Genomic DNA, 143,381 nt, shown 5'->3' on the forward strand with positions numbered 1-143,381 from the left:
ACAGGAATCCCAGGACTTCCTGAGGGATTCTGAATTGTTCATCCCTGCTCATTTTCTCAAGACCTGACTCATGCCAAGCCTCTGCAAGCTGTGAGTCAACCAGGACCGGGGCCACCGGATGCCTTTCCCTTTAGGCATAATGGCTGGCCCCAGGGCTGAGACAGCACCAGGAGTTTTACAGCAAATTCACACTTGCAAGAGCTGTCCACCAGAACCTAGGATACCCTCAGTTACCCTGCCAAGGACCAGAGAGGGACTTCCCTGCCAGAGCATGGGAAGAGTGCAGTTTTCATTTCATACAGTTTTATAATTTTGTTGTTTTTTGGGGGGACGGGGTTGCGCTAAGTATTCCTGACTGTCCTGGAACTTCCTATGTAGACTAAGTTGGCCTAGAACTCACAGAAGTCTGCCTCTCAAGTGACTCCATGGCACATGTGCCCACATACACAGGCACACTCGCATGTACACACACACACACACACACACACACACACACACACACACACACTTATATGTACACTCATGGTTTTGGTTTTTTTTTTCTTTTGGTCTTTCAAGACAGGGTTTCTCTGTATAACACTCATGGTTTTAAAGGAGTTAAATAGCAACATTAAAGAGGCAAATTTCATCCCTCAAGATAAAAAGCTAGGCAGGAAAGGAAAGGAACAACAGCAAGCAGTTTCTGGTCCTTTGAGGCTGGGTGATGAGATGAAACTTCCAGGTGACAACTTAGGTTTCTTGTCTTTCTTGAGAGCAGGGTATACAACCAAAGAGAATATGTAAATGCCCTGTGAATTTTTACAGCTTGGGACTGGAGTGGGTTCTGGTCTGGCCTAACTGTAGCAGGGATATTGGAGGTGTGAACAAGGAGAGGGTCAGACCTGCGTCACACAGAACACACCTCTTCCATGTCTTCACCTAAGGCTGAGATGAATTACCTGTACTCAATGGAAGCATGAGTAGCCCCCATTATACACAAAGACGCAGCTCACTCAGAAAGATCCTAAAGTCAAAGCCAGTCCTATCAGGATGATGGTTGCTGCCCACTCCAATACTAAGATATTCTGACCTGGAATAAACAGGGTTTTACTTGTGTAATGGTTAAGGTCAGACTCAGTCCTTAATTGTACTTAAATGAAGGATTTGCTTTCAAGAAATGTGTTTGGTTTTCAAATCTGTTATTGTAGGAAATAATGATTATTGTGACTAGTGGGAAAAAATAGTTTGTTTGGTTTGTACATAGATGTGGTCTTTCTCACAGTCTTCCTGCACAATGGATTTTAACAGGATTAGCAGGGAACGGCTCTGGGCTCCCACAGTAGCATATGTTTAAGGAATTTTGCCTTTAAGCGTTTTCCTTCAGTGTATCTGAAACACCTCTACATCTCTTGTCTCTTGAATGGTTTTACAATTCTTTGAATATATGGACAAAGGGGAAAATTAATCCCAAGTGTTTTGTTACTTATCAGGTGGTATATTAAATATTTTCTACTGTTGGGGGAAAAAAGAGGCAAATTTCAGAAGACTATCCATTCTGTACTCAAAAAAATAAAATAATAAACAAAAATAAAAGAAACAATTGCTCTGTATAGAAGTAAAATACTTTTTAAATGGCTTTCAAACATTGGTTGCAAAGAAAGTATCAGTGACCTATAAATGTCGTCGCCGTGCTACCTACCCCTAGCTTCTCAGCTTCTGGTACGCAGCTGTTACTGTGGACAGTCCTTGCTCTCTGCTTATGTGGGCCCTTAGAAAACACCTGCTGTGACGAGCTGAGCAAGTCTGTGACTACAGCAAGCTGGCCAGGCAGCTCCCACAGCTTAGCTCTCTAGGGTCCCAGCCTCTCTGCACGAGGGAGACCTATTGGGTGCAAATTCAGTTGAACACAGCTAAATCGATCGGCTAAGGTCTCTGGAATCCCTAGATGCTTTGGAGGGAATAATTCTATTACTCATGCTTTCCTAGCCTGGCTTTGCTCAACATTTTCCAGCCCCTCCCCACTTCCACAGCACTGCATTCCTGCAGTGTTTCCAAACCTGCCTACACAGCCATCCACGACAGCAAGGCGCATGTGAGAAAGCCTCACCTCCCTGCTGTTTGGAAGAGCTGTTTCTAGGGCTACATTTCTGCCACTGCTGGTAGCTCTGACTTTGTCACCGCATCCGGGCAGAGTCCCTGTTGACCAGAATAGGATGATTCACCATGGCAGCCCTTTCCACAGCTTTTCGAGAGTCTGTTTCTTGCCACAGAAAGTGTTGGAGGCTTGGAGACTATAGACACTGTGTCACTAGATCAACAATGAAGGAACAAAACGGAAAGAAAAAACAACCAGGGCTCTGTGGGATTGTAAAATAGCAACTTATGTCTATTTGTTATTTTAGCATTTAGAACTAATTGCGTAGTAGGAAGAAGGTGTGGTTTGAAAAAGAGTGTGAATAGAAAATACCACAAAATGTCTGTCATTATGTAGAAAGGAAGAAGGAACTGCCTCTCCCATCTTCTTACAGTTCCCAGGGTGGGACCGAGTGCCACAGAAGTGGCTTTCCACCCTCTGGGTAGACGGTCCTGTGGAAAGGCACGTTGGCACAGCCCGCTCCGCTGACCACACCCTTTTCTAGTCCCTCTCATACAACCGCCCATAGAGAGCTGCTGTCACCAGACCAGAGGACAGTCCACTCTTCCTCAAGAAATAGTGGTCATTTTCCCACCCGAGCTGGTTAGGGGTATCCAGAGTCATCCCTGAGGTGAGAAACAGAGGAAAGATATAGGAAGTGCTGAAGTTCCCCCACAGGTGAAAGTCAAACAGGCCCTGTGCCTCTGAGATCTCCTGCCCACAAGTGTCAAAGCCAAGGCCCCCACACTTGACCAGGGCACAGACTTGAATGTAGTAAGTGCCGTGTACCGTGTGGAGCCCATCAAAGACACCCAGGGCATACAGCTCTTCGGACAGGGTGGGCCTCTCATAGAGTAAGTGACAGCAGAGCCCGTTAGAGCAGACCTGGAGATAGCCTTCCTTTCCCCAGACAGGCACCAGGGTGAAGTTGTCATACATCATCTCTGAGTGGAAAGTAGGTGGTGCGTTCGTGTTCCAGTTGGCAGCCTCCTCACAGCGCACTTCCTGGGCGTCCTTCTCACAGGACAGGTCACCAGACAGGATTTTTAAGAACTTATTATGGGATCGGTCCGTTTCACTAGTTGCATTCTCTATCCCAACAAGTCCCAGGGGGTTTGTGGCTACCTGGGCAATTATAAGGTGGCCTTCGGGGTTGTCCATGTCATGGTACCAAAAGGACTTCAGAGGGGTGTGGATGCCACTGCCAGTCATCCCCAGAGTCGGGTGATGGATGTTAGCTGCCAGGACACTGACACCAAAGGCAGTGGCGAATGCTTTCTGGATTTCAATGGCTGTCAAGAGCGGTAGCTGGTTCATCCAGGCCGTGGGGTACACAATGTGCTTCACCTTGGAGTCTCTGAGGAGTTGGATGGCGGGCTCAAAGAACAGGATGTCAAAGCAAGTGAACATGCCAAACTGGCCTGCAAAGGGGGTATCAAAGGTGACGAGGTCCACATGAGCAGGGGTATCAAAGGCCGCCTCAAAGTACAGGTTGTGCTTACGGTAGCGGGCAACAAGGGTTCCATTGTGGCTGAACACCACATCTGTATTAAACTGGTATCTCCCGTCATGTGGGCACCTGGGGTCACTGTGAAGGCAAGGCTGTTTTGTTCCAAGATTGGCCACCAAGAACATCTGTCCCTTGATGGCCATACAACTCAGGCGCTGGAGAACCTGGGGTGCATAATAAATAAAATAAGTTTAAATACTGCCTTTTGGATATGGATCGTATTTCAATAAAGAAGTTCCTGTATTGTGTCTGTTATATATAAACGGCTATCATAAGTCAGTGGGAAAAAACTTGTGAGAGCGTACAAAGGCTATGAACAGGTGATTCATGGGACAAACATAAGAGGCCCCTGCAACTGAACTCAATAGTGACGACAAAATGTTAACTGAGGGAGCCAAGTCTTCAACTTTGTTAGAATGGCGAAAGCTCAAGAGAGTATTGCATCTAATGTTGACCCAAAGGCAGAAAAACAGGCTCACAAGTTAGCACTGGAGGTATGTAAAGTGAGACAAACATCTTTTAACCCCGAAACTTAGCATTTGAAAAATACATTAAATGTTAATTAAACTAATTAAATTCCATTTCCAAGAGTTTTGCAGGAAAACTTGAACATGCTTACAAAAATACACATACAGGATGCTCACTGAAGCAGTGCTTAAAATAGCAAGCGGGAAAAGAAGGGAGCTTGTCTCCTGCTCGGCTGGAGGTCAGTGGAGGGGGGAGAAAAGAAAGCACAGCACACCACTGTTGGAAGGAAGCCTCCAGAAAAGCCAGTGGATGAGGGCCAGGCAGTGCTGAGCCGAACTTTTAGAGTGTTTTGTTTTGTTTGAACTTGACTTGCTTAATACATTTCAATTTGCGTGTGTTTCTTGTGTAATTCACCAATGAAAAGCCCCACAGCTGAGTAATGTCCTATTTTAATTAACACGGGGCCTAGAGCGTTTGGGTTTAGTGGTTTATAGCCCAGACCTCCTTCAGACCTCAGGCAGCATGCTGTGGCTTCCGGCCAAGGACCTGGTTCTGCTCAGCCTACTAGGCCTCCCACCTACCTCCGTGTCATTGAACCGAAAGGGCTCCAGGCAGGGGTTCCACCTGACCAGCCTGGGAGAGGGCATAAAGTCCAAGAATGGGTAAATGGATGTTCGTGTGAAGTTGAACCCATGGATGCCATCTTCCGGGAACACTATAATCTGCACACCCTGTAAGTAGAAAGACAGGGGAGAGTGTCGGGAGGTAAGGAAGCACCACGGTCTGGGCTGCCAAACATCAACAAGCTGACTGACAGGGGCTGGGAAGGAGATGGCTCAACTCAGCTCAGTGGGGAGGCTTGCTCCGGGGCCATCAGTTGACCGCCCAAGTGCTGGACAGTGGCCGCACGTGTGTCAGTGTCCTGGAAGAAGAACCACCAGCATGTGGGGATGGAGGGAGGGGGGAGCAGACGCCTCTAGTCCAGCTGTTCTTGCCCATCCTCTCATGCCTAAGTCAGCTTGGGGGACTTCTGGGAAAACTCTGAGATGGAGGCCCATCCATAAAACAGCCCACTGGAATGTGGGTGAGCCCTGGCTGCAGCGTTTGTTTAAAAGATTCCACTGTGTAGTCACGGTTGGACTCTGGGGGCCATGGATGAGCAGCAAGTGTGTGGTACACAAAGCAGCTCCCACCCGGGACTTAAGAGTCCCTTTAGGGGCTTTTGCTGCTCTGTAGGCCTCTCCCTGCACTCTGGCATCTACAGCAACTTAGGGAGAGAGAAACAAACAGGGCAGCCCTCAGCCCTCTTCTCACCTCGTTCTCCCAGGGGCTCTCCAGTTCTGTGGATGAAAATGTCAGGCCTAGAATGCTGGCCCAGTGCAGAGGCGGCAGGTAGTGATGGCATGCCATATACAATAGCAGGCCCGCCAGCACTTAGTTCCTCAGGGAACTGCAATTCTATTTAGGTTTGTTTGCCCACTTCTGGTTATAAAAGCTCCAAATTTTAACCATATAAAAATTTGCAAGACCAAAAAACTTAAATAAATCAATGCATATCTCTAATACAAAGATGCTTGTTGCCATTCTGCTAGTCCTTTGCCCTGTGTATCTGGGTACTGATGAGATGGTATATTGTGTGGCATTTGTCTTTCTCATAGAGAACAGGCAGAAATGCCAACTGTAATGGCCTCCTCATACGTAAGATGCCTCCATTTCTCCTCCATTGATCATTGGCAGCTATCTGTATATGATGCATATGATTGGCAGCTATCTGTATATGATGTATATGATTGGCAGCTATCTGTATATGATATATATGATTGGCAGCTATCTGTATATGATGTATATGATTGGCAGCTATCTGTATATGATGTATATGATTGGCAGCTATCTGTATATGATGTATATGATTGGCAGCTATCTGTATATGATGCATATGATGATTGGCAGCTATCTGTATATGATGTATATGATTGGCAGCTATCTGTATATGATGCATATGATTGGCAGCTATCTGTATATGATGCTCACTACCCTGACTGAGAGGTGTTCATGTCTTTAGTTGACTTCCACTTAGAATAAAGTGAATTTCACCTGTGAACCCGCTGGGTTAAAGAGCAGGAAAGTCTTACATTCCTTCTTGTTTGTTTGTTTTTGTTTTTCAAGACAGGGTTTCTTTGTGTAGCCCTGGGCTATCCTGAAACTCACTCTGTAAGCCAGGCTAGCCTCAAACTCAGAGATCCACCTGCCTCTGCTTTCCAGTGCACCACCATTGCCCAGCAAGTTTTTAAATTCTTAATTTTAATTAACACGGGGCCTGGGGCTCCCCATAGCACAGAGTGAAAATGACCTTCCCATTGTACGAGCCTTGACAGCGTAAACAACCTGATCACAAACTCAAGATGAAGATGGCCTGTCTTTCCAGATTAACAGGCTTGCTACAGAGTTAGGCGTTTTGATTATGTACAGAATATGCCACCGTTGGCTTTTGTTAATTAAAAGATTACCCCAAGGAGATGGAGGCTGGAGGCTCCTGAGCGCCAGGCCAGCCTAGCTAACAGCTAAGCCCAGTTCATCAAAATCAAAATGGAACAAGTCCTCACACTGAGGACTACATCTGTGTCTTGTGGAACATTAGACAGTTACTTATTTTAGCTAGCAACAAATTCTCCCGGTCACTGCTGGGCTGACTGGCAACATTCCCTTTTTCAAATTCCTACCATGATCAAATGAGTTAAATAAAAACTTCATTATGTATTTGCATGAGTCCCTTTGTGGGGGGCTGGGGAGTCCGAGGCAGGGTTTCTCTGTGTAGCCTTGGCTGTCCTGGAGCTCACTCTGTAGACCAGGGTAGCCTTGAACTCACAGAGATCCGCCTGCCTCTGCCTCTACCTCTACCGAGATTAAAGGCGTGTGCCACCTCTTGGCTATGAGTCACTCTTTTAACATTTTGAAAATTATACTTGGAGAGAGGCTTTCCTTTATTCAGAAAAAAACCAAAACAACAAAACAAAAACACTTGAAGGACGTCTAATGGAGCCTGCCATTTGAGCTATGTCCACACACTGACTACATTGCTTCGGCTGGGTCCTGACAGGCCTAATGAGGTCAAGAACACCTGAGGAATGAAGGTTGCCAACCCTTGGGACTGCACAGTCTAATTTTCAAAGCAGACTTGTTGTCCCTGTATGCCAGGGGTCCTGTGGGGAACTCCTGTCTTCAATGAATCTGATGTAAGACGTGGATGCCGCAAACACAGCATAGGAGCTAAGGCGCTGGACAACACAAAGCAGCCCTGTGAGCCCCTGGCACGACTCACACAACCATGTATGGGAGTTCCAAGCTGAAGACTCGGTAGTCACCATGGACAGATGGAGAAGCCAGGTGAGCCTGCAGGTGCTGAGGAGGCACCATGCCATTCAATGCCTCCACCACAGGGCCTGCCCTTGTGTGGGTCAGGGCTGGTAGGAGGCCTGAAAGTACAGCTGGGATTTATTTTACACTGACTTCAGCAGAGACATAAAAGGGATAAGTATCAAATGCATGAACGCTATGTAGATGTCAGTAAAGATCCCTAAATAGCCCAAACAGACTGGAGCAGGGAACAGCTCCGATGGGAAGGCTTGCTCAGGTTGTCAGCTGACTGCCCGAGTGCAGGGGGGCAGCACACAGCCTCGTGTGTAAAGGAACAGGAGGTCCTAAGTGCCTTGGAAACACAGTGTGATGTGACTGCCAGGAGTCTACTGGGGACATCACCTGGAGCAAGAAGGCTGGGAGAAGCCTGCCACCCACCCTGCCACACAGCAGTGGATTCGTGCCCACATTTCTAAGCAGAAGTCTAAAAAGAACTGGGAGCTCAGGCTGGGGGGCTGGGGCAGGTGTGCAGACGAAGGAACTCAGCGGCTTTTCAAGGTCAGACTGTGGTCAAAACCTTCCCAGAAGTAGCACAGTGGAGCACGTGGACCTGGGAAATAGTGTGTCCTGAGCTACTGAGGGTGGCCAAGAAGCCAGGTGCCAGGTTGGGACAAGAGAAGGGTGCCATCCACGAGGAATGCTGAACCATATACACTAACGAGCCCAGGATTTTAAAGTGCACCAAGAAGTGGTAGCTATGTCCTTTCTGGTCACGAGGTGTGGGCATGGGGGTGATGGGTCTGCACACCGGCAGCAAAGGCAGAACTTTGGCTCATTTGTCATTAGCACAGCAGGCCTTCCTCAAGCAGCTGGGCTTGGTGGCTCCACCAACAGGGAAGAAGCTCAGATTCTCTTGGTTCCAGACTTCCCCACCCCACAGCTTCTTCTGAGAGCAGCACTTCCTCCCCTGTCCCAGGGGAGCCTATCCTCCACCCCCACCCTTCCTGGCTGGCAGAAGAGGAAAGACAGCCAAGCCGGAAGTCCTTACAAGGGTGTGGGCCTGGGGCCCTATTCTGTCTGGACTAAGGGTACCCCATCTGCATGAAGTGCACCACAGACAGTGGGCAGACAGCCAGCAGTTCTGTGGGCACTTACAAGTTCCTGTAAGCTTTGAACGCCTTTCTGAGCATGGAGTTCACTGTGCTCAATGGTTTTCAAGTGTTTTTTTTTCCTCTGTTGTTGTTGTTTGTTTCTGAATATCATTAATCCCCCGGGGATGTGCTGTGCACACTCCCACAGCCCAAACTGCACCCATTCTGGAACAGCTGGCTAGAGCACCAGACCCAAACTCCAGCTCTTGTTTACGTTTCACCGTTAAATCCCAGGCAAAGCCACACGAAGACCTAGGCAGGGCTTCTTTAGCTTGGGGAAAACACTCCTGGGAGATGACCTTGCTTAGCTTGCTGGTCCTGACGCTGGAGGTCAAGACTGGGGCCCGATTTAATAAGCTGCCATGTGCGGTCGGTTGGGCCACTGACTAACTTCTGAGTAGCAAGATGCCAGTCAGCTGACCCATCAACTCAGATCAGAAAGCTGACGCATTTCTCAGGGGGACCTTGAGAGGCTGCGGTTTCTCCTTGCTCAGAGCAGCTGGCTCTGCTAAGGACCAAAAAAAGGGCTCTTGCCTTCTGGGCTGCAGCCATCACTTGCTGTTCATAGATGTCGAGGTTCTGCTTCATGAGCTCCAGAGCCTGTTGGCGGCTGGTGAGCTCCAGAGGGTTTGGGCTCAGGACCGACCGGTGCTCATACACTGCAGCAATGTAGTGCTTGGCCTCGCGGTGCTCCAGGGAGCCTGAGCCGAGGCCCAGCGCAAGCGCACAACAGCCGAGGAGGAAGAAAGCAGGCGTGGTACAGGCTCCAGACATAATGCGGACCATAAATCTGGAACGAACCGGCAAGGGGAGAAGAACTGAATAAGGAGGGCTGCCAAGGACTGAACTTTCGCAGATGTGATTTATTAATGCTGGCAATTACACTCGCCCGCAGCGATGCTGCGGCTCAAAGAGTTTGTTTCATGTCCCTAATAAAAGCCGTGTTTTTCTCTCCGAACACGTAGAGCTGCATTTCAAATGGCTCGCTGTGTTAATAGACTGGTTTCAGAACATTTGCAAAACAGACTCGGTGTTTGCCTCTGTTTTCTTACGCAGCATGCAGGAAGCCTGCAGTGCGCCACTGCCTTGCTAGCCAGGCGCCTACACTGTGTGCTGCAGGAACTGTGAGGTTTTTGACACAATTTCTGTGATATATTTGACGCTCTGTCGGAGCCCTCCTACTCAGTGCTACAAGTCAGCTCTCTAGAACAGCTGTAATGGTCGTGAGGCTCCTGAACGCAGAGCAGCTTCCTAGCTGACATTCTTCAGTCTATTTGGAGGCCATCAGGAGGTCCTAGCATTTGCTGTATCACCCACAGGGCAGCCACACACAAGTTTCCCAGTCAGAGCCCTGCAAGGCTTTCCAATCGAACCTGGATGAGTCTTGCTAGCCATTGCTTTCTACACCTTTGCCCATGCCACTCCAAATCATTTGCTAAAACACATATCTGTTTGGGGCAGCGGTGACACACACAGGCCGTTAATCCCAGCACGTGGGAGGCAGAGACAAGCCTGGTCTACAAGAGCTAGTTCCAGGATAGGCTCAAAAAAAAAAAAAAAAAAAAAAAAAGGAAATAAAAATCCTTCTTACAGTGATAACATGGAATTTTTCCAGAAAATAAACTGGAATTTTGTTGTGAGTAGACTCTACTTACCATAGACACAAGTGAATGACACTTCTTTATCCTCCCTTGTCCTGTCCCTGACATAGAAATGGTTACTCTCCATAACTGCATGTGTTACTAAGTGTTTTTCAGTGACTGGCCCAACTGTGCCTTGAGAAAACACTCTGGTTTCCTAGTTAAGCTCCTTCCCTGCAGGTGTACCACAGTCAAGCAGCTGCCCTGAGGAAACAGGGGCTGACAACCGCCCAAGAAGAATTCTGGTTCAAAGCCAACATAACAACGACAAATCAAGTAATCCCACTGCTGTTCTTTAAAATGGCATCCCATCAAAAAAAAAAAAAAAAAAAAAAAAAAAAGACATCCAAGCCTCAACTCAGGATGCTTATGTTTTTATCCCAAACAAACTGCCTGGGCTGCTATTAGTTTTCTTTTTATTATTTGGCTAAAAGTTCCAGAAACAAGCCATATTTATTACAGCCACAGACTAGACGTAGGGAATCCTCATTCAGAACCCTTCGACATCAAACTCTCTTCAGGGAGATGCCTTCTTCCTCCCACCCCCATCCTATCTGAAACTGCCATTCGTTTCACCAGGGAATAAATGGACCATACAAAGCCCAGGGTTTGCTCACTCATCTGGACACTGTAAGCAATGTTGTACGGCAAGAACAAGGGCCTTTGAGTGAGCAGTCACGAGTTTTGGAGTGGACACAAAGGAGTAATTGATAAGCTTTCATACTGGAACTTTGTCTCCAAAGATACCAAGGAATAATTTTACATGCTTCAAAAAAAAATCTACTTTGCATTCCACTTTGAAAGGATGATAATGGGGCAGCCTGGGCGAGGTCAAAGTAATAGTGACAATACTTTTAAAGTCCAAGTTGATGGCCCCTTGACAAGGTGTGGAAACCGGCTGAGGTCGAGAGACACATAAGGCAGGCCATGCTGGTGGCAAGTCAGGGACTCCCAGGCTAGAAGGGGCCATGATGGTTTCTGTGTAGCAGATGTGGGTGCACAGGGAAGGGATGGAACTCACAAATGGCGGCCTAGGGCTCTGCCACTGAGCCTCACCCAGACCCTGAGACACAGATATCTAACTCTAATCCAGAACATCCAAGGAAATAACAAGGAAACTGCAGGGCCAGCAAAATACCACATTCCTTTCTATTTTCAGAAAGTGAAATTTGTGTTCTTTGTAGAAGGAGTACAGTAGGAAAGTCCCAAGTTGCAATCGTGTGCGTGTGTGTGTGTGTGTGTGTGTGTGTGTGTGTGTGTGAACAAAGGTAGATCGATAATTAGAGGCTATGCACAGTTAACCAGGTATTCACGCTTCAAAGACTCAGGCTTAACGAGGTAGGAGAGAATGACTAATTACAATAAAAATAGCTGCAAGAGTTTGCCCTTCCCCGATGGCAGCGAAGCGGGAGACATTCTCACCAATGCTGTGAAGCTGGCTTCCTCTCTGCACTTGGCATCACATAGTCTCAGGAAAAACATAACGAGGCTGAGCAAGGACGCCGAAGGGCTCAGCAGCAGCAGAAGGGTGCTCAGTTTTAAAGTGACAGAGTCGGGAGCTAGGGAGGCGGCTCAGCTGTCAGAGTGCTCTCTGACATGCACAAAGCCCTGGCTTTGATCCTAACACTGCACAAACCAGCCATTGCGGAGTGTATCCCTGGGATCCCAACACCCAAGAGGTGCACGCAGAGAAGAAACATTAGTGCAAGGTCCTGGATCAGGGGAGGTGGCTTGATGAGTAAAGTGGCTCTAAATTCAGACCCCAGCATCCACATAAAAGCTGGCATGAGGGCACAACTGTAACCCCAGCACCGGGCATGGGGCACACCTGTAACTCCAGCACTGCGAGGGATGGACATAGGCTGATCCTGGGGATTCATCGATCAGTCAGGCTAGCCACCGGACCCCGGGTCAATGAGAAGCTCTGCCTCAGAAAAGAAAAACATAGTAAAGAATGCTAGAGGAAGTCTGCTGATGCTGACCTCTGCCATAAGCACACGCACATGGGCACACGCATTAGAAATACCACACACTGCAAAACAAAAAGAAAGTCAAGGTCATCCTTACCTTGAAACAGGGAGTTCAAGGGCAGCTTGTGTTAAGGAGGGAGCAGGGAGGAAGGCATGTTCTGGAGTGGCAAGCACTTCTAGAATCATGTAGATGAGGCAGTTGCTAGGTGCTGACTCATGATTAAATGTACAATACTGGGATATAGGGCTTCCTGGAACAGGGCTCTGGAGCCAAGGAGTTTCTGGAAACCCAACCAGTGACCCATCTTTGGAGATGGCCAGGACCTTAACCAAACAACAGCCAGAAGTAAGTGTCTGGCCCAACATGGTGGTAACATAGTCCTTTTACTGCAGGACACAGGGAACTGAACTGTGGCAGGGCCTCGACCAATATACAGCTGTGGAGACAATGTGCCTGCCCTCTCTGTGGGCATGCTTCACTCTGAGACAGGGTCTGGTCTCTGAAGTACCCCACTTCTAAAAAGATACTCACTCCAGACATCCACATACTGGCCAACTGAGCCAGGCCCGGGCACATGTCTGGAATGCATCAGTAAGCAAACACGGCCTCTTGGAGCTCATCGCCAGATGCACAGGAGGCTGGACTTAAAGATGTTAGTTTCTATTTGTCAGATAGCAATATGTGCAAAGGAGAAACAGTGAGAGTGGACAGTTCGTGACAGTGTAGAGAAAGAGGGTTATCGGGGTGGCGACTCTAAGCCAAGCTCTGATCTGAGGCAGCCGTGAGAAGGCACACTGGACCTGGAGGAGGCAAGGTAGCAGCATGCCCCTCCATTCAAGAGATGGCAGAGGAGCTGCATGGCTGGAACACAGGAAGCAGGTGGGAGGGGTGGAATGAGAGGGAGAGCAGTGTCTATTCACTGGACTGAAGACCTCTGTGCACTGAAGACCTCTGTGCACTGAAGACCTCTGTGCACATCACTCGTCCTCCTCCCACACCTCATTAGAGGTGTTATGTTGTGGGAACTCCTTCAGCCAAGAGCCTTTTTAGATGCCGACCCATTTGGGCGTGGTCTGAGGTACTAGAAGCACAGATGAAAAGCGTGCACGTCCCTTTCTTTGCTGGATACGGGTCCCAGCTTCCGGGACCGACTGAGGACTGCGGATCTCTATTCTCACTGTCAGTTTTAACCCCCAACAAATAAACCTTCGTTATACTCCATTCTGGGCTCGTGTGGGCCTCTCTAACGGGCCTACAGTGTTAAGCAGAATTATGGCCTGATTATCGTTTTCATTTGAAAATTTAGCGCATACAAAGATGTCATTGTGTGTCAAGTTGACAAGGGGTGAACATAGTATGACTAATCTTGGTTGTCAACTTGACTACATCTGGAATCAATTAAAACCCAAGCTACTAGACACTCCATCAAGGTTTTGTTTGTTTGTTTTTTTGTTTTTTTTTGTTTTTTGCAGGAAGATCTATCTATGGGCCCCACCTTCTGGTAGCAGGTCACATAAGTGAATACACAGGAGGAAACTTTGCCTTTTGCCTGCCTGCCCTCAGTCTACCTGACCAATTCATCTATACTGTGGCTCCTGGTGATAAATCAGATTTCTTCAGGATTCCACTGTAGACTGAACACCAGCAGCTCCCCACAATTCTGCCCGGACCCTAGCTTTGCAGACTAAACAGTGAGCTGATTTTTGCCTTTCTGTCCCGGGGGAGCCATTGCTGGGCTACCTGGGTGACAGCCTGCAAGCCAGTTGAAAAGGTCAGCTGTAAATAAACACAGCGTGGCAACCAGTGATGTGTGAAGTCCCAGCTGAACTCACAAGAACAAAAAGGAAAGGGCCAAGTCCTCTAAGGTGTGACTTTAAAGAAGACGAGGCAGAAATGGCTCGGTACTGTGCCTTGGACAGGGACCAAGTTCTGCTGCACTAATTAAACAGCTTAAACTAAAAGAGAAATCCAGAGATCATGACATGTTGGCCTAAACGCAGTCTTTCTTTCTCTGAGATGAGGTTCAGCTGAGCAAAGCCTCATGAACTGCAGCTGTGGCTCTGCAGCCCAGCACCTGCCCAGTTTGTGCAAGGCCCTAGGTCCTGGCCCACGGCTGCGGACATCTTCCTGCAGTGCCAAGGATTTCTGTAAGGAGGTGGTTGTTGTTTGCTCACTGCATTTGAATTTAAATCTCAGGGTCTTTGTGTGTGCCATCCGCTGTGGGAAAGCCTAGCGCACTGATTTTACAGGTGTGACTGCCACCTGGTGGCCCACCTGAGAATCACTACCACCCATGGGTATTCGACATGGGTTCTGTTTCCCTCCTTCCCTCACCTACTTCATAATGAAAAAGAGAAAACTTAATATATCTAATTTTTTTTTAGGATTTGGCGTCAGAAATATCACCTTTTTTTCTCAGGTGTTTTTGCCCATACAGCCAATGGGATCTGGGTACATTTCAAAGTGTTTGCATGAGCACCAAGGAATAGTTTTGAAACTATAACTCCAACTTTTCAGGAGATGGAGTCAAGAGGATTACCTACTTCAAGACCAGTCTGAGTAATATAGTGAGAGTTTGTCTTAAAATAGGTGATTTGACGTGTGCCTCAATAGGCATCAATAGGGAATTGTGGAAATTTCTCCTCCATTTTCCTGTTGAATTAATTAAATTTAAGTCATAAGAACCACCTTTAAAAGACCCAAAGTTGGCAACACAACTGGCCTGGAGTCACCTGTCAACCCTGTCAGGGATGACAATCTCAGAAGACAGCATGAAGGCTGCCTTTTTCTATTAAATGCATGGCAGACACCTAATTTCACGTGAACGAAGGTCACAATGTCTAGATATGTGGCAGACGGAACCGGACGTGTGCTCCAGTCAGTCCTGTCACTGTGTGCTCTTAGAACACCAGTCCTCTGGAAGAGCTGAAAACGAGGACAGGCCGTAGGTAAGAGGGCCAAAGACTGCTCCTGTTCCTCACACCAAAATGATAGTCCTTCACAGGACAGTCTGGAAGAAATACAAGTGGTGGTGGGAAGTGGGAGAGAGGGGGAGAGAGAGAGGGAGAGAGAGGGGGGAGAGAGAGGAAGAGAGGGAGGGAGAGAGAGAGGAAGAGAGGGAGGGAAGAAGGTTAGGGATCCAAGAGAGGAGAGAGAGAGAGGGGACTCTCTCTCTCTCGAACTCCCCCCTCAAAGCTCTCTTCTAGGATAGAGAGAGAGGAGGAGGAGAGAGTGCACAAAGGCCAAAGCAAAGAGTCCTACAGGTAACAGGTGAAGGCACCTTCCCCCGTGGAGAGCTGAGGGGCACAAATTGGCAAAGGTAACTATGTCCAGAGAGAGAGGAACAGAAAAACTCATGGATCTTGATGTCATCAGTTCCTAGATCAGGAAGAGGAAGGAGTACGTGACAGATCGTATGGGATGAAGAGAGGCCAGTGGTGCTCAGAGGGCAGGACATGATGAAAGTGACAGCCGTCTGTTCGGTCCTGCTTACCCACTCAGCCCATTCTCAGCAACAGCAGTGCAGAGGTGTGGAGGAGTGGCTCACCGAGCAGCACCGAGCATTCCTGCCTGGTCTGATTTGGTTAAATCGGGCATTATGTGATTAATGACGTCTATTTCTACAGCAAAGGTCCCAGCTTAGTCTCAGCTGCATCCTGATCCTGACACAAGGCCAACTGTCCTATGCTTTCCAGTCTCTTAACTGGACAGGCCCGTGGCCTGTTTTCCCAAATCCCGCAACTTGAGGGGCCAAGTCCTCCAAACCTGGGGCAAGCCAAGGGTGCTGTGGCTATGACCGGGAAGGGAAGATTCAGTTCCTTCCATGAATGTTGCAGGTTCTATACTTCTTAGCACTTACTGCAAAGCTGAGGTAGACATTCCAGTTCCTTGGCTGGAGAGAGGTGGCCCTTTACCTAAAAAGGGACTGAAGCCACAGCCAGGATTTCACACGAGTCAGAGTTCACACAGCCTTTTAATGCCTCAATCAAAACATGGGGGAAAGGTAGGATAAATACAGCTGGAGCAGCTAAACAACAATTTGGAAATAAGCTCAAATATCTTGTGACACGCACAAACAACTGCCAGACACCAGGTATTTGGGACAGCTGTCTAAGAGACGAAGCAGTTAAACCGGTCAAAGGGCAGACTGACAGAATCTGCACGCAAAATATGAACATGAAGGCGGCCCTTAGGCAGACAGGCGAACCATAGGCCTGGGAAAAGCCTCCGAACTTCCCTAGAAAACCAATTCAAACTGGTACCTTCCCAAACTTTGAGTTTAGAAAAAAAAATTAAGGCAAGCAAGTAAACTGATCTCCAACTGGCCCAAACAGATCTGAAAACTGGTGTTTGGAGTGCGTCACAGTTTGCTTCGGGGGCTTTATCTCAGGGCGTCTTTCAAACGGAGGAGGAGGGTGTTTGGGTGCGTGACAGCATAACACGGAAGTGAACGAAATAGGCTTCAGGTTTCAGGGTGCAGGGGGCTAAAGACCAGCTCTGATCCTCGTAATAAAATAAGGCGAGAAAACGAAGCTTTCACTCCTCCACCTGTAAGTTGAAAATAAAGGTGCTTACGGTTCCATTCCCTGACGTGGCCGATCCTGGACGTCAGGTCTAACAGGAAAGCGATGAGCAGTAGGAAGAAAATCACGGAAATCAATGCATATCGGCGACACGGAGCATTAGGCAGAAGGTCGAAACATAATTAAGAAGAACCTTGATAATGAAATACGCTTAAAATGCCCTCTAGTGGGAAACTGTCTATAGCGACAGTGACAGCCGCTGGGTAAAGTATGTATGCGTGCCAGCAAAGGCCGCAGATGGCAGATGGCAAGGGAGTGGGAGCACACACGTTATCTTGTGGCGACTCACCATGTTCTGTGGTTCTGCTTTGTTTTGAAACAGGGTCTCACTATGGAGATGGGGCTCGCCTTGAACTTGCAGTGATCCTCCTGCCTCTGCCTCCTGTGCTGGAATTGCTTAAAATGTTTTCTTTGCTGGGCAGTGGTGGTGCACACTTTTGATCCCAGCATTGGGGAGACAGAGGCAGGTGGATCACCGTGGTTTTGAGGCCAGTCTGGTCTACATAGACAGACCCTATCTTTTTATTGTTGTTGTTATGTTTTCTTTAGTGTTACACTGTTTTTCTAATAAATGAAAACTATTTAAAAAATAGCAAGGGGCTGGAGAGATGGTTCAGAGGTTATGGGCCTTGACTGCTCTTCCATAGGTCCTGAGTTCAATTCATTGTGGCTTACAATGATCTATAATGAGATCTGGTGCCCTTTTCTGGAATGCATGGAGGCATAGAAACTGTGTACAAAATAAATAGAAGAGAGTTCAAGTTTCTGGTTTGGCCCACAGGAAGCATAGATACAGAGACTTTATCCTACTAATAAACTGGGGATCAGGGACTCTCTTCATCAGATATGGAAGGGAACCGAGGCCCTAGAGCAGACCACTGTACATTAGCATATGGACAAATACAGAGAACCGCACTTGGAGGGCAGAGGCCTAGGAGCAAGCAGAAAGCTCCTTGGCCCCCAGAACCTGGCAGGAAGCCTAACTGGTAATTGAAAATTGCAAAAGGCTCAGCATGGGTGAGGCTGAGATGGACAGGCCCAGGGACCAGTCTGAGCATGCCTCCAAGAAAGCTAGCGATTTTCACAATGAAGATTAGAGAAAAGCCCTTGTCCCACTTCTGGGAGGGTCAGGGGAAGTCACAAGAGTTTCTGTTCTTCCGCAGGCCCACCCTGTTAAGAAACTGAGTTATCAAAGCCTAACCTTGGGAGAATTTCTCTGAACCTAACAGACCTGGAGAAAGAGAACCGCTAACTCCAGCCTTCTCCAGCCGCCACGTGGGAGAGGGAAATCTCCCCATTAGCTCCTTCTGGCCTTTCCACCTCACCATGTGGGAGAGCCCTGAGTCCAAGGTCAACAGTACAAGGGTACAGACAGTCCAAGACGTACCTGCAAACTCCCGGGCACCTCTCTTGGTACTGTGTCAGAGCAAGACAGTGCAGAGGTTCCTCCATCTTATATTACTGCCGCGGCCATTTTAGATTGAACTGGAATTTGATCTCTCTGTTGGTAAGCTCTGTGGAAAATTACCCAACTCTGTTCTAGGAACCCAAGGTCAAGATGCCCCAGCTAGTTTAGGTAAGCTTCTGTTAAATTGCCTGCTTCGGGAAACCTCCAGCTGCAGCTGACCGCTTATCTTGTTACACTCCTCTCAGGCACAAAACCACCCACTGCAGCTGCCAAGACAGAGATACCAGGATATGGCTTTAGCCTTTAAAAACCCCTTACTCTAATCTCGGGGCACTCACTTGGGTCCTGACTCTCTGAGAATAGTTCCAGCCAGCTGCAATGACTTTCAACTGGTGAGTGGTCTTCTCTGGTGGGCTCTCCACACCATCACCTCATTGCTAACGGCCGGTTACTGCAGCTGCTCGCTTTACCAGAGCATGATGTCATTCTCTCAACAACAACAAATTTTTCTTTAAAAATTTATTTATTTACTTATTATGTATGCAGTGTTCTGCCTGCAGACCAGAAGAGGGCACCAGATCTCATTCTAGATGGTTGTGAGCCACCATGTGGTTGCTGGGAATTGAACTCAGGACCTCTGGAAGAACAGCCTGTGCTCTTAACCCCTGAGTCATCTCTCCAACCTTCTCAACAAAAATTTACAAGCATACTAAAACATCAAAACCAAAGTTTGAAAAGGCAGTACACATATCAGAATAGCACTTATAATAATGATGACAACTATGCTAAGGGCTCAGCTGGAGGAAAAAAAAAGCCATGGCGGAGGAACAGATGGGTTCCTCCAGGTACAACATACAAAAACACTAACAGAAACGAAGAATCCCTTACTGCTCCTTAGTAGAACAGACGTGGCTGAGAAGATAATCTCTTTACCTTACTCTGCTAATAGAAACTTCAAATAAAAGGACTCAGGAAGCCAGGAAAGGGAGGACTGTCTGGGGCAAGCACCACAATACAGCAAAACTGTCTTTCAAATGAACGAATGACACCCACTAAAAACTTCAAAAAGAAAGCAGGGACACACACTATGGGACAATTACAAGGTTGTGAACACGCGAGTGGGAAACCTGCACAAGGAGAAGGAGGAGGGGTGCAGGATTCAGGGCTATGGCTGGAAATTCCTAGATGACTACCCGACACTGAAGCCATAGGTCAGCGCAGCTTAGTGCACACAGCAGGTGCTTCCAGCGAAGCCAGAGGTTAGCGTTCCCTCTGCAGGTCAGAAGGGCCAGGGTAAGTAGGGCAGAACTACATGCGGGGGTGGGGGGGGGGGAAGAGAACACTGGCAATCAAGAAGGAACAGTGGGATCGGGCCGGGGGGGGGGGGGGGGGGGAAGCAGCGAGCCTCAGCTCCAGCCCTGGCTTCCTAGGGAGGAAGGCGCACAAGGCAAGCCTGGCAGCCCTGGTGTTCCAGATGGCAATCCCAGCCACAGAATTCCTCTCTTCCCCAGCCTTAAATCTAGGGCAAGCATTTGCCTGGTACAACAGGCCAGCATTGGAGAAGTCCCTGGCAGTGTTTCTCAGAGACTCAGAACACTGGAGCCAGGTACCAGGTTGAGGGGCTCCAGTGCTGGGAACAGCCACAGTGGGGCCTGGAGGTGTCCACTGCAGAGCCTGGGTGGGAAATGGCAGTGGGGGCCAGTCAGGGTGCAATGGTCTGAAGGAGAAATACACCCCTTGGTTCAAGCAAACTTGGTTCCCTGCTGGTGTTGCTGTTTGGAGGTGGTGCGGCCTCGAAAAATACACCCCTTGGTTCAAGCAAACTTGGTTCCCTGCTGGTGTTGCTGTTTGTAGGTGGTGCAGTCTGGAACTGTCACTGAGGGGAGGAGCTTTGAGAGCTCACAGCCTAGCGCTGTTTGCTGTCTCGGCTTTGTCTTTGTGGTTGAAGACCGATTCGCTCAGCTTCCTCCTGCTCCAGATGCCTGCTCCATGCTGTCTCCGCTGGTGTGCACTATAGCTCTTTAGAACTGCAGGCCAAAATCAACTCTTCTATATTTGTATCACAGCCACAGAAAAGTAACTACTGCGTAGCTGGAAAACGAGGGTTGATTGTCTAACAGCTGACAGCCCGTGCAGTGGTCGTGGCCCTGCCTTCTGGTGACAAGTGAGCCCTGTCCTGTGCGAATCAGTAGACTGCAGGCCCGATCTCCAGCTCATGGCTGGGAAACTGCGAATGAGGAGCACCTCATTCACAGCCGTGTGTGCCTGGAGCCAGGTGAGCTCAGCTCTGAGCCCAGGTCTGCAGGACTGCTGGACTTCGACAGCCTCCTCCTTCCTGTAGGGTGAGGGACTATCTATACCCACTGTGTCTGTGTCCAAAAGAGGGTCTGCAGATGCCACGGCAGAGCAAATCCTAATGTGAACTACGAGCTTTGTCGGATGATGACGGGCCAATGCCCGTCTATCACCTGTACCGAATGTCCCCCCTCTGGTCCAGGGTGTTGAGAGTGATGTAGGCTGCGTCACTATCATTAATTAACTGTAATTTCTGTTCAATTTTACTACGAACCCAAAGATTTTCTTAAAAATAAAGTCTTTTAAATAAAAAATAAATTAGAAACCAGAATGGGAAGGTAGGATTGGAACATTTCCCAAGCCTGGTATCTAAGACATTTCGTTTTTAATTGTCAGAGACAGTCTAAGAAAAAAAAATCTTAGGGTTGTGGTGAGATCTGCACATCCAGCTAAGAAGACATGAAGAATTATTCCCTCACTGAACAGACGGAGGGCTGGAGAGATGGCTCAGCAGTTAAGAGCACTGGCAGCTCTTCCAGAGGTCCTAAGTTCAATTCCCAGCACCGACATGGTGGCTCAGAGCCATGCATAATGTATTCTGATGCCCTCTTCTGGCGTGCAAGTGTACATGCAGATAGAACATCATGTACAGAAAATAAATAAATCTTAAAAAAAAGAAAACAGATGGAAAACACCACACACACACACACACACACAGCTGCCTGCCTGGAAAAGTAACTGCTGGGCCTGGAGCCGTATATCTCATCTTCTGCTCTGTTCCAAGTAGAAAAATAAAAAAAAACCATCAGCAGTTCCCCCACTATCTCCAGAGAAGGGATGAGTATCTCCCAGTATGATCCCTGAGAATTAATCCATTTCTGACCCCAAGGATCCTTCAAGTAAAAAGAGACAACGAGGGAGGAGCAGGACCAGAATGCCCTGGGAATTGCTTTCCTGAAGAACACAGAGGGGGACACTGGGAACCGACAGACCAGTGCTGGTACCTGTGAAAAGCAGAGAGAACTTGTTTGGCTACATGACCCTAAAGACAGCTTGACCCTGGGATGCTGAACACACGGAAACAAAGGTGGCTAATAAGACAGACCAACACTTAGTCAGCTTGCCTACAGCCCCTTTACCTGGAGTAAGCAGGGTGGTGAGGAAGTACCGTGGAGGGATAAGTGCTCACTGTCTCCATTATCACTGGACTCTCCTGTGTCTGGGAATTGTCTTTGGTCTCTTGGCAGCTTACCCATCTGCCATAGCAAAGTTAGGCTGTGGACACCACACTCTAGAGAAGTGATAACCAAAGCTTTTGTTACAGTGAGCTGGGGATTCAAATTCTGACAACACACACAACCCAGGCCACAAGATAAAAGTGCTGAAGTACAAAATTCTGAAGATGTTCACATTCCTGAGACGCCTGGAAATGTCAGTCCATGCCCCTCTATAGGAACTCTTGACCCACACTACACAGGACATTCCAATTAGAGTCAACAAAATGTTCAACATTACAAAACACACAAAGAAATTATTACTCAAGGGAGTCAAAAAAACACAGCAAAATGAGACCCCCAGCAAATTCAGATGATTGTAACCCTAGTGAAAAGTGCCAAAGGCACTGATGATGACCAACAGAGCCCAGTGGGCCCTAAAGTGGATCAAAGAGCGAGGGATTATTAAATAGAGTCAGATGGAGAGATCTGTAAGAGATGAGAATTAGAGCTGGCACACAGCATGAAGGGCTGGAGAGATGCTCAGTGGTTAAGAGCACTTGCTGCTTTTAAAAAGGACCTGGGTTTGGTACCCAGCACTCACATGGCTGCTAACAACCATCTGTAATTCCATTTACAGAGGGTCTGATGTCCCCTTCTCAGCTCCTTGGGCACTGCACACATGGGGTGCACAGACAAATATTTAGGCAAACACCTAGATACATAAAATTCAAATTAAAAAAATTTTAATTAAAAATATATAGGACAAAAATGGCAGAAACAAAGAAAGTAGGGGAGAGACAGGGAAACCACATAAGATGTCCCACAATATTCCTAAGAAGTAATTACAGGAAAGCCTCATGTCCGATAATGAAACGCAGAAATAATAAATTGAGGATAAAAAAGAACCCTACAGCAAGCCACAGTCTTATGAAATCGTGGGTCTCGGAAGCGTTTAAGAAGGGAATGGCGAAGCAAACGTGGGAAAACATGACCTTTAAAGATACAGTTCTTTGGGATCATCCTGAGGTCTCAGTGAAGAAAGCTGTGGTGGCCTGAGTTCACGCCACAGATAAAGGTGGAAGAGAACCAACCTTAGGGAGACCGCCACACACCCACCTGGCATGCGCTCCCCCACCCACACCATAATTTTAATTTGAAAAAGCTGGTACAGTGATTTTTTTATGGTGAGCTGAACAATAGTAGACTTTTCAATATCAGAGAAAGAAATAAGGTATCTTCAAAGTGCAGAAAGAAGGTAATTATCAACACACAGCCTTGTTTAACTCCCACATAAACTCCTACAAATAAACCCAAACTGCGCTACAAGGATTCACTCGTTCTGAACCAAGTAAACAAAAAGCCAAAGATATTTTGAAAACTACTATAAGAAATTGAAGATCACTCACCAGAAAATTACCACAAATAGTAAAAATTGTTACTAAACACTCTGTTATGAATGAAAACAAAGCAACAATTGCTTATTATATATTTATATTTATTATATATTTAAAAACCAGCGCAAAATAGACAAGAGAAGAAAGCATTTAAAAGAGGAGGAAGAAGGAGGGAAGGAAGACAGAGAGGAAGAGGACAAAATGAAATAGGGAAGTACTTCCCTACTTCCCAAAAAGAAGTAGGGAAGAAAATAAATAAGGCTAGAGCAACAGCCCTGTGGATAAAGTGGCTGTGTGCAACCATGAGGGTCTGAGTTCGGATCCCATCGCCATGTAAGAGGCAAGGATGCCCACGTAGATCATCTGTAAGGCCGATTCCAGGGCCTTCCTGTCCAGCCAGTCCAGCTGAATCTGCAAGTTCCAGGTTTAGCAAGAGATTCTGGGCAGCAATTGAGGAGGACACCTTATACTCCTAATGTCTACCTCTGGCCTCCACTTGTGCCCTCAACAGCCTGCGCCCCAACACACACACAGTTATGGCAAACATGGAAACAGTCAAAGGAACCTGACGATGGTGTAAATGAAGTAAACAATAGAAATGTTTAAGAATTAGAAATGCAAGCAACGTGAATGGGAATAAAGACCTAAAAGGGAGTCTAGAGAAAATGAACAGTAAGGGATGACAGCTGGATAAGCTCTAAAGACAGGGTAATAGGAGGAAGCAAAATAACTTGTATGGTGGGCACCACCACAGGGACTTCACTGTATAACCAAGTCATCCCTTCTGTGTTGGCGGCTCCGGAGTCACCGAACCACAAATGCTAGGCTAAAGGACAGCCTCTAGGGCAAGAAGACAATAGCAGGCAGTGAAGTACCGTGTCGTAATCCATGTGGTGGAAAGGCTAATACAGTACACACACACTTTTGTTATTTCGCACTGATAAAAACCAAAGGGCAAAGGGCAAGACACAGAATCAGTCCCAGTGCTAGCACCCGGAACTGAGTCAACTATACCAGGTGTTTACACTGTTATGGAAGAGGCAAGCCCGGTTCCCACTTGGCACACAGAGATATAAACCTGGGAGGTCTTCACTAGCCACTGAGTCTTCAACTCCAAAATACTATCTGGAAGTAGCTGTAAGGTTCTGTTACCTTCACCACCTCCCCAAGTCTCTTCAAAACAAAACGGCAATTTGGCATTGTGCAGCTCCTGGGTGTCCTTTCTATTTCAGCTTACTAAGCGTGGACTATGCTTCAACGCATATTCCCACCTGCCTACGGAAGTGCGTAACTCTCCCACGTGCCTACGGAAGTGCGTAACTCTCCCACCTGCCTACGGAAGTGCGTCACTCTCCCACCTGCCTACGGAAGTGCGTAACTCTCCCATCTGCCTATGGAAGTGTGTAACTATCAGCAGGACATGTGCATCACATCCCCCCAGCATGCCTATTCCTTAGGACGAAACCGCCACCCCTGCATTCACCCCTGCATCCCACTGTGCTTTCATTAATAAAGCTGTTAGTTTACTCATCAAGATGTCGAGAATGGGCGTGCTCTTCTTAATAATACTTTAGCTGCTAAGGTTTCGTTAATTTCCTAAGAAATCAATTCAAGTTGCCTTCAAGAATTAACAAAACTCATGTTCCCTTTCTTTAATATAGTCTTCCTAAAATTCTGTTCAACTACTTTCTAATTATGTGACAGAATGTTAGTATCTCTCCAAATCTTGAAACTTGAATTTTGAGAATGCATTGAACTTCTGTGTTAATAGAAAAGGTCTCAACTATGTTTCTAGTGCGTCTTCTGTAGAATACCATTTTCCATAGAACTGCAACCACTTGTACAACTTTGCACAGGACTACAGTCTTGTTCTTCATTTTAACTGTTTGGATAAGAATTGGCTATACATTTTCCCCCAGTCCCCTTCCACCCTCCTCCCTTGATGTGGGATTCCCCTCTGTATGCTGTGAATATGTTTTATTGCCATTGGTTAATAAAGAAGCTGCTGCGGGGCGGTAGTGGCGCACGCCTTTAATCCCAGCACTCGAGAGGCAGAGGCAGGAGGATCTCTGAGTTCAAGGCCAGCCTGCTCTACAAGAGCTAGTTCCAGGACAGGCTCTAGAAACTACAGGGAAACCCTGTCTCGAAAAAAACCAAAAAAATAAAAATAAAAAATAAAGAAACTGCTTTCAGCCAATGGCTTAACAGAGTAAAGTCAGATGGAAAATTCAAACAGATGTAGAGAGAGGGAAGGTGGAGTCAAAGAGACACCATGTAGTTGCCAAAGGAGACAGATGCCAGAGAACCTTACTGGCAAACCATGAGTCTCGTGGCAATACATAGATTAATAGAAATGGGTTAATTTAAGATGTAAGGGTTAGTTAATAAGAAGCCTAAGCTATTGGTCAAGAAGTATAGTAATTAATATTGTTTCTGTGTAATTATTTCAGGTTTGGGTGGCCCGGAAATGAACGAGCAATCTCTATCTACAAAATGGCATCCACCAAATGGGACATGCATCCACATATGACCTAAAAAAAGTTTTAAAAGAGAGAGAGAGAGAGAGAGAGAGAGAGAGAGAGAGAGAGAGAGAGAGAGAGAGATTCTAGAGTCACAAAATGGGAGCCAAACACAGATTCTTGGTAATCACTTTTTTTTTTCAGATAGGCTCTGCTTGTTGGTAGCAAGCAAAGAAGTGTGGCTCCTCTAAGAGAAGGCTTCCTGATTAAGGACTAGCAGTAAAAACTTCGCAGGCTCTTTTAAAAAGGGTGCTCCCCCTGACTCTTGCTAGTAGCATGAACTCTGGTTCTTTCAGGAGGTCCTGCACTTAAATGGGGTTTGTGAGCAGTGTGCTACAGTCTGCTAATGGCAACATAGACCTGCTGCTGGCAACATAGGCCCGCTGTGTCCCTGGAGCTGGGACACTGAGCATGGCTCATAGAGGCAGTGAACATTACTTGCACCATGTTGAACTGGGCAGAGCAAACAGGCAGGGCCATGGAATTGGTCCTAGCCATGCCTGCTTAGCTTTTTTTTAAAAAGGTGATCCTATCAGAAAATAATTAGATACGCAATAAAGACAGATTCAGACAAAAATAAACCTCTGAAAAGGTCACAGTGTTGGAGAAATGTATGTAGGCTTGAGAGAGAGAAGAAAAAGAGTATATACAATTATAAGAAGAAATAAGTTTAAAAAATAAAACAAAGTCTTTAAAGAGACAGTAAAAGTAATATAAATGAGTACAGTCATAGATTAAAGAAGTAAAGAAAAATAAGCCACGTAATGATGGAAAATACACAGAGAGTCTGGATTATGCATATTATTGTGTTTTCTTTAAAATTTTTGACTGTGAATGAGCTAAGTACAGAGAGACATTTCATTGTACAGACTGCTAAGCTAGACCAACATATATTTTAAAGGTATCTTGACTTCAAAATTTGAGTTAGCTAGTAACAATCCTAAGCTACTGGCCAAACATTTATAATTAATATTAAGCCTCTGCATGATTACTTAGGAGCAGCTTGTAGGATAGAAACTTCTGCCTACGTAGGATATAGAAGAATTTTTCCCCCATGAAGTCAGACTCAAGAGGTTTCAGTAGGACTCAGACTCTTCTCTTTCTGTCTCACTGCCTTTGCATGTGTCTTCCATCTGCAGGATTACCCTGTGGTGGCAAGACGACAGCTCCAAGTCCAGGCACCACATGGTGCAGAAGTAGGAGGTACTTGCCAGTTCCATTGACTTTCCCCAAAGGTTGCCTAGCAACCTCTTCTAGCTATGAGGAAGGCTGGCTAATGGAAACTTCTTTACCACCTTAAATAAAAATTATGGCTTTTGTCAGACATGGAAATCCAGTCAGATCTGAATTTCACATGTTAAGAATATCTTTTTACTAAAACTTTTTCCACTGAGGATCTAAAGCTAAAATTTAACTATGTGTCTAGGTTTTGTTTTTGTTTTATTAAGTCAGACAACCTTACTCAGAAATGCTCTGAAGAAAATGTCAAAAGAGACAAAATAGTATCTCTATTTTGTATATATATATATATATATATTTTGTCTATATATAGACAAAATAGGTGTTAAAAGAAGAAGCGAATAGAAAGTTTTATTCTATATATATATATATGATGGAAATAGAACAAATATATGCATATATGTGATATATGTGTATGTATGTATATGTGTGTGTGTGTGTGTGTGTGTGGTGTGTGTATATATAAAATGACTTGAATTAAGAAATGTACTCCATAGGCTCATGTATTTGCCCACTTGAGCCTTGTTGTTGGCTCTGTTAGGGGAGGTTATGGTACCATTAGGAGGTGGAGTCTTTCCAGATAAAGTATGTCACTGGGGGTCACTTTAAGGGTTTATAGCCTCATTCTGCTTCTTGCACATGGGAATCAATCTCTCTCTCTCTCATCCCACCCCCTTCCTATGTAAATGAAAATATGATCATCCTGTTTCCTGTTCCTGCCACCTGCCATGCCTTCCCTGCCATGATGGGTGCTCTCCCTCTGGATCTGTAACCAATATACACTCTTTCTGAAGTTACTTTGGTCATGGTATTTTACCACAGCAGGAGGAAAGAGATACATACATGAAGCTTGATATGTATCTAAAGTGACAGAACATGATATTGGAATCAGAATGAACTGTTACAAATGGCGCTCAAACAACTGACTATTATGGCAACTTGACTATTACAAAACCCAGCTCAATTAGTTCCCTCTCTATTTCCTCATAATGTAATTTAGCTCAGAGTCAAGTGTAAGTTTAGCCAAGTAACTTATGTCAAATGGGACATTACCAAATATGCAAAAGCGTACACAATGGGTCTTGTTCCATTCTACAGCTATGAAGAAAGCAGGTGTCTGGTGAGATTGAGTTTAAGTGGCAGATTTGCCAGGTGCCCAGACAAACAGCCCCGTCTGTCAACTGCCAGACAGTATAATCTAGGTGACAGGCAAATGATCAGACTCATGAATGAGCCCAGCTAAACCCGGCTTCACAGATACATAGTTTTTTTTTTTTAAACCACCAAATTTTGGGTGGATAGATATCCAAGCAAACCTAACTGATAAAGGTATTGTATAGAAACAAATGTAGGTTCCACACACCCCTGCTGGGACCAAAGGCATGAACCACCACAGCCTAGCTAGTTACTTGAATTGTGTGTGTGTGTCTGTATGTGTGTAGCAAAAGAATGACATGAAGCCAGGTGTGTGTGTGTGTGTGTGTGTGTGTGTGTGTGTTTAACAAAAGAATGACATGAAGCCAGGTAATTTTAACACACACCTTTAATCCCAGCACTTGGGAGGAAGAGGCAGGCAGATGTCTGTGAGTTCAGCGCCAGCCTGGTCTATAAGAGCTAGTTCCAGGAGAGGCCCCAACGCTACAGAGAAATTCTTGTCTCAAAAAACAAAAACAAAACAAAATACCCAGATCATAGACACTGTTGCCCATAGTGTCCCTTGATAGTGATAACCAAAAAATCTTCAGAAATTTCTTATATTCCCTAAGATATAAAATCCCATGTGTTAAGAACTGGACTGTGGGGCTGGAGAGATGCTCAGGAGCCAGAGAGACAGCTCAGAGGTGAAAAACACTGACTACTAGTCCAAAGGTCCTGAGTTCAATTCCCAGCAACCACATGGTGGTTCACAATCAACGTGATGCATTTCAATCATATTCTTCCTCGTTACCCTTCTTTATTCCCTGTTATTAATCCTCTTCCTAAAAGGAATCAAGACTGGCCTTGAAGTCACGATATAGCTGAGGATGAACCTGCCTGCTCTGTCTCCCAAATGTTAGAATTATAAGTGTGCACTACCACACCAGACTAGATTGGCAAAAACAAAACCAGTAAGGTTCCAATTGATGGAGAAAAGGGCAGTTCTCACACATGATGGTGCGAAGGTAGGTTCTGAACATGACCTTGGAGATCAAGTTCTGATAAAACCGGCAATACCACACCAGTATTCTACAGAGACTCACATAGGCGAGGACATACAAAATCTTCAGAGTACACTATCCATACCCTGAATAGTGGAAACTAACCTAAAAGTCTGCTACTGTTTGATTGTGTTCCCCTAAATGGTATATTTCCCTCAACACAGCCATGCTGGAAGGTGGGGTCTAGTGGGGGGAGTCATTTATCCTCATGAACTGTTTAGGAATGAGTCCGTCATCTCTAGTTTGGCCTTCTTTTTCTCTCTTCCTCACACATTTGCTTGCCTTCCTGCTCGGAAGTTCTCTCCGAAACCGGATTCTAGTAACAGACCCTTCTGAGCTGCTAGAAAAGTGGGCAGAAATAAGAGTCCCTACACAGTACTTAGCAGTGACCAGGGCTGATAATGCAGACTCCATAATCCCCAGTTGCCTGGGAAGCTAAAGCAAAGGCTCACCAGTTCAAGGCCTTCCAGAGTGAGTTCAAGGTCAGGCTAGGCAACTCACAGACCTTACTGCAAAATAAAAATCAGGGGAAGGGTCAGGGATGGAGGTGGAACAATCGCTTCCCCTGCACCACAGAACAATAGGTAATGCCTAGTGTCGTGTACTCTTTTACAACAGAAAATGGATTAAGACACCCTAAAAATGGATCATGAAGATATTATAAACAAGGTAAAGGCTCCCTCTATGGGATGGGAAAGGAGATGCAGTCAGGGCGGGACATAGGAGGCCGGCCCACTGTGTGGCTTTCCTGAGCTAGAAGCTGGCTTGTAGATTTGTAGTAACTTCTGATCCTTTCATGTGTCTGAAAGATGCCATAAATATTAACTATAAGAAAACAATGAGTTGCTGATAAGCCCCAAGAAAGGGCTCAAAGGTTATGATGAAGAAACCAGTTTATGGTCTTAAGTCTTCCATTATGAAAATGTCCTCAGTCAACCCTGGGGACTTTGCAGTTCTATTCCAAGGAGAAACACTACATGCTAAACCATTATGCCTTCATAATACACAGATCATTGCGGTGGTTATTGCTAATGTTAAACTCTTTCAAACTTACTTTAAAAAGAAAAGAAGAACAAAACAAACCCAGGATGGACAAAGCAGGAAAACCACATTCTTTCTGTTTTTCTTTCCATAGTGCTCCCGGCTCCAGTGCTAGGTCATGGCTGCATTAAACTGCTAGGCAAAGTTCAGGCCTTAGGCGGGAATCCAGCTTTCTCTAGGTCAGAGGGTACCAGGGAAAAGTGCTTAGTGCCTTTCAACAAAACGGGGACCAGGAGCTTTTATTATTGAGTTATTACTGAGTTGTCCCTGACGGCTCCAGCGTCTAAAGTTGTCTCCCATGGGCAGTTTGGCTTCAAGCTTGTTTCTAAGCTTTGCTACTAAAAAGGTGATAAATTTAATGAGAAGCAAACAGAATCAACTTAGCCTGTTACACTCATGCAACCATTTTATCCCTTATTTGATGCCTGTTCTGTCTCTGCTGATGTTTTCTACAGCACATTTCCTGCAGTGTAGTTTAAGGGTTGTTTGTAAAAATCGTGCTCTATATAGATTTCCTTTTCATTTTTGTTCCTGGCTTTTTACTTGCAGGTGGCATAGCTGTGTGCTCTTAGCTACTCAGAAGGCTGAGCCAAGAAGACACAAAGTTCAAGGCCTACCTGGACAACTTAGTGAAACCCTGTATTAACATAAAAAAGCAAAAACAGGCCGGGCGGCCGGTGGTGCAAGCCTTTAATCCCAGAGGCAGGTGGATCTCTGTGAGTTCAAGGCCAGCCTGGTCTACAAGAGCTAGTTCCAGGACAAGCACCAAAGCTACAGAGAAACCTTGGCTTGAAAAAACCAAAACTAAAAAAAAAAAAAAAAAAAGGTAAAAACAGGGCTTAGTGGTACGAAGACCTCAGAGTAAGTCTGAACACTATTAACTCACCTACCCAGCTTCTTCTATTGCTTGACTGCTGCCCTATATTCTCAGTCACAGGGGGAACAGTTGGTTAAAAATTAAGCTCCCCGTTGTGTTAAGATAGCCACAGACTTGTGTAAGCAAGTGTCCACAAACCCCGTTAAGTTTGTACAAATACCTTGTTATCACAAATTGTATTACTAATTATAAAACGTTATCACAAGTGGTAAATTCCCAGAATGTACCCAAATTGTCACCCGGAACTTAACCTCAAATTGTAAAGATTCTTTTTCTTATATCACCCTGACCCTGCCTCCAACTTACAGCTTCTGCTTCAAAAAAGACCTACTCCCCCTGCTCAGGGTCACAACGCAGATCCCCCTGCTTGTGGCCCTAACTAGTTCGAAGTTTCGGTACCTGGTGCCCGCGGGGATGGAGTAAAGCTGCTCCTGCTCCTCTAGCTTTGGCGGTCTCCTCTTTAACATCTGCACGATTCCCAGGCCCAGCAGCTGTAGTAGCTGCCTAGCAAGCACAAGGCCCTGGCTTCAAGCCCCATACCAGAAAAGCAGAAGAAATGGACTCAGTTTCCGTTTTGATTGTCAGCCACTTTGATTTTTTAGCTCTTCTATAATATGTCACAAGTATCCTAGTTAGCACCGATCGTCAACCTGAAACAGCCTGGGGTCACCTGAGCAATGTGTCTGCATAAAGGAGTTGCCAGTCTGTGGGCACATCTGTGAGCGACGAATCAAGATAGATATTAATCAAGGCAGGAGGGCCCAGCTCATAGGGCAGGTAGACCAGGGCTATATGAGAAAGCTCATTAAGCACCAGGCAGGGAGTAAGCCATAGAGTGAGTCAGCGAGTAGGTTCCTCCATGGTTCCTGCCTTGAGTTCTGACCCGACATCCTTCTCTCAAAGGAATGGACTACGGCTCCTTCTCCTCCCTGAATGTGCTTTTGGTCAGGTGTTTGTCATGACAACAAAATGAAGTTGGACTAACAAATAACCCTAATTCCTTCTTTGTTTGGTAACTAATCACCGCTTTTTGGCAAGGCATGACCTATTTGTCACAGGTTCAGCTAGGGTTATGTTTTAAAATGAGCACAAGGATTCCTAATGTTTGTATGAATTGACAGAGATAAAACCACAATCTGGGGGAGGGTCATGGAATTACTGCCTATAGAAGTTGCCTTCTTCTGAAAGTTAATCTTCCTGGGAATAATATTGCAACTTTCTTTTTAATCACTTAGTTTTGGGTCAGGGACACTCTAGCCCAGGCTGGCCTTCAGCTTGGGATCCACTGCCTTAGCCTCCTGAGTACAGGTATTGGAGGCATGCCTTACCTCGCCCTACCTACAGCTCTCACTGCTTCTCCCAGGTATTATCTCCTAGATATTATCTTCACCCACTTGGAGGAGAGTTGTCAAGTCACTCCTCATAATCTCAAATCTAGATCATTAAAATAATCACTATTTAGACTCTGATGATTGGCTCTGCCCTTTGGAAAGGTTGTTACCAACACTGCCTTTCTTCTTCTTCTTCTTCTTCTTCTTCTTCTTCTTCTTCTTCTTCTTCTTCTTCTTCTTCTTCTTCTTATTATTATTATTATTATTATTATTGTTATTATTATTATTAATTTCATGTGTACAGGTGTTTTGCCTGCATGCATGTCGTGTTCTATGTGTGTGCTTGGTGCCCTCAGAGGCCAGAAGAGGACATCTGTTTCCTTAGAACTGGAGTTATTGAGGGTTGTGAGACACCATGTGGGTGCTGAAAATCAAACTCAGGCCATGTAGAGGGTCACCAATGCTCTTAACCACCCGAGCAACCTCTCCAACCCCCTAGCCCTCTGATTTTAAGAAAGTTAAAATTTAGAGCTGGTGATACAGCTCAGTGGTAGAGTGCTTGCCTGATATGCACAAGGTCCAAAATTCAATCCCTAGCACATTTTAAAAAAGATTTATTCTTCCAGCGGGGCAGTGGTGCCTTCAATCCCAGCACTTAGAAGGCAGAGACAGGAGGATCTCCGATTTTGAGGCCAGTCTGGTCTACAAAGCAAGTTCCAGGAGAGTCAAAGCTATGGAGAAAACCTATCTCGAAAAAACAAAAACAAAACACCCTGATGTTCTGGAACACACTAGGTAGAGTAGCTAGGCTCTCACTCACAGAAATCCACCTGTCTCTGCTTCCCAAGTGCTGGGCTTTGGAGGCACACACCACCACGTCTGACTCAACCATGGCAAATTTCAACAAATAAAATCTCAAGCATACTGTCAACAAAAATAACAGGGAGTATGATTAACATGTGTAATGTCTGCACAGAGTGCTTTGTGTAAATTACAGATCCTGGGGTTATTATGGTGCAGTGGGATGCAACAGGAGTGACTCTTGGCCTTCCAGTCAGTGTTCACATCGCTTCTGCTGAACACTACAGGCGAGGGAAGCGTGAAATGCTGTACCGTGGACTGCAGGTGAAGACAAGAACCAGCTCAATGGTTTTCTTCAAATGGTCTTTCTCATTTAAATGGCAAAATATGGTCAGTTGGAGACTAACTCTTTTATTAAAAAAACCACTTAATCTGAATTACAGTGACTTGTTCTAATCAGAGTTAAGTGTGCACTTCATACAGAGTTCTGGTAGTGATTGTTTTGAGAAAGGAATCCATTTGCTGTATAGACAGCAGGCTTCGCCTTGAACCCGTAAGTCGAGAGCAACCAACATAATTAACTTAGTGATACTCCACTCGAACAAAAATAAATAAATGAATAAAAACCAGGCAGAGGGCAGGGGCAGCTGCGGCGTGAAGGATGTTCTAGACAAGTTTATCTCTTGACAAACAAGCTGGGTGTCATCTATGATTTTTTTTTTAAAAAAGTAGACCTTTGAGCACAGACTTAAGTAACGTGCACATTCTGTGGCGTGCAAAACCACAGTTATGAAAACAGAGGGTACCGAAGCATGACAGCACGACCCATGGGTCATTTTCCTCAACTTTCCACCCTCCCCAAGCTAGCCGCGTCCCAGAAGCCTCCGCGCGGCTCGCCCCCACCAGCAAGAAGCCCCGGCGGGGGCGGGGGATGCGCGCTGGAGCCACGCCCCCTCCCCACGTGGTCGGCTTCAGCCTTCACCCTCGAGGTGCGCATGTGCTACCCGCCTGCCCGGGACTGAGCTGCGTCGCTGCCCTGGTGGAGACCGAAACTACGGCGGGCCACCTCGGAGGTTGGGTTTCTTACCTGCTCGGCATAGGCCGCGGTCTTCGATTCATCCCGCCTCTGCTGACGGCGGAACCGGGCAAAGGCTGAATGGAGAATGGGCGTGCTCATATTATCGCCCCACGGAGGACTGACTCCTAGTCCCGCCCCTTCTCTTTGCTAAAAGCGGTTGGCTGTCCTCCTGTCGATCAGAAGCGGGTGTCACCAATAGCGTGCGGCCGACTCTGAAGCTTGTCTGACTAGTGTGGCTGTGGGCCGCGAGAGTGCCGTGAAGTAACTTTAGGTGGAAGATGCAGGGAAGTAACTCGGCGGAGGGTAGCGATAGAAGCGAGGAGCAGGTGTCTGGTGCTAAAGTCATCGCCCAGGCCCTGAAAACGCAAGTACGGTGCATCGTCAGGGAAAGAGAGGGGGAAAGAGAGGGAATGAGAGAGAGAGAGAGAGAGAGAGAGAGAGAGAGAGAGAGAGAGAGAGAGAGAGAGAGAGAGAGAGAGAGAGAGAGACCACGCGTTGTCATAGAGACGGAGGAGGGGCGGGGTGGTCCTGTTGGCCTTTCCTTTGGACAAGAAGACTGGGTCACCTGGTGATCTGCGTTTATTCCTCTTTCGCCCCCCCCCCCCAGAATGTGGAGTACATGTTCGGAGTCGTAGGCATCCCCGTGACCGAAATCGCCCTTGCTGCACAGGAATTGGGCATCCGGTACATCGGGATGAGGAATGAGCAAGCGGTGAGTGTCGACATGGCCGAATGTCAATTATTCGCTGCACACGGCGTCCCATCACCTCTAAAGCATTGCACACACCACACTGATCCTACTTGACAGGAAAGTGCGATGCAGGGAGATTAAGTCAAATTTGCCCAATGTGAGTCATTTGGTAGTGGCATTGGAACTCAGATATTCTGAGTTTGGGTCTGTGCTCAGATGCCAGAACTGGAAGAGATGGTCTGTTGCCACCATCAGGCTGTAAGTTCTAACTATGTTGCTTCATCACTGCATATGTGTATTGTGAGTATCTGGTGTGATTTCTACACATGACAAGGGCTCAGAGAGCATCTCTAGGATGGATGATTGAAGGCTAAGACTCATGCTGCATAACAGGCGTGGGGTAAGATGAAAGACCTTAGCAGCAGTAAAGCTCTTACTGGAACCCGGGTTTAATCTGGAAGCGGGAAAAGCAAAGTAGACATTTTGTGATCCACTTACATTGTTTCCTCTGGCTGCCCAGTCTTACCCTCTTTGAGCAACACTGGCAAGAATCAGGTGTGGATGGAGTGGTTGAATGGTGCTTGCTACCAAGACTGATAACCTGAGTTCAGTCACCAGGACCTACATGGAAGAAGGAAGGAGATAATTGATTCACATTGTCGTCTGACCACACACACGCACACGCACACGCACACTGTTAGAAAAGGGTAGGAATCTATTTTGTAACATTGTCAGTCCAGCTGAGGCCGAGTCCTGTTTTCTCTTCCGCTGTTGCCCTTTGATCCACCTTCTTGCCCCCTCTTGCCTCCTTTTCTCTGCCCTCAAATGTGTGCTCCAGTGCAGCAGGCGTTAGGGTTCATTCTCATATCCCCATGGTGCTGGTTTGATTGAGGCGTTTGTATGATATAGATAACTACTACATTATTTACTAATTGAAAGTGTTTATCAACAAGGTTTGGAATTTATAGGGAGTGTTTTTAGTCTGAAAACTGGTAGATATTGAATTTGGGTTGCTTACTCTTTTGCGCCCCACCCCCCCCCCTTCAGTGCTAGGAATTGAACCTAGGACTTTGTGCATACTAAACAAGCACCCTGCCACTGAGCTGTGTACACTTACCTTTCCGTTTTCTTACTCGGGACAACTTTCTATTCTTTTACCTGCGTGAGAAAGTATAGCTGCTGGTCTACATTTTACTGTTTTTCTAGGGGAAGTATGTTTGCCACTGCTTTCTTTTTCTTGCATTAGACATGAGTTGAGTATGGACTGTATGCTTGGTAGTGGCAAGAGAGGCAATAGTATGTACTATAAGCAGTGGCAGAGAGGGATATAAAGAAGAAATGAGGTTTACTTTTCAACTACAAGTTGATGAGCTGGGAAAATGACAAAAAAAAAAAAAGGTAATCTAGAATAATGGTCCTCACAAAAGGAATCCATGAAGAGATAGTAGCCGCAGAGTATGTGGCTGGTTCTCTGATAGGACAGGGAAGATTGCTCATGGAAGTAATGTTGCTCATGATGTACTGCATCAGTACAGCTGAATGGCACGGCAAGCCATAAGAGTGGACAGGTAGGCCAAAGGATGCTTATGAAAAGTCTATGGCTCGCAACTGTAATCTCTATCTACTCGAGTGAAACAGAAAATCACAGGTTTGGAGCCAACCTGGTCAACTGAGATTTGGACAGCTTGTTTTATCTTTCAGTGGTAGAGTGCTTGCCTTACATGCCTGGTGCTCTGGATTTCCCTAGTACAACAACAAAAGAATTAAATAAACAGATAAATACAGTCTTCCGAGAAAGCATCCCACAGAAGATAATGCCAGGGCTATCTTGAGGAAAGAGTAGGCATTACCTATTAGGAAGGTGGTGATTGCTAAGTTAGGGGCTCAGACTATAAATGATAATTCTACTGACTGAGGTTGAGAATAGAGAGAGGAGGAACAGTCTAGAAGGGAAGATGGTGGGTTTAATGATGGAATTGTTCAAAGGGAATATGCAAGAGGGCTCAGGATTCAAGAGCATGTTTGTGCTAAAGAGAAAGGGATACCTGGGTTCTGCTTGATTATCATTCATCAGCTCCTTAGGGTAGTTGAGACATTGATCATATGGCCAGAAAACAGACAGATTGTCAGGAAGCTGATTCTCAGTGCTTTACATGTCTGAGAGCCCTGATTCATCCTCCTAGCAGTGCTGTGAACTGCTTTCACCTTATAGATAAAGAAGCGAGTGTGCCGAGAAACTTGTCAGAATCAACAGTAGAATGGAGAGAGACTGGGGTCAGAATCAGAACACTTGGACTCCAGACTTTGCTGACCTAAAAACTATGTTTACTAGTTTGCGGTGGTGGTGCATACCTGTAATCCCAGTGGTGCACACCTGTAATCCCAGCAGGAGGTGGAAGCTGGCAGATCTCTGTGAGTTCAAGGCCAGCATGAGCTACAGAACTAATTCCAGGACAGCCAGGGCTACACAGAGAAATCCTGTCTTGAAGAACCAAAGAAAAAAAAAGATATAAGTAGCACTATAGTGTCCTAGACAAAGAATAATTTTGAAATGCACTCAGCATTTTTTCCTGAGCATCTTGTATTTGATTTAACTTTGTATTCCCTATCTTCCTTATACACTGGATGAAGCACAGTTGAGTGAAAAGTGTCCAAGCGTGGTAACTCCTAGCTGGTTCCTGGAGCTCATGGGTTTGTGGGGCTTACCTTGAATTCAAGGCCAGCCTGGACCACAGTGAGATCATGTCTCAAAACAAAACAGATAGAAAACCATGTTGGCCTTAAAGAAAATTGCAACAGATTGCTTGCTAAGAATTGAAAACATACAGTAAATAATGTGTAACAAGCATGTGGAAGCAAACTCAGTAACAGAAGGATAAGTGAAAAATCACATTTAAAATGAAGCAGCACAGGGCTGGAGAGATGGCTCAGTGGTTAAGAGCACTGGTTGCTCTTCCACATGACCCAGGTTCAATTCTCAGCACCCGCACGGCAACTCACAACTCTCTGTAACTCTAGTTCCAGGGATCTGACACCTTCACACAAATGCACATAAAATAAAGTTAAATAAATTAAAAAGGAAAAAAAAAGAAACAACACACTCACTGCCTCATATACCTATCTGAAAACTTCAAGCAAACTGATGAGGAATAAAAGGGAAAACACAGATCACCAGTGTGAGGGGTAGAAATACAGACCTTGCTACAAACCCTAATTTAAAAATGAATTGAAGAAATCACAGTGGCAAATAGAAAATATTTTAATCAATTTGAAAAGATGAACATCAAATATAATTCATAACATATAGCTAAGATATTTTAGATTAAGTAGTTGCGGTGAATCTGTTAGTAAAGTTTAAAACCAGTGCTGTCCACTGATTTCTCAAGACACTAGGAAAGGGAAATCAGATCTAACTCAAGGGAAGAAGTTAAGTAACTGATGAATAAGCAGAGACTAGTGAAGTAGGAAACAATACAGAAAAACTAAAACCATAAAAATCCCAGGACTTGGAAGACTAATCCCCATGGACTACACAACAAATTCAAAGCTAGACTGAGGTAATGAGACCAGACTCTGAACAAATCAACCAACCCTTCGTAAGTGGAGTGCCAGACATAAATGACTGATAAGATTCTAAAGATGGTAATAAAAATGACAAATAGTAGTGAAACGCTCCTTGAAAAAATAAAATTTAGATACTTAGGTACTTAAGTCATTCCTTAAAATTAATTGTTATCCCATCTCATAAAAATGAGTAGTGCTCCAGTTCTTCCTTCCTTCACTATGTAAACTCTCAACTATTTTTGTTTCATTGTGGTTTTGAGACAGAGTTTCTCAGTGTGGTCCTAACTGTCCTGGAATGCACTTTGTAGACCAGGCTGGCCTCAGACTCAGAGATCTGCCTGCCTCTGCCTCCTGAGGGCTGGGATTAAAGGCGTGCACCACCATCACCAGCTCAGATCTGCTCTGTGATAACTCTTTTGTGTGCTGTGATATATGTTGCTCTCACTGGTTGATAATAAAGGCTACTTTTGCCTATAGCAAGGCAGAATATAGCTAGGTGGGGAAGCCAAATTGAATATAGGGAGAGAGAGCTGAGTCAGGAGAGATGCTGCCCAAGAAACAAAATGTCAGCATACCTGTAAAAGCCACCGTAACGTTTCAATATATAGATTAATAGAAATGGGTTAATTTAATTGTAAGAACTAGTTAGTAATTAAGCCTGAGCTATTGAGCCAAACATTTTGCAGTTAATGTTAAGCCTCTGAGTGATTATTTAAAAGAAGGTGTGGGCTGGGTCGGGACAGAGATACCTCTGTTTACACAAATTCTCATCCTTTATTTTCTGTATTTACACCAGAGTCCTCTATGTCTCATTTAGTCCTGCTGCCCTTTCTTTGTAGGCTTGTTATGCTGCCTCTGCGGTTGGATACTTAACGGGCAGGTAACTAAAGTCCACTTCATTAAAATACACCGAAAGTTTGGGGTAGAAATATACATGTCAACTCACAACTTAGTTGGCTTGAAAAGATTGTAGAAGATAGTATTAGTAAGAAGTAACTCTTAACTTCCTTAGCGCACTTCATATAAAAGGCTTGGTTCCAGAATGAGGTTGCTAGAGCACAGTCCTGTCTTCTGTGTTAGATAATTACTCGGCCCTCGTTTTTTACTAAAAAGTAATACTTGTTAAAAATAACCATTTTAGAAAATGTAGAAAATATAAAAGGAAGAAAAACTAAAATGACTGTAATTCCACAACTGCTAAGGTTTTTTCATATATTTTACTTTTTTTCTACATTCACATATTTTTTAAGGTGGAATTTGGGCCTTTGATAAAATTTGTACCATACTTTTTATGGCACTTATATATAAGCATTAGTAAGATTTTTTTATTCTAAAAGTGAAGATAGTAATTAAATTCTAGAAATATAAACAAGCAAGAGCTCCCAGTCCTTCTCTCTAATGGGAACCTTCTGAATTTGAGCCTGAGGAAAACCAGGCTGTCTGAAACAGCCTCTGGACTATTCTATGGCTTTATTTGTGTTTTTGTTGACCCTGGAAAGCATTTAAAGCACAGTCCTTGATGCTTTAATTGATTCTGGAATGATGATTATTTTTACAAACTGAAAGTTTAGTTTGAAATGCTTATTTTGAACACTTTAGAGTTTTACTGTCTAGTATTGTAGCATTAGCAATGTGTGGCTGTTTCATTTAATTAAAAATAACCAGTATGCTAAGTAGAACTGCTCTTTCGTAGCGGCCACACTGAAAGTGTGTGGAAGCCATGACCTGTCGAATTACGTCTGTAGAGCATGCCGGGGTGGCACTGCTCGGGATAGTTAGAACTGTTGTTAGTGTCCCTTTAAGTCTGAAAGATTTGGAAATGTAAAGACTTTACTGCTGAGTGGCTTAGGCTCAGGAAGTATGTCAACACAAAGCGTTCAGAAAGACTGGGAGGAAAACCATGCCTCACAGGAAGAATCACCGCCTCACAGTGTATTATATTTATTTGTTAGAAATTGAAAAAAATCCATATAAAATATATGTGGCTGTCAAAAATTTGCTTCTGTAATCAGGGAACTTGTTTTAATCCAAAATGATTGGAGCAAAATATGAAAGATTAGTAAAATACAATGTGACAGTAATAATGTACATTATATCTTAAAAGAAACTTGATGTTACTCATTTTTAATTAAGATGTTCTAATAATTGTTTACCAATTATAGTAAAGACTACATGTCTTTCTTCTGACCACCAAGAAGTTTCCATGGAAACCCTAACATACTACGAATTGGTACTTGGTGTGTCCGAAGCTGAGGTAGCTGTCTGGCATCCACACCTCTTTTTTTCTGCTGTTAGGTTTGACCTGCTGTTGATAACTCTGCTTTACTTGTAGGCCAGGAGTGTGCCTTGTGGTTTCTGGCCCAGGTCTCATCCACGCCTTGGGTGGCATGGCAAATGCGAACATGAACTGCTGGTAATTAAATCATTCTTGCTCAAAACTTTTTAAATGTGTCTTTGTGTATTTTGGCAAAGTAGAACTGACCTACAGTGGAAAGACTTGGGGAAAACAAAAGTCCACCCTGCTATGCTTGGAAAGAGAGTAGAAGGTCATGAATTGGGAAATGACTGGAGATCGGGAAAACGGGGGTCAAAGGTGCCTGCCACGCCTGAGGTTCAATGTGCAGCACGAGGACAAGAGTTGATAATACTGTACTGAATGCTGGAAAGTTGCTACAAATGTAGATTGGGGTGCTTGTGTGATGTGTAAAGAGGCTGTGACAGCGTGCGTGTTAATTTGTTTGACTATAGCATCAGGTTCACTATAGGCATCAAAACAGCACTGTAGCCTTGACTATGTGCAATGCTAGGAAGAACATATTAAGTCCATCGCTAAGGAAAACACTGAACATTTTAGAGTTTCGTTCTCTGTATGTATTCATGTTTATGGATGTGAGCATGCTTGTAGTTCTAAATAAAGAACTACTTTTAAAATGTGTTAAATATTGAACCTAGACCCTCGCTATGTTATATAGGCTTGGCTAGTCTGTAATAATCATAATCATAATCATAATCATAATAATACTGTCCTGGAACTCACTCTGTAGACCAGGCTGGCCTCGAACTCACAGAGATCTGCCTGCCTCCTGAGTACTGGGACTAAAGGCGTTTGACACTACACCCAGCTAAGCTTTGTGTGTGTGTGTGTGTGTGTGTGTGTGTGTGTGTGTGTCTGTGTAACAAAGTCTTATCAAGTTTGTCTAGGAGGCTTTGAACACACATGCCCCAGACAGGCTTTAAACTTGTGATCCTCCTGCCTCAGGCCCCTGAGTAGTTAGGATTATAGGTCTATAGCACTACTCCTAGCTGAGAGTTTTTAACACCTTCGTTCAGTATATAGAAGTGTATTTCCATCATCTTGCTTTGCCTGGTTAGCAACTGTATTCTTTTTTTTGCAACTGTATTCTTATATTTGTTAAAATTTGCTTTATAAACTGTTTAATGCTTATTCTCCATCCTTCCTTTATTTAACCTTCTCTCAGCTACTTTATCAATAATAGCAGGATGAAGGGGATTATGTTCTGATCAATTGAGAACATGCTTAATCTTTTTAATGTGAAGGACATTTTCTTCTTTGCACTTTGTGTGTGTGTGTGTGTGTGTTTGTGCGTGCCCACGCAGGACCTAGCATTCCTGCATTATGGGCTCCAGGAACTGAACTCACCTCATTAGGATTGCTAACAATTGCCCTTACCCACAGAGTCGTCTGTCTGAGCTTCACTGTGTTTCTTTCTGTCTTCCATCCTTGTCTTCCTCTTCCATATCTACCTTAGAAATTGATATTTAAATCTGGGGCCTGGAGAGATGCCTCAGGGATTAAGAGCACTGGCTCGGGACTGGAGAGATGGCTCAGTGGTTAAGAGCACAGGATGCTTGCTTGTTCTTACAGAGATCTTGAGTTCAATTCCCAGCAATCACATGGTGGCTCACAACCATCTATAATGAGATCTGGTGCCCTCTTCTGGCCTTCAGGCATGCATACATGCAGGCAGAATACTGTGTATATAATAAATAAATAAATAAATTAAAAAAAGAGCACTGTCTGCCCTTCCAGAGGTCCAGAGTCCAATTCCCAATACCTATCTAGAATGAGATCTGGTGCCCTCTTCTGGCATGCAAGCACACATACAGGCAGAACACTACATAATAAATCTTTTTAAAAAAAACCTTTAAGTTTGATGTATTTTTTAACCATGAGAAATAAAAAGTGGAGAACTTTTTTAGCTTTGAGAAATGGGAATTGAGAACTATTGCTCATCTTTCCATTTCCAAATAGGTTTACTCAAGAACATATAAAATCTCTTCTCTTTACAGAGAAACTCTGTCTTGAAAAACAAAAACAAAAAAACTCTAAAAAACCAACACCCCCCCCCCCAAAAATCCCCAAAAACAAACAAACAGAAAACCTCTTCTCTCCATCTCAGGAATAGTAAGGCATAAAAGTTGATTTTGTCACTGTACCTGGAACCCAGTGTTAACACGGAAGGAGGGGCTGACGTAAGAAAAGCGTTTACTATGCGTTTTCCATTGTTGTGATTTTTGAGAATGGGATCTCGCCCATCAGATTACATATTAATTTTTTTAATCTCTAGGTTTTCAAGGAAGATGTAGCTTTTTTTTTGTTTGTTCTCAGTCCTAGTCACTCATAATTGTCATGCACTGGACACTGATGAATGTTTCCTATATTCTCATTTGTAACTATCTTTTTAAAAAAATTGCTATTTCAGGCCCTTGATTGTGATTGGTGGTTCTTCTGAAAGAAGTCAAGAAACAATGGGAGCCTTTCAGGAGTTTCCTCAGGTACCCAGCTCTATCATCCAAGCAACGACTAAATACCGCTGAAGGAAAGACACAGTCTTGGCTGGGGTTTCTGATGCCTGATGAAACACTGTGGCCCAAACCAGCTAGGGGTGAGAGAGTTTGTTTCCGCGTCCTGGGAAGTCAGGCAGGGACTGATGCAGAGGCCACAGAGGAACAGCAGCAGGTCAGCAAGGCTTGCTCCTCAGGGCTCACTCAGCAGCACCTGCCCAGGGGTGGCCTTGTATGCTGTGCCCACCCACTTCCATTAATCAAGAAAATGCCCTACAGGCTTGCCTACAGGCAATCTAATGGAGGTATTTTGTCAGTTAAGGTGGTTCTCCCCAGATAACCCTCATTTGGGTCGCATTAACCAAAAACCTCTCACAAACACAATTTATAACGTCTGTTAAAAATATGAAATGTGGTGGAATTTTGTTTGTGATCTAACAAGTAAAGCTCTCCTGAAGAGTGAGTGCAGAGCCAAGCTACTAGTTAGCCCCAGAAGCCAGGTAGTGGTGACACACACTTCTTGCAGAGATGAGAGTTCCCAGCACCGACTTTGGGTGGTTCACAACCACGGGAAATTCAGCTCTAGGGGAACCTGATGCCCTCTTCTGGCTAATGTGGGTACTGCACCAGATATATGTGCATATATAGACTAAAGAAGATCTAAAGCAGTGATTCTCAACCTTCCTAATGCTGTGACCCTTTAGTACAGTTCCTCATGTTGTGGTGACTCCAAACCATAAAAATATTTTCATTGCTGCTATTATGGACCATAATATAAACATGTGTGTTTTCTGATGGTCTTTAGGTGACCCTATGAAAGGGTCATTTGATCTCCAAAGGGGTTATGATACACAATTTGAGACCTGCTGATCTATACCAAAATTGACATGACTTAATTTTTTTATTATTTTATTTGTCTGGATGCTTTGCCCCATGTATATCTGTGCAGTGTGTGTATAGTGCTTGTGAAGGCCGGAAGAGGATGTCAGATCCCCTAGAAATGGAGTTTCAGATGGCTGTGTCTACCATGTGGGTGATGGGAATCTACTCTGTGTCCTCTAGAAGAACAGCCATTGCTCTTGACCAGTGGGCCATTTCTCTAGCTGCTATAGATCTGTGTGTGTGTGTGTGTGTGTGTGTGTGTGTGTGTGTGTGTGTGCATGCAGGTGCCCACGGAGACCAGAGGTATCAGACCTCTGGAGCTGGCATTACAGACAGTTGTGAGCTACTTGATATGGGTGTTAGGAACCAAACTCAGGTCCTCTGGAAGAGCAGTAAGTGCTTTTAACTCTCCAGCCCCTCCAAAACGACCTGATTTTTAAACTGAAATTAAGTCCTTTACATAGTATTAAAGACACAAGAAAAAAAACTGGGTGGTGGTGGTGCATACCTTTAATAATTAGGAGGCAGAGGCAGGCAGATCTCTGAGTTCGAGGCCATCCTGTTCTATAGAACGAGCTCCAGGACAGCCAGGACTACACAGAGAAACCCTGTCTTGAGGAACCTAAATAAATAAATAGATACATGAATAAAAATGGATTTGGGGTGCAACCCTCAGATGCTACAGAAATAGCTAAAAGAAAAAATTCTCAAAATTATCAGACTTGGTATACATTTATTTTTATTTTAGGAGAAAAGAAAGTATTTCAAAAGTTGAAAAAATTGTCAGCAAAATGTTACAGCTTCAAAAATAACTTGCAGGATGCTAAAGAGATGGCTCAGCAGTTAAGGGCACTTGTTCTTCTGAGGACCTAGGCTACCAGGTCCACATGGTGGACCACAGCTGTCCATAATTTCAGTCCCAAGGGATCTGACCTCCGCAGATACTCTGCACATGTATGGTGCAAATGCATGCATACATGCAGAATTAAATAAATCTAAAGAAAAATAATGATAGGATGCAAACAGCTGAGGGTGAATGGTTGACCTGTAACAGGAATGCTCTGGAACTGTACATGCTATAGGTTCTCTACCATTGAACCATACTCAAGTTTCATACAGAATTTATATTGCATTAATATAAAATACTACCCTCGGTACAAGTCCTTATACTCTTGAATACAAAGTTTTATTGGTTAATTATAACAGTAACAAAAGTTTTCAAATGATGCTAATGTATCCAGAAAAGTAGAATTGATAAATAATTGAAAGGAAATTTAGGTATAGACTTGGATATGGTGCCACACACCAATATTTCCAATAGTTATGAAGCTGAGGCAGGAAGATTGTGCGTTTAAGACTATCTTAGGCTAGCAAGACCCTGATTTAGAGCAAAACAAAAATAAAATTTAGGGCAGGTGAGAAAGCACAGTGGGAAAGGGTACTTGCCATCAAGCCTGACAACCTGAGTTTAGTCCTCAGAACAGATGTGGTAGGATACTCAACCCCTACCTTCACAGTCCGTACACACAGTGTCTTAGGTAGGGTGTCTATTGCTGTGAGGAGACAGCATGACCATGACAACTCTTAGAAAGCAAAACATTTAATTGGGACTGATTTTTAGGTTCAGGACAGGAAGCAGAGAGTCAGTGTCTGGATGTGCAGACAGTAGGAAGAGAGAATGACACTGGCCTGAAAGCCTGCTCCCATTGACACACTTCCTCCAACAGGAACAGGGCCACACTCCCTTATAAATAGTGCCACTCCCTATGGCCTGTGGGGGCCATTTTCATTCAAACCACCACATACAGAGAGGAGATAAATGCGTAAAATAGTTTAAAGAAAATTTGAAGTTACTTTAAAAATTATATTCATATGAAGCATGGAGTAGAGCATTAATGTCAGCCATTAAAATATATTTTCTTAAAATAATAAGTTCATTAGATTGTAAATTAAAACACAGTTTGATTTAAAATTCAAATATCCTTTTCTTATTGGAAGTTCTTAAAACTGAAGGCATGAGCATAAGATTCTGAAAAGCTGAAGGGTAATCTTGGCCCTCAAACCTGTGTGACGAAGACTGGCCTCTTTCCATGGATTTCATACTGAAAAGTATCAAGGGAAAATTTCTCCACGTTTCTCAAAGTGCATTAGACAATGTAGAGGTAGCACTTCCAACTCCCATGTTCCCAGAGCAGAGCAAAAAATACATGAGAAGAAGAGCAGCAGAAACGGAAGACGACGTAAGGTGCATCCAGTGAATTGTCATAGTCTTGCTGGGCACTTGCTTCCTGTCAGCCAACCTCCCCCAGCAGTTTATGCGAATGCCCGTTTGCCTGTTGTATGGTACATGGTTAATATTATCTTTATTTTTGCTAATCTGAGAAAGGGAAATAATGTTTTGATTCCAGAATCATCCTGAGAAAGGACTTTGATTGTGATTTGAATGTTTTTTTTTTTTTGAGATAACCTAAAAAAAATAAATAAAAGCCACATTTTTTCTATCTTGCTTCTAAATGTAATAAGCAGTAATGACTTGAACATTATATCTTCCCTAATGAGGACAATATGATTGTGATCTGAATTTCAATGATTTTCATTTTCTGTATAGGTTGAAGCTTGCAGATTATATAGCAAGTTCTCTGCCCGGCCAGCCAGCATAGAACATATTCCTTCTGTTATTGAAAAGGTACGGTATTTACTGAAAAGCTCTCCGGAGATTGGACCCAGTGTCTCATGTAATGTGCCAAGCACACACTCCTCTGCAGAGCAACACCTTCGGTACTGCTATTTTTGTTCATAATGGGACGATAATATTCCCAGACTGTAAAAATGACATTGTTAGAAAGCCATTTGCATTCTACTGTTCACTGCCGTTATATTTAGTTATTGAAACAGAGGGAAAGTAAGCTATTTTTGGGATAAAGTTTCTCCTGTATGTTAGTTCCTTAAATTATTTTTTTTTATTTGAACGAAAGTAAAATTGTTTTTTACTTAATTAAATAACATGTTGTAAATTAATGTTAGCTAGCAAGAGTTTTATGTGAAATTATAATTGAGCAATTTCAAAACTATGCATTACAGAATCAATTTGATACATCGTAAATTGTCACAGTTTCTGAAAACACTGCCAAGTGGTTAGGGTTAAGAAGTGGGTGAAAGTTCATGACCCAGTGTAAACCGCAAGCAGAGACTAATGGCTGCTCTTCAAGTGTCATAGAGCGTGAGTCTCAGGGCCTTACAGGAACTCTTTATCCCCTTTAGATGAGACTATCTTTCAGAAATAAGAGTTAATGGAGGACATTTCAATTTTAATTATAACTTTTTTGTTTGTTTGTTTGTTTTTTTGTTTCTCGAGACAGGGTTTCTTTGTAGCTTTGCAGCCTGTCCTGTAACTAGCTCTTGTAGACCAGGCTGGCCTTGAACTCACAGAGATCCGTCTGCCTCTGCCCTCCCAAGTGCTGGGATTAAAGGTGTGCGCCGCCACTGCCCAGCTTAATTAAAACTTTTATCCAACTAAGAATACCTCAAGAAAACTTAGTGTTCATTTCACACTTTTAGATTAACTTGAAGAAGAATATGATAATTGAGACATTTTGTTTGTCATAAACACAGGCAGTGAGGAGCAGTATCTATGGTCGGCCAGGTGCTTGTTACGTTGACATTCCTGCAGATCTCGTGATCCTCCAGGAGAATGTGAATTCTATAAAGTAAGAATTATTCAAAATTTTCCTTAATTTTGTGTTATCATACTTACTCTTCGAAGAGAATTTATCTAGCAGTTTGTTAATCTTCAAGTGTCTCAATATTTTTGATGATTTTGTAATTAAACTGAATCCTAGCCAAAAGGCTTGGTTCTCTTCATTTAAATGGTATTACTTAGTAACTGTCTATCGGTTTAATTACTAATCTAATACTTGGAACTTCCTGATTCCTTATTCAAAGTTATTCACCCAGTTAATAACCTCAGATATATATCTCCATTAACGTATGGGTTATTAACATATAGGTTGAATTTCTCTATGTCTCACCAGCTGCTCCCAAATAACCATGATTTAATTTTAATTAAAATTAATTAAAATTATTAATTAAAAATGATAGGTCAATAGCTCAGGCTGATCCTAGCTAACTCTTACATTTAAACTAACCCATGTTTCTTATTTACCCTCTGTCACGTGGCTGTAACTTCTTTCAACATGGCACATTCATCTTGCTTCTCTGTATCTGCTCGAGATGCCTGATTCCACTCATCTTCTTCCCAATGTTCTTAGTTTGGCTTACCCCCTAACCTTATCTTGTTCAGCTATTGGCCAGTCAGTTTCATTATTAAATCAATCACATATATATTCACACATATATTCACACAGTGTAGAGGAATATTCCACATCGACAAGCATTTCACTGTAAGCCAAGAGATCAGATAGAGGATTGGTGAAAGCGTATTAGGATTTAGTATAAAAGGTGTTTGTCTAGCATCCCTATAACTTAAAATGTTCTGAAGTGTGTTTCTGTGATTTGTCCTTCACTTTGATTTCTTAAATAAACCTTGAGTGAAAAGAAGTACAAAGAAGTCACCCTTGATTGTCATTCACCTGATAAATATGCTACCGTAGTCCATCAACCCCCTAAGTGGTATTTCTTTAGTCTTAGGAATAAAATATGCCTTTTCTATTATAACATTTTTAGAGAAATCCAGAAATGTAGAAATCATTCTTTTTAAAAAAGATTTATTTTATTATTGTACCGCTGTCTGGGGACAGCCTCCAGCAGCACAGGGCTTTGGCAGGAGTCCACAAAGTTGGCGAAGCTGATCTTTTCTATCGGAGGGTGTTAGGGAGAAGGCACTCAGGAACTCTGTTGGTGATTTCTGTATTCTCCTCTCTTGTTGTCTCACAGCTTTTATACCCCAGCAGAATCTTCCAGGCAGTGCAAGAGTCAAAACAGTTGTGTTCCATTTCTCAAGTGAATGATTATTGGTAAAAACATGTTTTTAATCTCCCTCATATGATTAAACATTTTATATATTACAGGTAAAAAACAAATTATCCCAAGAAACCACATGCATTCATACCCAAACAACTTGTAGATTAACCACGTGGCAAGCAAGATGTTCTTGTCAGGTCTTTCACTGGCAGGCTGCATTCTGCAGTTACAAAGAGCGGGCCAGTTACTTTATTACTTATCTTGAAAGGAATCTTAAAGAAATAATAAACATAAACTTTGATATTTGAAAAAGAATCAGTCAGCTCTCCTTTAAATCTTTAGGGTACATATCCATTCATTAATAGTTTTTTACATCAGGAGATTGAGGACATAAAGGGGTATAAAGAATGAATCATCACCTTTGGTCATCAACCAAATCTAGCAAGAAAAGTACATCAGCCAATAATAATTGGGTTGCCTTGTTCTTGTTCCCTGACCTTAAAGAGTTTCACATTCAATTATGTTCCTTTCTAAGACTTTAGACTGTCTTCTTGGGTTTTTCACCTCAAAGTTACTTAACAAAAACATCTTAGTCTAACTTTGCTATTTCCACAGTTTTGTTTCAGCTGTGATGCACTCGGAGACCCGTGAACACATCTCCCAACATTTAGGTTAAAATAATTTAAACTAGCCAGACTATTGGGACTCAATTGTTGGTCATTAACTTGAGGTCCAATCCATGCAGCTCCTTAGGTGAGACTCACAGATCTTGGCTGTGAAACATCCTTGTATTTATTTTTATTCATCAAAACTCTGTATAAGGGCCGGGCAGTGGTGGCGCACGCCTTTAATCCCAGCACTCGGGAGGCAGAGGCAGGCGGATCTCTGTGAGTTCGAGACCAGCCTGGTCTACAAGAGCTAGCTCCAGGTCAGGCTCTAAAGCTGCAGAGAAACCCTGTCTCGAAAAACCAAAAAAAAAAAAAAAAAAAAAAAAAAACCTCTGTATAAGCCAATATTATTATTATCAAAGTAGACAGTACAGCTTAGGGAGAGGTCATCTTCTTGACAATCCACAGGTAAAAATGCCCAGTAGAGTGGGATGTTTCCAAGAGATAAACACACTTACAGGCAGTGGGAATCTCCCCACGTCCACCATGCTAGATACCAGAGAAAGGGAGCCGCAGCAAACATGTAAAGGCGTAGAGGAAGCAAAAGACATTCCAGGCCTTGCCTAAAGGAGATTGGCCCATCAGGGGGTTCCCTTCTGCTGAGCTGACACCTGGAACTTCAACTGCAACTTGCTACTCCTCTGGCATGGCCCATGGCATGTCTGTGTGTGTCTGTGTGAGTGCTTGCCCATGTGTGCAGGTATCTGTGGAGGTCAGAAGAAGGTATCAGATCTCCTGGAGCTGAAGTTGCAGGCACTTGTAGGCCACCTGCTGTGGGTGCTGGAAATACACAACAGGTCGTGGAAGATCTACGGCCTGACATTTTTAACATTTAGTTCCTTTCCTTTTTGTCATGCATATTTAACCAACATGTTGAATTTATAGTTAGAAGATTTAAGACTGATTTCACTGTGTAGTCCAGCCTGGTTTCAAAGCCAGTCCGTTTGCCTTCACTTCTCAAGTACTGGGTTTACTAGTGTGCACTACTGTCCTGAGCCTTCATACACATTATATAGGTTACATTCCTCCTGTAGTTTATTTGTTGAACATCCATAACAGTGAACATTCATTGTTTTAAGTGTGTATTTGTGTGTTGAAACAGTGTCTCACTACAGAGCCTTGGCTGGAACTCTCTGTAGATCAGGCTGGCCTCAAACTCAGAGATCCGCCTGCCTCTGCCTCCTGAGTGTTGGGATTAGAGGTGTGAGCCACCACTCTCAGCCTAAAGCATTTACTTGTGTGTGTGCATATGCATGCTTTAGTGGTCAGAGGACAGTTTGATTGGGGTCAGCTGTCTCCTTCCACCAGTCCAGGGACTGAACTGAGTTCTCAGGTCTTTGGACTTGGTGGCAAGTGCCTTTACTTGCTGAGCTATCTCCAAGCCCCTCGCCTCTTTTACAGCATCATTTTTATTTCTAGGTACAAGGAGTGCTGCTTGCCATCTCCAGTTAGCATGGCCGACACCCCTGCTGTGTGTATGGCAGCATCTGTTATTAGAAATGCCAAACGGCCCCTGCTCATCATCGGGAAAGGTAGCACAAGAACTCCTAAGTCACACACTGTGGGAATGTTGACACTGTCTTCGTTGTTTGTTTTTATGTGCTCTGGTGTTTGTAATTGCAGTAAGTGGTCTTTTCATCCATTTTCAAACCACAGAACTCATCTTCAGTGGCCTGGAGACCTCACTTTTACAAAGAATAATTTTATTTCTTGACTTAGAAGTAAATAAGTGGTATGGGAGGTCTTCTGTCCGTGTGTTGCTTTTATTGATTAATGAATAAAGAACTGCTTTGAGCCTGTGTCTGGGAAGAGCAGAACTAGGTGGGGGAAAAGAACTAGGCTGTATGTTGAGAGAAGGAAGGGGCAGAGTCAGAGAGATGCCATGGAGCCACTGCCAGAGTCAGACGTGCTGAGACTTTGCCGGTAAGCCACTGCCACATGGCGATACACATGGAGATGGGTTAAATTAATATGTAAGAGTTAGACAAAAAGGAGGAGCTAGAGCTAATGGGCCAAGCAGTGATTTAAATAATATGGTTTCTGTGTGATTATTTCGAGTCTGAGCTAGCCGGGAACCGACAAGCAATCCCTCCCTCCTACAAATAAGTTTTTTCTATTACAGATATTTCAGAAAAATCTAGAAAAGTTTTAGAAAAAGAGAAATCACTCCATCCAGGGAAATCAGTTTTGGCCTTCAGTATTTTATTTATTTAACTTTTAAAATTAATTAGTTGATTGATTAATTAATTAATTTGGTGTTTTGAGACGGTTTCTCTGTGTAACAGCCCTAACTGTCCTAGAACTAGCTCTGTAGATCAGGCTGGCCTCGAACTCACAGAGGTTCTTCTGCCTTTGCCTCCCAAGTGCTGGGATTAAAGGTGTATACCACCACTGCCCAGCCAATATTTTATTTTTTATGTCTATTTTACATACTGTGATAATGCCATATAGACATTTTTAAATTTGATAAGCTATTTATAATAACTATTTTTCTTAAAATTATTTCCTAAACACAATTTTAATATTGAATTGTATACATTGACACTTGTTGTCAAATGTTTGTTTGTTTATAGTAGCTGTGGTAAACATTTTTATGAAAAGTTTTTCCATAGTTAGGATTTATGGTAGCACTCCAAAAAGAGAATTAACTAAATTAAAAAGTATGGGTATCTGAAAGACTTTTGGAACTGATAAATTGCTTACTTCTTAGGTATCACAGAAACAATTTATATTCCTGTTAGCAATTTATTATTATTGTTTTTTCTTTTTTATTTTGTAGATTGATCATTTATTTATTTATTTATTTATTTGTTTTGGTTTTTCAAGATAGGGTTTATCTGTCTAGCTTTGGACCCTATCCTGGCACTTGCTCTGTAGACCAGGCTGGCCTCAAACTCATAGAGCTCTGCCTGCCTCTGCCTCCCAAGTGCTGGGATTAAACAAGTGCACTTTACCATTTTTTTTAATTCTATGTATGGTATATGTGTGTACATTTTCATGCATGTGCATATGTGGATACCAAAAGTCTTTCTGTAGCTGTCCACAGGGTCTTTTACTGAATCCAAAACTCACTGATTTGGCTAGAGTATCTGGCCAGTGATTCCTGCGATCCACCTGTCTGTATTCCTTCAGTGCTAGGGTTACAGATGTGCACCACCACGTCTAGATCCAGACTCTCCAGTGCTAGGGTTACAGATGTGCACCACCACATCTGGATCCAGACTCTCCAGTGCTAGGGTTACAGGTGTGCACCACCACATCTAGATCCAGACTCTCCAGTGCTAGGGTTACAGATGTGCACCACCACATCTGGATCCAGATTCTCCAGTGCTAGGGTTACAGATGTGCACCACCACGTCAGGATCCAGATTCTCCAGTGCTAGGGTTACAAATGTGCACCACCAGGTCTGGATCCAGACTCGGGTCCTCATGCTTACACTGCAGGCATCTATCTACTGAGCTACACCCTCACTGTTATATGTGCACTCTTATGCTGTGTGCTCTGGGAAGGTAAGATGGAGTTGTAAGAAAGGGAGTATTTTATGGGTGTTATGAAAAAAGGATCTAGAGGATATTACATTCACAGCTGTACCATTAAGAAACAGTCGTTCCCCAAGTAGACAAGGGGAACAAAGGCGTCTAAGAAGCAAGGCCTGAGTATACAAGACACCCAGACAAGAAAAAGAGTAAGAAAACTTTTTGGCTGAACTAAAAGCATATGCATAATAATTCTAAGATGACCTTTTAATGCAGAACATGATACTGAATATGAATGTAACTATACTATTTAGTAGAATTCTATAGAGAAATGGATAATATGCTATTAGCTCCAAAGATTATAAAATTAAAGCTGGGTGGTGGTAGCACATGCCTTTAATCTCAGCACTCAAGAGGCAGAGGCAAGAGGATCTCTGTGAGTTTGAGGCCATCCTGCTCTACAAAGCAAGTTCCAGAACAGCCAGGACTGTTACAGAGAGAAATCCTATCTTGAAAAACAAAAACAAAACACTCTCTCTCTCTCTCTCTCTCTCTCTCTCTCTCTCTCTCTCTCTCTCTCTCTCTCTCTCTCTCTCTCTCTCAGTGTGTGTGTGTGTGTGTGTAATTAAATAAAATAATAGCAGTCATGATGACTTCAGAAATGAAATTATTCCTGTATGTCGAAACAGTAGTTTTCAGTGTCATTGAGGGCATGTTTTATTCTGCAGCACACAGTTGTAAAAACAGATATGTGCTCACTTAGGCTGGTTCTGTTACAGCCACAGCATTACAGTATACTGCAGAGGAGGCTTGCAGATAATAGAGGGCAAAGGTCTTCTCTGTCCATTTACATTCAGGGAATTGTGGGTAGTAGTTTAGTAGACCCTGAGCATAAAGCAGCAAGGTGAGAGCAGCAGGAGATACAAGTTTTTGTTTAGAGGCAGTTCTTCAGAATATTCATCACAGTTCATTTTGCTGTAAAGCTGATGTTTATGCAGTAGAGGATCACATGATTCGTTGAGGTTCCCAGTGTGCAGTGTGACTGATCATACAGTGATTTGCATTTCTTGTAGGTGCCGCTTATTCCCATGCAGAGGACAGTCTCCGGAAGCTGGTGGAGCAGTGCAATTTGCCGTTTCTGCCCACCCCTATGGGGAAGGGTGTTGTCCCTGACAATCATCCAAACTGTGTAGGTGCAGCCAGATCCAGGTGTGTGGCATTCCATGCTCTTTGTTTCTTTTTTGTTTGTTTGTTTTTAAGACAAGTTTTCTCTTTGTAGTTCTGGTTGTCCTGGAACTTACTCTGTAGACCAGGCTGGTCTCAAACCCAGAGAGATCCTCTTGCCTCTGTCTCCTGAGTGCTGGGATTAAAGGAGTGTGCTATCACTGCCTGGTAGTTGTTTGGACTCTTCTCCAATTTCCATTTTTTTCTATATCTGTAAAAATTCTTCAGTTGGAATCACACTAGTATAATATCTGCCTTCTGCTACCTACAGAGTGATGTGCTTACAGTACTGTCGGTAGAATCTTTGGAATTTTCACAAAGCAAAAGACCCAAATTTAGATGTTGAAGTCACTGAAAATTTGTGAAAGCACAACCTGGTCTCGATTATTTGCATATCAGGTGAAAATGCATGTAGTAGATTTTCGAAAGCAGTTCCAGACTGAAGGTGTAGCTCAACTGCGAGAGTCCTTATCTAGCAGGCAAGAAGTCCTGCGTTGTATAAGCTGGGCATGGTGGCACATGTCTTTAATCCCGTTCCCAAGGAGAATCTGCTTCTGGAAATCAGTGTGAAGAATGCATTGAGATGCAAACATAGGGTCTGGGAGCTGGAGTGACTCACTAAGGTGCTTGACTAGCATGCTTGAGGCCCTGGTTTCAGCCCCAGAAACACCTGCACACCAAAAGCTCCCCAGGCATAGTGGCGCTTGCCTGTAACCTCAACATTTGGAGGCCGAGGGAAGAGGACCACAAGTTTAAGGCCAACTTTAGTTTAAAAAGCAATATCCCATCTTCAAAACAAAACAAAATGGCAGATTATGTTTTTCTATGTGTTGGGGGGCAGAGTGCATACATGCAGGTGTGGATGCCAAGGATTTCTTAGGTTTCTTCTCAGTCACATTTCCCCTTAGTTTTGAGAGAGGGTCTATAACTGAGCCTGAAGCTTGCCAGTTTGGCTAGGCACCTGGCTTGCTCCTGTCCCCATCCCCAGCGCTCAGGTGTCACCCTCTGTGTGGGCGCCAAAGGTCTGGATCAGGTTCTCACGCTGGCGCAGCAAGCATTTTGCCCACTGAGCCATCTTCCCAACCTTTCAAAACTCAATTACAAAGATCAGATTTACTCCGGAAGCTCCAAATTATCTAGACTTCAAAAATATTTTAGGAAAATCATTAGTTTGTTTGCTGTTGTTGTTAATTTTTTTTTTAAAAAACAGGGCTTTGCAGTTTGCTGATGTGATTGTGTTATTTGGTGCAAGACTGAACTGGATATTACATTTTGGATTGCCTCCAAGATACCAGGCAGATGTGAAGTTTATTCAGGTACTGGGATGGGGGCGGGGGATGACTCTGGTCAGCTCTGCGCTTCTTTGTTCACCCTCTTTTGTAAAGAACCTTTTCTCTTACAGAAATAGATTTTACAAATTATCAGATGTAATTACAGGTACCAAAGTCAGCTGCCTTTTCAAGCCTACAAAGCATCTTGTGCTAATTTTAAGGAGAAAAGCTTTCAAAGTCGAGTCTGAAACTATTTGAAAAGCATAATTTGCCTCTTTCTTGCAGCTGGAGTGTATTTAAAGACAAAGAGAGGCTTAAGTAGGATGATAGACTGGAGGGACACCCTCGGCCTTGTAAGGAGGTGAATTGTCCCTTTAGATGCCAAAACTGCCTCTGGAAACCTCTAGATGACTCTGCCTTGAACTCACCTGCCCCTAAACTGAATGTCTGGAAAGTACTCCAACCTCTCCTGGTGCCTGCTGAGGTCAGCAGAGGGCGCCACATACCCAGGAACTGGAGCCAGTGCTGGGACTCCAACTGAGGTCCTCTAGAAGAGCCACCAGGGGTCTTAACTTCTCTGTCCTTCTTAAAGTTTTGTTGTTGTTGTTGTTGTTGTTGTTGTTTTTATTTGGCTGGGTTTTTTTTGTTTTGTTTTGTTTTTTGTTTTTTGTTTTTGAAACAAGAGTTTCTCTGTTTAGTCCTGACTGTCCTGGAACTCACTCTGTAGACCAGGCTGGCTTCATACTCAGAGATCCACCTGCCTTTGCCTTCCAAGTGCTGGGGTTAAAGGCATGCACCCCACCACTGGCACAATAGCCTTTCTTAAAGGTTTTTAAGAGCTGGCTGCTCTTCCAGAGGTTCAGGGTTCAATTCCCAGCACTCACATGGCAGCACACAACCATTTGTAACTCTGCTCAAGAGTATTTAATGCTCTCTTCTCTCTTCTTTGGGCACCAGGCACACATGTGATACAGACATACATACAGACAAAACACTCATACACAGAAAATAAAAAATAATTTCTCAATTTGTTCAAAACAAAAAAGACCAAACATAGCTTGTTCTTCAGGTTTTTCTCTTTTTTAGATTGATATCTGTGCAGAAGAATTGGGGAATAATGTAAGGCCTTCTGTGACTTTGCTAGGAGACATAAATGCTGTTTCTAAGCAGGTAATTCCTTTCTCTGGATTTTAATTCCTGTGGACTGTTCTCTGTGGACAGTCAATTCTGGATAATGTTAGTCTTGATTGGCTTGGTGGCAAGTTCATGATGGGGAACTAACTTTAACTGTAAGTTTGGAACTTGGTAAATTCATCTCATTGTACACTGTTCATATTTGTGGAAGTTAAGCATTTAGAACACTAATTTGATGTCATGAAAATTTAAGGTTATTCAAACTAGAATTCAGTAGGTAGAATTCGGCTTTCTGAGAAATTACAATACAGCATTAGTTTAACTTAACTTACACAGTGGGAATATAACAGTATATTTTTAGGTACTAAAGGAATTTTTACTCTTTAAACTATAATCAAGGACTTGTCTGACTTCCTATTTATATGTAATCTATACATTTCATTGTGGCCGGAGGTAAAATATGGTCACATTTATCACTCGATTTTGTATGATATTCGTTATCTTGATGCAGTCCATGCCACATGTGCAGTCATTCTGCAGCATTTGGTCTGTGCGTGTGGCTCCCCTGCCACCCACTGGTCTGCCGTCAGTTGCTCTGCAGGCAGAGAAGCAAGTGTGAGCAATGTGAAGGGCAGAGCAGTGGGCCATTGCCTACTTTAAGGAAGTTTGTTTGTTTGTTTGTTTGTTTTTAGCTTTTGGAACAGTTTGATAAAACCCCATGGCAGCACCCCGTAGACAGCAAATGGTGGGAGACTCTGAGGGAAAAAATGAAGACCAATGAAGCTGTATCCAAGGTAATGTGGGACCAGTTGTGTCTCAGCATCCCTTCAGGTCCATGAGTTGTGTCTCAGCATCCCTTCAGGTCCATGAGTTGTGTTTCAGCATCCCTTCAGGTCGATGAGTTGCTTTGGCCTCTCGTAATGGGGCATAGGCAGTCCTAGGAAGTACTGCATTGTGTAAGCTTGGGGATCAAAAAGGGTGCTGCTGGGGCACAGCTCTCCAAAGGTCCACAAACCAGAAGGTCAGAGAAGAGCCTAATGGAAAATGGTAGTGGAGCCTGGCATGGCGGCGCACGCCTTGAATCCCGGCACTGGGGAGGCAGAGGCAGGCGGATCTCAGAGTCCATAGCCAGCTGTCTATAGAGAAACCCTGTGTGTGTGTGTGGGGGGGTGGATAGTAAAGTTTCACCCATGTAAATAGTTAAGAAAAAGCATATGCATGCCCATGTGCATGCTTTTACTTTACCTTGAAAGGGCCTCAAGCTCCTTGCATAATTGAGCATCCAAAGGGTATGGTTCTTGAGTCACTGAGCTGGCAGAAGGAGAGCAATCTGGCCCTGGAAAGCTGTCAGTTTGATTTTGGTGCATAATATCATAATTAAATCCTATGACATTTAAGGATTGATGCAAGAATGCCCCTTAAGTCCTAAGGGCATGTTAGGACTTGGTTATCTGCCCTTAAGATATCTTTCCTTCAAGGCACGTGATTGTTCAGTCCACCCCTTCCACACACACTGCCATTTATCTTTCATGTCACTGCCGGAAACTCTTGTGGCTTTCACATCTGCCCTTGTGGCTTTGCCTCATAGTGAAGGTTTGGAGACTGTCTTGAATTTTGAGGTCACCACTAATCCTTCCCAGCGAGTATTACAGTGGGTCTCCAGCACTGTTGCTGTTTTCTAGTCAAAGTCATTGTAAATACAGCACTTTCTCTTTGATTGTCAGATGTGGTGGTAGGTGTATTCGGGTGTGTCTTGGTTCAGCTGGGTGCAGTATTCAGTATACATTAGGGTTTCTTCTTTTTAAGTTATTGATTTCATTTTGTGTGAGCTTGCATGTATGTGTACCATGTGTGTCTAGAACCCTTGGAGGTGAGCTGGAACTGGTTATGGATAGTTGTGAACTACCGTGTATGCGCAGGAGCCCAACCTGGGTCTTCCATAAGAGCAACAAATGCCCTTGACCACTGAGCAGTCTCTCCAGCCCGCCCTAGGATTTCCTCCTGATAGAATGATACATTTGCAAATCTGCAATTCGAGTTAGGCACTTGTGTTTCCTAATGTATCTGTCATCATAGAGTTAGTTTGTACTTTGAACCAAACGTCCTAGCAGAACTGATGTGGCTGACTCCACCGTGCAGGGGAGTCTTAGTCAGTGACTGTTTCTACTGCTAAGAACCAGTCGAAGTTCTAGTTTCTCCGTTGTTGTAAGTACTGCGTCTTCCCTAGGAGCCCCTTAGGGTTTGCTCCTTTGTCAGCGCTAGGGGCGTGGGGCACAGAGCAGGGTAGCACCGGTGAGGCTGGAGTGGGGGGACAGGACTGTTAACTGATGAAACACCAGTGGCTCCTCTCAGCACTCGTGGCCATGAGGCTGTCTGAAGACCTTGCTGCAGCTCTGTCAGTCAGGGACTTTTTAAATAGGAGTGTAACATAGCTCCTCTACGCTGTGAGAGAAGAACCAGATTTTCAGATCATCTTCTGTAATCCTAACTTGTAGTTTTAAATTTAGGACCATACTTCAGATAAAACTGTTCTGAAAAATAGTTAAGACAATTTTTTCTAAGAGTGCACAGGTATGACCATTCTGCTTGTTTAGCCCAGTGTTGCTCAGCCCTCTTTACTATAAGACTTCTCCAGGTGTTTAATAGGTAAGGTTCATCCACTCACCAGGTCGAGGGGATTCCCCAGCTTATGTATTGTGTCCCAAACTGGGACTGTAGCGTACATTGTTCTTAGCATGATTCTGGATTGTTTGCAGTCAAAGAGTAGCCAGTGTACAGCCGTTTGGGAATCTTGTAGCTGACTGGTGGTATTGAACTGTTCCAAAATGACTTTGGTCATAACATACTGACACTGTTATTATCATTATGTCCCGGTGTAACTTAGTGTATACCTACCTCTGTTTCTAGGAATTAGCTTCCAAAAGATCCCTCCCTATGAATTATTACACAGTATTCTACCACGTTCAAGAACAGTTACCCAGAGACTGTTTTATAGTAAGTGAGGGAGCTAATACTATGGACATCGGCCGTACCGTGCTTCAGAACTTCCTTCCTCGCCACAGGTAAGACTCCAAGAAAAAAAATGACAGTGTGTTTAATTTGAAACCACAGTAATACTGACCAAGAAAAATATTTTAGAATTGTACATGCCAGGACCAGGCTGGCGTCAAACCCAAGAAAGATCCACCTGCCTCTGCTTCCTGAGTGCTGGGATTAAAGGTGTGCACCTCCACTGCTCAGCTCAGGTGTACACTTAGGTGAAATTTTATAGTTTTATAGTTTTTGTGGTTCATAATTCTTGGTATAATGTGATGGTTTGTATACTCAGGTTGTTTTTTGTTTGTTTGTTTGTTTGTTTTTTCGAGACAGGGTTTCTCTGTGGCTTTGGAGCCTGTCCTGGAACTAGCTCTGTAGACTAGGCTGGTCTCGAACTCACAGAGATCCGCCTGCCTCTGCCTCCTGAGTGCTGGGATTAAAGGTGTGCGCTACCACTGCCTGGCCCATGTACTCAGTTTTTTACATTCATCCAAGCAATAATGCGTGGCATTTTCCTTTCATGCCGCTTATCCTTGACAATTCGCTTCCTTATATTCCAAAAATTTAATATTAAAGAAAAATGTCTATTTCTTAACTTTTTTCCATAAACCATATAAATATAGATTGAAAGGTTTGTGCCACTTCCACCCTGCATGACATGCGCAAGAGAGTTTGATTTTAGCTTTGTTCTCAACAGGCTTGATGCTGGCACCTTTGGAACAATGGGAGTCGGTTTGGGATTTGCTATTGCAGCTGCTCTGGTGGCTAAAGATAGAAGTCCCGGGCAGCGGGTCATCTGTGTGGAAGGCGACAGTGCCTTTGGGTTTTCTGGCATGGAAGTAGAAACCATCTGCAGGTAAACAGAGCCCTAAATCATAGCATTTCATTCTCATAATATGAAAACGTGCAATACTCACCTGCTTCACAACAGGAGGCTTGGACAGCATCGTGTTTTGAGGTTCCTGGTTATAAACTTTCATGGAGAGACTCCCACTGCGTCAGCGTGAGGACTCTCCCGACCTCTTACCCCAGCTGTATTCAAACTATAATAAGACTGTTCTACTAGGGTAGTAGGTTTTTTGTGAAACATGTTTTGGGACTTTCAATACTTTGGTATAAAAAACTATCAAGATCAAACCAGGTTTGGCAATGCACTCACTAATCCCAGCATTTGGGAATAGAGAGGACAGTGTAAGCAGAAGGATCTGGAGGTCAAGGTTATCCTCAGCTGCACAGCAAGTTCAGGGTCAACCTGGGCTACAGGAGTGGCTTTTCCTTTCGCACTGCTTCTTCTATAAACTATATAATCTCACCTAAGAGTACACTTGAGATAGGTGGTGGTGGTGCACACCTTTAATCCCAGCACTCAGGGGGCAGAGGCAGGTGGATCTCTCTTGAGTTTGAGGCCAACCTGGTCTACAGAGTAAGTTCCAGGACAACTAGGGCTATACAGAGAGACCTTTTTTCAAAAAACCAAAACAAAACAAAATAAAAAAACTAAAAACAAAACAACAACAAAACAAAGAGAAAAGAATATACTTCTGTGGGGCTGGAGATGGCTCAGAGATTAGGAGCACTTGTTGCTCTTACAGAAGTCCTAAGTTTGATTCCTAATACCCACAACAGAGGCTTACAACTTCCTGTAACTCCAGTTCCAGGGGACCCAAAAGCCCTCTTCTGACCTCTGACCTCTGAGGGTACCAGGCAGGCAGGCAGGCAGGCACGCACGCACGCATGCACACACACACACACACACACACACACACACACGTAAGCAAAATACACACATACATAAACTAAATAAATCTAAAGAAAATTTAAAAATACACTAATGAAAAACATTATTATATACTAGACATGTTCAATTCTCAAATGTTTTTCATAGTCAGCATTATTGCAGTTTAGGGGAAAGCATGGCCTATTAGAGGTCTATACTGAAAATCCACATATGCCGAAAAGATGATGTGTGAAAAGAGTTGAGTCTTTTAGAGGGTGGCAATTCCTTTCCAGCGCAGAGAGCAGATGGCTTCCACAGTCATGGCACTTAGTAGTGTCGTTACCATAAGCCCTCGGGGAAAATACGATGAAGCATTAATCTAATTAATTTTAATCAATAAAAAACTGGGAGTCAAATGTTAGGGTAAGAACTTGAAAGATCAAGAACAGGGAGCAACTACCAGTTGCTTTCACCTCTTCAGTTCCTCTGCCCGAAAGGGCCGAGGTCTTCTCTCTGCCCCACCTTTCTACTTCCCGTCTTCTCTCTGCAGTCCTTCAAACCTCTGTGGTAAATTTTGGTCAGCTAGTGGCTGGTGCCAAGCAAACTTTATTTGTCTGTAGAAGGAGCGGCGGGGCTGCGTCCCGCCACCCAGCCGCCGGCTAGTTTTACACCCGAAATAATTACACGGAAACTGTATTCTTTTAAAACACTGCCTGGCCCATAGTTTCAGCCTCTTATCTGTAGCTTCTTATTGGTTGATTCTCACATCTTCCTTTAACCCATATTTAGTAATTTATATAGCACCACGAGGTGTGGCTTACCAGGAGAGATCTTAACCTGCATCCATCTTGGAGAGGAGCATGGCGACTGCCTGAAGCGTCTCCCCAACTCTCCCAGAATTCAGTTCTGTCTATTCCGCCTACCTAATTTTCTGTTCTCTTAAAGGGCCAAGGCAGTATCTTTATTAAAGTAACACATAGACATTCCTCCATCATTTGTCAGAACACAATCAAAATATCATACAACAATGTATAAAAGCAAACCAACATTCTTTTTCAGCCTTTTTAGGCTTTTCATCTTTGCTGCACTGTTTGAGACATTTGGACGCTTGTCTTCTGTACCGATCATGCCGTGCTGGTTTTCATTAGAATGCAGATTGGGTGTTAGTTGCCGGTGTGTCTTTCACAACATCCAGCATGAGCTGGTTGTCATTGGCACTTTCAGCAATGTAATGGGACTTTTCAGACAGTGTTCCTAGGAACCATGTAGAAATAGGCCTAGGAAGGCGGGGGATGGGGAAGGTGTTTTTCTTGTAGCTGCCTGGAAAAGTTTAGTTATTTAAGATCCATACCTAAGCAGACTATCAGCCTTGAGTACATCCTACAGCTGCAATGTTTCTATCAATGGTTTATATTTTTTATTAGGATAATTAATGCTTGGTTTTCCCTATTGAAAAAAATTTATTGAAATTGTCTACTTTTAAGTAAAAATTTCAGTTTTAAGAAAAAGAAATTGCTTTAGAAAGAATGATCTCTTCATAGTTTCTTTCACTTTTAGGTACAACTTGCCAATTATAGTCTTGGTAGTAAACAATAATGGGATCTACCAAGGCGTTGATGCAGACACTTGGGGGAAAATGTCAAATTTTCAAGAAGCTGCCGCAATGTGAGTAACTCACAGCAAATGCACAGTTAGGTTGTGTCATGTGTTTAGTCTGTCTTTTAAAAGTTTGCTGTATTGGAATGTGCCTATATGCTATGAACCCGGTTAGTTTGTCAGCCTTTTTAAAGTGGCAGAAGCCACTTCTTTTTGGATCTTTTCTGTACAGCTGTCTATGATTGTTTACAATCAGGGACACTGAAGATTCAGGTCAAGATTTGTGATGTCTACCCTAGGGTAATAGCAGTGCTGGTATTTACACCAGGGAGGACTGTTAATGCTGTATTAGTCAAGGTTCTCTCAAGGAACAGAACTCATAAATGTAGATGTGAATCTGCATATATTAAAAAGGAATGTATTAGAGTGGTTCACAGACTGTGGTCTGGCCACCCAACCATGGCTGCTTTCCAATGGATGGCCAAGAGTCCAGTAGCTGTTTAGTCCACAAATCTGATGTCTTAGCTTATCTGTAGTATTCATTGGAACCCTGAGAAAGTAGTCTCTAACACCAGTGAAGGAACGCCTGGCAGCAGAATAGAGGAACATGCCACCAAAGCACACCTATCAATCAGAAGGTAGATACAAGAAGATCAGCAGTTCAAGGACATCCTTGACTATACAGCAAGTCTAGATCAGTTTGAGTTACATAAAACCCTGTCTCATTAAAAGAAAAAATCAGTACCCTTTCCTCTTTGACTGAGAAGTTGTTGACAGTTGGTAAAACCTCTCTGGCTTCCTTGGGCACTGCACACATGTGGTAGGTACATAGACGTACATGCCAGCAAAACACCCATACATATAAAATAAAAATATTTTTGTTGCTAGGCATGGTGGCATGCACAACAAGCCCAGCACTTGACAAGCAGAGGGAGGCAGATCTCTGAGTTTGAGATCAGGCCTGCCTGGTCAGCAAAGTGAGTTCTGGGACATCCAGGACTACACAGAGAAACCCTGTCTCAAAAGTAAATAAATAAATAAATAAATAAGTCTTAAAAATTCAATTTCTCAGTTTAGTTACATTTCAGTTACCCATAGTAACAGGCAGTGATGTGACCACCATACTGTATGTAAAATTTTTTTATCATTATAGAAAGTTCTACTGGCCATTGCTATATAAACAATAAGTGTGTAGTGACGCACACTTGTAGTTCTCACTCGTCCGTCTGGAGGCGGGAAGAGGAGATCATTGAGCTGATGAACAAGACATATCAAGACTCCGCCATACACAAAACAGACTCAGTGGAAAATAGGGGAAAACTGTAATTCAAGCCCTTGGGAGGCTGAGGCAAGAGGATTTAGTGTGAGGTAGCCAGCATGGGCTACACTGAGTTCCAGACCAGACTCTGCCACACAGCAAGGTCCTGTCTCAAAACAAGCAAAAATAAAGAGGAAGTTGCGGTTTTATGTACTGGCATCTCAGCGCTGATGGCGCTGCCTCTGTACCATGCCCTCTGCTGGTTCTGTGCGGTGATCAGCCAGCTGTACCAGAGGACAAGTGACGTGGGCCAGACTGCTCTGCTCTGTAACATTGCCAGTTAGCACCTTGATACCTACATGACCACACACATCACAGCCTGCACCAGGCAACTTTCTACGTGCTTTGAGAAGTGCATATTTACCTGAATCACATTGAACTATTGAAAATTCAGTATCAACAAGAACCAAAGATGGGAATCTTCAAAAAGTTGAGATAGTTGATGGCTTCAAAGTTGAAGACTTCAGATTGAAGGGTATATTCCACATCCAACAATTAGAATGCAGCTGACAGGTTAAAATGCTGTCAAAGGGATTATTGGGTATCTTTGTTAGGCTTGGATCCAATGCTTAACTGATTGCTTTTTGTTTTTGTTTAGTTTGTTGTTTTTGTTGTTGTTGTTTTGCTCTAAAGGGAAAAAGAACTAGGCTTTAAAAAAGTCCATCAGAGGCATGGTGACACACGCCTTTAATCCCAATACTCAGGAGGCAGCAATGGGCAGATCTCTTGAGAGTTTAGGACAGTCTGGTTTATACAACAAATTCCAGGCCAGTCAAGGTTATATAGATTCTGTATCAAAAGCAAATGAACAAAGGAGGTTTTTTTTAAAAAGCCAAAAAACAAAAAAACAAAACAAAACCTAACCCAAAACCCTACAACAGCCAGCCAGTAGCCTACCAGTTATAAGTGCATTAACTCTTAAGGATGCTGCCACTGGTAGAGAAAGCTGCAGGTTCTTCTAGCAATGAAGGCCTGGAGTTTGGCTAGCTCACCAAGGGGGCATGGAAATATGAGATGGGATAAAGGAGGAACAAGGAATCACATGTGTTCTGCATATTGCTGTTATAAAGAGCTGTTCTGGAAAGAAGTATGCCCGTGGGTCAGCTTATGTTTTTCACAGATAATTTGGGGACATTACTTTTTCTAGAAGCTGAAAGATTTAAATTTTATTGACTTATAACTTGCTTTTCAGTGTCCCTCCGATGTGTCTCTTGCCAAACTCGCATTACGAGCAGGTCATGTCTGCATTTGGAGGCAAAGGGTACTTTGTACAAACACCAGAAGAACTGCAAAACTCTCTGAGGCAGGCACTGGAAGACACAAGCAAACCCTGTCTTATCAACATCATGATTGAACCACAGAGCACACGGAAGGCCCAGGCAAGTTCAGCTACTGAGCAGAAAGCAAGAAACACATGTTCTCTTCTGATTCCTCCCCGAGAGGCATACTCTCTGGGATCCAGAGGACCTTTTAAGTTTCTTTCTGAATTTGGAAGTTTCATTTGCTTGTTCAACATGTATTTGTTGAGATATTGTTATGTGTGCTTGTTGGAGTAACAAGTAAGCAAAGCATGACAGAGCAAGGACATGACGGGAAGGAATCAGCTTGTTGTTCTCAGCAAGTCTAAGTGAAGAAATACATTGGTGCTATAGGCAAAGCTCATTGGAGGTAGTGCTTAAGCTGAGATCAGAATGAGTTAGCAAAGAGGAGATGGAAAGACAGGGGCTCTATGTCAAGAGGAGCAGGCTCAGATTTTCTCTTCTGAAGAAAATGCAGTGAGCATAGCATAGATGACCCTGTAATCGTGGATCTGCGTGGTCGCATTCTGCTCAGTTATGTGACCTCTGGCACATAGTGACGCATAGCTAGTGTCCCTCTCTTGGTTCTCAGATAAAGATCTGCTGCCAGTCTCTTTCTTCTTTGTGTAAGATGGGGCAAAATGGTCAGATACCTGAACAATCAATAAAATACACAGCAACTAGCTTGGAAACTGTCAGATATATCGAATTCTGCTGAAATTCTGTTTGTGTGAAAATAGACATCAGAGACTTGAGAATTTTTACCTTCGAGCTGAGAGAAAGGATTCCAAGAACAGAGCCTGCTGGCTAGGCAGATGAACACACATAGGTTAAGCTGGGGAAGCAGGCAGGTGGCATTGGCAGGAATCTTTCTAATTCTTTTAAGGATCTGCTTTAAATCTGTTCTGCAGTTTTCCTCTGAACATCATTTGGGTATGTCTGGAGAAGTATAAATTATCATCCCCATTAGTAATTCTGTAGGATTATTTTTATATTAAACACTTTAATATATTTTTAACCTTCATTCCAGTAGAATCCTGACATATTTTCATTTCCAAGCATTTTTCTTTTAATTGAAGGTTTGTCTATATCACCATTTGTCATTGATTCACAATGCAGGCTGGCTGCATCCCGCTTTGCGTAGGAATCTCTCTCTGTGGCAGTGGTTCTCAACCTTCCTAATGTTGCGACCCTTTAATCCAGTTTCTCACATTGTACTGACCCCCAACCATGCATTTTTTATTGCTACTTCATAACTGTAATTTTGCTACTGATATGTATCATAATGTTAATATTTTTGGAGGAAGAGGTTTGCCAAAGGAGCCGCGACCCACAGGTTAGGACAACTAACTGCTCTGTGGTAACCTGTGTCTTGGCCAAGTGGGGAGGACACTGCCAAAAGCTCCATAGTTCTTCCTGTTTGTGCATATCAGGCCTGAGATCGTGGTCTGGCCCCTTCTCTGCCAAGTAAATGTCTGTTTCTTTTTAACTGCTCTTCTGTCTTCTGATCACGGTTAGTGGAAGAAGACTCGGAAAAAGTAAGTTTCCTAGGCTGCTTTGTGTAAGACAGCTGGTGTCACTAATTAATTTTTAGCTCCTTTGACTAGACCAAACACAGACCTTAGTTTACCATGATTGTCTGTTCTACGTCATAAAGCAATTACAGTGAGTCAAATACGGGTATTTCTTCTGACTGGATGTTGTCCTTTTTTGTCTTCCTTTAGGACTTTCACTGGCTGACCCGTTCTAATATGTGAATAAACTGTTGATGGTTTTGAGGAACTTTCTCTTTCCAGCAAGGTAGAATTTACTTTCCATAGCAAAAACATTTAAAATTATGTTTTATTAAAGAAATTGATTAAAAACAGGAAAGGCTTCCATTATTTGTTATGATTGTGGATCTTAAACAGTCCCAAAGGCTTATATGCCAAAGACATGGTGAGCAGCTTGTGGCACTGCTGGAGGATGGTCGAGCCTTCAGGACGTAGTGGAAAGAGGTCACTGAAGATTAGGACCCGGACATGCATGCCACCAGAAGCAAGTCCTCTCATGACCTCCCTGTCATGATGGACCCCAGGTCCAAAGCAAAAGAGCCGACTGACCACAGACCGAAACCTTCCCAGCTGAGCCAGGAGCTGGAGACAACTCAGCATTTAAGAGTACAAATTACTCCTGCAGTAGAAGTGAGTTCGGTTCCCAGCCACATTGGGCAGCTCACATTCACCTGTAATTGCAATTCCAGGGACTCCAGCTTCTGTGGGCACCTACCCTCATGCACACATTCACACGTGGATCCACATGTACGCATAATTAAAAATAAAATAAAGCTTAAAAAACTATGAATCAAAATAGATATTTCTTCTTTTTAGATGGATTTTCTCAGGTACTTTTGTTAAGGAATAGAAGTTGACTAACAGTATTCTACCACATAAATAATCAAATAACAGCACTGTGTCTAACGTCCAAGTTACTCATCAGTTTCCTTTTATGTAAACCTGTTTCCCAAGTTAAAATTTTACCTTTTAAAAACTCCTTCTGGCCAAACAATGGTGGTGCATGCCTTTACTCCCAGCACTCGGGAGGCAGAGACAGGCGGATCTCTGTGAGTTGGAGGTCAACCTAGTCTATAGAGTGAGTTCCAGGACAGCCGGGGCTATTACATAGATAAACCCTGTCATGAAAAAACAATAATAACAAAAGAAAAACAAAATAAACAAAAACTCCAAAGTGTTGTGGAGAAAGAAATGAAAGCTCCAAAAGAGATGTATGTAGAGACACTTTGAGTAAAGTTGTTGTGTGTAGGTGTGTTCTAGTTTGTATTTTACTGTTGATTACTTGGTTCTAGTCTCAGGTGTAGTGGAGCTTGTCCTATAATTGGTGAGTTGAATGTTTCTCTTGGAAAGAACTTATTGAAGCGGAGAAGTCGCACCACCTCCAAAGTAACCACTGTAGATTAGCTACCTTGTGTGTTCACACTGCACTGAGACCAGCAGAATTATCCATGATATATAGTTCTGTGCTGTTTAAGGGCATTTTGCTTGTTAACAGAAAGTAGTGCCTTAAGATTATAAGGGAGCTGAAAAATTCCTCTTATCAGCCTGGGTTACATTGAGAGCTCAAGGTGAACCTGAACTACATATGGAGAGACAGTTTCAGAAAACCAGGTCTGGAGACGTTCTCTAGAACACACAAAGTTCTGAATTTAGCCCTCAGCATGGCCAAGAAATAATAGACAAATAAGCAGAAAGAAATGGGGCAAACAGTTCAGATTGTAAAACCACTTGCCTTGCAAGTCTCGGGACCAGAGTAATCTATAGAACCTAGACAGTGTCGAAGGAGAGACCCAACTCTACAAAGTTGTCCTCTGACCTCTACACATTAGCTGTGGCACACACACCCACGTATATGCATTGTATCCACCCACACAATAATAATTTTTTAAAATAAGGAATTGTGCAAAGTAAGTCAACACTTCCAAACTTGTGCTTATACAAAAAAGGGGAAAGAAGACAAGCAACATAGTTTGGAATTTCAGGATTTTAACATATGTTTTTCAGAGTTTTTTTTGTTATTGCTTTGATGTTTTTGCTTTGAGGTATAGTTTCTCTGTGTAGCCTTAGCTGTTCTGGAACTCAGAGTTCTGCCTGCCTGTGCTTCCCAAATGCTGGAGTTAAAGGCATGCACCACCACTGCCTGGTTGTGTTTTACAGTTTTAATCTACTTAATGTTAAAAATAGTTTCATATCTGTAATGGTAAAAGTAAAATGCTGCAGGATCCCGAGTGGCTGCAAAGGGCCATGAGACCATGCTGCAGGTCCCTGAGCAGGGGCAGGCCCCAAAGCAACCAGTCCCAGGCAGGGACAGTGCACGAGACCACATCATAGGTCTCAGAAGGCAGCTGGTCCTAGGCAGGGAGCCATGCAGCAGGGGAGAGACAGCCAGATAGGCATGCCATGCAGAGTGAGGTTGGATATTTATTTAGTGGGTTATGGAGGGGAAAGGGAGAAGGGGAGAAGAGCAGAGAGGGAGAGAGAGAGAGAGAGAGAGAGAGAGAGAGAGAGAGAGAGAGAGAGAGAGAGAGAAGGGAGAGACAGAAGCTGCCTCTTAGGGAGCCGGAAGGAAGATCTGCCTGCCTAGTTTGGGGGAGGGGGAGTGGTCAGGGCTTGTCTCTTAAAGGGACAGGACAGATAATTACAATATCATTTTTGTCTTTTAAAATATGTTGTAAGTTTTTGCAGTTGCTAGAATTACATGCTAAGCAAACAGTCTACTATTTCAGCTATTTCTCCAGCTAAAAAGTAAGCACTACTTTAAAAATCAGAAGCTGTGCTTTAAAATATTAGAAATGGGGGCAAGGGGATGGCTCAGAGCTTGCTGCTCTTGTATAGGTTCTAGGTTCAGTCCCAACACTCATGTGGAGGCTCACAACTGCCATAACTCCAGTTCCAGGGGATCCAATACCTTTCTCTTGCCACTCAGAAACCAGGCATGCATGTTGTACTCATAGATAAATGCAGGTACTCACATCAAATTTTAAAAAATTAATAGAATTAAGATATTAGAAATGCATATATCTGTTATTTTTGCAATTTTTCGTGGATCAGAACGCAAGACTTTATATCATTATTCAGCTTAATACTTAAACCAGATCTGTCTGCTTTGGCTAAGTTGGAGCTCAAAAGAGCACCTCAGAGTGGGGAGTTTCTAGCTTTAGATAGGACCCAGGAGATATTTGCAGTGAGCATTGTAAGACTCCTAACAGGCCCCTGATCCAGCCTGGGCTGCATAGACGAGAACATCCAGAGGAGTTTGGCCTGGGTGGCTCACATAACTTCATCAGTCTCCTCTGTCCACAAGTGCCTACCTTGCAGCCAAGTGTAATGCAACGTTTTGATACAAGATGATGTGGAGGGCTAACTATTTTTAAGTTAAAACCATATAAATCCATATAATTTAGGGTAATTGTCCCATTTTCTGACCATGTTATAGAAAAAAAAATGTTGGCTGATCAATGGTCTGGCCAGCAGAGGTCAGTCCAGATTAAGACCGGATTAATCCACTTTAACTGATCAGCTGCTCCTGGCTTACTTTGTACAACAACCTTGCAGTTAGTCTTATCGTAGGAGTTACTTCTTAGAAGGATAAAATATTGAGAAATTCTCTCTAGTTGTCTGCACCTGTAATAACTCAGAAGGACAGGACAGGGGAATCTGAAGTTTGAGGTTAACCTGAACTACATAGGAGCCCAGGCTGGCTTTGAACTCATAATTCTGCCATCACCTCCCAAGTGTGGGGTAGTTTTGCAGAGAGACTGTTGAAAACACTGCATCACCGTGAGGAAGTGCCTGAAATAATCGCGGACTTGGATACAGGAGAGCATCGTGTGGCTGTATTAGGAAGGCTGGAAACTAGTGAGAGTCCACCCAAGGGTTTGTCAGAAAGCCTGGGCAGCCTGCCTTGACTGCTGTGGGGAGTGCAGCACGCAGTGAAGGCTGAACCACCTGCTGCTGTGGGCAGGGCTTGTCATTTGCTGCTGCGAAGCTAAAACTGAGTTGTGTGCAAGAAAGCAGCTGATGGCCTTCCGCGGTCTACCTGTAGAAGTCACCGTAAAAGACTGCCATGGATTCAGCTCTCACAGGCACAACACAGCACAACACAACACAACACAACACAGGCCTCTGCTTGAGGCTTCCATTGGACAGTCTTCCATCTTGCCTCCTCGTCAAGGCCTTTCTGTCCAGGAAACGGGATAGCTGGTCAACAAATGCACAGCAGATTCAGATGGTGTGCTAACCTTCCAGTTAGGGAGCAAAGAAAGGCACCCCTAGAAATTCAGTGTCTCCAGTTTCGGGGTACGAAGGGACTAGCAGCTTACAAGTGGCAAGAGCCATCGTTTCCTTTCTAGCCTGTGGTTGCTGGAACCAGCCCCGTGCTGTGGCTAATCTCCAGTCATGTGCTTTCTTCCTGAGGTTTGTTCTCTTGGTCCCTGACCATTCCTGATGCCGGCTTCCCCACATCAAGGGAGAGTCAGGAAGCCAGGTGTGGTCTTGCCCTAGCTTCACAGCTGCTGTTCTTGCTGACACACTCTGTGTCCAATTCCCGCTCTTGCCCCACAGAGCTCCTGCAAAGCCTTCTCCTCCCTCATGCTCCTGACACTCTCTGTGCATCTCTGGAACACCAGTAGCCATGCTAAGTTAAACTCCCACCTCCCCCTGTGTAAGCCAAGTCACCCCCTCATTCTCTTGCTCCTGGTTAGTCGGCTCCATGGCGACTAACACTACTTACACGTGGTGAGCAGCAATATAATATCACTGTTCTGGGAAGGAAGAGACACAGGGACGTAGACCACGAAAGCCATAACAGACTTTAACAGGGCTGCAAAGTGCATAGACGACCTGTCTTCCAAGAACCAGAAGCCCACCCTAATGCCTGGGTATTAAGTAAAACCCACAGTACGAGGGGCAGAGGTTGGAGGCTTATGAGGCCCAGCCTAAATTAATTGAAATTTAGGTTTCTACCTTGGCAAAATAGAATTTAAATTTTAAATTTAATTGCTGGTGATAATTATTTCATACTTGATGGCTGTAGTATGAATTTTATACCTACTACATTCATAAAAAAATTAATAGCCCACTGTACCCCTGCCTCCTCACGCTCCCTCAGCTCCTCCACTGTCCCTCCTCATCCTGCCACCCTGCGCTACTTTAACAGCTTTGGGGCTTATTTGTACTCTGTTTTTTTTTTAATAAATGATGTTTATTTATCATGTATACAGTATTCTGCCTCCATGTATCCCTGCAGGCCAGAATAGGACACCAGACCTCATTAGAGATGGTTGTGAGCCACCATGTGGTTGCTGGGAATTGAACTCAGGTCCTTCTGGAAGAGCAGTCAGTGCTCTTAACCTCTGAGCCACCTCTTCAGCCCTACTCTGTTATTTTGACATACTGACTGGTGATTAATCTTGTTAACTTGATTGAACTGAGGGATGACTAAGAGATGTCTAGTAAAAGATGAGTAAATGTTTAGCCAAAAAAAGCATCTTGGTTGTGTGTGAGAGAATTAGAGGATATTAACAAAGGGGGGGAAGTCACTATGAGTGATGGATGGCACCAGCCATTGGGAGCCTGGGCTGGGTAAAGAGCCATGGTTCAGCTGATGGAGGCGCTTTGACCGCACCTCATGACTTGAGTTTGGTCCCTGGAACCCGCGTCATGGAAGGAGATAACCAACTCCTACAAGCTTCCCTCTAACCACACACACACTGTAGCAGCGTGCTCATGTGTGTACACAGAAGTAAATGGAATTTTAAAATCTTTTAAGAAGTTTTTCAAGTAAGGAGGCCTTCTAGCGTGGGTATGTTCTCTCTTCTGCTCCCTGATTGCCATGAAACAAGCTGCCTTCCCCCACCATGTCCTCCCTCCATGATGTTTATGTCTTACACTGGGCTTCAAACCATGAACCAACACTCTGTTCCTGCCTTCAGTTGGTCACAGTGAGAAAAGACTGGTTAATTCAGAAATCTGCTATTGAGAAGTGAAGGCAATGTGGAACCATTTGACCATGTAGTTTTTAAGGTTAAAAAAAAAAACTGGTTTGAATATTAAATGTGGAGGTGAAGCAGTCCAGAAGGCGTAAAATGCTAAAACAGGGTTCTAGGGGCTGCAGTGTTAGCATATTGCTGCAGTTTTAAAATGTTCTCCAGAACAGATTTTAAGTGGTTTTCAAAAGCCCATATGCTAAATCCATGTTTGCCAGCCTGTGGTATTGGAAAGTTGGGAGGTGGAAGACCTTTCAAAGGTGGGACCTCGTTGGAGGAAGTTAGGTCACTGGGCGTGTACCCTTGAAGAATGTTTTGAAATTCTGACCCTTCCTCCCTCTTTGCTTCCTAGTTGCTATGAGGCCAGAAGCTTTGCTCTATGATATGCTTCCTAACATGATGTCCTACCGTGCCATAGGCCCCAAATCAGTGGGTCCCACTAATACAGACTGAGCCCTCAGAAACCATAAGCCCCAAATCAGTGGGTCCCACTAATACAGACTGAGCCCTCAGAAACCATGAGCCAAAATAAAAATTGCCTGCCTTCCATTGATTTTCTCAGGTGTTTTGTCTCAGCAGTGGAAAGCTGACGACTGTCAGATGTCTCCTCCGAAGGTATATAATAACCCCAGAAATAAATACCTACCATTTCTAGGTTAGATAGTTACAATAACTTTTAAATTTGGCTATTGCTTATGAAGTGCTAATCAGTTGTTACCTGAACTGCCTTCCTTCCAGGCATTGAGGACAGTGATAAAGGCAACCATTGAAACAACTGGGGTTTTTTTGTTGTTGTTGTTTTGTTTTGTTTTTTGTGGTCTGAACCGTTAAAAACGGTGGCCCAGCTTTCCCTTGGTGAGTCAGCCAGGGTGGTAGTATGGCCTCTCTTTCCCACATAGGTGGAAGCACATGTCGAGGACCGTCATCCCGGGGCCTCTTGAAAGACCAGTGTTAACACACGGGAACTTTCAGAAAGGCTGGTTGAGCCACCAGATGAGGGTATAGATCAGACCCCAGCAGAAAGGGAGAGGGGAGGTATCAATGCTTCAGGAAACAAAAAAAAAAAAAAAAAAAAAAAAAAATGGGACAAAGCTTCTTCCAGAGAGGGCCACCTTCCTACCCTTGCTAGACTCATTGGTGGGGGATAGCACAAACCTGGAAGATGTGGCCACAGTACAAACATGTGTGGCATATTTGAGATTGGCATTTGGGGCTCTTGTCTCAGGCGTGCTTCCACAGTTGGAAGGAGAGTCCCTCAGTCGCCTCAAGCGTATTCTGAAGGTCTCCTTGCCCCTGCCTTTAGACTGAAACGAAAACCTGGGAAGGCAGAGTTCCTTCTGTGAGACGGATCCAAGGATATGTGTGACCCAAACCTCTCTGCAGCGGTTCTCTTTAGACGGGTCTCTCAGGGGGGAAAGGTTTTGAGTATGATGAGTCCGTGCCGGCTTTGTTTTGGTAGTTGTACAGCCTCTCAGACCCTCAGCTTCCTCCTCTCCAGTGAGGGGTGTAGGAAACATAACTTAGAGTCGTGTGACATCTACATCTACTGTTCATGGAAATGCTCAGCAGCCACTGGAGTGCACACTCCTCCCCCCACCTCTTCTCCTTTGTTGACCCCCACAAAGTGAGGGGTCAGCAGAAGCCTAGCTTTGGCCCATCGAGGAACCCTTTGCAAAGCAAAGTCCCCACAGCCATACAGTGATTGTGTGTCTGGCATTCTGGGGAGCCGGCCACAGGCGACGTTTCCCTTGGCAGCCTTCCTTCCACACACACCTCAGTACAAGGCTGAGCTGTGTTGTTAGCTCAGGAAAGACCTATTCATCTGAGCCAAACTGAATTAGCCAGCAGTCGACAGCCAGGAAGTCACATGCTGCATTCCCAAACCAAGTAGAAATTAGTTTTAAATTGTTTGTTGGTTGCTATTATCCATGCCACAGCTTCCTCCTATTAGGGCACATCAGGGAAAATTAGCTGCAGTCGATGAATGGATGTTTGGCCGGGCATTTGCTAGCGTGGGGCTGCCCTTTCATGTCGAAGAGCAAGCCTGCCGCCCACCCAGCACACTGCAATCAACTGAGGGGCTTTAGATAATTTTGATGGAGCATATTCAATCTTCAGGTAGGACCCACACAGTCACACTGTTTAAAGTCCCCCCACATATGTTTCCAGTGTGCATCACAGTTTAAGTGGAAGGTGGTCGCAAAGCTTCCGCTTCTAATCATGGGGACAGAATGACCTTGAAGAAATCATGGTTTATTTCCTTTTTAAAAAATTATTTTATAATATGTATATGGAAGTTTTGTCTTTATAATTCTGTGGGCCATGTGCATGTTTGATATACTCAGGGAGGCCAGAAGCGGGCTGTGGTTACATGTATGAGAATAGCCCACGTTGGCTCATATATTTGAATACATGGTACCAGTTAGTGGAACTATGGGAAAGGATTAAAGATGTGGCCTTGTTGGAGGAAGTGTGTCACTGGGGACAGACTTTTAAAGTTTCAAAGACTCATGTGATCCCTAGTGCTCGCTCACTCTCTCTTCCTTGTGAGTTGTGGATTAAGATGTGAACTCTTAGTCCTTCTCTTCACCATCATGGGCTCTTATCATAAGCCAAATTAAATCTTTTCTTTTTAAAATTGCTTTGGTCATGGCATTTTAACAAGCAGTAGAAAAGTAACTAAGACAGAGACTAATTTGCCTGTTTTCCTTCACTCTTGCTGGAAAGTTCATCTACCCTGTGAATGAGACAGTCCTACTCTGGTGTTAGAACCTTCTTTCTTGGGATTTCAACAGACTGAAGACCAGCAGCTCGCTAGGACTTCCTGGGAATCCAGCACTAGGTTGGTACTGCTGAGACATCTAATCCTGCGGACTGAACAACTTCCACGTGCTTGGCCTTTCTGTTTGGAGACACTCACTGTCCAACTGCTCAGACCACAGACATCGAATACATCATATATATGAACAGGGGGGAGCTGGAGAGATGGCTCAGTGGTTAAGAGCATTGCCTGTTCTTCCAAAGGTCCTGAGTTCAGTTCCCGGCAACCACATGTTGGCTCATCTGTAATGAGGTCTGGTGCCCTCTTTTGGCCTGCAGATATACACACAGACAGAATATTGTATACATAATAAATAAATAAATATATAAAAAAACAGAGAGGGGAAGTAGCCTTCTAATAAATACCCTTCTAATAAATCATACACACACACATGTGTGCGCTCATGTGTGTGTGCCTGTGTGTGTGTGTGCGCGTGCACACACGCGTGCAAGTGTTCATTCTATCAGTTCTGTCCCTTTAGAGAACCCTGACTACTACAAGGGCATTTGAACCCGGGAACTGAAATTACAGATGGCTGTAAGCCGCCATGTAGATACTGGGAACCTGAACATCTCACCAGCCCCCAAAACTCAGTCTCCTTTAGTGCTCAGTCTGTTTTAGTGTTATGACTGACTGAGGTGTGTTCCAGAAAGACCCGTATGTCTAGAACTTGGTTTCCAATGCAGTGTTCAGATATGAGGCTTTAGGGAAGTGACCAGATCACGAGGGCTCTGTCTTAGTGGGCAAATCATTGATGAATTCATAATTTGATAGTTTATTGGGAGGTTGTAGGGTCTAGGTTTTAAAAAGTGGGCCATGGAGAATGTGGTCTTGAAGGGCATTCCCCCTCTGTTCTTCCTTCCCACCTCTTCTCCTTACCTCTTCCTCTCCCCTTCCCTCCCTGTTCCCTCCTTTCCCTTCTCTTTCTGCTTTGTCATCATAAGGTAATAACCCACTACAGCGCCCATTGCTACAGTATTTTGCTTCACCTCCCACCTAAGGCATGGATCCTACCAACTAAGGGTTGAAACCTGAAATACATTTTTCTTTCTTAAGCTGGTTTTCTTGAGTATTTCTGTCACAGCAATACATATTTAAGAGACTTCTTTCCTCTCCCTGTTTCCTTCTTCTCCGGGGCTTACCCCGACATGAGATCTGCCACCAGGGGAGACATCTGCTACAGTGTTCTTCTATCACAACGTGAATGTCTCATCAAATTCCCCACTGTGTCATGCCTCATTGTGACACCAGGATGCTCCACCGTGTCATCGGTATCCTTCTGGAACATTGAAATGCTCAATGATGACATCACACTACTGTTGTGATATCAAAATGTAGACTGTGGTGATCCAGTGCTCCGCGGTGGCGCCACCGTATTGCATCACAACGTCAGAATTCACCGTGTGTCCTCAGAGCTGAGCTGTGGCACCCCGTCACAGCTCTCCTCTCTCCATCAGAATGTCCCACTGTCTCATCTCGATGCTGCATTATGTCTTCACAATGCACCTTTCTGCCATCACAATGCCCTGCAAGGATGCCACAGGGCGCCTTTCTGATGGGACAAGGTTCCGCTGTGACTACCTAATGCCTCATTGTGACACTATGATAATCTACTGAGCCATCATAATGCTTCAGTATTCAATAGTGTTATCTTGTGACACCACAGTGCCTTATTTGGCCACAGACATCGGAATGTTCCATCGTAATTTCACAGCACACTCTTTGGTCATTACAATGTGAAGTGTGTCACGATTAGGGCATCATGATGCCCCTTGTGCCAACACAGCAGGGCAGTGATGACACGAGAGCCATGTGACATCACAATGCTACCTTGTGATGGCAAGATGGAGCCCTTCGATAACACAATGCAACACGGTGACAGCACAACGGTGAATTGTGGTGCCATGACTTAACGCAGTGATGGCACAATGGAGCATCAGCTCATCACAGCTTACATCTGTGATGCCGCAGTAGAGAACCGTGATGTCAGAATGGGGCATCATTCTTTTTGTGGTACTCAAATGTATTCTGTGCATACACATGTGGCTATGTGTATATACATAAACTGCTCAGACAAGTTATAGAAGGCTATACTTTTTAACCTTTCATTTCTCACTATTATGAGTGCTTATTTTATGTTTTTTTGATAGTACAGCCATGTGTGTGTGTGTGTGTGTGTGGTGCATATACATGTATGAATCTGTATATGTGAATACATACACATGTAGGGGTTGACTTTGGGTGTTTTCTTCTATGGATATCCACCATAGTTTTTGAGACAGGGCCTCTTCAGTGAACGGGAGCTTGTCATTTGGCTAGACCGACTGGTAAACAAGTTTCCAGAGGTCTGTTCTCTGCTGCCTCCCACTCAGCAGTCATAAGTAAACACGGCTGTTACAGGCTGCACTGCCAATCTCTTTTGTAAGTTTTAGGGATCCCACGCATGTCTTCACGATTGCTAAGTGACAACTTGGCTCACAGAGCCATTTTCCAGCCCTATGCTTTGAGAGATGGGTCTCTCACTGGGACTGGGGCTGGCTGATTAGGCAAGGCTGGTCAGCCAGATCAGTATGCCCATTATCCAGTGTTTCCCCTCTCCAGGGCTATGATTGCAAACACATGCCACGATGTATGGGTTTTTATAGGACTGTTGGAGATTAAACTTGAATCCCGCTTATGCTGCAAGCACTTTCTCAACTAAGATATGATCATTCCGTTATATATTATCGTAAATTACGAATTATGTATCATGATATTATATATATTATTATGGGATATCTGATAATATCTGTGGTTAAAATTCTTTCCCTAGAGATATGAGCAATGTCTACCTTTTCCCCTAAAGTCTTCAGATCCCACCACAGTTCTTAATGGAGAACCAATTTACTGAACTTACTTATAGAGCATGGATGAGGGGATACTAACAGGTGCATGGGTGCACCCCAAAACATCTGGAGTGCAGAGTTCTAACCCAGCATCCCCATGTCCTCATAGACACATTCCCAAGTCTGCTTTCCCCTAGTCTTCCCCAATATGCACACTCCAACCCTTCCTCAAGTCCCATGCACACATATGGTTGAGAGGAGTAGCTGGAATATCAAGGGAGAAACCAGGCATGTTCCCCACTGCTTCCTTCTCCAAAGAAGCCCCCATGTCCATTTGTGATGAACTGTTGCAAGTGGGCATTTCTGATCTCATGAAGACGGCAACCAAGTTGCTCAGAAGACAGTCTTCCAGCATATCTCACTATGGTTCTGATTTGCCTTCCTCTCATGATTAGTGAAACTGGGTTTTTCTTCATGTAGTTGCTGAGTATTTGCATATGTTTTCTTTGAGAAGTGCCCAGTTTTTAGCCTAATTTTAATTTTTTTGGCATTCATCTTTTGAGTTCTTTATGAATTCTGGGTATCATCTCTTGTAAGATGAATAATTTGCCAATATGTTCTCAATTTTGTAGTTTGTCTTAGTTCTGTTCTTATCTCCTTTTCTGTACAGGAGCTTTTTTCTATATAATAACTGACATAATTCCATTATCTGTGCCTCTAATCCTACCTAAATTATCATTGCCTATAGCCAGCCTTGTGTAATCTTTAGACATTGCAATATGACATTGCCATCTACCAAGTTCATATTCAAGATCTGCCTGATCAAGTTACAAAAGCAAAACACACTTAGATCTCATAATCTTTTTAGTAAGTATGATTTTGTGTTGGGTTGCGTTCATCTTGGGGAGCATGCAGACCACAGGCCTCGGGGGAAACACACCTATAAGGGTTTACCTTGTGTTTTCTCATAGTAATTCCAGCTTTAGGTTTAAAAGGTAGGTCTGTGGTCCACTTGGGGTTGGTGTCTATGTACCGTCACTGCAGGAAGACGTCTAGCTTTAACTTCTACATATTGCAGGTCCAGTTTTGTCAGGATCATTTAATGATATCACTTGTCTTTCCTCAGATATGTGTTCTTGGTGCCTTTGGAAAAAATAAGTCAGCTGCATAAATGAGGATTAATTTCTGGTCCTCTATTTTGTCCCATCGTCCCGTGTTGTCTGTTCTTGTACTAGTGTCATGCTGTCTAAGTATAGCTTTAGATTATGTTTTGAAATTAGATATTGTAATGCTTCTGGGTTCTCAAACCAGTGGTTTCTTGTTTCTCTGCTTTTCTGACAGTGTTGGGGGATTGAACCTAGGACTTCATGCATGCTAAACAGGTACTAACAACTGTCTTAACTCTTTGTCTCCAGTCATGCCCTCTTCCTTTATTTTTGGTCCTGCTTAGAATTGGTTTGGCTATTCAAGTTTGTGTGTGTGTGTCCCAATTAACTAGGAATTGTTTTGATTTATATGAAAAGCGTTGCTGGTAATTTGATGAGAATTGCATTGAAACTCTAGACTTTACTTATTGTTGTCTGAGTTTTTTGTTTTTTGTTGTCCCACACCACTTCCCCCTCTTTTTTTTTTTTTTAAAAAAAACAAGACTCTGAATCTAATATCCTTTGTTTAGTTTTTCTCCTGACCATTAGCCATAACAACTTGTAACCAACATTCTAAACAAAGGAAAATAGTCCATTTTGGGGGAATGTGGGTATAGTTTTCCAGGCTGCTTCCTGCTGGTTGGGGGCACTGATAATCTTAAGGGGACCTAAAAAAATTTAGAATTATGATCAAGTCCTGACTGGAGTCTCCTGTGAGGCTTGATCATCTCAGGCAGCATCGTGAATCTGTTCTGAATGTAGATCTAGACATCTGGGCCATCTGTTCCTACTAAAGATTTCTCAAGTGGTCTTCCTTGCTCAAACCCTATTTTTTTTTTTTAACTCAGAATAAATCCACAGCCTCTCATTTCCTGTGTATCTTTCGCTATCCTGGAACTCCCTCTGTAGACCAGGCTGTCCTTGAACTCACAGAGGTCTACTTGCCTCTGCCTCCCAAGTTCTGGAATTAAAGGTGTATGCCACCACACCTAACTACTCTCTTTTTTTCTTTTTTTCTCCCAAGCCTACATATATTTTTAAATACAGTAAACCATTTAGAGTTTTTTTGTCTTTGAATCTATCTTTACTGTATCTCTCTCTTTTTCTGACCACATGAATCTTTAATTTGCTAAGCAATATGGGTAGGATTAAACCTGTGGCTTTGACAACTGAATTCAGCCCATTTTTTTTAGCTTTCTGAGATTCCAGCCTCATGGCGGAGGTAACGGCAGGAGCCATGTTTATTGCCACAACTCTATGGCATTTCAAGGTCCCTGTCACCAAGCAAACTATCAGCAGTGTGCTCACAGACCACACTCAAATGCTCTGTAGCTGGACCTGCTGCCTGAAAGAGTCAGAGTTTGCACTGGAGGTTGGCCCAGAAAGCCAGCATTTTAAAATGCTGTGGCTCTTTTCCTGCTATGGCTTAAAAACAAAAAGCATGTGGTCAGCTTTTCATAAACACCATTGAAGTGTTTTGTGGCAGGACCTCTTAAAAGAGCTGCAAGGTTTTATAGCTAAAGCTGAGTCAGGAAGCCTCTCTTAAATGAGAACACTCGCCTCTAGCAAGCAGAGCCCACCTGAGAGAGTGCTGCTATCAATATGCTGTGCTTAACTCTATTATTTTATGTTTAGAATTACTTTTCAAGCTCTGTCAGGCTTTATGTGGATCAGTTGTCCATGTGGGCACCATTTGTTGTCTGAGTTTTCTGTCCTGCCCAGTTCCCACAATTGTTAAGTCCCAAAGAAATTACACAGAAGTCTACATTAGTTATAAACTAATTGGCCCATTTGCTCAGGCTTCTTATTAACTCTTATAACTTATATTAGCCCATTATTCTTGCCTATGTTAGCCATGTGGCTCAGTACCTTATTCGGCGAGGCAGTCACATCTTGCTTCTTCTGTGGCTGGGTCAGGACTGCAGAATAGGACTCCGTTCTTCCCAGAATTCTTCTGTTCTCATTGACCCACCTCTACTTCCTGTCTGGTTGGCCTGCCTATATTTTCTGCCTGACCACTGGCAATATTTAAATTATATTTAAAATATAATTGACAGAATACAGACCATTGTCCCACACCAACTTACAGTATAGGTATTTCAATAGTACTGTTTTTTTCCAGTTTATGCACTAGAGAATGTTGTTCCATTTTGTCTGGGTGTGTCCTCTATAATGTCCCTTATAATGTTTTGTAATTTTTATTGTAGAGATCTTTTATTTCCTTGGTAAATATTTTACATGGATATTGTGAATGAGATAGTTTTCTTTTTAAAAAATTTTATTTATCTTTTATGTGCATTGGTGTTTTGCCATGGATGTTGGGTCCTCTGGAACTGAAGTTATAGACAGTTGTGAGCTGCCATGTGGGTGCTGGGAATTGAACCCAAGTCCTCTGGAAGATCAGTCAGTGCTCTTAACCGTTGAGCCATCTCTCCAGCCCCGAGATCATTTTCTTAATTTCTCTTTATGAGATTCATTATTTGTACATAAACTATTACTGTTTTATGTGTTGTCTTTATATTTTTCAGCTTTGTGAATTGCTTTTCTAAGTCCAGTGTTTTTTGATTCTTTATATGGTAGAATCATGTCATCTGCAACCACAGATAATTAAACTTCTTCCAATATGGATGACATGTGTTTCTCTTGATTAATTGCTCTTGTTAAAACTTCCAATACTTTATTAAACAAGGGTGGTGAGAGAGGACATCCTTGCCGTATCTCAGATCAGAGAGGAAAGGCTTTCCACTTTCCCTAGTCAGTCTGATATTGGCGCTCTCTCTCTCTCTCTCTCTCTCTCTCTCTCTCCTCTCTCTCTCTCTCTCTCTCTCTCTCTCGTGTGTGTGTGTGTGTGTGTGTGTGTGTGTGTAGATGTTGAATCCTATCAAATGCATTTTTCTGTGTCTGTTGAAACTGTTGTATTTTTTAAAAATAATTTATTTAGATTCATTTTATGTGTATTAGTGTGAGGGTGTCAGATCTCCTGGAACTGGAGTGATAGACAGTTGTGAGTCACCATGTGGGTGCTGGGAACTGAACCCAGGTCCTCTGGAAGAGCAGTCAGTGCCCTTAACCACTGAGCCATCATCTCTCCAGCCCCAGAAATGGTTGTAGTTTTGAAGCATTCTCCCTTCACCCTACAAATGTGTTGCATTTACTGTGTGTTTCTGCTGACGCATCTGCATTCCCAGGGGACAGCTCCTACCTGTCCTTGGTGTATGGTTTTTTTTTTTTTGATATGCTATTATTACATTCAGTTTGATAGCATCTGATTGAAAATTTTGATGGTGCTAATTAAAGATACGGATCTGTAGTTTGTTTTGTGTTTGTCTGGTTTAGTGTGAGTTATGCTGGTCACATGAAGAAAGTTTGGTACAGTTCTTTCCATTTCAATGTTTTTGTTAGTTTTAATATTTTTTAACTTTTTTCTTTTTTAAATAGTGTCTCGGTATGTAGCTCTAGCTAATCTGGAGCTCACAATGTAAACCAGGCTGGCCTTGAACTCACAGAGATCCGCTTGCCTCTGCCTCTCAAGTGTTGGTACTAAAGTGTGCCACCACACCCAGCCTTGCAGTTTTGTTGTTACTCCTTTCTTCTCTTTCATTGTTCATTTATTGTATATTTTCCCTTTGCTTTTATTTTGTACTAGCTCATCTAGTAAGATGTGTGCGTGTGCACGTGTGTGTATGTGTGCATGTTTATGTGTATGTACACATGCTGTTCATTATGGTAGTTATTATACTTACTTTACTTTTATTTCTAGTGATGAACTTTTTAAAAAGTTTTGGTGTGGTTTGGTTAGAGTTACACAACGATATATTATTTGAGGTTATTGTAAAGGGTGTTGATTTTCTGATTTCTTTCTCAGTCCAGTTATCATTTGTATATAGGATGGCTACTGATTTTTTGAGTTAATCTTGTATCCAGTCACATCATTGAAGGTGTTTATCAGTTGTAGGAATTCCCTGGTAGAGTTTTTGGGGTTGCTTATGTATACCATCATTTCATCTTCAAGTAATGATACATTGATTTTTTTCTTTCCAATTTATATCCCCTTGATTTCCCTTAGTTGTCTTATTGTTCTATCTAGAACTTCAAGTACTGTATTGAATAGATATGGAGAGAGTAGACAAACTTGTCTTGTACCTGATTTTAGTGGAATTGCTTTGAGTTTCTCTCCTTTTAATTTGATGTTAACAATCAGTTTGCTTTTATTGTTTTTATTATGTTTAGACATGTTCCTTGTATCTCTCCAAGACTTTTATCATGAAGGGTGTTAGATTTTGTCAAAGGCATTTTTAGCATCTAATGAGATGGTCGTGTGTGTGTGTGTGTGTGTGTTTTCTTTCAGCTTGTTTATATGATGGATTACATTGACAGATTTTTGTATGTAGACCATCCCTGCATCTCTGGGATGAAGGTTACTTGGTCATGGCAGATGATCTTTTTAATGTGTTCTTGGATTCAGTTTGCCAGTATTTTATTGACTACTTTTTGCATCTATGTTTATGAGTGAAATGGGTCAGTAATTCTATTTCTTTGTTGAGTCTTTGTGTGGTTTGGGTATCAGGGCACTATGGCCTCATAGAAAGAATTTGACCATGTTCCTTCTGTTTCTATTTTGTAGAATAATTTAAAGAGTATTAGTGTTAGATCTTTGAAAGTCTGATAGAATTCTGCTCTAAAACTATATGGCCCTGAGATTTTTTGGTTGGGAAACTTTTAATGACTGCTTCTATATCCTTAGGGGTTATCAGTCTATTTAAATTGTTTACCTGCTCTTAATTTAACTTAAGGTAAGTGGTATCTATCAAGAAATTTATCCATTTCTCTTAGATTTTCCAATTTTTGTGGAGTATAGGTTTTGGAACTATAACCTAATAATTCTCTGTATTTCCTTGGAGTCTGTTGTTATGTTCCCCTTTTGCTTCTGATTTTGTTTATCTCTGCATTTTGTTTGGGTAAGGGTTTGTCTACGTTGTTGAATTTCTCAAGGAACCAACTCTTCGTTTCATTGTATTGTTCTCTTGGTTTCTATTTTATGGATTTCTGCCCTCAGTTTATTTCCTGTCATCTACTCCTCTTAGGGGTGTCTGCTTCTTTTTGTTCTAGAGCTTTCAGGTGTGCTGTTAAGTCGCTAGTATGAGGTCTCCCCAAATTCTTCATGAAGGCACTTAGTACTTTGAGCTTTCCTCTTAGCACTGCTTTCATAGTGTCCCATAAGTTTGGATGTGTTGTGCATTTATTTTCATTGAATCCTGGGAAGTCTTTAACTTCTTTATTTTTTCCTTGACCCAGTGATAACTCAGTAGAGAGCCGATCAGTTTCCATGAGTTTGTAGGCTTTCTGTTGTTTTCGTTGTTGCTTTAATCCACAGTAGTTTGATAAGATACAGGGGGTTATTTCAAGTTTTTTTTTAATCTGTTGAGACTTGCTTTGTAACTGAGTATGTGGTAAATTAGAAAGTTCTGTGAGGTGCTGAGAAGAAGGCTATTCTTTTGTGTTTGGGTGAAATGTTCTGTAGATGTCTATTAGGTCCATTAGAGTCATAACATGTTAGTTCCATTATTTCTCTGTTTAATTTCTGTCTGGATGACCTGTCCATTGGTAAGAGTGAGATATTAAAGTCTCCCACTATTATTGTGTGGGAATCAATGTGTGATTTAAGCTTTAGTAATGTTTCTTTTACAAATGTGGGTTTCCTTACATTTGGGCCATAGATGTTCAGAATTGAGAAGCCATCTTGGTGAATATTTCATTTGCTGAATATGAAATGCCCTTCTCCATTTCTTTTGATTAATTTTGATTGGAAGTCTATTTTGTTAGATATTAGGAGAGCTATACTAGCTTGCTTCTTAGGTTCATTTGATTGAAAAATCTTTTTCTAACCCTTAAATCTGAGGTAATGTTAAAAATCTGAGGTAAAGTCTATCTTTTTTTTTTTTGTTTTTGATTTTTCGAGACAGGGTTTCTCTGCAGCTTTAGAGCCTGTCCTGGAGCTAGCTCTTGTAGACCAGGCTGGTCTCGAACTCACAGAGATCCGCCTGCCTCTGCCTCCCGAGTGCTGGGATTAAAGGCGTGCGCCACCACCACCCGGCCGGTAATGTCTATCTTTGATGTTGAGGTGTATTTCTTGTATGCCGCAGAATGTTAATTCCTGTCTTGGTATCCAATCTGTTAGCCTGTGTCTTTTTTTAAAAAAAAATTTCACGTGCATTAGTGTTTTATCTGTATGTATGTCTGTTTGAGTGTGTGAGAGTCTCTGGGATCCTTTGGGACTGGAGTCATAGTCAGTTGTGAGCTACCATGTGATTGCTGGGAATTGAATCCAGGTCCTCTGGAAGAGCAGCCAGTGCTCTTAACCCCTGAGTCATCTCCCCAGACCAGCCTGTGTCTTTTTATTGATGAATTGTGTCTATTGATACTGAGAGGTATTAAAGACCAATGTTTGTTAAATCCTGTTATTTTGTTGTTGTTGGTGGTGGTGGTAATGGTGGTGGTAGTGGTGTGTGTGTGTGTGTTTCCCTTCTTTGAGTTTTGCTGGTGTGAGATTATCTGTTGCCTGTTTTTGTGGGTGTAATTAACGTCCTGGGGTTGGAATTTTCTTTCTAGTGCCTTATGTAGGGCTGTGTTTGTGAACAGATATTGTTTAAATTTGACTTTGTTGTGAAATGTCTTGTTTTCTCTATCTATGGTGATTGACAGCTTTAGTGGGTATAGTAGCCAGGGCTGACATCTATGGTCTCTTAGAGTCTGAAAGATTTTGTCCAGATCCTTTGTAGTGATTTTTTGTCAGTGCCATCAACTCCCCAATAATGACACTTATTATTAATTATGAGACTTATTATTAATTATGAAAACTTGGCCTATAGCCTTAGGCTTGCCTCTAGCTAGCTCTTATAACTTAACCCATTTCTATCAATCTGTGTGCTGCCATGTGGCTGCTACCTCTCTTCCTTTTCTTTGTCTTTCTTGGCATCTCCACCTTCTTCCCAGTATCCTCTTTGCCCTGAAAATCCTGCCAGCTATTGGCTGTTCAGCTTTTATTTATTATTTGTTTATTTATTTATTTTGGTTTTCTTGAGACAGGGTTTTCTGTGTAGCTTTGGAGCCTATCCTGGAACTCACTCTGTAGACCAGGCTGGCCTCAAACTCACAGAGATTTGACAGGCTGCCTGTCTCTGCCTCCGAGTACTGGGATTAAAGGCTTGCACCACCATCACCTGTCTCCTTCACAGTATACAAAAAGATTATTCCACAATAGCCCTTTTGTATTTTAGCGTCTCCATTGAGAAGTTCAGAGTAATTATAATATGTCTACTTTTATATGTTACTTGGCCTTTTTCCATTGCCATCTTTAATATTCTTTTTTTGTTCTGTTTGTTCAGTATTTTAATTGTTATTTGAGGAGGGGATTTTCTTTTCTGATCTAATCTATTTGGTGTTCTGTAAGCTTCTTGTGCCTTTATAGGCATGTCCCTTTTTAGGTCAAGACATTTTTCTTCTATTATTTTGTTAATATATTCTCTGGGTTGGGGGCTGGGTTTCTTTCCTTCTATCACATTATTATTCTTAGGTTTGGCCTTTTCATGGCTCTCACATTTCCTGGATGTGCTGTGTTGGGAATTTTTTTAGATTTAACATTTTCTTTGACTTACGAATCTATTTACTCTCTCATGTCGTCAATATTCAAGATTCTCTCTTCCATCTCTTGTATTCTATTGGTGATGCTTGTGTCTGTAGTTCTTGTTCCCATGCCTAGATTTTCTACTTCTAGGATTCCCTCCATTTGTGTTTTCTTTATTGCTTCTATTTCCATTTTCAGGTCTTGAACAGTTTCTTTTATCTGTTTGTTTTTTTCTTGGTTTTCTTTAGGGATTTATTAATTTCTTCCAGTTTTTTGTTTGTCTTTTCCTTAATTTCTTTAATGGATTTGTTGATATCCTCTTTAAAGACCTTTATCATCTTCATAAAGTAAAATTTAAGGTCATTGTCTTGTGCTTCAGCTCTGTTGGATTGTTCATGTCATGCTGTTGTGAGATAGCTGGGCTCTGGTGGTGCCAGATTGCCTTTTCTGTCATTGATCATGTTCTTACACTGGTGTTTAGGCATCCAGATTTGGGATAATTTTAGGTCTAGGTGTTGATTCCTGTGTTTGTCTTTGTTAGATGGATGTTTTGTTCCTTGGTTTCTCTTTTCTCTTTGGTCTCCTGGCCTAAATGGTCAAGAGTTCTGGTGACTAGAATGTCTTTAGGTTCAGTAGGATGTCCCCTCTGGATTTTGAGGGGCTATGAGTTCCTAGATCTGGCCTGACCTCTGGTAAGGCCTAAGTCCTCTTCCAAAGTTGTAGACTAGAATATGGAGCCCTGTGGAAGGGTGCAGACTGGGGTTCCTAGATCTGGTCTGCTCTCTGGGGTCCCTAGAACCATCCTTGTCTCCAGTACAGCTGCGGTGCTGTGGTCCCTAGATCTGACCCTTGCTCCAGTAAAGCTGAATTCTTAGGTCATAGGCCTGGGGTCTCTAGATCCCACCTGGCCTCTGGTAAAGCTGAAATCTTTTTCTGAAGTTGTAGACCCGGGGTATGGAGCTGGGGGTGAGGGCTTAGAGGGAGTGGGCATGTGTGCAGTCTGGGGTTATTAGACAGGTTTTAAGGAGTGTTAGCTGGTGGTGGGCAGTGTCTTACCAGGGGTTCCTTGATCTTGCTTGGCCTCTGGTAAAGCCAAAGACTTCTTCCAAAGTAATAGGCTAGGATATGGGGACCAGGAGTTGGGGTGCAGTCTGAGATTTTTGGACAGGCTTAAAGGTATTTAGTGGGAGGTGGGCAGTGTCTTTCCTGGGATCTCTAGGACCGTTCTGGCCTCCAGTACAGCTGTGGGGGGGCTGTGGGCTCTAGTGTGGAGCCAAGGGCAGGATGTGCCTTAATTGTTTCTTAAATCTAAGAATCATTGTAATTGTTTTTATAAACTCTTTTAAGGACTTTTTTGCTTTGTTTTTTATCTATTTTTAAAATTATGTGTGGGAGGATAGAAGCACTCGTGTGGGAGTATGTGGACATGTGGGGGGTATCGCATGTGTCTGTGTGGGTATATGCACATGAGAGTGTATGGGGGCACGTGCAGATGAGTGGGGAGTATTGCATATGTGTGTGGAGGTTTTGTGCATGTGTGTATGTGTGTATGGGGGTATGTGTACATATGTGTGTACACATGTGTGTGGGGGATATGTGCACACATGTATGTGGGGTATGTACATGCTTGTGGGGGAGTATGCGCACATGTGAGGGAGTATGTGCACATGTGTGTGGGGGGTATGTGCACATGTGTGTGTATGTGCACATGTGTGTAGGGTATATGTACATGAGTGCGGGTGCCCTGGGAGGCCAAAGGCATCAGATCTCTGGAGCTAGAATCACAGGCAGTTGTGAAGCACCTGGCACAGAGGCTGGACCTGAACTTGGGCCCTTGTGTGTGCACATGCTTGTAACTCCTGACCCATCTCTCTAGTCCCAGTAATTATTTCTGTTTGAAGAACCTTTGTCTAAGCAAGGCTGAGCTGATGATGCTGTTGCTCCAAGTACAACTGGATAACTAATAGATCACTTTTATGTCCTTTTGCTGTTCTCTTATGCTTTGCTTTTCACATGAGGTTAAAGGGTTGCCACTTCGGAGATGGGAGGACTTTTCATAGTGAGGGCTGTTTGGAAACGCAAGTTCCCCAGCGGAAAGTCCCAGCTCAGCTGGCATTTGTTGCCTGCAGGGAAGACCATCCAAGGCCAGAAACTTGTCCCCGCGTAAGGCAGTTTGCATCAGGAGACTTGATTAGCGCTAACGCAGTCCCCGTGTTTCATATAGACGATGGTGTGTAAGGGAGCAGGAAACCCGTCTGCCCTGGAGCAGGAGACGCGGCTGCTTCTTTATTATCTTCTTAATAGCCACTTACCTCAGACTCAAAAAAAGAAATTTCTGACATCTTAATTTTAATGTGGCCATTTGACCCAGTGCTTGAGATAAATATAACCCTGTGTAGTACGGAGAAGGTTTAATGGGAAATGGTTGGCATTCTTTCTTGATAAAGGCATGGGGAGAGGAGAGGGAGGGAGGCACGGAGGGAGGCAAGGAGAGAGAGAGAGAGAGAGAGAGAGAGAGAGAGAGAGAGAGAGAGAGAGAGAGAGAGAGAGAGAGGCGCAAAGGCAAACAGCAGTCAAGTCAAAGCAGAGCTAGGAGAGCTCCCGGTAGCCTTGCCCACTAACTTGATATTTAGCAGACCTGGCCAGCATGGTTGTCCTGACTCCAATGACTTTGGGAATTTATCTCCAACTCTTTTTCCGCTCCATCGTGTCTCAGCCGGCTTCCATCAGCAGTGTCCGACCAGTCTCAGCAGGTAACTGATGACCACGACTCTCCTGCTTCCATCTGGCAGAGACAGGAAAGGGGGGGCGTGGGCGGGGGTGGTCAAGAGTGTCTAGCGATATGTCCTGATATTTTTGACATTCTGCTCTTAGCAGAAGGCGGCTAAGGGAGATAGTCACCCAGCTTGTGTCTTGTCTTCCTGTTACCCGAGCTTGTCTCCAAAGGCCCTTCTGTCCTTGCTCCAGCTGCTGCTGCTCAGCTGCTCAAGGCCAGACTATAAATCATTGCTTCTGTGTTCCTAGTTCTCATGCCCATTTGCTGTGTGATTCGTTTGGGTTAGGAAATTGGAAACTGGGGAGAGAAAAGTACAATTTCTAGAGATGTGAGTCCCAGGTGTTTCTAAAATCTATCTCTGACCTCCTCCCAGTGAGGCTTACCACAGGATGCCAGAGAGCAAGCATCTCTCTGACAACCTTGGTGAAAGGCAGGGCTTCTGCCCGGCCCCTGTCAGCAGGGACTCCCTTGCTCCCTTGCTGGCTCAGGGCTAGGCTTTCTATCTCCTCAGCCCTCGCTGCTCTCCTGTTGGGCTCTTCTTTTCAGAGGTCCTAGGAGAGTGAGGGCTTCTAGAAACTCAGTGGTCCGGGAGCCGGGTGGTGAGTCTTGCGGAGTGCAGGGCTGGGGAAGGGGCTTGCTTGGTCTGCCAGCCTGGTAACCTTTGCTGTAGGCACCCAGCTGTTATCTTCACCTTGCCTGACCTGGTTCTGAAGTATTGGGTTACTGCCTTTCAAACCTTTCTGAGGAAATTTGGATTATCTCCAGAGGGCCTGAGGCTTGCTGTTTGTCTCCTCACAGCCCCCTCATTCACCTCGACCACTGCTCCAAAGCGCCTTTAGTCAGGCCTCATCTTCTAAGCGCCACAGTTGAATCTGTGCCCTTGCCTGTGAGAGGCCAGGCGAGCGTCCCTCTGGACCCACCCCCAGCCTTTCTCCATTCATAAAATCAGCCCATGGGCCAGCTGTGCTGCCAAACGCTGCAGGCCCGAAGAGAGTGTCAGGGAGATTGCTGTGAGGCTAATTATAAAAGTGTGCGACACAGAAGAAGTGGGAACTAGAAGAGAGGACCCAAGGGAGTCCTAGGAAGGAGGGGCAGAAGAAGCCGGTGGCTGTGTCGCGAGAGTGTGTCAGTGTGTCTCTCCCAAGTTCATCTGGTCTGTGGAGCAGCATTTTCTCATCCACTGAGAGGCTTGGTAGCCTAGTGTTGAGACACCCGATGACCGCACTTGAGAAGCTGAGTCAGAGGGATAGTGTGTCCAAGACCAGCCCGGGTTACAGAGCGAGATCCTGTTTCCAGAATCCCAAGAGGACTTGGTAGCTAATTCGGTCGGACACAGTGTTTGTTTCTTTGTTATATTTGGGTTATAGATTTCTTTGAGAATCTGCTGAGGGTTTAGGAATTAGGAATACTAGCTTCTCTGGTTCCAGTCTACCTCTTAGGAGCTGTCTGCCTGCTGGGAGACACTGGGTAAGATGATAAGCACCGTGGGGGCGGGGACAGTGTGATTTGTGCATCCATAATTATGCATATTTCCAGGGTGAGAACGCTGCCAGGTCTGAGAATGCTCAGTAACCACTTGTTGAGTGAAAGAACCAAAAACTCCCAATCTGTAGGCTGGGGTGAGGTCATCCACATGTTTGAATCATTTAATCTCTTTAAAACCAAGTTCACCAAGACCTTCATAAAGCTAGGCAGAAAAGATCCTATAGTTTCTTAGAGCTGCTCACTTAGGAGAGAACCTACACAGTGTAGACATCGCTCAAAGGAGTGTTTCAGGACACAGCAGTGACAAGATGCAGCTTAGATGATCAAACAAACAAACAAAAACTCGAGTGCAGGGCTCACCTTCAGGAAAGTCTGGTCAAGGATACCTGGCATGTCGAGGGACACAGGGATCTGTGACTGCAGGAAGGCTTTCCCATCCTGTGCTTGAGAAGGCAGGAGAAGGAACGGAGGAGATGGAGCCCAGGAGCCTTGAAGCCTCGAAGGAGGGGCTGCCGTGCATAAGTGGGGAACCAGAGCAAGGAGGAGTGAAGTCTCCTACCTCTCCTCCCACCCAACCACCTCTTGACGAAGCCTACCATTGTCCAAACCCCACCGGGAGCAGCGGTCTAAGAGCAGAGTTCCCTTACGCAGAAAGTGGGATCAATGTGTGGGGTGCAGGGGCCGAGGCTTCTGCAAGGCAAACACGGGCTTACCTGCCCACGGTACTTAGGCTGATCTGCCCTGCCCACGGTACTTAGGCTGATCTGCCCTGCACTTTCTTTTTTCTCCTCTTTTCCTTTTCCCTCTTTCCCTATCCTCTTTACTTTTTTTCTTTTTCGTGGTGCTAGGACTTGAACCCAGGGTCTTGAACAAGCTGTGCAAGCTCTTTACAACTGAGCTTCATCCCTGGCCCTCAAGATTCCTTGCTAACCCTGGAGCTTGTGATTGGGAGTGTAGGTTTCAGGCATTTGGTCAGATAGGTCAACCAGAGACAGCGTTACCAGTCTAGCACAAGTATCTGCTGGCCCCTGCAGGAGTCTTGCCTCTTTGTTCCCCTCCTTTAAGTTGCCATGACTTCCCCAAGCACCGTTCTGAAACTAGTTCAGGTCTTGCAATGACATGTTCCCTGAGTCAGGCAGACAAGAGACCTTTCAAATCCCCACCTACAACCTGACTTGATCTGACATCCTCTCTCCTGAACTTCGTACATTCTCACTGTTCTGAAGAATGGAAGCTGAGCGGACACTGAAGTGAGAGCCGCCAGGAAAACCGTTTCTCTCGGCTGCGGCCACTCTGCCTTAGGAGGTTCCGCTGTGTGCTGACTGTGTCAAGTGTGTCAGGGTTTCTCAGAGGCTGGTAGGAAGCAGCCTGTGTTCTAGGCGCTGTGTGGGAGGACTGGCTCTGAGTTCTCCAGGACTGTGGTGGAGGAAGCGCTCCCCTTGTGTTGGGGACACCCTTCCTTCTCTTCAGGAAGGACCCTACTCCTGAACCACAGGATAGCCCCAGCTCTCCGAATCAGGCGTGCATTACCCGACAGCCTCCACTGGGCCTCAGAGAACTAAGCATGGAGGAGAAGGCACCAAAGAGACCAAAGTTGTGACGTCGTCATCCCGGCTCTTATGTCAGGGGTTTGACACACTACTATCTCCGGTTCTTGTCACAGTCTGCTGACGTTTGAGCATCGTTCATCCAGGCCCATGCTGCCTAAGGCAGATGCAGGGACAACAACAGGCAGAGGATACAATTTTATATTCCCCTTTATTAGAGCATGATGGTAAGGGATGCACGTGTTCAGAGGACAACTTACAGGAGTTGGTTCTCTCCTTCCCCTAAGGGTGATGGTGAGGGATGCACGTGTTCAGAGGACAACTTACAGGAGTTGGTCCTCTCCTTCCCCTAAGGTCCAGGACGGAACTTAGCTCTTCAGACTTGGTGGCGAGTGCCTTTACCTCCACATCATCTCGCTAGTCTGAAGGGTAGATGGCAAGTCCGATTACAGTAGGCTGAGTGTGGCTGTGCAGGCCCGTGCTCTCAGCGCTCCGGTGACCCGAGACAGCAGCAGCTCAAGTTCAAGGCTACTTTGGGCTAACTAGCAGAGTGGGAAAGAAAAATGGGAAAGAGCTAGGGGAGGGGATGCTGCTGAAAACCACAGAGTGGCTGAGGGAAGGGGATATACGAGCCCTGCGGATAGCACTGACTGCATGGCTTTTATCACGGAGGGGGCACAGGGTCCCGTGAACTCAGAAGGACTGTGTTCCCTCTGTTGTGCCTCCTTCCAAAGGCAGGCAAGTGACAAACACAGCTCAGAACCATGTCTGTTACAAATACCAGGAGTTTGGAGTGTACTGCCTTAACCATTTGCTGGGTAATAAGCTACCATCTGAAGCTTAAAACTAGAATTGTTGATTACTGAAGTTCATGTTTTGTGGGTCACCCAAGGGTCATCTCATATGGCGTGGTTTTGGCCAACCCTGGGCTCTGTCTGGGTCTATAGACTGACTTGGCGCTAGTGTCCATGTGTAGGTAGAGCTCAAAGGCTGTGGTTTTACAGAAGGATAAGGCGTAGGCCTAAAGGTAATATTTCCGGAGGAGCAGACCTCCCATAGGATGTATGGAGCAGTGCTCTTCGTTCTCTGAAGAAGAAACACAGAGAAGCTAATTAAACAATGTACCCTAGACCACAGAGCTGGGCTGTAGGAGATCTGGAGTCTGGAATCCTGCCTCTAAGTCAATGTAAGCCAAGTCTGCCTCTGCCTGGATTAAATCTGCCAGTGGCTTATTCAGTACTGCCAGGCCTCCTCCCCTCACCATCCACCCTCCGTGGGAACTCTTTATTGTCCACTCCTTCCCATCTTTTCCTTGGGTTTTCACTGCCCAAAGTTCTAACAGTTGAATATTGGTTTTGGTTGTTGTCTTTTTCTCTCTCTCTCTCTTCCACTTGGCCTTGAACTCGCTTGGTGGGTCAGAGTGGCTTATCAGCATCCTCCTCTTGTCTCCCAAGTGCTAGGATGACGATGTGCCCCTCCGCGCTTAGCTGTACTGATGCTTTATAAACTTGTGTGTGAGTTGCCCGGCTACCCATTTATCTCTCTGGTATTTCTATTTTAGTGGGGGCCTGAAAATTCAGACCTAAAGGACCTGCTAGTGAGACGAGTTTGAGTCAGGGTGGGACCTCCCTGTAACCAAGGCAATTCCACAAATTTCTTTAGGCCTTGTGAACCATCCTACCCTTAGCCTACGTGGACACAGGCTCCTCTTCTGTCAAGGATTTCCCAGGCAGGCAAGAAGGCAGACAGGAGCTATCCAGGGCATTTGTGGATCCAAATGTCAGAATCCAGGTCAGGGAAAGGACACAAATCTCCTGCAGTAGAGTGAGGTCTCCTGGAAGGGAGTGAGTCTGGTCAGGTGCTGGAATCCTCTCTTGCTACATTCTGTGGCCTATATGATGACCAGCTACCCACTCTGCTGACTGGAAGCCAGCCAGACCACCATTTGGGGACCATCCAGATTCTTGGCACTAGATCACGGGCCATTTATTTGTGTCTGATGCTGATCAGCTATTGTTTAATGTCCCCTAATGCACTTGCAAGCCGTCTCCTCTCATTTAGTTCTCCATATATCCTCTGGATAATAAAATCAGAGAGGGTTCTTAAGTTACCGGCTCTCTAGGGGGTCTCAGGCATCTGCCACCCCCATCCCAAACCTCTATAGAAGCAGGGGCCTCCCCACTCCCCATCTCCATGAAAACAGAAGTGGTATGGGAGATAGGAAGCTCTCCCTGTAGTCATCCTGACCCCTCCTCCCCTTTTCCTTTCAGTATACCCAGGGCTGCCTTCCTCTGACGCATAATCATACAGAAGCTGCATAGTTCCTTCGGAGACAGGGAGCCTCTGGCTTCCATGTGACATATAAGAAGCTGGTGACGGGCCTTCCTTAAGTGCTCCTGCCGCTTATGAGTACTGCCCGTGACCATTACCAATGGCCCCAACCTCTCTGTTATAGAGATCTCTGACAGTTATAGAGTACTTGATCTTTACAGCATCCCCCATAGTAAGAGGTCCTGTGTTTGAACTCTGACTGATAGCTGTGAACTGGATAGTGATGAAGTTCACTTCACTGGGGTGGCCTCAAGTTCCTCATCTGTAAAATGGGCATAGCAGTCTCTGTCTCAACCATGTGCCAGCAAGCGGGTTGTAGCTCACACATAGTTATCCTACCACAGGGAACTTCTGTCAGTCATCTCTGAGAACGTGTCCTAGCTGCCCTGCTGGTGACTGACTTCATGCTTGACACCATGGAGAGATCAGAGAGTAGAGGGTCAATTGCTTTCATTGTGAATGTTTAAAAAGTGGATGATTTTATACTTTAATATATTTCTGGCATCTCCTAGAAATAGATCTCTTGGAGCACTGACCGACCTGGTAGTTCTGATCCCTCCTTCTGGGATGGCGTGTTGCTGTCTGGAGAGTCTGTTCCCACTCACCCAGTGTCTCCACACCCTCCTGTCCTACACCTGCTCCACTCTTCTAATTATATCTACTGCTGTGAGCCCCTCTGGCACGTGACTTTAGGCCTGGCAGCCAGAAGCCCTGCTGCCTTGGCCTCTGCCTTTCCCTCTCTTCTTAGCCCCCAGCATGTCTTTCTAGGTTTCCAGAGCTCTGCACTGCTGAATCTGCAGGGAGCACTCCACGTCAGTGCCTCATAACACAGTGCTGGAGGGAGCACTCCACGTCAGTGCCCCATAACACAGTACTGGACAGAGCACTCCATATCAGTAACTCTCATAACACAGTGCTGGAGGGAGCACTCCACATCAGCGCCTCATAACACAGTGTGGGGTCCCAGCCCAGCTAGAGCTGCCTAAGGAGCTCACCAGAGGCCCAGCATCTAAGCTGAGCAGACTAATGAGGTCCCAATCTGTAGGCTGTGGATCAGGCATGAGCATTGTTTTAAGTTCTAGCCATCAGAAGGTTTAGCCGTGGCTAACCACTGCATGATAGCCAGCATCAGAGACAGTGATGGCTTGTTAAAATACAGATCCTCGGAACCCATCCCAAGAGGTTCTGATCCCGACGTTCTAGAGACTCAAGCATCTGAATCTGAGGTTCTCAAGTGACGCAAGCATCTGCATCACTGTAATTCTTCTGATGCTGCCAGGCCACAGCGCATGGTCCACGCTTCAGAAACCACCGCTCCAGCTCACTGTAGTTACTCCATTACCTTCCCGTGGACACAGATCACCTCCAACTCTGGCATAGTTGCCCCGATTCTCTTACAGTTTTAGAGGTCTAAAGTCTGAAATAATTTCCACTGGGAGGAGGCCAAGGACCCAAGGAAGACTTAATTTCCTCACCTTTTCTGGATCGAAGCTGCATTTCTCAGATTCTTCGTGTCCCGAATTTCTTTCCTGTGTTCATATACAGCCATGCTACACTTTGCTTCACGTGCCCTTCCTTCTCAGATCTTCTTTCTCAGTCTCTAGTGTGTGTTTGTGGTGCTGCGGTGTGAACCTAGGGGTGTGCACATCTTAGGCAAGCACTCTAACACGGGACTATATCTTCCAGCCTCTGCCTCTCTCTTCTAAGAACACTTGTGATTACATTTGGGGACCTCCCAGATATCCCAGGATCATCTCCTTCTTTCAAGTATCTTAGTTATACCCACAATGCCACCTTTCCCACATAATGTAGCATTTACAAGAACCACAGTTCAGGTCTAGATATCGATAGGGGCCATTCAATGTGTCATGTTTCTCGTAAGCTTTGTTTAAATGCTAGCAGATTAAATGCAGCAGACAGGAATGCGCATGCAAGCAGTGAGTTATCTGGTGGAGCAGCGAAGAAAGTAGAACTCAAAGTCCATGAAGCAAGGTGTCTTCCTGGTCTGGTCACCAAATGAGTCACTGGATTTCAATGCTAGTGGGAGCCCCAGGAAGACAGGGAGCTGGGATAGTTACAAACCAAATCTTGGGGACCAAGTTTTCTTCCCAGATCCTCACAAAGGCAACCCTAGTGGTATTGGGAGCAGCACTTCTGGCGTTCTGCTCCTTGGGGTCAAGTGTTATATTTCTTCTGGTTTTGTGACCTTAGGCAAATTGCCATCCATCACACTAAACATACGTAACTCACAATTATGGTCTTGGGTTTGAGGAGTCTCATTATGAACATTACAGTGTTTTGAATAGTGCCTGTCACATAACCTGTGACATACATACATTTTTTATCTTGTTTCCAGAATCTCACTGTGTGTAGACACACGTCAAAAGGTTATGCACCCTGCAGTTTATTGCATCAAACCCCCAAAGCCTAAATAACTTTTTTGCTTAAGACACTTAGTGGATTAAAGAGGAAATATCTCTTTTCTGCCACTTTCAGTTTTCAAGCAGGCCCTAAAGAAGGAAGACGCTGGGCCACTCAGGGAAGAAAGCTTTCCTTTCCTGGCCATGGTCTTCCCGGATGTCTTTAAAAATGAACCTGACACCCTTCCATGGCTGAGCCACAAGCATCTCTCCGTTCAAACCTGTGCTTATCTCCCCATGGCAACCAATGAAAACACGAGGGAGTTGCTTGTTTTTGGAGCTGGGGACAGCTGTGAGGGAGCATGTGGCTAGTGTAATCTCTCAGTCAACTATCTGGGATGAGGACTGAAGAGGAAGGAAAGAAACCTGAATGAGACTTGAGCAGGCCCACCCACTTCCAGCCTCCCTGGACCCTCTTTTGCTCCAGTCCCACCCCCACCCTGCAGCTGCTCTACTCTGAAGACTTTGGGAAAGCCCCAGCAGCTGTGCTCTTGCTTCAGGGACTTCCCTCTGGGACTGATGCATGCACCAGGCAGGCCTTCTTAGCTTCAGACACTGTGTAGAACTTTTTAGTGACACAGGACGGCTGGGGATGGGGTGACAACAGCCATGCTCTCTTCTTGCTGAGACCCTAGTTCACCCCAGTGACAAACTCGTGCCTTATCTGAGGGGCCTGCAGGGTCTCACTCTCAGAAGAGGGTGAAGCTGGTCTGCTGCTTTGTGTTCAGATGGCCAACACATTTTCCAAGACCAATTTTTTGTTTGTTTGTTTGTTTTGTTTTTTGTTTTTTGTTTTTTTATTTTTCGAGACAGGGTTTCTCTGCAGCTTTTTTTTTTAGAGCCTGTCCTGGACCTAGCTCTTGTAGACCAGGCTGGCCTCGAACTCACAGAGATCCGTCTGCCTCTGCCTCCCGAGTGCTGGGATTAAAGGCGTGCGCCACCACCGCCCGGCTTCCAAGACCAATTTTTATTGGGAGTAAACCTCACAGTTGTCTCTAGAAGCTTCTAAATTCTCCATGGTGAGGCAGAAACCAAATTCTCAATACGAAGAGTTAGTATTTGGAGGGATGAAGACTTCAGTGTCTAGAAGGCAGCAGGGCCTGTGGGAGCCACATTGGTTTGGGTTTAGGTGATACGCTTTCTCATTGGTGGAATGTCATATGAAGCAGAAGTAGAAGCCAGAGATGGCTCAAGGAGAGTCATAGTAGACTGTTCTCACAAGAAGAAAGAATTACCAACAAATATGTGAAAAAATGTTCAACACCCTTAGCCATCAGGTACATACAAATCAAAGCTACATTGATTTATTTTCCATCCAGTAAGAATGGCTGTCATCAAGATAACAAGCCAGGTATAGTCCAGCACTAGGGAGGCTGAGGCAGGAGGAACTGAAATGAGTTTGAGACCAAAGGGGTTACAGACTGAGGCCTTACCTCAAAAAAAAACCCAAAAAACAAAACAAAACAAAACAAAACCCCAAAAACAAAAACAAACAAAAAACCAGAAAGGAAAAGAAAAGGAAACATGCAATTAGCAATAGTAAATACTGTCAAGTGTGGGGGAGGAGAGGAACCCTTGCACACTGCTGGTGGGAATGCCAAACTAGTGAGGTCACTATGGAAGTCAGTGTGGAGGAGCCTCAGGAAGCTGAGGAGAGAGCCTCTGTAGAGCCCAGCTGTCCCATCCCTGGGAGCACACCCAAGAAGACGCTGCATCAGCATTTTATAGATATTCCCACACATTCATGTTTATGACAGTGCAGTCACAGAAGCCAAGATATGGAAGCTGGTTAGATGTCCATCAATGGATAAAAGGGTAAGGAAAACGGGGCATGTAAACACAATGGCGTTTTCTTCAGCAGTAAAGAACACAATTGCACCGTTTTCAGAAAGGTGTTTGCAGCTGGAGATCATCATGTTGCACAAAATAAGCTGGATTCAGACAAATCTCACATTTCTCTCATACAAGGATGCTAAACACTATTCATAAACACAGAAATAATACATGTTTATACAATTATAAAAACATTTATTAACATGCATGTTTCCATATGAAAATAGGAAGGGATCTATTTGGAGGGATGAAATAGCCTAAATAGAGGGGAGCCAGAGAGGGTAATAAAGAAGATTGATAAAATATAGTATTTCTCTCACATGCAGAGTCTATGTTTATATGCAGCTTGATTTTGTGCAGATAATCGTGGCTGCAGTAAATGTATGAGTTCAACAGCCATGTCAGTTTTATAGCATCTCCCACACACCCCCAGCTCTTCCGTGGTTTCTGCCCCTCCTCTTCCATGATTCTCCCTGAGTCTTGTTGGGGGTGGGGGTGCAAATGGTTCATTGATGGCTGAATGCTTACAGTTGCTTAATCTCAGCACTTTGACAAGTTTTGAGTCTCTGCATCAGTTGCTTCAAAAGGCAGCTTCTCCAAATGTATGGATATAAACAAACATTTACAAGTAGTTTGCTACAGGACTTCAGTACAAAACAACAGTGCAAGAGTCCTCACTAGGGCCTGTGTCTTCCCGCCATGGACTTTGACCAAGTTTTTAGGAATAGACTTCTGTTTCCTGCTTTAAGGCACAAAAAATGTGTCTTCTGTTCTCTTGTGTATAACACACACACACACACACACACACACACACACATGAAAATAAGCAGGAAGGCTATTTGGGGGAAGAGAGACCAACAAAAGGAATGGTTATGGAGGGTACATATGAGTACAATAAATTATATATATATAGCAAATATAATAAAAGCATTACTTTGTATGTTAACTTAAAAATTAATAAAAAGAAAAATTGTCCTCTGAGAAAAAGTAAACAGACTTACATTTTATAATACAAAGTACAAATGTAAATATATTTAAAATATGAAACAGGTTTTGTAAGGTTATTAAAGGAAAGCTTGGGAGTTTTTTTTGTATAACTGAAGTGGTGGTGGGGTAGAGCAAAAACCAAAAAAGAAAAGGCTAATTCATTAAATTCCACTTCATTAAAAAATGTATTTGAAGCCTAAACAAACTGGGAGAAAAGGAAGGAGAGGAGGAGGAGCCGTATAATGGGGTACTACTCTCCTCATCATGCAAGAGTAATTCCAGCAGCCCAATGAAGAAAGTATAGAGGCTCGACAGTAGGTGACAGTGTCCTTGGCGCCACCCCCTATAAGGGGAATGCAAATGAAAGCCACAGAGGATGCTGTCTCTCCCCTCAAAGCTATACAGTGGACAATTTCATCCCCTGCTCCTAGGAAGACGAGTTGGCTGCTGAGGGCCTGTGGAGTGAAGCAGACGGTACGTGTAAAACACACTCCCTGGCTGTTACTTCTGTTCCTGGAAGCTCACCTATAATGCACACAGCACAAAGAAGAAGGTGATTTTGAGGTATCATTTTCCTCTAATGAATGTTTGCAAGTCATCCGATTGCACATCAGAAAGAACAGAGTGGACACATTCTTGTTCTTTCGAGTGAAGAAATGTTATGAAGCTGTATAAAAGAATATAGGTGCATTTTCTACAGAGTGGGCATCTCGGCAACAACCACAGCTGGCACAGTAACCGTCTAAGGGAGGCAAAAATGTAGTTTGGTTCAGCATAACTCAGTAACCACTGTTGGTTCAAACGTCTGGAGTCTGACCCCAAGTCGTTATTTTAGGCACAGCATCATTTGGTGAAAACTTATTCTGGTGTTAATTAACTCAAGCCTACATGCACAACAAAGCATATATAAATCTCACTGAGGAACAAAGTAAACTAAACACAGACCATACTTGGCTGCATCAAAACTCTTTGTACAGTCCACAAAGATGGCTTCTATAGATTGACTGAAAAAAAAAAAAAGCTTACAATAAGGGTCTGGAGGAAGGATTTGGTGTGGTTTTCACCACACAGATAGTGCAGAGGTTGCCAGGTTTTTGTAACCGTGTTTGCTCATGACTGTCAGGGAAGACAACAGGTTATGCATCCCTTCTCTTGAATGAACAACCCTGTGTGTTTAACACTCCGGGCTCCCCTAGTGTTTATCTGTGCGCAAAGAATAATCTTTCAGATATGTGTAGAAGAACTAAGAGGGCTAGACATGTGACACAGCAGTGATGTCAGCACCTAGGAAGCCAAAGCAGGAGGATTTCTGCAATTAAACAATTACAGAAAGCTGCGGGTTCATCTTGGCAACTTGCTCTGTGGAAGCTTTGTTTCACAATAGAGTTCAAAGGGGCACCCCTGTGTCCCCCAGTTTCTGGAATACAGGGATTCAGGTGAGTTGGCCAGACGCCTGTCTGTGCGTTGGGCAGTGAAGGTCTCCCAGGAATCCAGCTTCTTTCTTTCCCACTTGCTATGGAACCCCAGACAACTTATATACCAGGCTAAGATGGAACGGGCATTTAGGGGAAGGAGTTAAGTGAGCCATGTAGTTTTGTATTTCAAATCCCCATAGCAAAGTGTCACTGTGGAAAAATGAAGACATGGATGCACAGGGTCATTCCAACCATCCCCAGATGTCAGCAGGTGTTGGGAAGAACTCACCTGCAGGCCCAGGGCAGCAGACTTGTGGCCAGATCTCCTGAGCAATTCCACAAACTTGGCCTTCCCTGTCAAGCTGAGCAGAAGATTTAATAGCGCCTGCTGATTGATGCCGGCCGCTGTAATCGAATTCCCGGCCAAGGCGCAGCCAGCATCGAGGAGGCTTCTTGATGTTCCCTGGTTTCCTAATAACATTGTCTCCTCTTCCCTCTCCATCCACCACAGGCCATTTGGTCAAATTAGAACATGAACTCGAAGAAGCAGATGCCTTCCTTTAGATAAGATCCAAAACAATTCCCTTGTGGAAGGAGTGGGGATAGATTTGTTTTCTTTTGCTCTTGTGAGCAAAGGCGGCACTGTTGATACGTGACTAGAATAAAATAATGACAGACAGGAGGTGGCTCTTATTCTTCCTTGTGGCTCCTCTCAAGGTGTCTTTATGGTGTGTATGTGGAGGGGGGTGGGGAGGTGTCTTGTCCTCATGATAAGTGGCTGCAAACTCCCCAAAGCATTGACACCTAAGCTCTGTGTAGCTTCAGGGCCCTCAGATTGGTCAATGAAGACACAGGGTTGACCTGCCTCAACTCTTATCTTGTTCTAAGTCGCTTGCTTAAAAAACTTTCATATCTCTATTAATAAATAATTTCAAAAGTTCAAAAGGAATTGTGAAAAAAATCATCCAGTAGCCACCAGTTTTCAGCTCACTGCTATGGGCTGAATGCTACCCCCTCAAAATTCCTCATATTCCCCAGTACATTAAAATGGGTCTGGTTGAGGGCACAGGGTCTATAAAGAAGCAACTGAGTTAGGTGAGCCTTCAGGTGAACCTAACCCTCTCTGACCTTATAAAAGATGGAGACTTGGACATACTAAGAGAGATCAGGGACAGTCACAGGGGACAGACATGGAGGGGCACAGCAAGGTGGCATCTAGTTGCCCGTGAGCCAAAGAGAATGGGCACAGGACAAGCTAAACATTCAGCATGTTGTCTTTAATCTTCTAGAGACCAGACTTATTAGAAACGAGTGTGTCTTAAGGAAGCCACCTGGTCTGATAGCCATCAGTAGACAACTCAACAGTGACTCACCAACCACTCGGATTCTCTTCAGTCAGGGCTTGGCCTCGGTCACTCTATTACCTGTTTAACTACCGATCTTCTTTTTGTTCTCATTTTGGTAGATTTTAAAGTGCCTTGAACACTCTGCCCACTTTGAAGAGCAGCCTAGAGAAAGCAAATGTGTTTGAGAAAGTCAACCAGACAGTGCATTCAATTGAGCTCTGGTTGTGACTGGCTATGGGGTGGAGAGATGGATCAGCTGGTAGAGGCACAAGCTACCAAGCCCGATTTCTTGAGTTTAATGCCTGTGACCCACCTGGTAGAAGGAGAAAACCAACTCCTACAAGTTGGCTCTGACCTCCACATACATGCCATGGCATACGGGCACATACATGCATATATATAAAATAAATAATAAAAACTTTCAAAAGCAAATGTAGGATTTTTCTATATTTAAATATAAATACAATAATCATAATCATATGATACACATAATAATCATATATGTATTTATTATAATACAGAATATAAATTATCATATAATTTATATACATGTATATATATATATATCATGAAAATAGGTGACATAAAAGGAGGAGAAAGGAATCTAAAGGGAGTGGGGAGAGGTAAACAAGAGAAGTTAATGAGGGGAGAAAAAGAGTATATTCATGTTTTCTTGTATGTAGACTCTAGACATATATATTATATATATACATATGTGTATATATATATTATGAAGACAGAAGGGATTACTTCAGGGGATAAGGGATGTAGAGGGAAAAGTGAATAAGAGCAAGGAATGATGGCATATGAGTGAGGATGTGATCATAGAAAACAGATTATTGAATGCATTAACTCTTGGTAAATGGCCATGTACCTAGACAGAACTTTAGGTACAATCTCTGGCTTCTTTAAGGGTTTGTTCTCTGGGTGGTACTGGGCACTGTGTCCTCAGCCTGGTGTGTGTAGTAAGTTCCAGGTTAGCAATGCTATATAGACCTTGTTTAAAGAGAAAAAAACATTCTAATCACCGTTCAGCATCCCTAGTTGGAGATGACTCATCTCTAGGAGGGCATTCAGACTATGGGTTCTGTAGGTGTAATTAAGGAGATCCACAAGAGCCCAGAATAAACGATAACAAGTATTTATTTATTTATTTGGGGAAAAAGCTCACAATAAGGGTAGAGCACCATAGTCCTCTGTGGTCACTTGAAGCTGTGAACCAAACTCCAACCACCAACTAAGAGAGCCTGAGCATGCTTCCTGTCTCCTCTTACAGTACCTCAGACCACACCCTAATGGGCCTGTATTCAAAAGATTATTGGTTAAATTAATTCCACAACACCTCCCCCCTTTGTCTAAATAAGAGGGTTCTAAACCCAAAACAAAACTATATACAGTAAGAACAAATATCAAGTATTGTCCAGGAAAAAGAAAAGCAAAAAACATACATAAAAATAGAACTACAACCAACATGATCAACATCAAGAAATGCATGCTAAATGTTCAGTCTAAGGTAATTAGCAAATAACAGAGATTATATCAATAGTTATCCTATCCTGAGCAGTCTAAGTCTTATATTAAAAATACCTTAGCTAAGTTGTGAGAGTAAAGTAGCTATGACTATCTAGTCTTCAATTGCATTAAAGACCTGAGAAGGGAAATATTACCTGAGTAAGCAGGAAGTGTGAGCAAGCAACTTCCAAAAGGTATAAGAAATGACAGAGACATCTGGCTACCTAAGCAATCACCCAAAGTCTCATTTGCAACATTGGGGTAACCAACTTTGGCTAAGGCCTAGAGTATCTGGCAGACCATTTTCAGAGGCAGGAAAATTAAAAAAAAAACTGTCCTACCCTGTCTTGGCAAGGTTTGGCAGTCATTTTTGCTTGTATCCTGCTTGTCCGATTTGGACAGTGTGCATATTGTCAGTAGTCGAGGCAAGGGTAGTTCTTTGCCCAAAGGCTGGTTTTGCCAAGAAGAAAATCAGCTCCGAGTGGAGTGTCTTCGGTGCCCAACATTCTCTTGGGAATAGATTGGTGCTGCCAGGAGCAGTTGTGTCTTGCCTCAACAGAATCCTGAGTCATTTAAATGTCATATTCTACAGTTCTTTGAAGTGTTTGAAGATTACCGATCTATGTGGAATATAATCTCTCTGCATCTAAAGAACCTGATTAGTCTTAAGTATGACAAACATGGGTGACCATTGACTTGTAATTCTGAATACCTATATAGCTTAAAGACTAAGGTTTCACATTATAAAAATAAAAAAATCTTTAAACAGATATGCCACAAATGAGGACAATGACCTCAAATGTAAACAATGTATATAATTATTTCTCTCTCTCTATATATATATGTGTGTGTGTGTGTATATATACATACATATATATATATATATATTGATCAGAGGTAGAAATGCATAGCACAATATGATAAATATATACTAAAATTACATCAATATACAAAATATCTTAAACACAGGTAGAAATATGCTTGCATATAATATGACAAAAAGCTTTACATATGTGCACAATTATTGCAAACAGAAATAGGAGTATATTCAATATAACAAATATAATTTGAATTTTTATCAATATACAAATTATCTTAGATAGGAATACAGAGATAATTTTATGTATCTATCAATCTACAAGAACCTATACCAATATAAATTGTCTATAACTAATAGTTCACAAGTAGATACACTAATTTACCTATTATCTATTGCATTTCTTCCCTTTTTTGTTCTTTTTTTTTCACATAAATTTTTTTTTCTCTCATGGTTTATTTTTTTTTATATTTAAAAATTTCCATCTCCTTCCCTCCTCCTCCTCCCTCCCTCCCCTCCTCCTTCCCCTTCCCTCCCCTCCTTCTCCCCCTTCCCTCCCCTCCCCTCCACCCATACCTCCCCTCCCTCCCTCTCAAGGCCAAGGAGCCATCAGGGTTCCCCACTCTATGCTAAGACCAGGGTCCTCCCAGCTCCCCCCTGGTCCAGGAAGGTGATCGACCAAGCTGAGAAGGCTCCCACAGAGCCCGTCCATGCAGAAGAATCAGAGCCCAGAGCCATTGTCCCTTTTTTGTTCTTTCCCAAAAGAGATCCCTATTCTGTTTTCCTGCAAAGACAAGAACAAAACCCTGCCCCAACTCTTGTAAGGTTTTTTTTGAGCTTGTAGGATTGTCACTTTGGTGAATGAGCTGTCATTTCTCTTGATCCAGAGGTTTCTCCTTTCAAACTGAATCTTGATTAATTTTGATGATATCAATAGCTTTTCTTCTCCTGTGGAAACAAGAGTGAAAAACCTTCCCCAATGTGGCACATCTCCTGACTTCCATTCTGAGGTCAATACATCTTTGAAGTACACTGGCTGACTTAATTCAGAAGTTTTGTCTATTGTTCAATGTCTCTCTGTAGCTGTTGTTTCTTTCTCATTAGCATTAAGAAAATCCAAGGTTAATAAAGCCTATGCAATCTATTTCTGGGGATATTTTTTCATCCTTTTATGTTTATTTAACATATCCTTTATAGTTCAATTTTATCTTTTTATAACTTCCTGACCTGTGGTATACCTCTAATATGCTTTATATTATTATAAGCAATAAACTGTTTCATTCTCTTAGAGATATATGTTGGAGCATTGTCTGTTTTTATTTGTGCATGTAACCATAACTTCTAGTAAATGTGTGATTACCAAATCAGCCCTTTCCAAACTTAAAGCAGTTGCCCATTGTAAACCTGAATATGTATTAATGGTGTGGTGTACATATTTTAGTTTTCCAAATTCTACAAAATGGAATATATCCATCTGCCAGATTTCATTCCTTTGAGTACCACTTGGGTTACTTCCTGCAGGTAGTGGTGTTTGGTTGTATAAAGAACAAGTAGGATATTTCCTTATAATCTCCTTAACTTGTTGCCATTTGATGGAAAAGTCCTTTTTTAAACCTTTGCTAGTTACATGATTGTTTTGAAATTCTGAGGCCTTCAGTACATTTCCAATCAATAATTGATCTATTTCTGCATTACCTAGTGCTAGAGGTTCTGACAGACACGTATCGGATCAGATATGTGTTATGTATTTGGGATAATGCCTATTCCTGATTATATCTTGTACCTGAATAAACAATAAAATCAATTCTGTATCATCTGGTATAAAGTCATGGTTTTAATATGCAAAACAGTCCTTTCTACATATTGTGAATTGGTAACTGTGTTGAGAGGTTCGTTAAAATACATTAATACCATTACAATAGCATATAATTCTGACTTTTGGACAGAATCATAGGGGTTTTGATCCACTTTATTTAAATTTTCTTGTTTGTAAACTGCCTTTCTTGATTTATTTGCATTAGTACAGAATGTAGGGGGCTCCAGTTATTGGTGTGTCCCATACAATAAGAGGAAGGATCCAATTAGTTCTTTTTATAAGTCAAATTCTCTTGCTTTTGAGATATTTGTTGATCTCTCTGAAAAAATTACTACAAGCTCTTTGCCAGGGTTCACTTTATTCCCATAACTTTTCAATTTCATCATTATTAAAAGGTACTATCATTTCTGCTGGGTCTAATCCTGTTAATTGATGAAGTCTCAACTTTCTTTTTATAATTAACTCAAAGACCTTTTCCACAAAAGTTTTTAATTCTCTTCTCAGTTTATGTGGTAAAAAGATCTGTTCTAAGATAATATCTTTCTTCTGCAATAAAATTTCTGTAGGGAAACATTTGGAGGGTAATATGACCAGATTGTAGTTGAGATTTGGATCCACATGATCAACATGTGCCTTCTGTAATTTCTTTTCAATAAAAACCAACAGATAATTCTCCGGGATTATTTAAGTCCTTGTTACCACCTAAAGTTTTGTTTAAATTACTCAGTTCATCAGGACCTATCCCAATAATGTGCTATAGATGGGAAATGTCTCCTAGTAATCTTTAGAAGTCATAAAGAGTCTCTAATCCATCTCTCCTAATTTGCACCTTTTGGGGTCTAAGTTTCTGTAAACCTATTTTATAGCCTAAATAACTAATAGAATCTCCTCAGGAGCAATTTGTAATCTCCCACAGGGCAAAATTTTCTTCTTCAAATATTCTTTCTGAAGTATCTACATTTGAATCAGATAGTAAAATGCCATCCATGTAATGATAAATTATATATTCAGGAACTGCTTACATATCATGTCTAATAACTTATTTATAAAATATTGGTGTAGAGTGGAACTATTTAACATTCCCCGTGGGGGAATCTTTCATTGATATCTATTAGCAGTCTGAAAATTATTATAATTAGACACTGTGTAGGCAAGTTTTTTCTTTGTCTTTTTCTTGTGAATGTATAGTGAAGAAACAACCTTTTAAATCAATAACTATAAGAGGTCATCCTTTAGGCAATAGGGAAGGCAAAGGAATTCCTGGTTGTACAGAGCCCATTGGCTGAATTACCTTGTTGACAGCCCTTAGATCTATTACCATTTTCCATTTTCCAGACTTCTTTTTAACAACAAATACAGGAGAATTTCCAAAGGCTGGTTGATTCTGCTATCAACTGTATGCTGAGCATCTAGTTGCTCCTTTATCAGATGTTTTAAAGCCTGTAGTTTCTCTTTTGTTAAAGGCTATTGCTTATCCATATAGGTTTCCTAGTTAACCATTTCAAAGGTGGGGCCATTGGTACCTCTGAGAGTTAGCCAGTTGTTGTTCTGTGTTTTTATACAGCGTGAATGGTCAGTGATTGGTTTTTTTTTTTTTTTTTGAGAGTTCATTATCACAGAGTTTTATTTCCCCTTAAAAGTATGTCCATATCACCCTTTCCTACTCAGGTCTAGATGTGACTTGTATCCTTCTGTAGAGTTGTCAAAGGAATAGAACATTCAGAGGTGAGCCTTTGTAGAAGATGCCCAGGTGCTGAGGTATTGCCCTTGAAAGGGATCAATACTTGTCTTTCAGAGTAGATTAGTTTGCCCAAGAATAAGCTGTTATAAAGCAAGATCAACTGTGTTGACAACATCTCTGCCTTCCTGTCTTATTGTGTGGTGTATTTTGCATGTATTCCCACCACCATGATGCCACTTACTGTTAGGCCTTTAACAGAACCAGGCAGATGTCAATGCCATGATCTTGAATGCCCACAACTGTCAACTAACACCTGACATTTTTTTTTAAAAAAATTGCTTTTATTGAGCTATGTATTTTTCTCTGCTTCCCTCTATCCTCTCCCCTCACCTTCTACCTTCTCTCATGGTCCCTATGCTCCCAATTTACTCAGAAGATTTGGTCTTTTTCTATTTCCCATGTATACTAGATCCATGTATGTCTCTCTTAGGGTCCTCATTATTGTCTAGGTTATCTGGGATTGTGAATTGTAGGTTGCTGGGTTTTTTTCTTGCTTTTTTTGTTTTTTGTTTTATGTCTAAAAGTCACTTATGAGTGAGTACATATGATATTTGTCTTTCTGGGTGTGGTTACCTCACTCAATATGATGTTTTCTAGATCCATCCATTTGCCCACAAATTTTCAGGATGTCATTATTTTTTTCTGTTGTGTAGTACTCCATTGTGTAAATGTCCCACATTTTCTTTATCTATTCTTTGGTCAAGGGGCATTTAGGTTGATCCAGGTTCTGTCTATGACAAACAGTGCTGCTATGAACATAGTTGAGCACATGTCCTTGTGGTATGATTGAGCATTCTTTGGGTATATACCCAAGAGTGGTATTGGTGGGTCTTGAGGTAGGTTGTTTCCTAATTTTCTGAGAAATCACCATACTGATATTCAAAACAGCTACACCAGTTTGCACTCCCACCAGCAACAAAGGAGTGTGCCCTTTACCCCACAGCCTTTCCAGCATAAGTTGTCATCAGAATTTTTGATCTTGACCATTCAAAATGTATGATAGAATCTCAGAGTTGTTTTAATTTGCATTTCTCTGATATCTAAAGATGTTGAGCATTTTTAAGTGTCTTTCTGATGTGGGATTCCACTCTATATGCTGTGATTACCAACAATGAATAATGAAACTGCTTTGGACTTATAGCAGAGCATAAATTAGCTAGGCAGGGAAAACTAAATTGAATACTGGGAGAAAGAAGAGTGGAGTCAAAGAGAAGCCATGTAGCCCCACTGAAGCCAGATGGAACTTTACCCAGTAAGCCACTGCTACATGGTGATACACAGATTAATGGAGATGAATTAAATAATAGTCAATAAGAAGCTAGAGCTAGTGGGCCAAACAGTGTTTTAAATAATATAGTTTCTGTGAGATTATTCCAGTGCTGAGCAGCCAAGAAGCTCCTACAACAATTTTTAACCATTTTAGATTCCTCTGTTGAGAGTTCTCTGTTTAGGTCTGTACCCCCTTTTTTATTGTTTTGTTCTTTTGATGACCAATTTCTTGAGTTCATTGTACATTTTGGAGATCAGTCCTCTGTTTTATGTGGGATTGGTGAAGATCTTTTCCCGTTCTGAAGGCTGCCATTTTGTCTTCTTAACTGTGTCTTTGCCTTACAGAAGTTTCTAAGTTTCAGGAGGTCCCATTTATTAATTGTTGCTCTCAGTGTCTGTCCTACTGGGATTATATTTAGGTAGTAGTCTCTTGTGTCAATGTGGTCAAGTGTACTTCCCACTTTCTCTTCCATGAGGTTCAATGTGGTTGGTTTTAGATTGAGGTCTTTGATCCATTTGGACTTGAGTTTTGTGCATGGTGATAGATATGTATCTATTTTCATTCTTCTACATGTTGATATCCAGTTATGCCAACACCATTTTTTGAATATGCTTTCTTTTTTCCATTTTATATTTTTTGCCCTTTTTGTCAAAAATCAGATGTTCATAAGCGTATGGCTTGATATCCTGGTCTTCCATTTGATTCCATTGGTGCTCCTGTCTGCTTTTATGCCAATACCAGGCTATTTTCAGTACTGTAGCTCTGTAGTAGAGTTTGAAGTCACAGATTGTGATGTCTCCAGAAGTTCCTATGTTGTACAGGATTGTTTTGGCTATTCTGGGTTTATGATCCATTTCTGAGATTGCAGGCATGTTAATCAGGGTATTCCATTGTTGCAACAGATCATGACCCCATAAATTAACTGCTATATTAGCCACATATGGCCTCAGCCTTCCTCTCTGTCCTTCTGTCCCTATGCATTCAACTCATGTCTTGTTCTGTTTTACCTGAGATAAGGTTCTAATTCCTTGGAATCAAACATCTGCCTCCTGTCGAGGCCCATTCAGATGCCAAGATTTTGGAGTAATAATAGTCACATCTGCACCTGTGTCTAATAATCCTTCAATTATAAGTTATTCATATTCTCAGTTTTAGTCTTTGATCATTTATAGAAGTCTGGCAAAATATGTTTTCTGTTTTCTACTGAAAATTTTGATTTATTTTCCATGGTTATCCTATCATCAAGAGCAGTATGTTTTTTTTTTTTCAACAGACACTGGATTTTCTAATTTTCCTGGAGAGGTGTGTCCTCCACAGTGACTGGGAATGGTTGGACCACCTTCGATCTGGGGGTCTGTTAGAGGCCCCCTAAGGAGTTTCCCAGTAGTGTTTGTTGCCTTGTTTGTCTCTTGTTGATCTACATTCATTGGTCCAGTGTTGGCCTCTGCTGCATCTTCTGCAAAATTCAGAAAGTTAGGGACTTCTATTTTGGTTATTCCCAAAAGAAACATTATTTCTAGGAATGCTCTGTCTACAATTCCTTTTCAGATGGCGCATTCTACCACAATTAAAATATTTGATATTTTTTGATGTCTCTTTGTACGTTTGGAAATCACTTCTCCTACCCAAGCCTCAGTATTATACTCAAAGGGCTCAACATTGACTGTGTGCGGGATCCATTCATCCATTGGTGCTGATCTGACCTTTAAGGTCACTAATACCTTTTTGCACCCTAAGTTAGCATTTTCAAAAGACGGAGATTCAATGAGTACTTGTCTAGCTTCTGGATCTGCTACCCCTATTTATACAGCTTTAGTTAATCTTTGCAAAAGGTCACTAAAGGGTTCTCTTGGGCCTTGTATAACCGTAGTATACAATTCAATTCTTTTTCTTAGTTCTTGAATCTTGTCCCAAGCATTCAAGACATAGAGACAAGATGTGTTCATTGTATGTAGCTTGGCTATCTGGATCAGCACCAATTGATCTTGAGAGATCTCAAAACCTCTGACTTTACCTTGATGTTCAAGGGCCTTAGCCTCCTCCAAGTCTTCCACTATAGCTGTGGTCATGATCTAATACAGCTGAGACTAATTGAAGCAAATCATGTGGAATAACCTTATTTTTTGAAGTCCAAGTCTTGACTAACTGCCTCACATATGGTGAATGCATGCCATAAGAAACTATTGCTTCCTTAATATCTTTTAGATCTTTCATACAGCTAGGCTCCCATTTACATTCTGTATATCCTTTTGTGTATTTAATATTTGCTGGATTTTCAGAAATAGTAACAGTATAAGTAGTTAAAACTCTTGTTAAGTCATCTCTGACTCTGAGAAGTACTGGCGATGTTAAGTCTTTACTATTGTCTTTTGTATTTACTTCAGCTCCTTGTTTTTCAGTTCTGACAAGTTCTTCAGTTGTTTCAAATCTTTTTATCACTGTCTTTTGTAAAATCTGAATCTCTTGATCTGTGAATATTTCTAATGATTTCATCAAATCATTTAATTTATGGTTCTCATTCTGCACATGTGATTCCAAGTTTTTAAATTTTCCATTAGTGATATCTTCTCATCCTTAGAGGTTATTTGGATGACAACTATATAACCTTCCAGTAGGGATGTTCTGTCTGGTAGTGTGTCATAACTTTTTTAACAGATTTTTACTGTCAATTTCAACAGTATGACTCCTTTCATCAAACTTCTCATTACCAGTCTATAGAGTTTTATTATTTCTATAAGTTTTTCATTCTTGATTCTGTTATCAAACCATTTCTTTAAGGATATAATATGAAATATCAAACAATAGCAGTTATGGGTTCTTTCCATATTGTGACTCTACCATCCCCCAGGGGTGGAATCCCCTGTGCTCAGAACTATTGACAAATATAGTCAAATGCTCCAGTTCCCAGGGGTTTCACTGGCCTGTGGAGTGGTGAACTCTTTGAGGGAAATGGCAACATTCTCTGTGAAGTTCCAACTCCAGACAGTCCTGAGATGGGTAGTCAGTAGCTGGGAGGGAGGTATCCAGCTGGGTAGGGAATGATCAGAGTGAAAGGGAAGCTGCTGGCTCCTCAGAAGTAGTGAGAAGAATGAGAAGGGTTCAAGTGGCTGGGTCAAGTGAGCTTGACCCCCAAGCCCGGCTAAGGTGACTATGGGATGCTACTTCTTCACAGAGCTGTATGTAAAATTTCTCATGAACTCGATTTCCATGTCTGTTCTAGTTGTGGATCCCAGACCTATTAATATGGTTTTTTGCCGAGTCACTTTTGCCTTAGCAAAATGAAGATGGTCAGCCAAGAGGACTAATGACAAAATGCATGGAAAGTACTAATCCATTTCATCATTATTTTAGTGTAGAAAAGCTTAGCATGCATAGACGTTCAATAAATGTTTGTAGAATCCAGTAGAATGTTCAGTAGGGCTAGCCCAAGACAATGAAAACAATGGATCTGGAGGCAATATTCAGTAGAACTCAAGGTTGTTGGTATTGTTGTTAAGACTCTTCCTGTGGGTGACAAAGATCTGGGTCAGCTCCAGTACAAGAAGAAGAGGGACTTAAAGGAGCCAATTGGATAAGTGGATGGTGGGGATTCTGGCAAAACTAGCTCACAAGATTTTGTCAAAAGCAAGCCAGAGCCATTCATTGTAAAGAGTGGAAATGAGGAGTTGAGTTGATATCAAGGATGAGAAATTTCTTTAGGTTGATTAGTTGGGGGGTGGGGGTGGGGTAGCTACAACTGTAAGAATGAATGCAGGAGCCCAGGTTCAAGCTGGAGTCTTAGTCAAGAGGAGTCAGTGAAGCCTGTCAAGGGGTAGGGGACAGTCTTTGTCAGTGGGCTTCTTCAACTTACTCCACTGCCCAAGAAGGTCTGGAGATGGGATTTGAAGTGCTCTATGGCTGGTGGGATCCTGAGCTCTGCTTTCAAGCACATAGAATTCTGAAAGTATGGTGTGTTTGTGTGTGTGTGTGTGTGTGTGTACATGCATGTATGCATACATGTACGTGCATGCTCATTCATGCATTGTGTGGCATACATTTAGAGATCCAAGGTCAACTCTCAGGAGATGGTTCTTTCTTTCCACCAGATGGTGCCCTAGGACTGCACTCAGGCTATTAGGGTTGATGACAAATGCCTTAACTCTCTGCGTCATCTCAATGATGAATTTTCTTGAATTTTGAAATAAGGTCTCACTATGTAGCCAAGGTTAACCCAGAACTCACAATCCCCTTCTTCAGTCTCTGGAGCGCTGGGATTGCAGCATCATGGTTCATCACCATATTTGGCTCAAGTATGGACATCTTTGCCTCACATGAGAACTCTGGACCCCTGGGATTAACTTGGAATTACCTTGGCCACAGATATTGATCTATGATAGGTGAGCCAGTGAAGACAGATGCCATGACAGAATCCATTTGGCTGTGATCTGCAAGGACAGGTCCCTGTGCTGCAGTGGGGACTGGAAATTCTGGAATGGTGCCCAGGGAGGCAATATTCCAGAAGTGGTCCTCTGGCCTGGGTGATAAATCCCAGAGCCACAATTAAGACAAAGCATTGTGAATGTGCCACCTGTTGACAGTGGCAGGATGGCCCAGAAACTGATTATGAATGAAACTTGCAGGCAGCTCGTCAGTAGTAAGCTGGGCCTGGGCCCAGGAAACTAAGGACAAGGCTTGATATCAGGGAGGAGGGATGCACCTCCCTGTATTCAGGGCCTTACAGAGGGTCCCTGTAAGCTTACAGAGGCCTTACAGCCTCTGTAGAGGGAAGCTGGAGAAAGCTCAGAGCACACTGGGCAGATGCCCTTGCATATTCAGGGGAAAGAAGTGACCCACATTCAAACAGCAATTTCCTGTCAGGGGAAGGGCCAAGGACCCTAAGTCCCAGGTGGTCTGGGAGGTGGGGGAGTGGCATAAAGGCATCTGGGAAGACCAGAGAGAGCAGGATAAAGCTGAAGTGAAATTAGACACACAAGAAAGAGCAGCTGAAGGACACACACAGAAGATGCTGGACATAGACTCGCAGCCTGTTACTAAGGACAAACAGAAATTCAGAGTTGCTCAGGGCCCAGTGACCGTGGGGGGCATTGACTGACATGGCTGGTTACATGTTAAACCTTTTAACGTGTTTTAAAGAGAAGTTTTAAAGAGAAGTTTGATGTAGGGAGCTTGAGAGACAGTTCCACAGTTGAGAGCACATCTTCCAGAGGACCCAGGTTCTATTCCCTGCACCCACATGGTGGTTCACAACCATCCATAACTCCAACTCAAGGAGACCTGATGCCCTCTTCTTACCTCTTAGGCTACCAAGCATACACATGGTGTGCAGAAATCTATGCAAGCAAAACACTCATACATAAAATAATATGAATAAATTCTTTTAAAAAGTCTGATGATGCATTTTGTGTGTGTGTGTGTGTGTGTGTGTGTGTGTGTGTGATGGTTTTGGTGTGAAAGTGGAAAACTTCCAAAGATTTGTGACATGATGTTGAGAAAAAAAAAAACATGAAGATCTGACCCGATGTGGTGGTTCGTGCCTGTAATCCCAGTACTAGGGAGCATGGGGCAGGAGAATTATGGTAAGTTGAAATTCTAAGCTACACTGTAGGTCCTAGGAGAGCTTGGTTGTAGGATGAGACCTCTCCAAAAAAGAAGAGGAATAGGAGGAGGAAGAAGAGGGACAAGACGGGAACTGTGTTAGTTCTTTTCTGGTTGCTGTGACCAAGGCAGCTTACAGGAGAGAGTATTTGATGGTCTCACAGCTTCAGAGGGTTAGATCCATGGTGGCAGAGTGAAGTCATGGTGGCAGGAACAGCTGAGAACTCTCATGTGTTTGGGAAAGCAAGTGGCAGAGAGAACACACTGAGCATAGTGATAGTCTTTTGAAACTTCAAAGCCTGTGCCCCATTGATACATCTCCTCCAACAAAGTCACACCTCCTAGTCCTTCCCAAAGCAACCCAGCAACTGGGGACCAAGTATTCAAACAGATGAGCCCCTGGGGGCCATTTTGATCCCGTGGGAGATGATGAGGGTGATATTGTTCAACTGTTGGGCCTCTAAACTGAGTGTTTCATGCCCTTGATGCTGCTTGGTCTGATGTCTTAGACCTAGTTCCCAGAGGAACTGAGCCCAAGCCTTTCCTATCCGCCTTCCCTCTTTGTGCTAGAAAAATTTCAGCTTTTTTTTTTGGTTTTTCGAGACAGGGTTTCTCTGCAGCTTTTTTTTTTTTTTTTTTTAGAGCGTGGCCTGGAACTAGCTCTTGTAGACCAGGCTGGCCTCGAACTCACAGAGATCCGCCTGCCTCTGCCTCCCGAGTGCTGGGATTAAAGGCGAAAAATTTCAGCTTTTAAGACTCAGCTCGGATGCTACCTCTTGCGGGAAGCCTTTCTACCTACTTGCTTCATCCCCTCTCCATCAACCATCTCTTCCCTCTTTTAATCCCTCCAGACATCCCTAGCCCTAACACCCCTAGCCCTATATTCCATTCTCTCACCCTGAAAAAGCTACCCAAAACCTGATACAAAGCCTTCTTGCACCAGAAATGCCCAAAGCCCTGGCTCAGATCCTCCTGACTGAGTCCAGAGTAGCTTATGCAACCCCCACTTTGCAGGTGGATGAGCTGAGACTCTGAGCGGAGACATCGTCCTCAGGGGCACACAGCTGTTAAGTGTGGACTTAAACCATGTTTGCCTCATAGCAGGACTGGTTTCTGAGACACACATTTCTGGGGCCGGAAATCAAGTCTAGTCATGGTACATCCACACAGTTGGTCCTCTCTCCATGCTCTAGGGAATGATGCAGGCCATGGATGGACCTGGTCACTGTCATTTCACTTGATGGTACAGTGCTGGGGTCAGCAGACTACAACCTGGGGGCCAAATCAGCATGCCTCTCACTTTTTATAAATAAAGTTTTATCAGAACCTGGTCACACTCACCTATTCAGATATTGCCTATGACTGCTTTTGTGTTTAATGGCAAAGTTCTCTGCCACAGGGACCATGTCTGCCAGGAATCCTAAGACATTTAATACAGACTGTTTATAGGAAAGGTCTGCTACTCTTGTTATAAAGCTCATTGCTAGGTTGCTTAAACTGGCGCTTTTTACTAAGAACCAATACTCTTATCTTTCATGATTTAGAATATTGTGTATGTTCATGCTTTGGGTATACAGTATCAGGCATATTTCAGTGTGTATCTGGCATATACCACTTTATTATTATTTGGACAATATTATAATAAAAGGTTTAAGACTCGGGGTGTAGCTCAGTGGTAGAACACATGCTTAGCACGCCTGAGGTCCTGGGTTTAACCCTCATGGTCCTTGGAAATATACATATATGTATGTGTGTGTACACACATATTTATATATGTAGAAGACTATACACACACACACACACACACACATATATGATATATCTAGGGTTTGTGCTTTGTGGTTTTGAGTGTGACTTTATTGGCAACGCCTTGCCAGATAGCAAACACTGAGCCACACAGGTCTTCCCTGAAGCAGAAGAGGGCAGAGTCTCCTTGGATGCTCTGTGGTGTCCGACTCCAACACATGTCAGAGCGGTAGCGATGAGGCAGCTTTGAGCCAAATGAAAAGCCGCTTGGCTGACAGACTGTGCCCTTTCCTCCTAGTGGTGTGTGAGGTGATCAGTGCCCCAAGCTCCCAACTGCCTATCCTGCCCTAGCAGCGGGTACTGTGTCTCTGTGGTTCACCCTACAGAAGCATCAGAGAGGAGCTAGGACAGGGCTGCTTACCCATCCCTGCTGCCTGGAGCTCAGGACTGGCCCCTAAAAGCCTGGCATCTGGGGCAGAAACAACATCAAAGCAGGGATTGGCCGACTCCTAGCACAAATGCCAAGCAAGCCAGGCGTGGACAGAGTGGGGGCGTGACAAATCTCAGCCTGTCTCTAGCTTGTGTTCCCTGGCCAGTCTGCCTTGGGCCTTGCCCCACAATGACGGGCCCATTATTCAGCTTCACGCATCTCCTCATCGTTTCAGGACTACTCTGTCACTCAGCTGGCTACTTGAGTAAGTGTGTGTGCACGTGCGCATGCGAGCATGTGTTAGCGAGGGAGGAGAGGGGGAGAGGGACGGAGAGAGAATATGTGCATGCATTTTTTTTAAAGACTTGTATATTAGACTTGTCCTGGGAGCATTAGCAGATGTTAAATTAGAAACTCCTCAGCCAGTGTTAGGATTGCAGTGTAAAGGGTGTGATAGAGTTAGTGGGGGCCTTGCACACATGCCCATGTGTGTGAATTTGTTTATTGTCCCTCTGGTGACCTTGACTCCAGGGTGGCCAGCAGCTGCTGTCCCCTTGACTTTGAACTTGACTTTGAAGTAAAACCATGTTCTGTAGTCCATGTGTCCACCCCCTGCCCCCACTCCATTAAAGTGACTGAGATGCTCGCCGTCCTTCCAGGCCAACTGGCTTGGGTGATGTGGCTCAAAGGCTCAGAGCCACCAAAACACCAAATCACTTTCTTGGCAGGTGTGTCCTCCCTCACCTGCTGCCCAGACCCACTCTGGTGCAAACCTCCACCATGGCCTTTCAAAGAACTTCAAAATGTTTTTTAAAGGCGGTATGGTCTGTGCTTGGGGCTACGGGACAGCACGGGGAGTCAGGCTTCTCTGGGATATGTGAGTTGTAGACAACTTTGGGCAAATCACAGCTAGCTACTCTGTGGATGTCACTGCTGCTGGGCCTCCCAGCCTACCATAGATGCAGCCAGTGACGCCATGGAATGTGCCCCTTCCACCTCTCCTTTTCTGGTGTTTCCTTCTAACACTGCTCCCATGGGTGGGAAAGAAGTGAAAACTCAACAGGCTACTACCACACGCCGGGCAGGTACAGAACGCCAGCATATGGTTGCACTTGGCATTTTCCAACCTGCTGAGGGAGGATGTCTTCTTCTTTCATAGCTGCTTCCTTTGGCAGCTTTTAGTGACACGCTGGCTTCCCCTGAGGGATGCTGTTTGGTGTAGGAGGTTGAAATCGGAACGGCTGTCTTGGTGGCCTTGCTTGGTGGCCTGGGCTTATCTTTCATGTAGGAAAATGAGGATAGACCTTGTGGTGATCCCGGGGTCACACTTGCCTTAAAAAACTGCCTGTGAAAAACTCTTGATGAAGAAACTTGAGTCCTTGGGCTGAGGAAGTGAGTTGTACCATATTACAAGGCCATGTGCCCTCCAGACTCACACTCGTCAATGCAAGTTCCTGTATTTGCAAAAGTCCATTGGTGTAGATCACTTTCCAAGAATAGAACTCAGTTTCTCAAGACAAAATGTGGGAAAGGATCCTTTCCAATGAGGAAAAAACAAAACACTTGCCAAAAACCTTCATTAGACAGTTACCTCTACTTTGGCAGTGCAATACCCACAAACAACATGGCACTGGTATCTTGAAGTGAGGGCCAGTGGTCTTGGAGTCCTTTGTTGACATTGCTAAGGCAGCTGCCTGGGGCTGAGCCATGCTCACAGTGCACCAGGCCACAGCAGGCACCATTACAATTGAGCCTTCTGGGGCTCTTCCAGGCTCGTCCCTAGCTTAAGTACTATCTCAGCAGAGACAGCACAGGCCTGGGAGAGACCCATGGGCCACTCAGCACCAAAATAGATACTTGAAGCCCTGGCTTAGCTGATGGGGAAAGTGAATGGGGGTGGGGGCACTGCTTCTAAACTCAGCCACCTGATGGAAATACTCAGCGCTGGAATGAGCTCTAAATAAACCAGACTGTTTATTTACAGCTCCTGGAGGTGGGAGAGGGGCAGAAATTGAAGTCCTCCACCTGCTGGGATGAAGTAGGTCAAGGGGAGAATGGGGAGGGGTGGGGTAGTGTAAAAGGCAGATGCTCTGGCAGCAAAAGCAGCTGATAATTTATGTTCCCTGGAGATGTCTCCAGTTTCCAGGAAGAAGTGAGAGAAGTGATTGCCCTGAGAAACCCACGATCTTTCATTAGGGCAGCTCCCAGGGTGTTGGGCGGGCCACACTGGAGACCATAAATGGGCTGGAAACTCAATGGTGATGGTGCAAATTAGGCACATGGCCCACCAGGCTGCAGTCTTAGACCTTTGCTGTCTACTGAGGCGGAAGGGAGACAAAAGGAAAGTGGGTCTGGAGGGGACTCTAACAGGCTTCACAGGCTAGTGTGTACCATACCTGCCACCATCTTGGCTAGCCCAGGTGGCAGGGAGAAGCTGAAACTGTCTTGACTTTGCGTTGCTGGAAAAGAGCTGCGAGAACGTCTGAAAACATAACTAGCATTTTCCACAAGAAAGAGGACAGTGGGGACTGGAGAGATGGCTCTGTGGCTAAGAGTGTTAGTTGCTCTTCCAGAGGACCAGGGTTCAATGGCACATAATTCCATAACCTTCAACCTCATTCAGCGTTACTCTGTGACCCTGATGGAACAGTACAAAAGTCATGACCAAATAGACAAAAGCCAAGGCTCTCCCACCCCGGAGTGATCCTTCTTATTCTTGTACTTCATCAGCCTTTGTTCTGCTCCATTCCTTCTTCTCCCAGAGAAGAACCAAGCCAGTTGATGGCAGAACAGCCCATTCTACTCGGCAGCAGCTGCTCCAAAGCAAAGTCAGACTTTGCACCTCAGTCTCCTCCACAAATCTGCAAGGAGCCAGAAACCCAGAACAAGTTTCTCTTTGTGCTTGCTGGTTCTTCCCGTGTGCCCTCTCTTTTTGCCACAAACCAACAAACCCAATTTGGTTCTTCCTTGGCTGTGTTCCCAGTAGTCTTTGATTGGAAGATATTGATATGGTGGTCTCAAGTGGTGTTATGGGAAGCCCCTGCCTCCTTCCTGGGTCCCAGTCTTAATTTTTAACCTATCTGAAGTCAGATTCGAAAGAGCAAGCTTTTGAAATAGCTTGCCTGTGCTCAAGTATAGGTTCCACTGCTGACTCGCTGTTTGACCTTAAGCAAATTGACTCACTGACTTGGTTAGCTGGTCAGTAAAGAGCGAATGGCAATGGCAGTGTTGGTTAGCTTAGCGCAGGGTTGCTGTGAAGGTTTGGCATGCCTGTATACACAAACCACACAAATGGTGCCTCACATGTAGTCAGTATTGAGCACTAATTGTTAATTTGGCAACTATTTACCAAAGTCTGGTGTCTACCAGATACAATGCTAGACCCTGGGGATAGAAACTGGCCCTTGTCCCCCTCCCAGGGAGCACATTCTGGGAGGAAGAAGTGAACAGTTTTATCCTGTGGAGAAGACAAACACAGGGACGAACCCAGAGAAAAGCATAGTAAGGCCCTGAAATTTGGCCTGCGAGTGAAGGAAAGCTTTCTAGAGATAAGATTCAGAATGAAGCTCAGCTCTGAGAGGCACGGAGAGGCCCACCTGGACTTGTTCTGTGAGGTCAGATATCCGAACAAGAGAAGGAGGTAGGTAGAGTTTCAGGAACCGAAAAACATGCCCTTTCTGCTGCTATGAACATTCTAGTATGCCTGCCTTTCTATTGGTAAACCCCTAGACGTGGAATCACTGAGCTGGGGTGTATATCCACAGCCTGCTCTATTAGAAAACACCAAGCGTTTTCCCAAAGAAGATCTCAGCCTTCATTCCCCCATGCTAAAAAGTAGCAGTTTTCTCTGAACAGCCCTGCCTGGCCTGGATCAGAAGAAAAGGGGCAGCCACAAAGCATGCTGCCTCCTGACCCCTCCGCCGCCCCCACTGTTCCCACCACCCTTCTTCAGAGGCAGCAGGAGCCTGGTGAGTGTTCTGCACTTCGGTGAGTAAAAACCTCTGGACTTCCCCATGCCATCCCCATATAAGACTCAACATGGCCACCTCTGAATCTCGTTTGACGGGGGCAACTCTACCTTCACTCAGGGGCCATGGCCCAGAGTGGGCATTGTGCCAGTTGTGCCAATCCACACATTTGTCCCCTGTCATCTTAAATATGTGAAGGAGGGAGCTTTTCTCGTCTGGGAGTTAGATGTAGCAAAATGCCTCACCTTTTTGAAAACACTTAGCTTCCAAGTTCCCATCAGCTGTTCAGATGCAGGGCTTCCCCATTTCCTTCTTTTAATCGAGTATTGATGAAATCCTTATGGTGGGAAAAGGGAAGGCAAACATGGGATATGGAGGCTAACAATGAAGAAGCAGGGTGGACAGAGGTTAGAGAATAGGTATCAAAATGCAGTTAGACGTAAGGCATTAGGACAACTACAGCCTGTGGCAACTTGTTTTTTATTTAAAAAAAAAAACCTAAGGAAAAAGAGAACAGAGGCTCCCACTACATGGAAAATGAGCAGGATCGAGTCCAGGAGGCATCTCTTTCATTGGTCTGACCTCTAACCTATTGCTTTGCTCTGAAGCTTCTCTCTCCAGACATGGAGAATCTTCTGGAACTTGAGGCCTCACCATCACCCTGCATTCAAGACTCACTCGGTTCTCCTGGGCCCCCTGGTCCCCAGGTGGGTGCATCCTTCCAGGCCCCCTCCTGTGTCTTCCCACAGACAAAGAATCCCAGTGGGCAGAGCCGCATAGCTCCTGCCCCTATGATGTACTGCCCAGCAGGTTTCTCTTCTGTAGCATCTCACATGGGATGCTGCCCATATGGTAGTGACTGCTACTGTCACTATCACCAAATACAGATGTGACCATCCTCTCCACTCTTGGGCCTAGAGGTGGTCTGCTCAGTGCAGGAAAATGGCAGTCAGAGGAACCTGTTACCTGATCTTTCTGGGCTCTGGACTGCTACAAGCAGCCCCCACTCAAGGTAAAAGAGAAGAGCGAGGAACAAGCCTGATGCTAGAGAAAGAACTTTCTAGACAAAAAGGAATATACTCCGAAGATCCTCATCCCAGGCTGGTCTGCTGCCATGAGGGTTTTTTTTTCAATGGTTCTGAGGCTCTGGATTGTCCAAGGGAGGAGCATGTAGGTTCCGAGTGCTGTCCTAGGCAGGAAGCGTAGAAGTCACTACTTAGCTACTTGAACCTCTATGGCTTCCTAGCATTAGGGGACTAAAAGCTGAGCTTTCTGACCTGGAAGACAAAGTCCCATGAGTGCACCCTGACTTCGAGGGCTCCATCAGATTACACGCCCTCCACCTTCGGCTCAGCTACGGTGTCTGTCTCTCTTCTGTGTGCACACACTCACCAAGTTTGTCTCAGGCTCTGTTGGCACACTTAGGGCCCTGTTGCTCTTCCTGAAGCTTCTTTAGCTCTTCCTAGTCACTCAGAGATTGGCTTTCATGCTAACCCCTCTAGAGACACCTTTATCAGCCAAACATAGTGACACATAGCTCTAATCAGCATCAGAGAAGATTGAAGCCAGGGAATTACCATAAGTTTGAGACCAGACTGAACTAAATAGTGAGTTCCAAGACTGCTTGAGCTACTGAATGAAACCATATCTCAGGAGGTGGCAGGGAGGGAAGGAGACAGTGGAGAGGAGATTTTTTTTTTGCAATTACCAAGTCTAAAACTATGACATTGCATCCAGCCCCGTCTGGTTTTCTAATTATTGTTTTATTCTCTATGGCTGTTTCCGGCTTTCAGGGCAGAGCTAAGGAGTCTACAGATAGCAGAGGGGATTCTCCAAGCCTAAGAGAATTATTCTCTGACTTTGTAGAGAAGTTACTGATTCCGTGTCTACAGAGACAGGGGTATTGTTCATCCCACTTCCCAGTCTACCCTGCCTGTGGGCTATAGCTAGCCTGTTCTCCATAATCATTTATTATTATTATATTATAATGACAGGCTGAGGCAGGAGGATCCTGAGCTTAAGACTAGCTTAGACTACATAGTAAGAGACCCTGCTTCAAAAGCAAGACAAACAAAGAAACAAACAACAAAAGCATCTGAAGAACGTTCTAATGAAAATGACTTTGAACTCAGAGGACAGAGGCCATCATTAAGGTGCTGGGAAGTCTGCAGGAAGGCTAGGCGAGAGTCCTTTAGGGTGGATTCCACATCTCACCTTCAGTGCTCTTCTCTGATGGGTCTGGATGCCCATGAGAACCAACAGAGCATGTGGAAGGAGGGCCACCCTCTGCTCAGCTCAGAACAGCAGCTCCAGCCAGCCACACTAATGCATCTCTGAGCTGCACAAGCTCTTGGGTGTCACATGGAGGCTCTGCTGCCCACCCATGAAGTCTGTGCAGCCTCTCTCCTTCCCTGAGAACAGTGAGTGCTGTTGCTATTAAAATTGAGATAGTTAAGCCTGGAACTGGTTAGAAATGCAATCTCACAAGGTGGTTGGCTTAGGCCTGTAATCCCAGTACTTAGCAGGTGGAAGCAGGAAGATTACTTTGAGTTTGAAGCCAGCCTGAGCAACAAAGTAGCAGGCCAGCCAGGGTAAGACTTCCATCACAGGAAGAAAGGAAGAGAGGGAGGGGAACCTCACACCCTGCCTGTTACCCTTCATTCAATCAGAATCTGCATTTGTTTGGTGGGTGCCAAGCTCAATGATCTTGTAAAATAGCTCTAATCATTTTAAGAAATGAAAGGCTTGGAAGGACAAGGAGAATACAATTAAAGCAACTTCCCAGCTCCGTTCCCAGAAGAGAAGGCAGATATCCCGTCTCCACACGATGACCCCTGGAGAAGTTCAAACATTCCTAGTGCTCATTTTCTCACGGGTTTCCACTGCCCAGACGGTCACTAGTTTGCTCTGGGTGTGGACTGAGTTTTGGGATTTTTCAGTGCTGCTGGGGAAACTGTAATGTGCTGACAGGTTTTCTAGAAACCAGACTTCCAACCGGCTTTCACGAGTGTTGCTCACTTGCAGACGGCAGGGGTATGGTGGAAGTAAAGGGATTTGGGGTGGGTTTCTCTCTGCCATCTCCAGGAATTTGGAAAACAGTCGTCAGCTGAGCCTTCCACAGATGCATGAGCAGAAAACAGCTGCTTCTGGCTGTGGGTGTGCAAAACACTGGTGTTTTTACAGCCTCTGGAGCTACCTCTCTCCCATGGCTGTCAGTGGACACAAACATGTTCCTAATATTAATGAAAGTGGAGGGAGAGGAATGTTCAGAGCCTGAAGTCCATAGGTCATTTGAGGGAGTGCTTTGCTTCTTCTTTCTCTTTTTTGTTTATTTTTGTTTTTGCTTCTTTGTTTTTTGTTTCTGATTTGTTTATAAGACAGGATCCCAGGTGGTCCAGACTGGCCACACACTTGTTTGTGCAGCCAAGGCTGGCCTTGAACTCCCAATCCTCCTGCCTCTAGTTCTCTAGTTCTGTGATGGCCACCAAGGCCATGTTCCTCCCTCGCTGGGGATCTCCAAACCAAGTGGTTCTTTGTGCAAAACTTAACTTTCCCTCCTGGTGTGGCCTCAGGGAAGCTTAGCCAATGCAGGGAAAGATCCCAGGGCTGAGGAGCAGCAGTCTCAGCAGAGACTCATCATTCTCAGTCTCTGGTTGATCTTATCAAGCACTGAAGAATTCACAGGAGAAAACTCAACTCCAAAGACTGGCAACTAGGGTGCATGAAACGGTGCTGAGACATGTCAGGAAGAAGAGAAACAGAGAGCAGAGCAGGCTGCGGGATGAAAGGTTCCTGCAGGGAGCCTCCACATGCTGAGTCTGTCTGCCCTGGACTGGCCTAGGTCCACAGACCCCTACCACAAACCCTCCCCTGCAGCCTCGCCGTGGTTGGATATGTGCTTTCTTCACTCTTTATCTTAATTGTGTAGGGTCCGCCTGGGCTTCCTGGGAAGACAGGACCAAAGGGAGAGAAGGTAGGAGCCTCTGCTTCTTCAGTCCCACCTCACCTTGGTAGCTACAGCTTGCTTTCTGGGGATACCGCTGAGCATGTTCTGGTTGAAATACCAAAATATGTGCTCATTCTGTCTTAGCAGATGAGGAGGGCTCCCTGATGAATGCAGCTATAGTAGGGGGTGCTACTGGTGTGTCCTGCTTTGGGTCACTGGCATGGCAGGTGTGATATAACTGGTCAAGTGACCATCTGACTGACTAAGTAAGCCACAGCCACACCCTACTAAGCATTCAGATTCCAGCACATCACTTCCAAACAACCTTTGTTTATCTGTCTTCTCTTCTCTATGCACAGGGGGATCTTGGCCGCCCAGGAAGGAAGGTATGACCCATGCTGCTCTGTTGGGCAGCTGTGCTGCGTGTGTGTGTGTGTGTGTGTGTGTGTGTGTTCAGTGGCCATCAGTACCTGGTGGAGTGATGGTGCTGCCATCCCCCTGATGATAATACGCTTGCCTTTTCTGTAGCCAAGCACCTGACAAATCTTCCAGAGGCTGCTGGGCCCAGCTGCACATCCCCAGCCTAAACGGTACTGGTACTGTGCAGCAGAGTGGCCCAAAATGACCTCCACTGCCTGATTAAACTGGAACAAAGTGCTTGAGTGGTCAGAATGAATGGCTTTGCTTTGGAAATTACCGTGGCTCAGAGCGAACCAGCTACATCTCATCACTAGAGTCAGAGAAAGAACCAGCAGGTGACGTCGCTGTTGTCAGTGGGTGCTGGCACTTAAGTTCTACTCTTGACTGTGATTGAAGAAGAGCAAATCTATATGAACAGATGCCAGTGGGTTTATTATTAACAGAAGCCATAAGCAGACTTTTGCAAGGTAGAAATAGCAAGGGCAACCACAGCCCAGCGGCTGTGTCGAATGCTGACCTGGAGAGAACCCTGTGGTGGGCTTACGGTATGCTCAGATGCATCAAGTCTGCCATGGGCCTGGAAAGCAAAAGTAGAGTGTAAACACCAGCATCTGGCATCTCTGAGCTCTTGGCCGAACCTTTTGTATCCTTAGCTAACTGCAGCGAGCCGCTGGGTGGGAGGTCAAGGCAGACCCCTCAGTCTATGCTCTTACACTCTTTCACAAGGGTTGCTCTTCTACAACCCTTAGCAGAGGTGGGGCTCTCTGGAAGCAGAGACTCATACAGGTGGATAAATTATGAAGGGAGCACTGTCAGGAGAAACTTGTAAAGAGGAGAGAACGGTCATGAAGGACCGTGGCCAGAGAGGAAGTCCAACTCCAGTGTTGGAACGTGGGAGTATGGATTGCCTGTCTGTTTGTCCTTCCTTGAGACCGTGATGGTAAGAGCCCTGGGTTATCGACTGTAGGAAGGACTGGCCAGCTCTAGAGCCCCAAAGTGGTTCAAGGTTTCAAGCTTTGATAGACGCCAACAAGGGTAGCCATGGAGCGATGGTACATCCAGCAGGCCACATGCCTGTGAGGAAGTCCCAACAGTGTTGCTGCTGCTTCTCACACGGTTCCAGCTCACATCACAGGACAGCCTTGTGGAGACGCCACAGGAAGCAAGGGCCAGTGATACAGCGAATAGTGGTGACGAAATGGAAAAACCAAGAAGTTTAGAATTCTTCTGTCCACTGTTCTATCTTAAGTAGAATAGAACCTTGTTGGGTAATAAAATATGAGAACAAAAATCTAACTCATAACTGTTTGCTATGGCTTTTTCGGGCCCTCGCTCTTTGTAGGGTAGAGATGAAGCCACAGGGGCCACAATTAGTGGCCTCATCCTTTTATCAGGACCTCAAATATTCTTGGCTGGAGGGAAGCATACCAAAGTATCTTGACTTTTGTTCTTGGTCTTTGAAGGGTAGACCCGGACCCCCAGGTGTTCCTGGAATGCCCGGGCCTGTTGGCTGGCCAGGCCCTGAAGGACCCAGGGTAAGTGTTGTATGTGTTTAGGGCTCATGTAGTATCAGAACATAATGGGAATGATGGCCACCTCCTGGCTCCTGGCCAACAATCAAGTGCATCACTTCCTTGAGAGGGAGAATAGCTGGAAGACAGCTCCCAGCCAGCAAGCATTTCTCCTTCCTGTGGCCTGCAGAGCCAGGTCAGTGTTGTGACTCTGCTTCTGTGGAGAAGCGGGAACTGCTCCCTTCCTTTCCACGAGCCCCGTTTCCTTTTTGTCCTGAGAATTGGTGTGCTAGTCTTTGGTATCTCTGAGATGACCCAAAGGGAACTTGGGTCTTGGAAGCTTTCACCTGTCATGCTGATCTGGCCAGTGGGAAAGCTGAAGAGAATTGCAGGCTGGAGGACGCAGATCCTACACTGAACAAGGGATCACTCCCTCCTCAGAGATAGTATACAAGGCAATCACACCCCTATCTTCCCTTGGTTTATGTTATTGCTGCCCATCCCAGAATGCAGGGTACAGAGGCCATGACTTGGAAGTCAGGGCAAGGCCAGTGAATATCCTTTGCTGCTCCACCTCCTTGGCTGTATTGGTAATACAAAAGTCACAAGGAGATTGATTTCTCTTTAAAGCCACTGTATCCTGGCTGCAAAGCCGACGAGCGGGCTCACAGTTGAGAGCACTTTCGCTCTTGCAGAGGTTTTGCGTTCAGTTCCCGACACTGTGGCTCACAACCATCTGCCTGTGACTCCCATTCCAGGGGATCCGATGTCCTTTTCTGGTCTCTGTGGGGAGTAGGCATGCGGATGGTGCGCACACGTAAGTGGAGGCAACTTTCAATTCGCTGTATGGCCAGACATGGTGGCTCACACTTACAAACTCAGTACTCACCATGACTTAAGAGGCCAGCCTGAGCTACAAAAAGTAAGCTCCTGGTCAGCCTGAGCTCAAGCAAGAGCCTGCCTCAAACTAACAAAATTCCCACTGTAGAGAGTTATGCTGTCTATCATGGTGGCCACACATAGCTATGCAGCCCATGAGATGTGACTAATACAAATGAAGAACTGAAGGTTTCATTTTGACTACCCAAGTTTTAATTTATAAAACTATGCTCAGGGCTGGGGAGATATCAGCCAGTGGAGGCTCTTGCCACCAAGCCTGGCAGCCTGAGTTCCATCCCTGGAACCAACATGATGGAAGGAAAAAAACCAACTAGGAGAAGATGTCCTCTGACCTCCATATATGTGCTATGGGACGCAAGCGTGCGTGTGTGCGCATGTGCACACACATGCACACAGAGCAAATAATATGAAATTTTAAGATTTCATTATTTTATAATGACTATATGTTGAAGTGACAATTAGATTAAGTAAAAAGTGCAAAATTAATTTCAACTTGCTTTGTTTTACATTCAAGGTAATATATAAAGACATTTGAAATTCAGAATATGCAGCCAGGCATGGTAGTACATTTCCTATAATCCTAGCACTCAGAGGGGGGAGGCAGAGACATCCATTCAAGGCCATCTTCACCTAAATTTGAGACTAGCCAGGGATACATAAGACCCTGCCTCAAAAAACAAAACAAAACAAAACAAACAAAAACCCCACAGATTAGTCTCTTCAGTCAGCATAGAGTTGTCTTTACTAATTAGAGGTGGCGTGCAGTTTTGTAGTATAGAGAATGCTTAGATTCAAATTTATTCTGAGGTACAACAGAGCCCACCCTACATGTTAGCCACCACCATCCCGTATATGTATCCAAAAGCTGACTTTCCCTCTGCTTGGCTGCAAACTGAGGGCGAGCGTGTAATGAGATGTCCGAAAGGCCCTCCCTATGCAAAGAGCAAATCAGACAAAGAATTTATATGGTGGCAAGCCTATCTTCTGAGGCCCCCATGCTGTCTCCCGTGCCCTCTCACAACCCTTTCCAGGAAAAGGTCAAACACCACCACTTCCAGCTCCTTAGTGAGTATTTAGTCTGGTGACCTGCACCACCTTGGGGGCTTTGTTCTCTAACTTAATCTCGATGACCACGGAGAAAGGCAGAAAGTAGAGCCCTGGGAGGAGGCGAGGCAAAGAGGCCTATGGGACCTCAAGTTCACCATGCAGCCCCAACACCCTGGTTCCATCCCAGCTTTGCCCACATCTCCTGGTTCTGCTTCTTCGAGAAATGTCACTGTGGGCCTTCTTTTCCATCTTCTGATTGCCACAGGGTGAAAAAGGTGACCCGGGTATGATGGGCTTGCCGGGGTCAAGAGGACCAATGGGCTCCAAGGTCAGTGAGTGGTCCAGATGGACATTCCCAGGCCTTCTCACCAAGACTGAGGAGCAACAGCTATCTACAAAGATGGGGAGGGCAGGACTGGGGAACTGTTACTCTGAGCTGGGGAGTCAGTCCTTCAGGAGACATCATGCCCTTGGGTGCAGGGGCATGGGGTTCCTGTTCCTCTTGTTCTCTTTAGCTATCAGGGTTTTGCCTCTGATTTGGGCATTCAAGGGCTGAGAAAAGCCATGATGTTTCTAGGCCTGGTAGACACACATCTTCGTGCTGACTGCTGCATGGTCCTTGAAACTCGCAGGACAGTGTGGAGACGTCAGCCACACATTCAGGAAGTCCTTCCACTCTGACAGCACACCCCGCTGTCTTGCGGATGATTATAAACAGTGTGCTTTCTTCTAGGGCTTCCCTGGATCCAGAGGGGAAAAGGTCAGTCTTCGCCTCTCATGGCATTCCAGATCCTAATCTAGGCACAGCTCTGGAGTTGGTGGTGGGTGGAAGACAGGCCCAGCTCTCTCTTCAGATATCGACTGCAGCCATCATTCCTGGCTATTCCTCTGTCCTCCATTGTGCATGGGCTGTAAAAGAAGTGCTGGCCTTCTGAGGCAGGGCAGTTCCGGTAAAGAGGACCTCCCAGTGAGGTGCCTGCCCCCCACAGGGAGCAGGGGAACAAATGACAGCAGGCGGGTAGGAGTTTAATCTGTCAACATAGGGTTTCTGGAAGAAGGGGACTTGTCCTTAGGCCAGATTTCCACCACACAGCTTTCTCATCTACCAAAGCAAAAGAAACACCAACAGGCATGTGTCCTGTGAGGTGAGAGGGCACCTCTGAGATCCAGAACTTTCTATGAGTTTCTCTTTATTAACTAACATTAAGAGGTCTTAGGGATCTATCCAGAAAGCATTTCGTTACGGGCAAGCCACCAATTATATGAACAAAACTGAGGGTGTTGGCCTAGGGAGTTTATCAGTTTGAAATGCTCCTATCCCCACCCCTTACCCCCAACACACAAGTGCAATATTAGCGTGTTGACCCTCTCTTTCGGTTTCCTCCTAGGGATCCAAAGGAGAAAGGGGTGACTTGGGTCCCAAAGGAGAAAAGGTAATGGCAAATCACTATAAGTGATATACTGCAGTAGAAGTGGGAGCTCCTGCTCCCCAGACCTGTGGACTGATGGGCAGCCATCTTGAAAATGGCGGACCCAGTCTGTACACAGCCTCTTCCACGTGGCATTTTAGAACAGTGACGGCATTTGTTCTTTTCACAGGGTTTCCCTGGTTTTCCTGGAATGCTGGGGCAGAAAGTAAGTGTCTAGAAACAGACATACAGGCCTCAGGTCCTCCAAACACAGCAAAAGGAGCCCTCTCCTTGGTCCTTCAGGCAGAAAAACTGATTTTAACTGTGGGAAGTTCTAGTTTGAGAAGGGGACCAGGTGTCTTACCCACTGGGGAAAGGGGAGCAGGGAGGTCTGAGACCAACCTCCAGTTTAGTAGGAAAGGCTACCTCCCCCCACCATGGAGAGAGGCCCCTCTTTGTTTCTCCTACCTCCTGGAGCTGAAAGATTTGAAAGTTGGAAGTTTTGTGAGGACCAACTCCTATCTCCTATCTGAGCCACGATGGTCAAGACCCCTCTTGTCTCTCAGATCCTGAAGCACAAAGGATGTATTTGTTTGATTTAGTTTCACTGCTGTCTAACTAAACACGCAATACAGTCTTCAAGGGTGGCAAACACTGTTGGAGGGACATAGGATTTTAAATAGGTGACAACTATTTTATTTAAATAGTAACATATTAGTATCTCACTTGATACAGGCTTAATTTTAAAAGGAGACAGTTTTGGGTGTTAAAGAGAGATTATTCAGTAAATAACCATGTGGTTATTATGTATTAATAAAACAAAAATTGTGAAGGTGGCAAAACTGACAATTTTTGGGAAACGTTGCTTAGGTTTAGGATCTGGAGTAAGGTTGGGTGTTGGATAAGGGAAGATGTCGTAGCATAACAAGAGAGATGCATAAACAGCTCCTAACCTAATGCGTAAACGGTGGCTTCTTACACTGTAAAACATGAACCATAGAAACCAGCCTCTGACATGGTAGTGCTGGGTCCTCAGCACTGTAAGTTCTGACCATGCTGAGCAGCTCCTGAGCTAAGGTGAAAATCCTGGGTCCTCACAATGGAAGGCATTGACACATAGAACTCCCCCTAAGCTGTCTTGGTTACTTTTCTATTGCTGTGATCAGACACCATGACCAAGACAAGTTCTAAAAGAAAGTGTTTCAGAAGCTTAAGTCAATGATAGGTGAAGAAAGGCATGGCATTGAATAGCTGAGAACTTCCATCCAGATCTGCAAATACTACGGGAGAGAGAGAGAGAGAGAGAGAGAGAGAGAGAGAGAGAGAGAGAGAGAGAGAGAGAGAGAGAGAGAGAGAGAGAGAGAGAGAATCTCTCGCTGGACATGGCACAAGTCCTTCAAAACACTAAGCCCACTCCCAGTGACACACCTCCTCCAACAAGACCACACCTCCTAATCCTTCCCAAACAATCCCACCAAACGGTGACCAAGCATTTAATTCCATGAGCCTATGGGGGTCGTTCTGGTTCAGTCTGCCACAAAAGCTAACACACAGTAATGCTGGGTCTTTATCTTGTTAAGGCATCGATGTGGGAAATTATCATCTTCACCCAGGTTACAACCTGAAATTCTTCAAATGTGCAAACAAGTGTTTGCTTAGTACTTTAAATTCTTTTTAAGCATCCACCTTAAAGAACTACTTCCTAAAGTGTAACATTTTATTGAGGGGTACCCAGCCATCAGAGCATGATGAGGTACTTTCAGTCAGCATGCAAGTCACTGAGATTTATCCTTACCTTAACCTGCCAGATGCTCAGGTAAAGCAAACTTCAAAAGAGAAGTGAGTCCCTTAAGATATTTGGTCTAGGTTTCATTTCCTGCAACAGTAACCATTAAAGGCTCATAAATCTCTGTGAAATTAAATATGACAGTTTCCCTGGCTTCTGCACCATTTACTAGACTTGGCAACAAAAGCGCTGTCTTCCCCTTCCATGGCAGGCTGTTTTAAGACAGAGCTGATATGATAACCATAATTAGGTCTTAGGAGAGAAATTAGATCAAGAAATTACTGGCTGCTTCTAGTTGATAAAGAGAAGGGCCACACTTCCTTCTGATAATCTCTTTTTAAAAATTCACATTTTTTTTATGCTGATGTTTTCTTCTAGCAAAACAAGACATGCCCTGGGCCTCTTTAAGTGAGACATTGTCATGGCTCATTGACCCATCGTACTCTCATTAAGGAGAATCCTGAACACGGTAGAAGGACTACATGGGCCTACGAAAAATTATTTCTCAAAGATTCATTTTTAATTGTACATACTGCGTGTGTCTATGTGTAGGGATGTACACATAAATGTCAGTGTCCATGGAGGTTGGAGGCCTTGGATCCTCCTGTGTTACAGGGAAAGAGGGCAGCTTGTTTGTCCCGGCTGCCCGGCTAGCTTACACCCAAAATGACCACACAGAAACTGTATTAATTAAAACACTGCTTGGCCATTAGCTTTAACTTCTTATTGGCTAACTCTTACAAATTAGTTTAACCCATCTCCATTAATCTGTGCATCCCCACGTGGCAGTGACTTACCAGAGATTCTAACTGGTGTCCATCTCCAGTGAAGGATCCATGGCTTCTCTGACTCTGCCCTTCTTCCTCCCAGCATTCAGTTCTGTTTTCTCTGCCTAAATTCTGCCCTATCAACTAGGCCAAGGCAGTTTCTTTATTCATTAACCAATGAAAGCAACACACCAACAGAAGGACCTCCTACACCACTCCTGAAGTTGGAAGTTTTCTGAGAATTCACAACTGCCTAGAGTTGCAGGCAGTGTGAGCCACCTGATAAAGCTAGGAACCGAACTTGGGTTCCCTGGACAACCAGTGAGCCTTCTCAGCTGCTGAGTGAGTTGGGGAAAGACAGGGTCATCCTGTTGCTGGGCTGAAAGGGCAGCTTGTGCTTGATCCTCACCACCTATAGGTATCCACTTGAATTTTCTGTTGTGTTAGAGAACCTGAAAAGGAGACTGGGTGTCTCTTGCTGTCTCTGAGTGGCTAGGGAGGTCTGCCATGGTCACTGGCAGAAACTCCCTGGTAGCAAATGCTACACTGGCCATGCTGGTGGTGCATGGTGGGATGCAGGGCAATTGCTTGAAATAGAAATAATGCTCCCATGGGTCCAGAATCCCCAGAAGCAGAAAGTGGGATGGGAATCCTATCCGGCAAGCAGGCAAAACTAAGGAAAAGCTAAGATGGATGAAAAAATGTATTTGCATGTGTGTGTTAGACATGCCAAAGTACATGTATGGAGGTCAGAGTTCAACTACTGGAAGTTGTTTCTCCATTTCTAAGTCTGTAGACTGAGCAGCAAGCCCTTTACCCACATAGCTATTTTGACAGTCTGACACAAAAGTTTTGCAAAAAGTTGTCCTTGAACTATGAAAAAAAAATAGTTTTAATTAGGAATATAATTTACATTGTTTTCCATATTTTAATAATATTTTAAAGATATTTATTAATGATGTATACAGTGTTCTGCCAGCTTGCCAGAGAGGGCACCAGACCTCATTATAGATGGTTGTGAGCCACCATGTGGTTGTTGGGAACTGAACACAGGACTGGAAGAGCAGTCAGTGCCCTTCACTGCTGAGCCATCTCTCTGGCCCTCCATAATATTTTTATGGTGATTATTTGAACACATGCTTGAAACAACTCCCCTCAGAGAAAGGGTTTTCATCTGAGCTGGGAACAGTGGTACATTTCTGAGACACCAGCATGAGGGAGGTGGAGGCAAAAGAATCAAATTTTAGTTTCATCTTCAGTGACACAGAAAGGTAGAGGACAGCTGGGGCTACAGGATACCCTATCTCAAAAAGAGAGTTGTCTGAGTGATAGAAGCGAGCTGGAACTCAAAATAATATCTACCAAAGTGTGGAGAACTGCTGGACAGAGTGGCACGCACCTTTTATTCCAGCACTCAGGGGGTGGAGGTATTTGGATGTCTAGGAGTTCTAGGCTAGCCTGGCCTACATATCAAATTTCAGGCCAGTCAGGGCAACATAGTGAGACCCTATTTCAAAAAAAAAAAAAAAAAAAAAGAAAAGAAAGAAGGAAAAGAAAAAGATATAATCTTAAAATAAATCCTATAAAATACCAAACATTACAGTGGACAATACTGTTCTCAAACATAAAAACAAAACAAAACAAAAATAACTCATATGTGTGAGTTTGCACTAAAACCAAACCATAGAAAATCATCATGCAAACTTTCAGCTAGGCAAGAAAGCTTCTTCCCAGCCTGTAGTGACCCAGGCACAAGTGTGACTGAAATGCAGAAGCCAGCGCTGACCGCTGTGGACAGGGTTGTCTCTCTCATTTGACCACCAGAGTACCAACTGCATGCAGCACTAAGTCACACCCTGGGGAGCACCTTCTTTCTTTCCTGTTTCCTGGATATGAGCTCAGGTCAGTCTCCCACGCTCCCAGGACAGTCTACCTGGAAGAGACTTCAGATGAAGGCTAGCAGGCACTGGAGGCCAGGGTTCGGAGAGACCAGCATAGATCTATCCCCTTTTTCTCTTGCTTCTCTCTCTTCTCCCTAGGGTGAAATGGGTCCAAAGGGAGAGCCTGGGCTAGCAGGACACCGAGGCCCCACCGGGAGACCAGGAAAACGAGGCAAGCAGGTAAGGATTCCAGGGTTTACCCCACTGAGGGCACAGCTTCTGGAGGTGTATGGAAAACCCTGCAGCAGTCAGCTAGCGTTATCATACAGCCTTGGATTCAGGCTTCCTCAGGGCTAGTGGACAGAGCAGTCTCACTACTGACATTCAGGCTTCTCCCAGCTAAACCATGGTTCAAGGCTACAGGCTTCACTCAAGAGCAGAAGCAAGAATGGCCCTAATTCATAGGAATGCACACATCTTAACCAAGGTAACTGGGAACGGTCATTATGCAGGAAACCTGCTTTTTGCCTCAGCATACTAGATATAAATTGAGTTCTAGAGAGCAGCCTAGTCATACCCTTGTGGATAACAGGTCTTTTGAACCTCAGGGACAGTTTTCACTACACAAACCCCTAATTTGGAAGTGATCCTCTTCATTGGGTTTGTTAAGAGCTTAGGGAAATTGTTTGCTCAGACCCCGGGTCAGCAGGGTAAGCCAGGTTATGAACTGGGAAAGGAAGAAGGCAGGCTCAATTTTCTGAACTGGTTTTGAGGACTGCACTAAGTGCCCACAGGAAAACGAGCATTTTCTAAAGTGGACAGATAAGTACCAGAGATGCCATTTACCTTTTGTTTTTACCTTTGTTTTTTGTTTTTTGTTTCAAGAAAGGATCTCACTATTTAAGCAAGATGACTTTGGTCTTACTACATATGTATTATTTGTTGTTGTTATTATTATTATTATTATTATTATTATTATTTATTAGCAGCAGCAGTTTGCTGTCGTTTTATTTATCATAGATATTTGAAACCCAGCTTTATTCAGGGACTGGGGCAGTGGCTCAGTGGGTAAAATGCTTCCTGTATAAACAGGAGGGCTGAGTTGGTCCCCAGCATTCACGTGACAAAGCCCATGTGACAGCACACACCTGTAACCCTAGCCCCAGGGAGGCAGAGTCCCAGCCGCTCCAGCTGAATCCACGACCTTGTCTCAAATAAGGTGGAGAGCAATTGAGGAAGATACTTGATGCTGACCTTTGGCCTCTGCTTGCACACCCACAGACATAAGACTATATGTAAATAACCTCAAGTTTTGAAAATTAGTATTTATTAATATGTGTACTTATGTGTCCTTTTTAATGTTATTGATTTTTAGTATGTTAGAAGAAAAATGCCATTTTAAGTATGTACATAAAACATTTTAATTGTTTTTATATTTTATGGGGTACACTGTGATACACACACATACACACACACACACATATACATACACACATTGTGGAGTGACTGAGTCAGGTCAATAGATACGTCCATCACTTCAGACATTTCCTATTCTTTGTCATGAGAATATTTGAAATCTGTCCTGCTGGTTGGCTTCTCATCTCCATTCTGTTGGTGGTTAGGGTTTGATCTGGGATTCTCTCCATCCAGGATTCTTTCTTTCACTTTAAAAGTTGTTGATTTATTTATTGTTGTTGCTTTGAGTGAGAGTCTCATGTAGTCCAGGCTGGCCTCAAACTCTGGCTACTCCTGCTTCCACCCCAGACATGCTGAGGTTGCGTGTAGTTCAGAAATCTTTCCTCTCATATTTTAAATGATTTCTTTCATGTCCACTAAGTAATTATTTTGTCCTTCACTTACAGCTTAAAAACCACAGCGTGTACAGCTTCTTGTTGTAGACACTCATGCATTCTCCTAAAAATCCCTGAATTGTGTTTTCATAAGCAAGGAAGCAATAGATTGCTGGGAGGAGAGAGCAGGAACTCTCTGTTCCGCGTGTGGTTTCCAAAGCTGTATGATTGGCTAGGGGTGACCTTCGAGATGCAGGGCCTTGCCTTACACACTCTGCAGGACCTTTCTACTCTGCAGACTCCTCGACTCTTATTGGAAGCCTGCCCTGGAACCTCCTTCATACCTCAAATTCACTCCTAGTGTAGAGTCGTATATCCAGAAGCACGATGATTTCTAGGAGTAACTGTAGGTTAATCCCAAACTAGGAAACAAAACTCTAGGAAGAATCCAGAGCACAGTTTCCAACACAGGACTTCAGACAGAGATCATTTAACCCAATCTCTCCCATTTATTCACAAGTTAACTAGGGGCCAGGGAAGTGGAGCTGGCGAGACTCGTGAGCTGGACCATCTTCAAGGCCAGCGTTAGAATTTTGGGCACGTGTTCCTCCCAGTTGCTATGGCTCTTTATCACGGTCCTGCTTCCAGACTGTCTGCAGGCAGGACCAGGAAAGCTGTTGTTGACCTGATCATAAACACCTTCAGGAGATGGGGATATGGATTGGTGGCAGAGGATATACCCAGTGTGCAAAAGGCCCCAAGTTCAAATCCTAGAACCACAAAAAGAAAAAAAACTTCAATTAAGGAGACAGAATGACTTCAAGAGAAACCTCCTGAGCTCACAGAAGATAAGGGATAAAGAGTCCTTTCTGGACAGTTCGGTTCAGTGGAACCTGCGGTAAAGACATGGCAACGACCAATTAAGCTGAAGACTCCTCTACTCCTGGTGTCAGGGTCAAGGAGTGTTTCCAGCTCCTTCAAGCCATGTACTTCCTGTGTACAGAGCCAGCTGGCCTGGCTGTTAGGAAAACAAGCTTTACTGGTTATATTAAGCTGGTGTGACTTCCTTTGCCATTCTGAGGCCCATCTTGGTTATCGTGTGGAATGCTTCAGCCTGGCCTGAGGATTAACAGCCTCCTCTGTGTGGACAGAATTGGAAACAAACTAACCTCATGGCTTCCCTGGGACAAGTTTAGGAACTCCTCTGGTATTATGGAGTAGGTCCCCAGGGCCATGGTGTTAGGACAGCGCCTCACTGAGCCAGTGTTGTGATTGGAAATGAAGTATCTACAGGTCTGACTCTCTTTAAGCAATCAGGACTCCTTAGGTGTTAAGGATATTTGACATGGTTATCCATTGACCATTGTGGTTGATCTAAATGGTCTAGATGCTGAGAGGGAGCTCACGGTTCCATGTGTGTCTTCCAAACTTGTCTGATTGGCTAGCGATGACCTTCTCCAGTATTTGAGTAGCTCTCCCCAGTTAGAATCTCCAAAAAGCTCTCAGGAGATTAGAATTTCTTCTACCATGGGAGAAGATGAAGCCTGGCCAGTCACTAGGATGATCAGCGTGTCTCCCCCAACACACTTCATTCTTCACAGACCATAGTTTCACTTCTGCCGTCTCTGTTACCCACACAATGCACTTAGGTGGAAATGTATGTACTAGCCCTACTTTAGAGAAGGTAAAACCAAGTCACAAAGCAATGCCATGAGTTATCCAGGGCCTCACTGCGAAGGTAAAATACCTTGACTAATAGATTATCAAAAATCTGTCCCCATGTGCTGCCAACTTCTTTCTCCTCCTTCATTTGGTCTGGGAAGAGAAGATGAACATGGTAGATTCTAGCCCACATGGAGCTTGTGTCTTATGGGGAGACAGTGATGACTGACCACATAATAATCTATGACCAGTGATCTGAAATAAATAGGAAGAGCCATAGTGTGTGTGTGAGTGTGTGTGTGTGTGTGTGTGTGTGTGTGAACGCGTGTGTGCACCTGTGGGTGTGCTTGGCTTCTGAGGCTGTTTCACTTTATAGCTCTGGGTACCTTATAATTAAAACTCACTGTGTATCTCAGGCTGACTTTAAACTAGCAGCAATCCCTCTGTCTCAGTCTGTTGAGTATTGCAATGACAGACTTGCACCTCAACCCCCAGCTTGAAAAGGAAAAGTTTTGAGAGAATGTGGAGAGAACGCCAGTACAGCCTGAGGAGATCAAAGGAGACCTTGCTGCTTAGACATCACAGCTGAAAACTGAAGCCAAGAGTTATAAGGAGGAGTTTGAGGCAGGGAGATAATACTTTTTAAGAAGTGGTATAAGAATCATGGTGCTTTTGACTAAAAACAAAAGCAAACAAACAAACTCTGGCCAGCATGGTGGCACACACTTTGAATATTCCAATACTTGGAGGCAGAGGCTGGTAGTTCTCTGTGAGTTCAAGGCCACCCTGGTCTCCAAAGTTCCAGCGCAGCCAGAGCTGTCACACAAGAGAAACTCTGTCTCAAACAGCAGCAGCAACAACAACACACGACAGACAAAAGCTCTGACTCAAGGCTAGAGAGCAGGGCCATGGCCAGCTTCTTGGGTTCAGTAAGGACCTGGGTCCTCTACCAAGAGAACAATGGGAAGTCTGTGGTCGAAAGAGCTCTTCCGACAGAATGAAAGTAATGCTAACAGGTAAATGAAAACTTATAGATCTACCTCAGCTACCTCAACATGAGGGTATTGCACAAATACCCAGAGACACCATGTTCTAACTCATGCCAAGGGAGGAGGTGGGTTGGCTATGTTGTCCTGCGCCTTGTTTCTGGAGCAGAGCAAAACTTAATGAGGTCTTCAAAGTTGCATAGATCACTAGCTCCATCCCTCTCAGAAGCTGGGTGCTGGAGACGAGTTCTATCCCACCTAGAGTCCTTGCTTGTCTAAGCTAGATGGTCTCTGATTTAGAGGCAAGAGAGAAGGAACTTCGCTATGCCATGGTATCACAACAGGCTCTATCTTTCTATTTGTCAGGGTCAGAAGGGAGACAGTGGAATCATAGGCCCACCAGGCAAGCCTGGGCCTCCAGGTCAACCTGGTCGTCAAGGTCCTCCAGGGCCTCCAGGTGCCCCATCTGCAGGTAAGACCTCCGGCGTCCCATCTGTAGCTTCACTTGACCTACACAGCTGATCTCCTAGCTAGGTCCCTCAGAGGCCACAAGGAGATACTGGCAGAGCTCCGCTTTGTATCTCTTGTTAGAAACTGACAGGGGCTCTTTCACAAACCTTCATAATTTCCCCATGACTTGGCTCACTTAACTTTAACATTTGCCATAACACATGGAGGAAATAGAGAGGAGGTAATTTACATTGGTGATATCATTTATCCTTAAGGTGAAAAGGCTATCTACCTCAGCAACTAAAATCTGTTTGGGAAAAGCATGTTTCATGGCTCCAAACATTATGTCAAACCCAGAAGTAAGGAAGCCATCACAGATTTTTCTGTCTTATACTGTGTGAGGAAAGATTGTTTATTTACATAGAAGATAATGGATACATTGCTGAAAAGAAATTAAGAGTCGATCATTGAAGATGAACTATGTCTGTTTCTACTTGCTTTACTATTTGAGTAGTTTAAGCCCTTTATTTTATTCCTTCATCTGCTCAACGTAAGGCCTTTTAGAGCTCATCGCCTGTATAAAGACAGCTTCCCTGGGCCTGTCCTCAGCTAGACAAGAGGAATCACAAATTTATTACAACTTTTTTCTTAATTAAAATGGGAACATTTAAAAATTCCACAATGCATTTCACATACTGTGTTTATGGGAACATACTTGCCACCACATAGTGAGGTTGTCATGAAGAGTCCTATTCTCTTAGATCCCTTACACAAAAGAAAGTTTGCTCTGGTCCTCCGTCCTGTCAAGATGCCATGAAGAATCAATTGGTTTTTTTTCTTTTGTACCCTTTTAACTGCCACAGAAGGGCCAAGTGAAGGTCCTGGTAAAATATGGCAAGAAAACATTGGGGAAGGTTTGACCTGCTCCTTGCCCTCCTCCTATTTATGTTAATGACCCTTGGTTGCCCAGAGGGATCCTTAGCTCAGGCTGTGTGCTTGGGCATTCTAAGACTCAAATTCTTAGAGCGTCTCAAGCTACCAGTCAGGGACTGACAGCAGGGTGGAAGCCTGGTTCAGCCCGTGGAAAGAACTTTCTTGGGTCTTGGAATGTGCTTTTGTGTAAACCGGCCCCATCTGACTTTAGGTTTCTTCCTGGGCCTGGGGTTCTGTGAGCAGGTTCCCACAAAGCCACATTCGTGCCATCAGTTTCGAGAACTGGAACCAAAGGACTTAGCAGCCAGCAGTTTTGTTTTCCTTCTCTGACCTTCTAGTCCCGTCTCTCCTGGATGGGTATGCCCATTTCCCTGTACAACCTGTCCTCTCCCAACCAGATACACTGTCCTTTCTGTTATGGCTCTGCCATTGGGTTATTAAATTTTGGGGTGTGTGTGTGTGTGTGTCTGTCTGTCTGTCTGTCTGTCTGTCTGTCTGTCTGTCTGAGAGGTGAGCATAGGGCTTCATACATGCTAGACAAACATGCTACCCCCAGTTCACTCTTGCCTTCTGCAGATGGGTTTCATCTTTCTTCTAGACACCAACCACCTTGAGAACTGAGACAGTCTCACATCCCCCATGGCATCTGGTAGTTGGAAGCACACAGGGACTGGTCCCTACAGAGACTTACTCTGTCGCTCCTGGCTTACAGCTGCAGCCTCATCTCTGACTGATGCCTCTCCCTACACCTTCTCTTTAAATCACTTCCTTTCTGAGGAGCCACTGAGAGGAAGGGGGCTGAAGAGGACAAAGAGGCGAAATGGGGCAGTCTCCCTGGGCTTTGTGAAAATATGGAGCTGGGAGCATAGGTAGGGGTTTAGGAGGGACCTCCCTGTGCCTAACTTGGATAATAATACAGAGTTAGAGCAGGCCCCTGGAGTGACTCCCCACAATTTTAATCTGATAAAAGCCCTAAACCTACAAGATATTGTGGCATAGGCAGTATATATTTAAGAGGATGGGAAGTTCTGAGGTTTGCCTGAAGAAAACAGGCAAACAAAAAGCCTCAAAGTTATTCAAGAAGAAACTGTGTCCCCTGAGCCTTCCTCGGTTC

The 143,381-nt window shown here is 44.0% G+C and overlaps 3 protein-coding genes across 10 annotated transcripts in view; 2 read left to right on the forward strand and 1 right to left on the reverse strand.

Moving 5' to 3' along the window:
- Positions 1 to 2,339: 2,339 nt before the first annotated feature.
- On the reverse strand, positions 2,340 to 34,316 carry Btd (biotinidase). Of its 5 annotated transcripts, none has more exons than XM_038349109.2 (4): positions 34,198 to 34,316; positions 9,131 to 9,386; positions 4,673 to 4,822; positions 2,340 to 3,787 (listed from the first exon to the last, which is right to left on the reverse strand). In XM_038349109.2, exons 1-4 carry the CDS (start codon positions 34,227 to 34,229, stop codon positions 2,615 to 2,617), a joined length of 1,611 nt encoding a protein of 536 aa, XP_038205037.1. In that variant the 5' UTR covers positions 34,230 to 34,316; the 3' UTR covers positions 2,340 to 2,614. The 5 variants fall into 5 exon arrangements, with proteins under 5 accessions (XP_038205037.1, XP_038205035.1, XP_038205036.1 ...); XM_038349107.2 differs by lacking the exon at positions 34,198 to 34,316 and adding an exon at positions 31,378 to 31,508; XM_038349108.2 differs by lacking the exon at positions 34,198 to 34,316 and adding an exon at positions 18,178 to 18,298.
- Hacl1 (2-hydroxyacyl-CoA lyase 1) lies at positions 34,130 to 68,133 on the forward strand. 2 transcript variants are annotated; one of them, XM_038349103.2, is made up of 18 exons: positions 34,130 to 34,556; positions 34,796 to 34,900; positions 39,283 to 39,323; positions 40,776 to 40,856; positions 43,168 to 43,240; positions 46,740 to 46,817; positions 47,744 to 47,838; positions 51,139 to 51,251; positions 54,270 to 54,405; positions 55,631 to 55,736; positions 56,778 to 56,861; positions 57,518 to 57,619; positions 59,733 to 59,887; positions 60,559 to 60,717; positions 63,136 to 63,243; positions 65,685 to 65,871; positions 67,515 to 67,590; positions 67,701 to 68,133. In XM_038349103.2, exons 1-17 carry the CDS (start codon positions 34,467 to 34,469, stop codon positions 67,545 to 67,547), a joined length of 1,746 nt encoding a protein of 581 aa, XP_038205031.1. In that variant the 5' UTR covers positions 34,130 to 34,466; the 3' UTR covers positions 67,548 to 67,590; positions 67,701 to 68,133. The 2 variants fall into 2 exon arrangements, with proteins under 2 accessions (XP_038205031.1, XP_038205032.1); XM_038349104.2 differs by lacking the exons at positions 39,283 to 39,323; positions 40,776 to 40,856 and having other exon boundaries at positions 34,512 to 34,556; positions 67,515 to 68,133.
- A 22,259-nt stretch (positions 68,134 to 90,392) lies between these two features.
- The window catches only part of Colq (collagen like tail subunit of asymmetric acetylcholinesterase), a 62,039-nt gene continuing 9,050 nt past the window's right edge, over positions 90,393 to 143,381 (forward strand). Inside the window, exons 1-12 of one of the 3 annotated variants that reach the window (XM_038349507.1) lie at positions 90,393 to 90,498; positions 122,668 to 122,780; positions 123,389 to 123,487; positions 126,709 to 126,753; positions 127,086 to 127,112; positions 128,610 to 128,681; positions 130,870 to 130,932; positions 131,338 to 131,364; positions 131,993 to 132,037; positions 132,204 to 132,239; positions 136,606 to 136,686; positions 141,251 to 141,356. In XM_038349507.1, coding sequence (XP_038205435.1) covers positions 90,393 to 90,498; positions 122,668 to 122,780; positions 123,389 to 123,487; positions 126,709 to 126,753; positions 127,086 to 127,112; positions 128,610 to 128,681; positions 130,870 to 130,932; positions 131,338 to 131,364; positions 131,993 to 132,037; positions 132,204 to 132,239; positions 136,606 to 136,686; positions 141,251 to 141,356 — 820 coding nt within the window. Of the gene's footprint in view, positions 90,499 to 119,001; positions 119,078 to 122,667; positions 122,781 to 123,388; positions 123,488 to 126,708; positions 126,754 to 127,085; positions 127,113 to 128,609; positions 128,682 to 130,869; positions 130,933 to 131,337; positions 131,365 to 131,992; positions 132,038 to 132,203; positions 132,240 to 136,605; positions 136,687 to 141,250; positions 141,357 to 143,381 lie in introns of those variants that run through there. The other 2 variants (XM_038349508.1, XM_038349509.1) reach the window with 2 other exon arrangements.

The sequence above is a fragment of the Arvicola amphibius genome, chromosome 12 (genome assembly GCF_903992535.2).
Source record: "Arvicola amphibius chromosome 12, mArvAmp1.2, whole genome shotgun sequence".
In the NCBI taxonomy this organism is placed as follows: domain Eukaryota; kingdom Metazoa; phylum Chordata; class Mammalia; order Rodentia; family Cricetidae; genus Arvicola; species Arvicola amphibius.

Bases quoted from the DNA above. Each gene is read 5' to 3' on its own strand.
- Btd (XM_038349106.2), bottom strand. From the start codon at position 12,392: ATGATTCTAGAAGTGCTTGCCACTCCAGAACATGCCTTCCTCCCTGCT. The intron at 4,823-9,130 runs GCAAGAGCCCTT...TTCTACTTACAG, and splicing joins TGATGGCTGCAGCCCAGAAG to GGTGTGCAGATTATAGTGTT. The intron at 3,788-4,672 runs GTAGGTGGGAGG...TATGCACCCCAG, and splicing joins TTCGGTTCAATGACACGGAG to GTTCTCCAGCGCCTGAGTTG.
- Hacl1 (XM_038349103.2), top strand. From the start codon at position 34,467: ATGCAGGGAAGTAACTCGGCGGAGGGTAGCGATAGAAGCGAGGAGCAG. The intron at 34,557-34,795 runs GTACGGTGCATC...CCCCCCCCCCAG, and splicing joins CCCAGGCCCTGAAAACGCAA to AATGTGGAGTACATGTTCGG. The intron at 34,901-39,282 runs GTGAGTGTCGAC...CTTTCTTTGTAG, and splicing joins GGATGAGGAATGAGCAAGCG to GCTTGTTATGCTGCCTCTGC.